Source organism: Typopeltis vanoorti, chromosome 5 (genome assembly GCF_054136105.1).
Source record: "Typopeltis vanoorti isolate ZY-2024b chromosome 5, IOZ_Tvanoo_1.0, whole genome shotgun sequence".
Classification (NCBI taxonomy): Eukaryota; Metazoa; Arthropoda; class Arachnida; order Uropygi; family Thelyphonidae; genus Typopeltis; species Typopeltis vanoorti.
The window spans coordinates 156976277-157120455 of record NC_143553.1 but is presented as its reverse complement, the minus strand read 5'-3'; the positions used below and the strand labels follow the sequence as shown (position 1 = coordinate 157120455).

The following is a 144179-nucleotide window of genomic DNA, read 5'->3' as shown; positions in this document are numbered from 1 at the left end:
CATAATAAACAAAATACGTTTTCTTTCCAATTGCACTCTCTCGGTGTAATACAAAAAAACAACAGCGACAACGTTGCTACAGCCATACAATAGCTGCAGTAACATTGTTCAGTTTTCTAATTCACAATTCACAATACTACGAAGTATACTAGCAGGATTTTCCTTGCAATCATCACATTTTAGCTTTATATTATGTCGAGTAGCTCTTTGTGATAAGCAGCAGTCGTCGTATTATATATCTGAATTATTATTTATAATAATACTTCGAGATGGTACGTCGGGATGTAAGATATTTCAGCCTCACCATCTTATTTTTTTTTTTTTTTTACATGACGAAAGTAGGATTACCTCCTACTTTCGTCATTTAAAGTGATTTTACTTAATTCATCTTCTACCGATCTCTTCCTTGCACTGATTTTAACGAAAATGGGAACTCATACGTTAGTAACTGAAATGGATCACACAGAGCTACCCATCTCATTTGATACAAAATATCATTTTTTGTAAATACGGTACGAATCCTGTCTATGTCGGGGGTGTCTATCCTGGTGTTTTCAATCAAATGGTAAGTTAGCCAATCTCAAACGGAGGTGACCATTATTTTCCTGGAAACTTGGCTTTTCGTCCTTCACAACACGAAAGCAGTCCCCTTGAATACATGACTACAAACTTCAAACACTTCGAGATGGAAGAGATAAAAATCTTCACCATCTTATCTTTCTACTGCACACTATGAATCTCAGCGAGAAATTCATAACAGTGAACCTACTGGAAATGTAGCTAATTCCGGTCATCAATCTGTTCCAGAATTAGCTCTTAGTAGCACTGCACTGCATTGTTAGCAGAGTCTTCATCCAATATTTGCCACAAACTTGGAAGCACAAAACTATATAGAATGTCGTTATAGCGAGCAGAGTTAAGATATCCCATCGCTGGAACTAGGGGATCCTATTCGAATCATGAAATATATTCACAGGCCATTATGGCTCCTACATACTAAACTTGACACTTGCCAAAACGCATTCCCACAGGTATGCGTTATCCTGGTATGCGCCAAACACACACTCGTCCAGACGTCTGCACGATGGTAAAACGTGATTAATCACATGAGAGAACGCGTTTCTGCTGTTTCCAGAGTTCAATGGAGGCAAACGATACTTCTCCACCCGATGCTAGCGTTGCCCTTGCTGATGTTAGACTTGTGTGTGTGGATGCCAGACATTTAAATTCACGTCCTTCAGCTCCCGAAGAACAGCGGCATTTCTAAACTACCTAAGAGCGGTTCAACTGAGTGCATGTGATTTATCCACGCCAAACACTTCAGCACTTGGAGGTCCCTCACTGCGATTTTATACGGTCTTCCAAGTCGAGATTGTAAAAGTATCGTTCCTAGGTGTCTCTTCTTCATGCCACTACAGTTAACCATGGCAATGGCATGAAGTATAATAATATATATAATAGTACTAAGTGGAAAGCAACTGAGATATTTAGTACCACCCAGTTTACTATTGTTAATGTTTGTTTATGACAATTGCAAGCCCATGTGCTTCCTTCTATATCTGCTTGAGCAATGATTTGGTGTATGGTTTCTTTACTCCGAAGGAGTGTCCGGAGATTTAGGTGGTCAAATTTCCACAAAATATCATTGTACCTAAATCAATGAAAATATCCTGGTAGTTTTTAAATAGATTTTGAAAGTTCATGCAGCGAAGTCGAAATGCTATCTAAAAATTAACAACGGATAATTCCACTAGTGTGACTGGTTGCGAATCCTGTACAGGATTTAATCACTCGTATTACGTTGAGAGAAGTAAAACTGAGGCCAGACATTTCTCTTGGAGTGATAAATGCATGCAATCTCATGCAAACGTATTTGTATTTGTTCGAATAGAAATCCGTGTTTCAGGACGGAAACTCCTTTTATTTCCCAATGAAGTCAGATAATGACTTTTACGTAAATCATGTTTAGGATGCTGCAAACATTGATATCGATTTTACAAATGTAAATGATTTACTAGGTCTGATGTACAGCAGAGGAGTAGAACTTTCCGAAAACTCTGAATTGAACATAGCAACATCAGGGTAAAAGTACTGTGCGCGCATGATACAATAAATAAATAAGAAATGAGCGATCAGTTATGTGTAGTGCAAATAAGATGAACACATAACAATATACCAAGGGTATTTCAAATCGAAATATCCCCCACCCAAAAAACAGAAACAACTGAGTCAGTTAATTACGTATTATAGGTATGGCCAAAAAGAGGCCCAAATCACATTATCCGTTTAATCCAATTTCTTCTTGCTGAATACTCTTCAGACTTATCCAACTGCACTAACAATGAACATTAAAGAACAGATGAACACATCACCTGAAACTATTTGAAAAGACTTTGGGAAAGCACTGCAAATTTGTATCATGCTAGAAATTAGAAAAAAAATAAGAATTCACGATTTTTTTTTTATTCGGTGTTATTTGGCTTTATAATTTAGTCAGTGAAGGAAAAGTAGTAGAAAAGTAGTAAAGAAGTAAAAGTAAAGAAGTAAAGTAGTAAAGGTATTACGCAGGAACAATGAAAATAAAATCAACGTGAATGAAAAGTCGTTGTAACTCGAGGTTGTTTGTAGGTGATTTGTCTCGCATCAGTGGTTTCTCTTGCGTCAACCTTTTGCACTTCACCTTGTGAAACGTTAAGATGACGCCTGAGTTCTGTTTCACTAGAATATGCACCAAAGAAACGTATAGTATAGAAAATCTCCAAATCTCCGTTAAAATTTCTGTTACAACAAAACAGATTCGATTCTATAAACTTCAAGGTTAGATGCTGCAATATTAAAGATTCCACGACTGCAGAGTCCTTTTATTCAACAAAAAATTCTTCTTCGGAACGCTGTTTCACAAAGTGGAAGAATCATTGCAGAATGCCCTAGCGTTCGATGATTATCATTTTGATGTGGACGAAACCTTTTCAGCTGAGATTTAGACCTCAAAACTTTGGATCCTTCAAGATATTTCATTATTCCCATTCTTCAAATGGGATTGATTTGGCGATTTTCCTTTCAGGAAAAGTCGTTGTAAAGTAAACCTCTCTGTAAGCAATATGTGAAAATGCCAATAAATAATATCATTTTCACAGTGTAATTCCATTATTCCTATTAAACAAAAATAATAAATCGGTGTCATCTATCGTATAAATCATAATTACCAAAGTATATGATGAATAGTACGTAACTGAATTGTAAACATTTGTGTTTTCAAAATTTACATTGATTTTTTTGGATTAAAAAAAATGAAAAATACAAACTAAATCAAGGAAATGTTTCATTTGCCAAACAACAATAAGCATCACGTACAGGCCATTTTTGACCTCATCTAACAGTAACTATTAGCCAATTCTTCATAAGTATTCACTTCAATGATTAATATTAGTACTTTGGATGACGTAAGAGTTAGATAATTAAGAAAATCTGCTCTGGACACTAATCATGGAAATTTTCAACCCAGTGCATTACTCCAACGAACACTATGGTAGCATCAAACTAAGCGATGAAATTCATCTGTCAGCTACTACAAATTCAACAATGGAGATGAAATAATTACCTCAGGAGTTCAGAGAAAATCCACGTATTATTCGTCCAGTCATGCTATCCGAAAGATTCACATCAGTGACAGGCTCGTTTTAAGACTTGATTGACTTTCATCAACTTGAAATCACAAGTGGATAAAATGTAACCAGTGCGTTACCTTTGAATCATAAATTAAGCACAAGCACAAATGGAATAAATTAATGATACATATTATATACAAGAAGCAACAAATTTCTAAATTTAAAAAATCCTCAACTATTTTACTTCGGTCTGCATCTTCAGCCTGCATTGATATCAGGTTGAAGACTATCAATGATCCAAGACGTTTCCAAGAAGAAAGTATGACGAACAACTACCGCCATCACATGGCCCCTCAGTCTAACAGTGTATATTATTGTTTGAAATAATATGAGTTCTAAGGTCGAATTTCTTGAGTGGCGCGGTTAAAATAAGAGTTTGGGAAAAACACACACCATTTCTCCATTGTATATAGAAGCTACTGACCTCATATCACTTACCTTAGTATGTATCCCATAATGCAAAGCACAACCCCTTTCGGGCGTGTATAATGCAATGCATAATGTATTTTTGGTATCATAATATATCTTGTGTCATAACACAGATCTTTGCTGCACACCACTACACCCTATGTACAACAAGAAACTGAACTTTTCTAAAAATGGAAGAAACTAGTGGCGCCTCGTTTTGTATCTTTTTGATGTCGAAAGCGGATGCCTTCATTAGTGTTGTGTGAACTCTTTATGACATTTGTTTCATTAGAAGCCGATCTATAGTGCCAAGAATGACAGTGTGTTTTGACGAAAGGTCGGAAAATCCGTTTCAAACAAAGAGCTGGGATTGACTTTTGTGTTAAACTTGGTAAAATGTTTATCCAAACACACTAAATGCTTTAAAAAGCATACAGTGATGAATGCTGGACTGAGCGAAGTTAACATCAAAAATGTGCATGATTTCATCAAAGAAGACCCAAAATCGCTGTGCGATTGATAGAAGATGAATTGGTTATTCCAAAATCAACTGTGCACAACATTTTGATCGAGTGGTTGGGCCTTCGTAAATTGAATTCGCGATTTGTTCCCCACAAGTTGACCGACGACCAAAAAATGTATCGAATTGAACACTGCAAGGACCTCATTAAAACTTCTCGCTCGTAAGGACTCAAACTTCCTTGAAGCGATCGATACTGGTGAAAAAACGTGATGTTTTGAGTACCAGCACGAAACAAAGCGTCAGAGTGCTGAGTGGAGACCACGAGAAGAGGGGTTATCCGAAAAAAAAGTCGCTTGGAGAAGTCAAAAGTAAAGGCAATGCTGTTTTGTTTCTACGATTCCAAGGGCATTATCCAGAAAGAATTTATTCCGCCTGGCCTGGCGGAATGAATGCTGAGTTTTATCTCAACGTTTTGAAGCGATTGATAGCGAAAATTCGTAGCGTACGGCATGAATATCGTGACGACCGACCTTTCGTCAAAACACACTGCTATTCTTGGCACTATAACTCGGCTCCTAAATAAACAAATGTCATAAACAGTTGACACAACACTAATGCAGGTTGCTGCTTTAGACAACAAAAAGATACAAAATGAGGCGCCACTAGTTTCTTCTATTTTCTAAAAGTTCGGTTTCATTTTGGACAGAGGGTGTATGCCACGTAACTTTATCCAACACACCTTTTTAATAAAGCTGTCGCTGTATTAAAAACAACATGAAGTACTAAGCTAAAGCTAGCTTCTCACAAACAAACCCATTCCTTCTTTCATAAAGTATCATATTCTTATCCAAGTATTCCTGAATTCTTTCTTTGATCAACCTTTCCAGCACTTTAAGTAGTTCACTCCTGAGATACTGATTAGTCTATGATTTTCTATCACAGACTTAGATCTTTATGCAAAGGAATTATTTTGCTTTCTTTCCACTGCCTTGGAATCCTACCAGAGCTGAGACTTAAATTAAAGAGCCTAGTCAGAAGCCTTGCCAGTTCCCTTGCACATTCTAGTAAAAGGCATGTTCATATTCCATCTAATCCAACACCGCATTTATATTGAGATTCATCGATATCTTAAGAACCATCAATTGGTCCACCTCTGTTTCAAATCAGTCGCTATCGCAGTATGATCCTCATATGGGTGGCCTTTGCAAAGTGATCACTCCGTGCCTCAACTATTTTGTCTGCTTTTGTCATCGCGCTGCGATCAGCACTTGCTCAAGCTATCCTTCCATAGGCATTCATCTTCTTACAATTCAAATTCAAATTCTAGATATTCTTCCATTAGTTTCTTTATTCTTTCCGTTAATATCATCATAAGTGATTTTCCCACATCACTCGATAGAGATATTGCTCTGTACCATTTGCAGTCCATTTTGCTTCCTTTTTTTTTTTTTTTTTTAATGAACGGGTATTAGGTCATACTAAGTTATATGTTGCAAGTTATACCTGTAAATTAGAGCAACATTAATGTGAGAAATCTTACATTACGGATTATTATGAGTTAAATCTTTAAAATGTGAAAATTAAAGAGAAAAAATCCTGCTATTTAATTTCAATTAAAGTGGCTCGACAGATGTTTTCAAATGGCAACGCAGTCCCACATGCGAATTGCAGTTATTGAAATATTTAGATATGATGATTTAGATATCTAAATATTCACACACACACACACACACACACACACACACACACACACACACACACACACACACACACACACACACACACACACACACACACACACACACACACACACACACACACACACACACACACACACAGAGTTTAGGACTGGAAACTTGCGCACATAGGATGAGAAAAATTAGAGAGATTGCTCCCAAGTTCAGACCACTGAATCACTCTCTCTCCACCCAGAGGCAATGTAGCCATATTGATTACGGTTAGCTCTTCTGGTCCTATGAGATCCGACATCCTCAGATCCTGAGCCCCTCCCTCATATACTGCCACAAGTAATAACGGGTACACCGCTTATTTTCCATCAACCGAATTGTCACCTCCTTTAGTAAGGACAATTATGAAAATTATAAAACAAGTATTGAAATTCACGCGACAGATGGCGTTGCGTGTTTGTACGCTAGCCTAATTTTTTACATTTGCACGTGTTAGTGAACTCTTGATTTCGAGTGATTCTTAGTGAAAAGAAACTAATAATCACCCTAAAGTGCAAATAAAAATTATGTCAGCAGAAAAGTAAGCAAAGAATTATTTTGGCTTAAATTTAACCCTACACGGGGTTTCTGAACAAGGTATAGTTCCTAGATATAGTGGTATCAATTATACGCACGCGTCTATAGCCACTTGTACTGTAACATTTATTTCACGAAATCACTTAATTCACATTTAATTTACATTTAATACTTAGTTTTCTAGCAGCTTATGGTGCTTCAGAGACATTCTTCAAAGAGCTCTAATTAGTAGGTGAGATGCCATTATTATATTGTGACCTCGGTTGTTCAGAGAACAAGGCTAATCTCGCAAAGTTCTAGAACCACGTTGCCGGAAAATCCGTGTCCTTCCTGTATCTCTCAGTTGGTGTGTAACTTCAATTGGCTCCTACATTGTGATATTTCCTCCTTCCAAACTGTCTCCCTAGTTGAAATAGCCCTCCCCATAATAATTACTCCACCTGCACTCATTGTATTAATTTGCTGAAGCCTGTCTTCTCGAGCTCTGGAACCCTTGGCCAATACCAGCAACCAACCGTAGAGTTTGCTCTCGTGGCCTAGATCTGGCTGCTTCGAAAGAACTCCTATCCACCTGTGTATATCGAATTCTATATATGATATCTTGTACTAATAATCAATTCTTATCTTTTTTATTTATAGTAATAAATATCACTTGTATTATTAAGTTCAAGAACTGCAAACATTATTTCGCAGCAGAATCAAGAACATCTGCAATTGTGCATATGTGCATACTGCGAATAAGCAGCTCCATTTTTTAATAGCTATGCAACAGCATTTCTCATAAATTACAACAAAGAAATGCTTATTATAATAAGAGAATTTATAACTAAACTTGGACGTTACTCTGGCCGTAATTACACTTTTCCCGGAGCGGACGGGACCAGAGACACTAGACTGCTACGGGACCCCATCGCATTGTTTGGAGGCATTAATTTGACCGTAAAAAATAAATAAAATTAAAAAAAAAAATAAAAAATAAATAAAATTAAAAAAAAAAAATATATATATATATATATATATATATATATATATTCAAAAAGCTTTAATGACTTTACCGAGAGATAAAAAGATGACGTCGTATTTTTAAAAAGATATTACTAGTTAACAAGATTCGTTGAATAGATCAACATCTTCAGTTAACATAATCAAAGAAATATATAAAGAAAAAATTTTTTGAAACCAATACATATACTTCTGAGAATTATTAAAAGCACAGAATCTTTCATTATGTTTCCAAAGCATATAAAGTAAACGTTATGTTTTCACGTTTTGAGCATCCAATTTCATTTAAATCAAGAACAGGCCTCCCTATTAACCACGTTATTGTTTTAGATTTTTCTTTTCCTTTGGCAAGTAATATTTGATATTTGCATGTTGATTCTATCATCCGATTTCTTAGTTCGTCCAGAGATAGTGAACCAATATCCCACTTCAGCTGATGGTTATATTTTATTAACCAAGGATTCTGCTTTTTAACTCTTTCAGGTAATTCATTCCAACTACAAGGTGATTTTGTCAATGCATATCTTACAATAATTCAATCAGAAATACAAATTTCTTTAGGAAATAAATCTAAATCTTATTCAAAAGAAATTGGCATATTAGTTATCCCAATGATAACTGAAAATTCGTATTTTTCACCCAATGTCGATTTTTCATAATCGACATTGGGTGAAAAATAGTAATCTAAAAGTAATCTTTTAGATTACTTCACATGGAACCACAAATAAATAGTTATTTATTATTATTATCTCACTGATTATTAGCTCTGATCTTATATTTTATGTTAACTCTCTGTTAAAAAATTCTAAACAATTAGAACTTTTCACGAAGAAACTTCCAAAAAATTTTGTGGCTCAACACGAAACAGCAGCTGCAGTGGATGAACGATTACATTAAGTCCAAAGTCACTCGACTCTATGGTTTTTTCTTATAGTACTGTTTACCCTTACTATATGCCCTACCCCGACATTCCTTCGAAAAAGGAACCTTTTGCACAGATGTCTCAACGATATGCTTTCGCAGAATGTTGGATATACTGTTGGTGTGTTTATATCTTACTTTGTGTGTGGAAAGGTAAAATTTGTATATGCGTTATCTGGAGAGTACAAACATTTTTTCTATACCAAACTTTAAGAGTTAAAGTCACATTTTGGGTTAAGTATGTGCTTTCTCTCTCTCTCTCTCTCTCTCTCTCTGAAAAACAACCAAATTCTGACAGTTTGGATTTTTGCTTATGTGAATGAATTGTTTTCAGATAACTCAAACAATGCCAATAGGTAGCATTAGACAATTTACAAAATAATCAATACATGGAAATTAGTTTAAAACACTTTTTTCCTGTTCTTGGCATTAATTTCGTAGTAGTGGTTTTTTTTAATAATTAAACAGAATTGCATTAAGGTATAAAGTTGTGGATTTAAATATCAAGTTCTAATCAGAATAACTGAGTAAAAACTTCACTGTGGAAAAACACAACAACAAAAGCACATGTCTTTGTTCGTTTAGGTTTACAAATGCATATTTTATTTTGATGAAATAGTATACACAAGTATATTTACTGAGAAAAATTGAAAACATGTAATTACCTAAAAATATTTCACAATATTTAGTTTAGACTCTTAACATTTCCCAAAGAGTTCAATGAATAAAATTTTTGTTACTCACTGTTTCTTGGTTACTTTACATCGAAATAGCTGGTCATGCAAAAGAGTTTTTAAATCAGATACCATGGTAACCACACTTCCATACATTTTATATTGTATCAGTTTGGAAATGACACCATGCCTCCCTAAACATTCTGTGTATTCTTTTGTCAGCAAATATACACAAACAGTTTTTTCGTAAAATATTCGTAAATGTCCCAAAATAAAGAATCTTTATCGAATTGGATAAAATCTTGAAAGTCTAATTTTACCACTGATGAATTTAAAGGATTAGCGATAATTTTCCCTATGATACGAATAGATGGTAATTCAGTTTACAAAAATAGTAAATGATTATCATTGTCGTACATTTTTGGTGAAAATCTCTCAGTTATTTCTCAACTAATAGAAAAAACTTTAGTTCCATCAGCTCCTGTATCATAAAGTATTAGTTCCCCATCTTAGCATTTCAGAATATAACACTGACCGAGGTCCAATTCCTAGTCAACTCTTCTTTGCAGTAGCCAAGGATATCAGACAACTTCCTGCGTAACTTTTCCCGAGTGGTCCTGGATAAATACATCACAATATACGTGTCTTCTAAAATAATAATCAGTTTCCATCCTTTTAGAGCTGTGAAGAGTTTTGTCTCGTGCTATTTTCCTGAAGAAAGAAATTTTCAATGACTTTTGTGGCTCACCCATTATTTTTCTTTAATTTCCTAGATACCAATCACCACAACACAATATCATATCTGCATGGGATGAACGAATTGCCATCACTGCAAAGACACTTGACTCGTTTGTTTTTCCTTATAGTACTGTTTACCTGAACCTTAACCCTGACCATTCCTTCCAAAATGAAACTTTCGTGCAGATGATTCACGGACATGTTTCTACATGCTGTTGGAATCACCCTCCTTCTTCTCCCCCTTCTCCTCCAAAAGATGTCTGCTCAGGCTAGTGGAGATGAGCGAACTTATCATTTGCAGACATCTTTTAGTGATGTCACCTCCAACTGATACTGATAACTTTGGGAGGGCAAAACGTTTTTTTTTAATATTTTTTATCAAATATCAAATAATAATCACCAACGGAAGAGAAAAATCAAATACATTAATAAGGTTAACGGGGAGGCCTGTTCTTGATTTAAATTCTGTACTTCTAATAATTATCAGAAGTATGGTTTTCAAAAAATAAATATGCAACCCTTAATTTTACTACAATAATAAATTCCCAATGATCACCAAATGAAAATTAATTTTCATATTAGAGTCACATTGTCAAAAACCACATGGTGACAATTCCACAGGCATGGGAAGAATCTTTGAACAACAGTGCAAATTTAACAATAAGAAGATTAAGGAACAAAAAAAAATTGTATTTTGCACTTTATTTATTTTCTGTATGTTACATTCAGTAAATACAATTTGTAAATAATATTTCATTCAAATAAAATGTGTAAATTTAAATGAACAATTTTTGATGTTGATGTTTTATACAAATTTAAGTAAGACCATAACATTTTTTTTATCCTTGCAAAATTTCATGCCACAAGCTAACCCAGACTTTATTTTTGACTCAGTGAATTAAAAGTCTTATTTGTTCATTCAAGGCCCTCAAAAATCTCAAGAAACTGTCAACACTTGGAAGCAAAAGGAATAATAGGTATTAAATTAATAGGCAGAATTTTAGTGGAGAATATTTCACCTGAAATGTTACAATTTATTTATTATATATGTAGATACCTGTTTTTTCACTTTATTTAATTTCTGTATGTTAGATTCAGTAAATACAATTTGTTAATAATATTACAGTGAAATAAATGGTAACATAGAAATTAACAAAGTATATATTACAGAGCTAATATTCATTTGAAATAATAAGAAATAACTATTTATTTGTTGTGCTGGCAAAAGAAATTTCTAAAAGAAAACCCTATGGCGAGTTCAAAACTTTGTTGTCACATATCCATTACTTAAATTACTAATGCTAAACAAAAAATAAATAAATTTCAGTTAAAGAAATAAGTTAAGAGCAAAAGGAATCGCAGTTCCTTGTGCTCTTAACTTATTTCTTTAAAATTAATAGTCAATATTGGTTTTTTTAAAAAAATAAATGTAAGCATTAATTTACTACAGCAATAATTTCCCATGGGAAGGAAGAGTTCCAACCTAAACACATGATATCTCACCAACATACAACAAAATTGGCGACCAGACAAGAGAGATTGCAGAGCTAATATTCATTTGAAATGAATTCCAGTTTCCTAGCTACACAAAATGTAATCAAACAAACAAGCCATCTACTTGAAAACAATCTGTATAAAATCCATAATCAGGAATGAAAAATTTTAGGATATGTGTCATCACAATCATGTGAATGCTAATCACTTAGTCATATGTAAGTATTTGAGAAACATGCAAATTTGGGAAAATGATATCTTTTGAACAATACTGCAATTTTCGAATATGACTCATGTCATCTTCATGAACAGACCCCTTTGAAGAAAACCGCGATTTGAAATAACCACTAACTGTGGGATATTACTCATTACGATAACATAGCATGATCCTACGGGCTGAAATCTAACAGAAGAAGTAGTAAACTATTTCAGGTTACAGTATTTACAGAAATTTCGTTCTTTCTGGTTTTTGTGTTTGTGTTGTGATGTGGATATAAAATTCAACTATTTTGGAATATTCGCATTTAAAAAATCATTCTGGAAAGATAGTAAGTAATTTAAATTATCATTAGAATTTCTAGAATACTTACAAAAGGTTTTGTAATCCATTTAACTGTCTGTTTATTTTAATTTATTTTTAAATGCCATAGAGACACCAGCATATAATTAAATTATTCAGAAACTCTCGAAACACAGCCGCCACTAGACTCTACTCTACTCTAAGAATTACCACCCTTTAACAGGAAAGAAATACCTCAAAATGTATTGGAAAATTAGTGCAACCATCTATAGGCAACCAAACGCAAACACAAAACGACAACGGATATGTATCACCCTGGGAAATTTCCAAGATATCAAGACAGTGGTGATGTCTGTAAAGTCCTATTTTTGCATATTATATTGTAAGTAATATCTGTGCAATAAAATGTGTAAACTTAAAAGAACAAACAGTGTTGTTGATGTGTTATGTATGTTTAAGTAAGATCACTTTCGAAATCGGCGTTAATTCACACACGATTTGTTTATTTATTTATTTATTGAACTTTAAGATCATAATTTTAGACAAATCAAAACATTCGGATGAATTATGAATAAAATATGAATTTGAATTAGAATATGAATATAGAAGAAAATACAGATGAGCTATGGAAAAAAAGTGTGTGTTTGAGGGACACCAGTGTATAATTAAATTATTCAGAAAAACCTAATCACAGCCGCCATCATGTTGTACTCTAAGAGTTATTGCCCTTTAACAGGAGGAAATACCCCTAAATGTATTGGAAAATTAGTACAGTCATCTATAGAAGAAAAAAAACTGTATCCTTGAGTGACATTAGCATATAATTAAATTATTCAGAAAAGCTCGAAACTACCGCCATCACGACTCTATTCTAAGAATTCCCACGCTTTAACAGGAAAGAAATAACTGAAAATGTATTGGAAAATTAGTACACCCATCTATAGACAACCAAGCACAAAACATGACAACAATGATGGATGTGTGTCACCCTGGAAAAATTCCAAGATATCGTATCTCAAAAACATCGCCCACAATTCCATAGCCAAACCAAAACATCATGTGCTATCACAGAGAGACATATGTTCCCCAGAAATTTCCAAACACATAACGTCACGATTCTGATCTCTAAATATCACCCACAAGGCAAAAAACGAACCAAATACACCACGTGATATCACTGAGAGATGAGGGCCCCAGCAAAATTCCAAACATTCCAAAATCTATAATAACAAACACCCACGTCACGATTGCTTATCTTATTTTGATCTTGATCTTGTCAGAAGTGTCCCACCAATCACGACATGATCCCTTATCCACTAATATATCTAACTTTTCCATTCAAACAATAACGTCACTTATTTACAATTAACAAATGACGTCACTTATCTACATCTCATAACAACACACACCCACGTCACGATTCCTTATCTTATCTTGATCTTGATCTTGTCAGAAGTGCATCACCAATCTCGACACGATTCCGTATCTCTAATCATCACCCATAATTTCATACGCGAACTAATCAAACAACGTGACGTCACACATATATGCCCCAGAAAAATTCCTAACATTCCAAACTAATGACGTCACACACACAATGACGTCATAATCTCATCATCCAATCACGTCACGATTCCTTATCTTGATCTTGATCTTGTTCAGAGTGACTGGACTACTACTGCTGGCTCTAGTCCTGTTGTAGACGATATCTCTACGGTGTTCTTCCAAACGTAGAAGGATGTATTTAGCAGTCTGGCCATAGTATGGCTTTCCTCAATCACATAAAATTTTGTACCCTCCATTAAACTGAGTTGGAAGATGTTTCGCTTTAGGTTTACTAAGTATTGAATGAAGTTTTGAGAGCGTAGTGAAGCAAGTTCTGAAGTTAAACTTCTTGAGAATTTTTGCCAGTTTTGGTGTAAGAGAGCTGATGTAAGGCAAAGAGATGAAGGAAATCTTCAGAAGTAGTTGAGTGACTGGGAGAAAGAAATTTGTCAATTTTCTTAGGAGAGAACCCATTATTAATAAAAGTTTATTTAAGAATAAGGAGTTCATTTTCAATTTCTGTTTCTTCTGTAAGCAAAGATTTGGCTCGGTGAGCTAAAGTGGAAATAATACCAAATTTTGTGGGGGATAGTGATGGGATGAAGCATGAAGGTGTCTATCAGTATAAGTAGGCTTTCTAAAAATTGAGGTTTTAATATTCTCAGCACATCTGGTAAGTTTCAGGTCTAAAACGGGAAGGCAGTCATCGGATTCCAGTTCGAAGATAAAAGAGATTTTGTCATGACACTTGTTTAGGTGGTCTAAACATAAATTGAGGTTATTGACACGATCTTCCCAGATGGGTAAAATATCATCAATATAGCAATACCAGAATTTCGGTTTAAGGTGGAAAGAGTTAATAGCTTTTTCTTCAAAATCGTTGTAAAATATATCTGCGAGAATCGGAGAGAGCGGGCTGCTCATGGCCAGACCTGAGTTTTGTAAGTAGATCTTATTGTCATATTTGAAGTATCCAGACTTTATGCAATGGGAGAGTAGAGCAAAGAGTTTTTTGATAATTTGTTCTTGAGAAGATCGAGGACTTTACATTTGTAAAGAGAGAAACAATAACGTAACTGGCCATTAAATCTGCTTTTTTTAAGTTTGATGTCCTTGATTTTAGAAACAAAATCTGCAGAGTTTTTAATATGTGAAGAGGAAATTCCAGAAAGATTTCTTAGAAAACTCGCGAGATATTTGGAGAAGCTATAGGTAGGAGTGTGTATGCCCTCAACTATAGGTCTGAGTGGGCACTTTGTTTTGTGAATCTTGGGGAGAACATACAGTCGAGGGATCATGGGATGAAGTGACTAAAGAGAAAGATGAATGTTTCTTTGTAATTCCAAGGTAGTTTTTAATAAATTATTAGTTCTATTATGTAGTTCAATCGTAGGGTCAATATTAATTTCTGAGTAAGTATCACTGTTTAAATGTTCCAAGATTTTATTATGGTAATCAGACTTGTCTAAGATGACAGTCCCATTCCCTTTGTCAGCCGGAAGGATAACTATGTTACTATTATCTTTTAAGGACTTAGTAGCTGCTCTTTCATAGTAAGAAATGTCTGGTAGAGGACTAGCTTTATTTATGGCGAAAATAGCTTCCACACACATGAGATTGGCTTCTTTGTTAGGTAATAAAGAAGCTGCCTTTTCTATCTTTGTTATGAGATGTTCTTTAGGAATGGATGTAGGAGAAGTGACAAAATTGAGACCTTTAGCAAGTATGCTTTCTTCTGCCAAAGGTAGTTCATGGGAAGTCTTATTGATAACAACTTTTTGTAAATAGGTAGAGTCAAAATGAGAAGTTTTGCTATCCTGTATATATTTAAGAGAATCATATTTTCTAATGAGGTTGATTTTATTTAAATTCTGTATTTTAGAAACTTTAAGAGTGGTAATTTCTTTCAAATTGTTCCAAGATAAACTGTCTAGAGAATGAGATAAACGTGTTTCATTATAGGTCTTCCTAGAGAAATAAGCGGAAAGACATTTAGTATCACAAATGCGTTTCGATTCAGTTTTGCGCTCCTGTAAATCCTTTCAGCTCGAGCGGTTGTTATCGATTCATTAAAATTAAGGAAGCGTGGAATAAAGCTATTATTTAGATGTTCAGGGTTGAGGATGATTTCCCTAGATTATACGATTTTTCTCTCCAATTCATCATGGCAACGAAAGATGTTAGTAGATCTGTCCCAGCGGACCGATAACTGATAATTCCACCTTAGCTCAACGAGACAAATCATTGCTTACAGAAGAAACAGAAATTAAAAATGAACTCCTGTTTCTTAAAAAAACTTTTATTAATAATGGTTTCACTCTTAAGAAAATTGACAAATTTCTTCCCCCAGTAACTTAACTATTCTGAAGATCCCTCTTCCCCAATGCTTTATTCCACGTTAACTCAGACGAAGGCCGCCAACACATTGTGAACTGGACTTACTCTTCTAACATCCATGTGTGCTATGATGAGCTCGAAAGAAAGATTGTCGAATCTAGAGAATTTTCTCTAGATTCTTCTCAAATCAACAACAGCCTAAGTTTCAATCTCTCTGACGCACACGTTGCCTCTGTTCAGTATTGGCGCACTCGCGACAGCGCGCAGTATACGTTTGTTTGGAACTCAAGCTCACATTTTGTTTTCAAACACGTTACTGTCTTTTTGTACTTGTTCTGTTATTACAATTTTTAGTCTCTGTAATTCTTTATATATTTCTTTGATTGTGATACCTGAAGATGTTGATTTATTCAACGTAAATATACCACGTCATCTTTTTATCTCTCGGTAACCATCATTAAAGCATTTTGAATAATATTCCAACCGAGTAAAAATGAATTATGAAAAAAAAAAAAAAAAAATATATATATATATATATATATATTTTTTTTTTGTTGCATGTGATCTTTATAATGCTAATGATAACGCAACTTATCATTATCATGATAATGCAACTGCGTTATCATGCAATCTTTATAATGCTAATGATAACGCAACTGCGTTATCATTATCATGATAATGCAACTGCGTTATCCAGTCATGTTCTTTTTACAAATAATCCTAATGATGATCAACAAAGCCACTCCGTTTGCTGGGATAGATCAGAAAATATTTTTCCCTCTGATGATGAGTTTGAGAGAAAAATTATAGAATCAAGGGAAATCCTTCTGAATCCTGTCCACTTAAATAACAATTTGAGTTATAACTTCCCAGATAGCCATACTGCAGTTATTCAGTATTGGCGTTCACGTGAGTCTGCACGCATACTTGCAATAAACAATGGCACGTCTGTTAGAACAACTTGAAAAAATACAACGTTTTTTATGTATCAATTATGTGTGGCAATATTTTACCTATATTTTCAAGTTTTTAGATACTTCAATGTTTATTACTATTCTCTTCCTTTAAGAATACCTGATGAAGGCTATTATTAGCCGAAACTAGTTGTATTAAACTTATTAAATCTTTATAAGTAATCTCGGTTTTTAAGTCATTAAATCTATTTTTAAAAATGTATCACATTTTTAAAAATAGATATATATAGTTATATATATATATATAGTTATATATATATATATAACTTTGAATATATATAGAACAATATCAGAACTTTGTTCACTCCACTTCCAAAAATCCGCTCCTTAATAAGCCACCCAAAACCTTGTCATCATCACCATCTTAAATATCCCGGTGTGTACAAAATATTGTGTGATTGTGATATTCCTCATTTTGGCCAGATGGACATATCTATTGAATTACGTATGGAGGAACACATGAGACACATTGCTTACAAGAGACAGCGAGCCAGTGCCTTATCAAGCCATATCGTTTTCTCGGCTAATCCTAATGATGAAACCCCAAGTCATACAGTCCGTTGGGACAGATCTACTAACATCTTTCGTTGTCATGATGAATCGGAGAGAAAATCGTTAATTAAAGGAATATCAGACAAAATAAACAGAGTACTACAAAAGTACAACCTCAAAAGCCACCTTTAAACCTCCTGCAAAATTAAAAAACTTACTCAACTCATCCAAAGACCCACTCCCTCCACTAGCTCACCCTGGAGTATACCGGATTTCCTGTACTTGCAATATACCATATATAGGAGAAACAGGACGCACTATTCCTATTAGACAAAAAGAACATAAACGACACATTAAATATAATAATTATGGTGAAGCTGGCCTTTCTGATCAAGCCCTGAATGCCTTACACAGAATTGACTGGAAAATCACCAGCTGTCTACATCATTCTAGAACATGGTATGAACGGAAATTCAAGGAAGCCTGCGAAATTATCAGCAACCACCCCAATCTGAACAACAATGATGGTTTAAAAATCCCAAACATATGGAAGGCATATATTCGACCTTCCTCACCAAGAACAACTATTAACAGGACTGTAAAAAATCCAGTATTGTAAATCAAAAATAGGAATTGTAATACTAAAAATAGGACACCAATTGTTTCTGAAAGAAAACCATCTAAAAGAATGTTTATTCCTGTCATTGTAAAAATAGAATTTAGCTTGATGTAAAAAAAAGTTTTATTTTATATTATTTTATTTTAAATTTTTTTTTTCACCAGAGGTGACGCCAGTAGAATAACATGTGATCAAATCATTGTTTCTCTAGCTTACAGTTAATGATGTAACTCAGCTTGTTCTATATACTTATGTACGCTCCAGATGATGATCTTGATGTGAAGATCGAAACGTCGGGATAATAAAAACGTTTTTTAACACGGCTGTAAATTCCATAAAAATTTTTAAAATGAATTCTGATCAGCGTGTAACCCTAAAAGAAAGGCAAACAAATATTCATAACCGTCAGATTTTAGTTAAACACAACGTATACTAGAATATTAATTAAAAACGTTAATCAATACTTCCTATATTTCGATAATGTTACATTATCAACTTGAGGGAAACATAAAAATAATAATATGCGCAAGCAGGCACTAACACTAAACGAATATTGCTGACAAAAACAACTGAAGTCGGTCCTACAGTCCTAATCGTCACCCGTAGTGAGCTAAATTGGGTTGTTTGGCTGTAGGGCTAATGATCATAGGTGCAAGCTTCCCATTTTTGGGACAGTCTAATGCATCCAAGTTGCATTGAGGTTTTGGGAATTTTTTTAGAGCTGAGGCTCATTTAAGGATTAATCTCTCATATTTATACTTGCTGTGGTGTAGAAAAGTGGCTTTCGTGCAGCGTATTTTGTGGTTGGTGTCCAAAGCATGGTCAGCAAATCCTCAGTGGCTGCGTTGGTGGAACTGGATATACTCCTTATGTTCAGATATCCTGATATTAGTTGTTTGACCGTAGTAGGACAATTATTCCCCTAAACCTACCTAGTATAATCCAGGTAGGTGTAGGGGAAGTGGCTTATCTTTGGTGGAGCAGAGAAGACAAGCCAATTTTTATATGGTTTGTTACAAGTTGTCAGATCATATTTTTTTTAGGATTTTCTTTAGCTTTTTAGAAATACCCTGGTTATAAGGAATGGTGATAGGTTTAGAGTAGTCTCTGTTATGGAGGGGAAGGGGATTGTGGTTAATTGGTTTTAATATTTTTTGAATATTTTTGGAGGAGTTGTAGCCTTTGGCTACGAAGATGTCAAGAATATGGTTAAGTTCAGTAGTTAGGGCATTGTTATCTGAAATGATTAATTTTGCCTGTTATATAGGGTCTTTAAAATCCCATGTTGTTGAGAGGAGGGGTGGTGTGACTGTGGTGAATGTTGGTGTAGGTTTTCTCTAAACAGAAAAACCCAGAGATCGATCAGGATGGCGTGTAATCAGCGTGTCTAGGAAACGGAGGTTTTATTGTTTTCCTTTTGCAAGGTATACTAGATCCTGGAGTGTTGATTGTTTAATTGTGTTAAGAAGTTGTGAAGTGTGTCCAAGCCATGAGGCCAAATAGCGATCACATCATCTACATAGTGTAGCCAAACACTAGGTTTAAGTGGATCCGAGTTTAAGGCTTTTCTTGAAAGGTCTCCATAAAGAAGTTGGCCATGGGTGGAGAGAGAGTGGAGAACCCATGGCTGTCCCCTCTATCTGTTTGTAGAACTTTCCTTGCTAAATGAAATAGCCTGACTTCATGGTAAACGGAAATACTGCTGAGATATCGAGAGGAAATTTGACTTGGATGAGGTCCAAGGTATCTTTGAGTGGCACATTGGTGAATAAGGAGGAGACATCAAACGGACCATTATGTCAGTGTGTTGGAGTGAGAGGTTTTCTATACTGACTTTAAAGTGGGCTGGATTTTTTTTATGTGGGAAGGTGTGTTGAAAGTATATTGTGTGAGCACTTTGGCTAAATGCTTGCTAATTGGTATGCGGGGGGGGGAGAATCAATGCCACCCACAATGGGACCTAATGACACATCATTTTGCTTAAGGATTTTTGATAGTCCATAAATCTGGAGGGGAAGAGACTATAGTTAAAAGGTTTTAGTTCGTTAGTCACTTAAACAGGCCAAGAAGTAACCTTCTTGAAGAGCCTACGGAGTGTTCTGATTTGAGAGCTGGTGGGATCATATTCTATAGGGAGGTAGACCAATCTAACAGTAAAGAAGTAAGCTTACCTGCGTGGTCAGTTTTGCTTAGAACTACAGTGGCATATCCCTTATCCGCTTTAGTAATTATTATTTTACTGTTGTTTTTTATTTCCTGCAGGGCTTTGAATTCTTCATTAGATAGGTTGCTTGTTGGAGGTTTAGCTTGGGTAAGAACACCGACTACATCTAGTCTGATATTGTTGGCAATATGGTTGGGAAGGATGCGGATACCACCTTCTACCTGAATCATTATTTCTTCAGAAGGGATTTTTTTTTCGGTGCTACGGCGAAGTTGTGGTTCTAGTGCGAGTGCGCTGATTGCTTCAGGGTAAGGGATCACAGGTTTATTACTGTGTTGAGCGGTAGTTCAGTTTTGCAAGCTGAGTTTTTTTTTAAACTTTCGAATTTTTTAATGTTCCAACATCGCATTTTTTGGAATACTTTTTCAGCTGAAGCATTCGAGACGTCAGAAAGGATCGTCCAAAAGTCGTCATTCATCGTGGCGGCAACTTCTCATTTCAGTAATGTTACATTACCGAAATATAGGAAGTATTAATTAAAGTTTTTAATTAATATTCCATGCGTTGTCTTTTCATAAAATCTTACAGTTATGTATTACCAACGTATACGTTTATATACAAGAAAAACAAACATTCAATAATGAACTATTCAATGCGAAAAGAGAGTGATGAAAGACTGCCCGCTCTCAGTGCTGCTTTTCGTGAAAGGAGAGACTATTTGGAAAAAAATAATGTATAGTGAAAATGAAATCAGAATCTTAAGATCTGAAAATCGGTTGGAAGAATATTTGTTAGGTTCTTATTGCAATCAATGCATAATTATCTCTATACGATTTAGTAGCATCATTTGTAAAAGGTTTTTGATGGTATGTAACGAGATATGGAAAATACAATTCATACGTATTATTATTATTATTATTATTATTATTATTATTATCATTATTATTATTATTATTATTATTATTATTATTATTATTATTATTATTATTATTATTATTATTATTATTATTATTATTTCGGGCGACTCCAGGGAGTCCTTAGACTCATCGAGGGAGGCCCTAAACATCATGTCCACACAATTATACGACATTCGCACAGTATCTATCATACCTTGCCTTGAACTCGCTCACCGTCATAGCACCCACAACAGACTCTGGCAGCTTATTCCACTCATGTACCACTCTAAAAGCAAAGAATCCAGCTCTAACACCCCTGCTAACCACACTCTTGCCCAGCTTCCATAGGTGTCCCCTAGTTCTCCCACCACCAGTCCCGATCTCAAAAATATCCTAATTATTCCTATAGAATCCCTTTAGCAATTTGAATGTCCCTCAATCATATCTCCCCTTTTCCGCCTATCAACTAGTTTCTGCAACCCACAAATCTTCAACCTGTTCTCATATGGTTCATTCCATAGACCTGCTATCATCTTAGTCACCTCGCCTCTGGATCCCCTCCACTTCATCCCCAAAGAAGGAACCGAGGTGACCAAATCTGGGCACAGTAGTCGAGATGAGGTCTTATCAAGGCTCGGTACAGAGGTACAATAACTTGCTTGTCTCTGCTCGTCAAGGTATTTTTCAACAACCAAGTGAGTTGATGAGCTGATTTATCTACTTTTGCAATCTGTCCCCTAAACTTCATCTCCCCAAGTCCCTGGTCTCATCAATCTCCTGGAGTACAGGAGATTGATGAGGCCGTATGCAGCTGTTTAAATTCTTTCAAAAATAAGAATGCCAGATGAATAACTTTTAATTAAATCTGGATGCATCTGAAAGTTCTAAGTCGACTTGTAGCATTTCATCCATTCCCCCTCATTTTGACTAGAATATCAGTAATATGCTATAGAGGAAAAGAAACGAATACTAATTCGCGGCAGAAATCTTTCGTCGTTATGTGGATGGCATTGTTGTAACTGCAGACACTAAACATAATGTACAAAATCAGATAACAAATTTTGAAGAAACTGTAAAAAAAAATATAAGATGTCAGTTAATATCAATAAAATAAAATAAAACGACTGTAAAAAGGTAGCCGAAGAACGAAGATTTCTTTCACGGAGTTCAAATTATTATGCATAAATAATTTGAAAAACTTAGGTTTACTTATAGAAGACGAAGTACATTGGGGACAAGTGACAAAATAGTAAAATATGGTAAAATAATGAAGGAAGAGAGAGAGCTCAAACCAGTCTAATACAAGAGAAACTATAAATCCAACATGTACAAATATTTGCCGCGCTCGAAATTTATGAATAGAATATGACAGCGAAGAAATCATTACATATAGAACCGGCTGCATTGAAATAATTTATATTTAAAACAAAAATAAAAATGAATTGCATTTCAATTTCTTTAAAGTTATTCACACAGTATGTTGGAATTTTTGTTGCAAATAATTACATCAAGGATTCTTAAAGTTAGTAACTAACTTCCAACAGTTATTTTATTTCCTTCAGAACGGTTAAAAACGTAAGAATGAATGCAGAGCTGTGTTAAAGAAAAGAGATTGAGTGCGGAAATGATAGAGGATGGGCAACTAAATATCAAAAATATTCTTAAATCTTACTCTTAGACAAACAAGATCATACACAAAGCAGAAATATGTCCAGATACATATGCAGATACAATATAAATTGCAGGCACAATAATCCTTTATAGATTATGATTAAGCTTTTGATATAACAGAACATAATAAAAAAACACATTCAAAACAAACAATATAAAAATTACATAAATCTAAAAAGAATAAACCATTACAATTTAGTAATTAGTTCACAGAAGAGATTAAAAACCTAATCACTGTGTAAAACAGGGATATAGTGTAATATTTCCCCTGTGTATGTATTTGTATGTCAATTGGTTGATTTATTACCGCGCAATTGTAGACGTATGCTTATTCAGCAGAGTGGCCAAAAATTAACTTTCCCCTCTTTGGAGGTATCTGTAGCTAAAACTAATCTAATACACGGAATGAGACCACATTTTCTATTGAGACTTTCAAACGCATGGGAAGATGAATTCCGCGAAAAAAAGATTTAAAACCAAATGTCACCAATAGGGGAATTTGTGGCGCTGGCGGAGCCGAAAGCAGTCAGATATTTGCATTAGATGCAGTAAAAAAGATTACGCAAATTTTACTGTGGGTAAGTGAGAGCATCGCCACCAATTCCACTTAATAAGGGATTTGGAGTGTTCAGGCAGTTATTCAAATGACTGACGAATTGTGCTCAATATGCTTCCTACATTGCGTCAGCGTGCTTTACTTGTTAAGTTTTACCTTATACAGTGCAATGCCATAGCAAACTTCTTAATCACTGAGAACTATGAATAAGAAGTTTGAAGAAACTGAATCACTAGGAGTTAGACCTGGCAGAGGACGGAAAGCTGTGCAAGAAGAGACAGTGACAGGCTTTGCTATTGCGGTGTTCGACGACACAGGGACCAGTACAGGTCCACGTTCGTGCCATAGCTCACAAACTTGATATGGCTTATGGTACCGTCTGGAAAATTTAATGGAAAATGCTTCACTTCTATCCATATAAGTTCAGTCGTGTGCACGCACTAACTACCCCAGATTATGATAAGCGCATGACCTTCGCGCTAACGTTTCTTGCCCGAATAGAGGTCGACAATGACTGGCCTTGGAGAATATTGTGGGGTGATGAGGTTCATTTTTATCTGAATAGGTCCGTCAACGCTCACAATTGCAGAATTTGGGCATCTGAACATCCCCAAGCGATCCAACAAGTACCACTGCATTCTCCAAAAGCATCCGTGTGGTGTGACTTCACAGCCGATTTCTTAATAGGACCATACATTTTCGATCGCATTACCACTACAGGTCCTGTAGCCTTCTCATTACTAGAGAGATTTATTGATGAATGCTGGAAAATTTTGTCATTCCTGCATTGTAGCAAAGACAGTTTTTGAACACTATAATTTTTATGCAGGATTTTTATGCCTGGGCACACATTGTACGTTCAGTACAGCGCCTTTTACGCCAGCATTTCAGTAATGAGAAGGTTATCAGTCAGTTCTTTCCGCCGGCATGGCCGCCTCGATCCCCGGACATCACTCTATGTGACTTTTGGCTTTGGGGATATTTGAAATCCGTTGTGTATGTTGGTGGTGTTCCCAACTGGCATGTCTTGAAAGAGAACATAAAATGGGCTGTTATGAACATCCAATCCGACTCCTTATGCTCAGCTGTAGAGCATGTCGCACACCGGATGCAACTTGTTGTACACAAGGAAAGGTCAGCACATTGAAAATCGTGTATATGGTCCAGGGGACCCTGTTTCTGATGAATAAAACATTATTTCCTGTGAGTTCAATCACTACATTAATTTCGGTGTCTCTCGCAAGTTGTCGTTTTAGTTTATTATTATTATTTTTTTCATTGTAAAGAGCCACATATCCAGCTGGAATGAGTAACGCGGCTGTGGCTTACACCTTCAAAATTATTATTATTATTCCATTTTATCTCTGCCTTTAATGTAATTATCCGCTTGTTTTCGGCTCCGCAAGTGCTCAAATTTCCCCTATCGGCGATTTTTAGCACTAAATTTTTTTTCGAGGAAATCATCTTAAATTAGTTTAAGCTACGCTCTATATGACAAAACTTCTGTGACAATTTCCCGCAATTATGCTAATAAAGTTACAAGGATCACTGCAACAGAATTCATAACTCCTAATTTGAGAGCTAACTGTTATACAACAAAACTTCTATAGCAATTCTTCTCCAATTATGCAGCATAAAACTTTAGGATTAACTACAATTAACAATTAAAACTTTTGGCCTAATTACGTCTTAAGAAATTACTATGCTCTGTTCTATACACCTACAGATTCCAACTATTAATTTGCATCAATTACTTTCAGACTATATCAATCTTACCACTATAAACTTAGCAATCCATTTAAGACATCACAAACAAAATAATATGTAACAAACAACTCACGTAAGTTCTTTATCCCCTTAGTGCACTTCTTCACCGGCGTGTCATCTAGAATGGTGGTTTTAAATGCGATTTCCTGGCGTCTTGAAAATCGCGCGAAGGGGGTCAACAATCGGAGCATATGCTGACTCGCCTAATCGGCATAGCATTCTGGTCAGGCGCAGCTACTCCCTCCGTGGATAATCCGGCGACCTTTTGTCACAACGTCATTTTTTATCTGGAAGACGTGCGGATTGGACTTCCTTCTTCTCTTTACCTCCTTCCGATCTCGGTGTGTCCCAGTCGAAAAAATGTCGATGTCGATAATCGAGGATCCATTCCTTATATTCATCCTTTCACGGAACCCTGGATGAAGGAATGAGACCCCGAACATCTCTGTGTGACTCTCTTGATCATCTATTAATGCGGACTTCTTTTTCTCCCCTTAAGTGCATCTTTAATCCTTTTTACTGGAGTGCGGAACTATGTTTGATTCATGTCGCCCCTTTTACTACTGACCTTGAACGTGGTCTTAGACTGAGCTTGTAAACAAAAGGATTCTCTTACACTTCAATCATATGGCTTTATCCATAGGCATTTGTATTATATTTGCAGTTACAAGCAAAGTTATTTTGGTAAGCTTTCTAGACGTGACCTCTGTAAAAGTCGATGCAAGGAGCCTTGAAAAAGCTGGTGTGCAAATTATAAAATTATAAATATAATTTTATAATTATATTTATAATTTTAAATATATAAATTATTAAATTATAAATTTTTAAATATATAATTTTAAATTATAAAATCAGCTAACGCCTTTTATTCCCTTATAGAGAGTAGGCAAGGTTTTTATACCCTATCTAGCTTTTCGGAGACTGAGTGGGCAGTTATATTTCCACCGGTAGCCAATCAGAGATAGCTTGCCCATGTCTATCACTAAGTCAGCCTCTTCATCGGTAGACAAACCAGTGCTGCCATCTCTTGGTTCCTACCCTAACAAAATATGTTACTGTCTGAATAATGTGGGTACTACCGTCGATATTCTTGAGTTTCCAGGAGGAAAAACCCACTTGCCAGAGATAGACTAACTCTGGAATTGGTCGAAGAATGGCTTAAAAAAAGTTCCTCCAGCCAGCGACTAAAGTTGAACTTAAGTCTGATTTCGAGCGATCAAGCGCAGAGGACGAAAGCACCACTTCCACTGAGCTACATAGGCCTGTCATTATACAAATATGGAAATGATAAAATTGTGTATCCAGTTAACAAGAACTGTTATTAACTGAATGTGTTATACACATTATTAAATTATGTCACAGGATAGCGAAGATCACCTTCGAAATTCAGTTTAGGAATTAAATAAAATAAGAAAAAACATAGCATAAAAACTTTACATATGAAAAATAAAGCTGATGTCATTAGGCAAAGACATTAGATAACAAATAATCCGAGATATATCATAACGAAGTTCAGTTATATCGGTTGAATAATAAAATCTAAATCACCAAGGGCTAGATGAAAAAATATCATAAAATCTGTCTAAAATTCAAAAGTACTTAATAAAAATAGCTTCAACATACATTTTATAAATGCAAGTAAGGATTCTTAATATTTAAATGGACTATGAAAAAGAAAAAAAAATCAAAGTAAAATGCAGGCCGCAGAATGGGATGTTCAGAATAAGTGAGCGATGCACAAAATAAGAGTGTATTAAAATTGAGACATATGGGAACAGTTGACTATTTATAGATTTAAATGAAAAGATCAAGGGATATAAACAGAAATAGAAATACGTATATATAGAATGGAAATGTCAATTTCGGTGAAATTAGATAAATATAGACCGAAGGGAAAAAAGAAACAGAAGGAATTGGGTTGCAAGATGAATATATCAGTATATAAGCAGGAACACGCAGGGCTTTATGAGATGATCAAGAGTGTCCGTGAGAAAATTAGAAAAAAAAAAAAAACGATGAGAAAGTAATAAATTATCTTACGTGCAAAATGTAAAGCTGTTTCCTCCGATCCATTAACTTTTATGGAGCTGACACGTGGACAATTAAAAAAAAATGCTGAAAGAAATTTGCTAGCCTTTATGCAATATTTCCGGAAAGCACAGTAGATAAAGGCCAAAAGAAATAAACATAAGCAGTAATCGCATTTAATTGTGCATAATATTAAGCACAATAAAAGTTGTAACGGTTCGGCCACCTATTCAGACGGCATTGAGAAAAGGATCAATTGTGCATCAGATGTTGGATAGGCAGATGAAAGGAAGACGTTTAATAGGAAGACCAAGAATAACGTGGTTACAGATATTACAAAGAAAGATAAAATCTATAAACCAAAAGATGATGAGAAGCTTGCAAAAACCAAGAGAAAAATGGTGAATGGCCATTCTTAACTCCATCTATCATAGGAGATGAGAGGAAGAAGAAGCAGAATAAACTGCTATGAAATAAAGCTAATGATATATTATTATTATTATTATTATTATTATTATTATTATTATTATTATTATTTGACTCCTCCAGGGGTCCAAAGACCTCATCGAGGGAGGGCACGGCACCTGCTGTACAACTCTGTCTCCACCACTCAATCCGCTAACTACGCTAACGCCATCTGCCTTTTCTTTAGTATATATTGTCCAAATAAATTATCTAAGTTGTGAGAAATTTTGATTACGATTACATGATACATTTCATTGCTCTGTTTGAGGCCAGTGCCATGCTTACTTGAAGGTCGGGAGTGGTGTCTAAAAGTTCTATGTTTAGAGTAAAGTTTCTTGAGTATGTTAAAAAAAAAAAAAAATCCTTGGTCCAACAACATTACGAATGTAATTAAGATTCCAAAATCCCTTTGTGGGTGGGAGTCACATAAAAAGGTAATTTTTTATAAATTAAATTATATTTTAATTTAGTTTTATACTTATAAAATGAATAAGAATAAATTAAATTAAATTTAAAAAAAAAAAAACATTTATTCTCGAAAATGTAGCTTTGTGCAAATGACGAATATCCTTTAGATCCCGAAGACAGGCACTATTATAGGATGCATTGATTCTAGGCGTAGAATAAAGAAATTCTCTTTCGCTTCCGGTTGTGTTAGTCGTACTTTAGCATAAAGAAGGGACAAGTAGGGTTTTCTTTCGGAAATTCGTGTTTTTAATTAGAAAGACATTACAAAATAAATGACTGTAGAACTCACTCTTCTAGACATCAGACTGCTGCCATCTTGTGTCTTTTCGAGACACAAGATGGCAGCAGTTACTTATTTTACACTCTCCGGGAAAGCTTTGATTCAAATAAGTCCAAGCATTTAATTCAAAAGCTTAGACTTATTATGGAATAACCAAACACAAAAAGCAGCCTCTTACGCCAGAGCAACTCAAGCAATTAGATAAGTGTTACTTTGTGTTTCAAGTGTTGCCAGGCGGATATAATGTTTTGAAATGAGGGACTCGAATATAAGGGAAGAGATCACGTCAACTTTCTGTGGCTTTCTTCCTCACACGGAATGCGAGATAAAAAAAGTGTTTCATAATTCAAAAAAGAATGTTATCTTAAATCTTTTTATAAAGCCTTTCAAAGGTTTATGAAGAACGTCTTTTCGTACACCTTTTGTAATTTATGTATAGATCACCACAAAAATTGAACAATATTTGATAATAATTTTCGAATAATTTTTTTTGAATAATTCTTTTTTTTTCATTGTTTTAGTTACTGATGTTTATTCTCAATAATAATATTCGCAATAAAATAACTGCAAAATATCATAATATAATAATTGGCAATACATATAAGATTTTAAGCAAAAGTTATTGCCATGATTGGCATTCCCGATCATAAATTGACGATAAAGTGTTTAGTCTAAGCCTAAATGTATATTTATGCGTGACGCGTGTGATCACCTGATGGGGTTGCTTTTCTTTTGAGGATGAAAACACAAGTTGTAGGAGGGGTAGAGTTTTTCTTTTCAGTTCATCTTGGGTTTATAGTTGAAACAGCACAAAGAAAATAAATAATATGCTCGTTTAATTATATACCTGCTAGAACACACACGATTTATACTAGTGGTGGTGGTGGACACTATGCGTTGATGGCAGCAGTGTCCTGTAACTGGAGTTATTAAATAATGGATTCTGGGAGTTGTAGTGTAGTAGTGTGCCCTCCCACGATGAGTCCTTCGTTCCGTCACATAATAATAATAATAATAATAATAATAATAATAATAATAATAATAATAATAATAATAATAATGTTTACTAGTTTATATCCACCATCTTCGGAGCACAAGCAGTTCTCCACAGTAACTGACAACACAAAGTTATAATTTGGCGCCATCTATTGTTGGAGAAAGGAAACATTTACATTCGGCCTTAAAATTATTGTATCCACTTTTGTTTTTGTTTTTTTATTGTTTGCAATTTTTTGAACATTTTAGGATATGGTTATTTTAATATGAAGTGAATAGAATTTATTACAAAGCAAGAAGGATTACCGATGAGGGGACAAGTAAGTTTTGTTAATTGTTTCATATTTTGTACGAGTGTGTAGACCATCAGAATATGAATTCAGATGTTTTGTCGAATATTTGTATTAATTGAATAAATTCAAGAATGAATCTTGTTAACTAATTAACGATTTCTGTTGTTAGTGTGGTTATATTGTGGTTAGAAATGCATAAATCAATTGTAATTTCGTTTTTATAGCAACGCATTGTTAATATATCGTATTTATGATTAGCGTTAAAATTTAGCGAGGTAAACTCGTGATTGTAGGTTGGTATATCCAATATAAGAATGCGATTTAACGTTTTAGATTTGTGTAAAATATCACGAAACTAAAAATACTTACGTATTTCTCTCAATCTCAGTTTCTCAAGCAAACCTCAGCAAAATACCGTGAGTACACCAGTAGTAGGGGTTGCGGTAGTGACCAGATCAAGATCAAGATAAGATAAGGAATCGTGACGTGATTGGTTGATGACGTCATTGTGAGCATGGATTCATGAGTTTGGAATGTTTGGAATGTCCCTGTGGGCATATGTGTCAATGGCTTCAGTTCTTGTGTTTTGGTTTGTTTGTAAATAAATGTCGTCATTTGTAAATAAGTGACGTTCTTGTTTTGAATGGAAAAGGGAGATATATTTGAGATAAGGATTCGTGTTGTGATTGGTGGGACAGTTTAAACCAAATGCTTCCGGTTTGCGTGGCTTCATGAGTCAGGAATTTCCCTGGGAGAATATGTGGTCAATGGCTTCAGTTCTTGTGTTTTGGTTTGTTTGTAAATAAATGTCGTCATTTGTTATTTGTAAATAAGTGACGTTGTTGTTTTGAATGGAAAGGATGATATTAGTGGATAAGAAATCGTGTCGTGATTGGTGGTCACTTCTGACAAGATCAAGATCAAGATAAGATAAGGAATCGTGACGCGAATGTTTGTTGTTATTGAGTTTGGAATTTTGCTGGGACCTCCTTCTGTCAGAAATATCACATGGTGTGATGGGTGATATTTAGAGAAAAGAATCGTGACGTTATGTCTTTGTGCGGTATTTTGGTTTGGCTATGGAATTGTGGGCTATGTTTTGAGATAAGATATCTTTGAATTTTCCCAGGGTGACACACATCTGTCATTGTCGTCTGTGGGAATTCTTAGAGTATGTCGTGATGGCGGGTGTGATTAGATTTTTCTGAATAATTAATTATATACTGGTGTCACTCAAACATACGGTTTTTTTTTTTTATTATTATTATTTTATTTTATATAGATGTTTGTACTAATTTTCCAATACATTTGGGTATTTGCTTCCTGTTAAAGGGTGGGAATTCTTAGAGTAAGTCGTGATGGCGGCAGTTAGTGGTTAAGTAATCGTGTCGTGATTGGTGGGACACTTCTTACAAGATCAAGATCAAGATAACATTAGGATTCGTGAAGTGAATGTTTGTTGTTATTGAGATTGGAATGATAATTTAATTTAACTATATTCTATGTAACACAAACATACAGTTTTTTTTTCTTCTATAGAAGGTTGTACTAATTTTCCAATACATTTTGGGTATTTCTTTCCTGTTAAAATGTGGGAAATCTTAGAGAAAGACGTGATGGCTCTCGTGTTTCGAGTTTTTCTGAATAATTCATTATATACTTAAAGTACCTGTCCTTTAACAAACACACACACACACACACACACATACATACACATTAGACATAAAAAAATCGCTAATGTGTCCATGTTGATACTCTAATATATACCCTATGATTATTCTTATGGAAAAAAAAAAAAAACTATTCAGTATTAGAATTACGCTTACCAGACAACATGCGATCAGTTTTGTTTAAGTTAAAACAGTACTTACAGCTTTCCAGATGACTCTTCTAAATACGAATATTCCAAAATAGTTCAATTTTATATCCACAACACAACACAAACACAAAAACAACAAAGATTGAAATTTCTGTAAATACTGTAACCTGAACTAGTTACTTCGTCCTTTAGATTACGGACTGTAGATGGTGAGGTTTCGTCATTGCAATATCCCCCGGCGAGAGCTTTTCTTCAAAGGGGATGACATGAGTCACATCCGTAAATTGGGGTATTGTTCAAAAGGTAGCATTTCCTCAAGTTTGGATATTTCTCAAATACTTACATATGACTAAGGGATTAGTATCCACATGTTTGAATGAAAATTATTCATTCTTCATTACCGTTGGCATTCATTGGTGTAGTAAATTAATGCTTACATTTAATGTTAATTTAGATTGCTGTTAGAGTATGGAATTCAGACAAGTGAAATTATTATTTTTTTTTTTTTCAAATTGATTGGTTATTTTCTGTATTTTACTTTTACAGGTCATATTCTAACAGAATAACTGAGCAGAATTAATAAATATATAAAGTATATGTGAATTTATTTCCAACACTGATATTTCTCATTAAGTCTTTTCTTAAAGTTGCCCAACCTTGGTGGGAAAGTCTATGCGCCATTTTGTTTAGGTAAGTGTTATTTCCGATTTCGAATTCCGATTGCTGTTAGAGTATAGAATTCTGACAAGTGAAATTTTTTTTTTTTTCAAATTGATTCGTTATTTTCTGTATTTTACTTTTACAGGTCATATTCTAACAGAATAAATGAGCAGAATTAATAAATATAAAAAGTATATGTGAATTTATTTTCCAACACTGTATATTTCTCAATAAGTCTTATCTGGTCGCCTTTTGTTGTACGTAGGTGAGAAATCGTGTGTTTTGTTTCGAACTCTTGGTTTCCGTTGGGAAATTACCAATATAACTATTAATTTTACCTTTGATTCCTTGTGCTCTTAACCTATTTCTGAAAGTAGAATTTATTTGTGAATTATTTTCCCACACTGTTAATTTTCATTAACCTTGTTTGTAGATAACGAACAAATAAGACTTTTAATTCAATGAATCAAAAAAAAAAAAATTCTCTGGTTACTTTGTGGCATGAAATTTCACAAGGGAAAAAAAAAAAATGTTATCTTCATTCATCAATTTGTATAACACATCTACGACACCCAATTTTTTCATTTAATTTACACATTTTATTGAACGAAATATTATTTAAAAATTGTATTTACTGAATCTAGGAATACAGAAAATAAATAAATTGAAAAATACATCAAAGGTTCTTCCATGGTTGTGGAATTGCCATCGTATGGTTTTGACAATGTGACTCTCATCTGAAAGTTAATTTTCATTTGGTGTTTGTTTGTTGGGAATTTATTACTGTAGTAAAATTAAGGGTTGTGTATTTATTTCTTTGAAACCATACGTATACTTCAGAGAATTATTAAAAGCACAGAATCTTTTGTTATGTTTCCAAAAGCATTTAAAAGTACACATTATGTTTTCACGTTTTGGGCATCCAATTTCATTTAAATCAAGAACAGGCCTCCCTATTAACTTCGTTAATGTTTTTGATTTTTCTCTTCCTTTGGCAAGTAATATATGATATTTGCATGTTGATTCTATCATCCAATCTCTTAGTTTGTCCAAAGCTAGTGAACCAATTTCCCACTTCAGCTGATGGCTATATTTTATTAACCAAGAATTCTGTTCTTTAACTCTTTCAGGTAATTCTTTCCAACTACAAGGTGATTTTGTCACTGCATATCTTACACTAATTCCATCAGAAATACAAATTTCTTTAGGAAATAAATTTGAACTCTTATTCAGCAAAAATTGTACATCAATTATTCCAATAATAACTGAAAATTCGTATTTTTCACCCACTGTCGAATTTTCATAATCGTTTTCCTTCATTCCTCTTCTTCGATTACTTCATATGGCACCACAAATAAATAGTTATTTATTATTATTTCACTGCTTATTAGCTCTGATCGTATACTTTATGGTAACATTCGTTTACAAAATTCTAAACAATTAGAACTTTTCACAAAGAAACTTTCAAAGAATTTGTGGCTCACCCATTATTTTTGCATTACCAAACAAAAATCACAAAACAGCAGCTGCAGTGGATGAACGATTACCTTAAGTCCAAAATCACTCGACTCTCTGGTATTTTCTTATAGTACTGTTTACACTTACAATCCCTACCCTGACCGTTCCTTCAAAAATGAACCTTTTGCACAGATGACTCAACGACATGTTTTCACATGCTGTTGGATATACTGTTGGTGTGTTTTTATCTTACTTTGTGTAGGGAAAGGTAAAATTTGTATATGTGTTATCTGTAGAGTACAAACATTTTCTCTATGCCAAACTTTAAAGAAGTGTTAACCTCACATTTTGTTGGTTTAATTAGGTGCTTCTCTCTTTCTCTCTCTCTCTCTCACTCTCTGTAAAAATAACCAAATTCTAACAGTTCGGATTTTCGATTACGTGAAAGATTTGTTTTCAGATAACTCAAATAATGTCAATAGGTAGCATTAGACAATTTCTAAAATAATCAATACATGGATTTTCGTTTTCAACACTCTCTGTAAAAATAACCAAGTTCTAACAGTTCGGATTTTTGATTACGTGAACGATTTGTTTTCAGATAACTCAAATAATGTCAATAGGTAGCATTAGACAATTTCTAAAATAATCAATACATGGATTTTCGTTTTCAACACTTTTTTTTTTCCTGTCCTGGCATTAATTTCACAGTTGTGATTTTTTTAAAATAATTAAACAGAATTGCATTAAGATATAAAGTTGTGGATTTAAATATCAAGATCTAATCAGAATAACAGAGTAAAAATTCACTGTGGAAAAACACAACAACAAAAACACACATCTTTGTTCATTTAAGTTTACAAATGCACATTTTATTTTGCTGAAATACTATTTACAAGTATATGCACTGAGAAAAATTCGATACATGTAATTACCTAAAAATATTTCACAATATTTAGTTTAGACTCTTAACATTTTCCAAAGAGTTCAATGAATAAAAATTTTGTTACTCACTGTTTCTTGGTTACATTACATCAAAATAGCTGGTCATGCAAAAGAAGTTTTAAATCAGATACCATGGTAACCACACTTCCATACGTTTGATATTGTGTCAGTGTGGATATGACACCATGCCTTGCTAAACATTCTGTGTATTCTTTTGTCAGCAAATATACACAAACAGTTTTTGTAAAATGTTCGTAAATGTCCCAAAATAAAGAATCTTTATCGAATTGGATAAAATCTTGAAAGTCTAATTTTAACATTGATGAATTTAAATGTTGGGCGATAATTTTTCCGATTATTCGAACAGACGGTAATTCAGTTTCCAAAAATAGTAAATGATTAACTATGTCGTACATTTTTGTTGAAAATCTCTCAGCTTCACAACTAATAGAAAAAACCTTACTTCCATCAGCTCCTGTATCATCAAGTATTAGTTCCCCATCTTGGCATTTCAGAATATAACACTCACCAAGGTCCATTTCATAGTCAACTCTTCTTTGCAAGTAGCCAAGGATATCAGACCACTTCCTGCATAATTTTTTCCAAGTGGTCCGGGATAAATACATCACAACGTATGTGTCTTCTAAAATAATAATCGGTTTCCATCCTTTTAGAGCTAGGTGAAGAGTTTTCTCTCCTGCTATCTTCGTGAAGAGAGAAAATTTCAATGACTTTTGTGGCTCACCCATTATTTTACTTTACTTTACTTTCCTGGATACCAATCACCACAACACAATACGATAACTTCACAGGATGAACGAATTGTCGTAACTGCAAAGACACTTGACTCGTTTATTTTTCCTTATAGTACTGTTTACCTGAACCTTAACCCTGACTGTTCCTTCCAAAATGAAACTTTTGCACAGATGATTCACGGACATGTTTCTACATGGTGTTGGATAAACCATGACGACAGTGACGGATGTGTGTCATCCTGGGAAAATTCCAAGATATCTTATCTCAAAAACATCACCCACAATTCCATAGCCAAACAAAACATGACAACAATGTCGTTATGTGTTTGGATATTTCTGGGGAACATATGTCTCTCATTCTGTGATATCACAGAGGGTGACAGATGTCTTCCTGGGGGGGGGGGGGTGGGGGGGGGGGGGGGTGGGGGGGGGGGGGGGTGGGGGGGGGGGGGGGTGGGGGGGGGGGGGGGTGGGGGGGGGGGGGGGTGGGGGGGGGGGGGGGTGGGGGGGGGGGGGGGTGGGGGGGGGGGGGGGTGGGGGGGGGGGGGGGTGGGGGGGGGGGGGGGTGGGGGGGGGGGGGGGTGGGGGGGGGGGGGGGTGGGGGGGGGGGGGGGTGGGGGGGGGGGGGGGTGGGGGGGGGGGGGGGTGGGGGGGGGGGGGGGTGGGGGGGGGGGGGGGTGGGGGGGGGGGGGGGTGGGGGGGGGGGGGGGTGGGGGGGGGGGGGGGTGGGGGGGGGGGGGGGTGGGGGGGGGGGGGGGTGGGGGGGGGGGGGGGTGGGGGGGGGGGGGGGTGGGGGGGGGGGGGGGTGGGGGGGGGGGGGGGTGGGGGGGGGGGGGGGTGGGGGGGGGGGGGGGTGGGGGGGGGGGGGGGTGGGGGGGGGGGGGGGTGGGGGATCCTGCGATGAGTCTAAGGACTCAGTGGAGTAGCCCGAAAATAATAATAATAATAATAATAATAATAATAATAATAATAATAATAATAATAATAATAATAATTTCCATTTTTGATCACTGCGACTGCGCCAGTGCCATCAACTGCAAACAGTTATCTCAAACAGCGAAGTTCGATCATGGAAGACAAGGTGCATCTCTCAGTAACAAATTTACTTATGGTGTAAAGATGTTTAAAGGAATTTATGTCTTTACGGTTGTAAAAACATAAATCCATATCTTAATTATTTATTTTTCTGAGTCCAGTCATAATTCCTGCTGGATTAATTCAGTCATTCTCTCAACATATTCATAACACATGAAAAAGACTAGACAACAATATAACCCCTACAGTACCCTTCATCCCCTCGAACACACCCTGTGTTTTTTTCTAAGACTATTTTGAATGAAGCTGCATACGTTGACGCACTGTTCTCTGATTAATTAATCAGATCTCGTGTTGATAATGATTACCACATTTGGTAATCATGATGAACACAATCAAACGCTTCCTTATAATAAATAAATGAATACTTCCTTTTACATCTTCATGTTCGCTATCTACTATCTATTTCTTCTACCTCTTTTAAAAATTTCCTGTCTTTATGAGCATCAACTATAGTTCCAGGATCTTCCTTTTATAAATCTTTCAGCATAACTTAACTTGCTTGAAATTAAAGTACTGATTCTGTAATTCTCATATTTGTGAGAGGAATATTTTTTTTGAACTGGAATCAAATTCATTTTCAGCATTAATATCTTTCTTGTACAAATAGTCAACATACACATTAAATCTTTTGTTTTTTCATATTCTCTTAATATAACTATTTTTCTAATTACTTTTTGCTACTCCCAATCTAGGTGTATAATAAAATATAGTTTTATTATACACCTAAATATATAATAATAAAATAAACTTTCCTGTAACTTCGTAATCTTTCTCAAGACTCTTGTTCTTCATTTTCACATTTTCCTATTAAGCAGAGGCTGAAATATTGCCACAAAATGATGTTTTTATTCAGTTCCTGCTAAAAATATTTTAAGAAAATATATAAACTTTTTATGAAATGGCTTTCTCGCATTATTTCTAGAAACAATGGAACAAGATCTGAGGCTCTGAAGATTCGGCTGCTCTCTTTTTTACTTTTACATACTTCTGCATGAATATGAAGATTCTTAACAAGGTGAACACACATAAAATCTGAATAAACATTGAAACATTAACCAAGTTAATAGGATACTTTTCCTAAAAGTTTATTATACTGGTTTTTTATCTTTTCTCGGTACTGCATGACATACGTTATAGTCAATTTCTATAAAGTGTAATTTTTTTTAATAACAGCAGATCAAAGCTCGTTTAGGTTACAAGTATTGCTCACAACTTCATTGTGTTTGTTCGTTCCTTGATTGCATTATTATTTCCATCTGTAATATCATAGGCTAAACCTAATATGTGTGAACTCGCTTTGAACGTCCTTGAAATGTTCTCTCATGCGTATTTCTTCTGAAGGATTTCATTGCATTACATAACACTGCCAAATAAGGAACAAATTGTGTACATCCGACTTCGTCAGAGGCGGCTAAGATCGCTTAAGTGATATACCACTGCAAATTTATTTATTTAGATTTCGTGAACGTAAGATTTACTAAAATTATGATTGCGTCTTTCTGGTTTTTCTTTTCTTTCCTTTTCCTTTTTTTTTTTTTTTGATGTTTGAGGAGTCTTTTGATGTCTTTGTAAGATGCTAATTATTGTCTCTTTAAGTGACTGTAAGATACTTTTTACAACAATCTCTCTCTCTCTCTCTCTCTCTCTCTCTCTCTCTCTCTCTCTTAATTCATTTCCTGTTACTTCTTGTTGTGTTCATCAGGTAATGCACACACCTCTGGCTTTAAAGGCTGTTATGATAATTAGTTTTCTCGCAGAATGATGAAAAGAAAGAAAATGTAAATCTTCACCATAGTTGAATTATTTTTGCTACACTGTATATATTTGTCCATTTTAATTCTAGATCGACGTTGTAGATAAAGGAATAGAAGTCCCCTGCTTCTTTTTGTTGCTAGTGAAGAATATAATTTAGGATTTAAGCTGTAATTATTGGATTCATTAACTTTTTCTTTAGTATCTGAAAAGATGAGGGAAATATCGTTCACATAACGTAGCCATGTGTCTTGCTTTGCAGTATTTTCAATGACATTCTTTCCAAATGACTCCATATATATATATTTGTTAGATGTCGCAAAATGACTTAACCCATGGTTAAACGTTTTGCTCCTTATATTCTGCTTTGTGATACTCCTTACACGTAACATGGTATTTTTGATATAATTGGTGATATTCGGCAAGACATGTCACTAATTCTAGTCTAGTCGCCCACTAGAGAAAATTACTGGCATGGCAAGCAGGTTTCGATTCCTGGAAAATTGTGTTTTTCTTCGCGTAAACCTAAGAAAATCGACCGTAGAATCCACACTGTTTAAGACAACAATAGATTTGTTAACACCAGGAAACACGAGATGGCGGCAGTTCTCTGCTCTGCATCTCTTCACTGAATGGCATTTAAAATTAGTGATATTCTTAGGTCCGCTATTTACGGTTGGATACGGTGAAGACAGCCTGCCTCTAAGCTTTTTCGGGCTAAAGCAACCTGGTTTTCTTCCTATGTGATAGGTGTTAGTGTATTTATTTATTTAGTGTGTGGGTCCGTGCGTGGTGCATGCATGTTAATTATGGCATAAAATAAAGTATAGCAAAGGAAGTGTGTTATGGGTGTTTCTTAAATAATGATAATAAAATAATATTAATAATACCAGTTCCGTAACGAGGGTATGAAGCCTCTGTGGCAAGTGTGTAACTTGCGCCCCTCTAACCCAAAATTGACAAACATTTTGAAAAATTTAAATGTAACAAGCTAAATTTTACTAAAGGCAATATGTTAAATACTTGCTTTAATTAATCCCATCAAAATGAGTTACCTAAATCCAATTATGTATTTTTATAAATAAATAATCTATTAAATAATAACAAATTTTTATTCATATTCACCGAATATGAATAAAATTCGGTGAAAATGAATAAATTAAAGAAATACACGACATAGGTATAATATAAAATAATATAATAAAAACATAAATAAGTTCAGCATATTTTATAAAGAAATTTTTCTAGCTTTTTCATTTGCAAACACATCTATTATATTGTCATAATTTAATGTTTTTGCAATATCTTTTTCAATTGATATTATAGACATGTTTGTCAATCGCTCTTGTTCAAGAGAAGAACGAAGTAAGATTTTACAATTTTCAATTTGCTAAACGAACGTTCGCAGGAAGCTGTTGTTACAGGCATTGTTATGAAAATCCTAAATGCTATGTCTAGATTTGGATACGTGGTTTGTAATGAGAGTTCGTAATTTTTTTGCAAGGTTTGGAAAGTCCATATCGCCTAAATTTTCAAAAACTTCCAATTTTGAAGTTGATATTTGACTTGATATTTGAAACTCTCAATTTCACCTACAAATTCTGGAGCATCTAAGTCGCTATTATATTTCAATGCCAGGTCAGCTGCGCATCGTTTGAGATCATCCAGCTGCATAATTTTTAAAGCGTGTCCATTTAAAAATCTGAAGTCGTTTGCGACCTCTTGTAAAGCAGTAAATCTATCATTGAGTTATATGCGTATTAGATCTAAAACTCCATACATTTCTTTTTTTAGTAATGCAGTTTCATTCATGGCAAACGAATCATCAGTGGCTTTCTCACCAGGCATATTTTTTTATTTTGCGCAGTCTCTTTTCTGGAATGTAAGTTTGAATATTTATTCTTTCGACTAAACTTTTTGCCTAATTGTGAAGCGAAGCGAAAAAATCATTTCGTTACTATTGAATTTCGTTTTTAGAACTTCTATAATTTTCGAAGCATTTTCGACTGTGTTTTTTTTTCCTTGTAAAAGCAAATTTACTTTATTTATCTTTCCTAATATTGTATCCCAAAATATTAGTAGTTCAACAAAATTAAATTTTGTTAATAATTTTAGGAACATTTGAGCATTTGTTTCAGAGTCTACTGTACCTTGTCTTTGTCCATCACACATTTCATTAAGTTGAATTATTAAAGGCATTTGATTTCGTATGGCTTTTACGCGTTATCTTTTGCGGACCACCTCGTGTCAATTAAACCTTTAAGACGAACAGATAATTTTTCCTTTAAAAGATCCCATCTACTAGTAAATTTACAAAACAATTAAACAATTGTTGAATTGTTCCCATACATGATTTCATTTTAATAGATGTTTGTGCAGCATGAACGCCTATTCAATTAAGGCTGTGAGCAGTGCATGGAACAAACCTCACCATATTGTTTAAATGTAATATCCTAGCTTGTACCCCTTGTATTTACCTGCCATATTCGCTCCATTATCATATGACTGTCCTCTTATATTTCTAATATTTAATCCATCATCATAATCATCAAATTCTTGCCATGTACCCTCAAGCGGTGTACAGGATATGATAGTACTACATGAAAAATTTACATCATTACTAACTTCCTATCTACAATTTTCCTCCAAATCAGTCTGTTACTTGTCAAGACTCCAACATTATCAGATCTTATATTTCTATCGTCTAAGGCACTTTGTACCGTATCAATCCACCTACATCTTGGTCTTCCTCTGGGTCGTTTTGCTGCCAACCTGGCAGAGAACACTTGTTTTGCTAATCTTTCTTCGCCCATTCTGTTTAAGTGACCATACTATCTGAGATTAGCTCTGCTAACGCATTCCTGGATGCTGACAATGTCAAGTTCTTTCCTAATATCCTTGTTTTTAATATGATATTGCCATTGATGCCATCTGTTCACGCCTATAATCTTTCTCAGGACTCTCATATCTGCGGTCTCTAGTCTTTGGTCAAGTGTTTTACTTCTGACCCAGCTCTCAGATCCATAAGTTAAAACTAGTTTGAACACTGTCTTGTATATTGCTAATTTAGTGTTCCGACTAATTTCTCTCTTATTCCATATGAATTTGTTATTCAATTGACTTCCCATAATTCCAGCTTTGCTGATTCTGTTGTCTATTTATATATTTAATTTACCATCTTCAGTAAACAAATCGTGCCTAAATAGCTGAAATGTTTTATTCCACAGGTTCTCCATTAACGATACAGTTGACATTTTCAATGATTCTGCCTATTTTCATTGTCTTTGTCTTTTTATTGCTGAACTTCATACCATATCTATTACAACAGCTATTCAATTTAGTCAGAGAATCTTGCAGACTTGTGGCGGATTTATTTAGAAGTATAACATCAACCGCATAAAGCAAAGAGCTGACATTAACATCTCCAATTTTGATATCATGTTTAATACCACTTTCCTTCATAATGTGATCCATATAGATAATGAATAACAGAGGGGATAATGTACATCCTTGTCTCACACCAGATTTAACATTAAACCATCTTCCTGTACTTACTTCAATTCTAACTGCTCACATACAAATCAAATAAAGACTAAGTATTGCTTGATATAATGCCCCATTGACACCATATAACTGTAGTGTATTGAATAGCTTCTCTCTTGGCATCTTGTCATATGCTTTTTTCCAAGTCGACAAAACTTAAATACAGATCTCTGTTATATTCCCATGCCTTCTCGACTATTAGCGAAGATCTTATCCTGACAGCCTCTATTTGGCCTAAATCCAGCTTGTTCTTCACCAAGCTTTTCTACCACAATTCTTCTCAACCATTTCTCGGGTATATGTGCATAGATCTTGCCAGGAACACTCAGTAGGGAAATACCTCTGTAATTCTCACATTCAGTTTTATTTCCCTTTTGTATATATGGGTACTATGAGAACTCTACTCCAATCATCGGGAATTCGTCCCTCTGTCCAGGCTTTCTGAAGTATGCAGTGCAGCCACTGTATGATTCTTATACCACCATACTTCAGCATTTCTGGTCGAATATCATCTACTTCTGCTGCCTTTCCCCATTTCAAGCCTTTGATGGCTTTTTCTACTTCAAGTATGGATATGTATTCCTGACTGCATGCCTTGTCAGTGTTTTTTACCACTGTGCTGTCATCACTGCTTGTTTCATTTAGCAGTTTTTCAAAGTAATTACTCCATACTTCAAGGATATCTTTTTCTGCCGTTTTCATGTCACCTTTATCATTTCTAGCTACTTTTACAGCACTCTTTCCCCCATTCCTAAGCTTCTTCAACAAAATTTAGAATATTTTGCCACCCTCTTGATATTTATTTTCTATATTCTTGCCAAAGTCCTCCCATGACTTTCGTTTAGCTAGTTTTACACAGTGTCTAGCATTCTTGCATTTGTCTCTGTATTCTCTAAGAGTACAAGCTGACTTCTTTGACAGGAACCTTTGATAAGCTTTCTTCTTTTCCTTCACTGCCTCTTTAACTTCCTGTGTCCACCAGGGAGTTCTGATTTTTTTATCCTTGCAGACAACCTCACCACATGCCTCTCTGGCAGAATCAATCAATGTTTTCCTCAGAGTTTGCCACTGAATCTCCAGGTTTTAATTCCTGTTCTCAAAGAAGAATCAAACCTAGAAATCAAATGGATATTTAATCCGTCTTATATTAACTTTTTTCGATATCATTCGCAACTGCTTGGCCAGTTTTTTCATGTGTGTCAATAAAATCTATGAAGGTTTCTACAATGCTACATGTATTTGTGGCGCAAAATTTGAGTTATCTGTTCCTGGTGAGAAGTGTCAGGTGTGCTATCAAATAAAATAGAAAAATATTTTGCTTTTTGAATATTTGAAATAATATGCTGTCTAATTTTAGAAGCAACTATGTTAATTATATCATTTCGTATTATAGGAGAGAAATAATTAACTTGATTTTTCTTATGACTTTCAATATGTTGCGCAATAATAGGATCGTAATAACTAATTGATTTTATCGTGTTCAAAAATTTTCCACATTCGGGATGACCAATTGTTTCACATATTCCTCCCAAAGCTTCATTATTTTTACGCAGTCCAGAATGGCATCCAAAATAACATTTAAATGATGCCTCCACTTTTCTTTTTCTTTTAAATTACTTTTTGTAATTGATTGCCTATAAAACTACGTTTCTTAATTTTTGATTCGAAAGCTTTCCATTCGTCATAATTTTTTTATGATGTAATGAATTTTCATGACGTGGTAACATAGAATTCAAATGCTACCAGTCTCGAAACCCCGCAGTGGTCCATACATTCTGATTTTTTCCAAAAAGAATACATGGAAAACAGAACACTGCATATTTTCGCTTGCAGTATATCAACCAATTTCTGAGTACTGGTTCTCCGTTTCAATTGGTTTTTATAAACCTTTTTTTTTTTCATCAAAATGCCGATTTTCTGTATCAGCATAAACACTTGTATAATCGCACAATTCAGGTCCATGTTGAACAAATATTTTTATGTTACTATTGGTTATGTGCCATGTTGTGGAATCATTAAAATCTATTATTTTTGCATTATCAATATTTTCTAATTTAACATCCAGCATATAATTATCATTATTCCATTGCTTCTCGATTTCCTGGTTTTGATGTCCAATTGTGCTTTTCTCTTCTGTTTCAATTTTACATGAAACAAGACTACTTCTAGAAGGCAGATTCGGTTGTTAAGCTTGAATGAACTAGGGGTGTAGATGATTTTTTAATAAAAATATCAATTGGAGTTATATTTTTATTATCTATCTTATTATATTATCTTCTTTTCTCTAATAATAGAGAAAAGAAGAGAATATAATTTAGAAACACATATTGCATTTATTGACTCTGAAAACGCATTTGACAAAGTTAAAAGAAAGATATTATTTAACATATTAAAAGAAAGACAAATACCAAATAATATCCTAAAAGCTGTCACAAGTATATATGAAAATAATCAAACACAAATAAGATTAAATCATGAGCTATCATATACAAGAGAGATAAACCAAGGGGTTCGACAGGGATGTCCCCTCTCAGCAACTCTTTTTAATATCTACTTAAATGAAATAATAATAAAATGGAGTAAAAATTTACATCAAGTAATTAAACTTTCACCTACAGTTAACTTAAACACTCTCCTCTTTGCAGACGACCAAATAATAATTAAAAATTCTGAAGATAACTTACAGAAAGCTATTTTAAATCTAAATCAGATATCCAAAGATTATGGTATGATAATATCAATGGAAAAATCAAAAACTATGGCCTTTAAAGGACAAGACCCAGCAAAAACTAAAATAGTATTAGATAACAAGATCTTAGAACAGGTGAATCATTTAACTACCGAGGATGTATGATCACTTATGAAAATGAAAAAGATATAAACATAAAAATTACAAAATATTTAAAAATAACAGGAGTAATTAACTCTATATTATTACTATTACTATTATTACTATTATTACGGGCAACTCCAGGGAGTCATTAGACTCATCGAGGGAGGCCCCAAATCATATTCATCACAACTATTTGACATTCGTACAGTATCTATCATACCTCGCCTTAAACTCATTCACTGTCACAGCATCCACCACAGCTTCAGGGAGCGCATTCCACTCATTCACTACTCTAAAAGTAAAGAACCCAGCTCTAATACCTTTACTAACCACACTTTTGCCCAGTTTCCATGGATGTCCCCTAGTCCTCCCACAACCAGCCCTGTTCTCAAAAATATCTTCTGAATTAATTTTATAGAAACCCTTCAGTAATTTGAATGTCTCAATCATATCTCCCCTCCTCCGCTATCAACCAATTTTTGCAACCCACTAATCCTCAACCTGTTCTCATACGGTTCATTCCACAGACCTGCTATCATCTTGGTCACTCGCCTCTGGATCCTCTCCACCTCCTCCCCATCAAGAAGAAACCTAGGTGACCAAATCTGAGCACAGTATTGTAGATGGGGTCTTATCAAGGCTCGATACAGAGGAACAATAACCTGCTTGTCTCTGCTTGTCAACGTATTCTTCAGCAACCAAGTGATTTGATGAGCTGATTTGGCCACTTTTGCAATGTGTCCCCTAAATTTCAATTCCTTATCTACCAACACTCCTAAATCTCGTGCCTCATCAATTTCCTGGAGCACGGTTCCACCAATGCAGTAAACTGCCGCCAATCTTTTCACCCCAAAATGCATAACCTTACATTTTGCCACATTAAACTGACATCCATTCTCCTTAGCCCAGACCTCCAATCTACCCAAATCATCCTGCAAAATTTTGACGTCATCTGCATTCACTATTGCCCTACCCAACTTCGCATCATCCGCAAACAAATGAACTGTTCCTCTCAGATCCTTTCCTATATCATTTATGAACAAATTAAACAGCAGTGGTCCAAGAACAGATCCTTGTGGCACACCACTAGTCACAGGCTGTCTTGTGGACTCTACTCCTGAGTAAACCACTCTCTGATATCTCTCCGTCAACCACCCTCCTATCCATCTCACCAACCCTATGTCCATTCCCATATGCTGCAATTCAGTAAAGTACCATTTGATATTGCAAAGGTTGTAGCGACATGTTATTGGGCATGCAAAATTTTGAATGGCTCGTGCAGGCCCGGATCCGAAACAATTTTGAAGAAAAACGTTTAACACATGGAAAAGCTTCCAAAAGTTTGCTAACAGTATTGAGGTTTGTTAACTCGCGTGCTTTTTTTAAAACATAACACCTACTGTATCATGAGCTATATCTTAATGCACTTTAATGCAGAATCTTATGTGATGACTTTTAAGAGATCCGTTGAACTTTAAACCTAGAGCAGATTATTTATCGCTGTCAGGCTAGCACCATGGTAATAATCACGAATCATGTTCTACATTACAGAGCATTTCCAATCCATTTTTAAACCTCAGCTAACAGATTGGTGGTCACTTCTTGAATAATAGTCAAGAGTATTCGCATACAGTTATTCCATAGTAGATTTGAATCCGTTGCCTGTATTTTGAAAATACAGTAAAATTGGCCGACGTCAACTGTCCACAGCTTTGTCGATTTTGTAAATGTTTTCTTGATTTTAGATAGATATTCTAGTGTCCAGGAAAACACACCAATAGGTTCATACAGCCTTCAAATGTATTTCTGACAATGTGCAATCCATTATTAGATTTTTTTAAAAATCATTCATTAATTCATCCATGATACTTACATTCATTACGGCCCACTGTTCTCATGTCGGCTCTCATGTTCTCATGTCAGTTTTCTGTTTTTTTTTTAATGTTGTATTTTTTAAATTAAAGGTCGACAGCACGAGGGACATGCTAAAAATCTTCTTTGGCTCATTAAGAGCCGGTCTTCTGATTGCCTCATATAATTTCAATATTTTAGAATGACTGTTATGTAGAATAATTAGTTGCATACAGAAAATGCAGAACTGTACCGACAGCTACCATTTGCTGGCGTGTGTGTGTAGATGATATATTCATAGTTTGGAAGCGCTAATCTACCGCTTAGCAACAGTTTCTACTTTCTGTTAATTCTTTCCATCCTAATATAAATTTCACAGTACAATTAGAGAGAGAGAGAGAGAGAGAGAGAGAGAGGACAAACTTCCATTTTTGGATGTTCTAATCATACAAAAACCAGATAATAGTGTTTATATAATAGCGTTCCCAAGCCTATTCATATGGATGCTATCTTCATTTTTCGTCCCTTCATCGTCCTTCTCTAAAACTCAGATAATCCATTTCAAAAGCATTGGACGATCTTTATTCTAAACAATCATGGCATTCTTAAGGAGAAACTTCAAACACAGGATTTCGATTTCCAACTCATGTATTGGAAATCCATCCATCATAGATTTTGTTCTAGCCTACTTAGACCATACAAGTCAGAGTTTTGAAGTTAAAAAGAAACAAAAAGAGGAGACCTGCTGACTGGAATACATTGACCATGTTCGCTTTAGAAAAATACATTTTTTCTCAATTCTGCATTCGGGAATTTACAGGACAGCTGTGTAAGTAATTCACTCACACAGCACTTTCAACTTCGACCAAAAGAACCAAGCTACAGGCCAGGAAGTATATATACGTCCAAGTTACCATGGATGTGAAGTGCATATTAAAATTGTAATACCATTGATATTACATTGAAATATATGATGGATACGAAGCGTATCAGGATGCGTATTTTTTCCATAATGGCCGGTAAGGTGGATTTATAATAAATGATGTCTGAAATAATTAATGAGATCTCATGACTTAATCAGACTTTAACTTTTCATACAATTAACTACAAACCTTACAGAGATAGAGAGACAACACGTGCTACGCTTCACTGTAGTCATATTTAATTTGTGCTGAACTGATTTCTACAGTAACAATTTATTTAGGTTTTAACCGACAAATGGTTTCTTCATTTCTCCCATAGAATTTGTGAAACCAATCGGTTTTGATTATTTGTAGTGTACTGTTCAAGGACTAATAAAAAAGTTCTTTATTACTTTAGATGATACTTGAAGTTTGTTATTTTATGCATTCCCGGAGAACGCTATGTTTTTGATGGTGCTCGAGATATAATAATTTTTTTTAATTTTTTTATTATTTTTTTTAAATAAAAATGATAATTTATTGATTTATAAAATAGTGTAAATATTTTATAAACATATACATGTTTATATACAATAAACATCTCGAGTGACATTGCAACTTATAATTTTACACAATTCAGCACTAAGTGCTGCATTTTCTACATTGGATTTCAATTAAAATTTTCAATAATACTTTTTTGCCGCTATATTATGTATTTACAACACATGTTCTTCTAATATTAACAATGAAGTTTATACAGAATTTTTTGTATAATTTTTTTCTATTGTTCTTTCAAATATTTACATATGTACAATGATCATCTATTCAGTATATTATTTTACAACGTTCAGCACTTTGTACTACATATAATGAGATTTAAATAGCAATGATGATAACAGTTTTTTTATATAACAATCATAATAATAATTTACAATTATATTGTTCAGAGTTACATAAGTTGTATAATATTACATGTTGTAGTTTACTTTTTTTTTTTCAAATTTGAAAAGGTGTGATTATACAACACATATTTACACATATGCAATCTGAATATTATGTGTCCTTATTTTCACAAGCATACGGTGTAAACTCATGATTTACTTTTAAAATATTTTTTTTTTATATTGCATACATTTGTTACAGTTATTATATACATTACATACATTTGTTACAATTATTATATACATTACATTCATTTGTTTACATATGATACATTACTTACATTTGTTTACATGTGATATTTACATTACGTACATTGGTTTACATATAATACATACATTGGTTTTCTTGTGATACGTACATTACATGCATTTGGTTACATATGATACATCTTGGATGAGAACTAATTTTTTTTCCCCTTTCATCCTCGAAGCTTAAATGTAAGCTTATCTGAGGAAGACATCAGTTGGTTATTATGGATTTTTTTTTTTTTTTTTGCTGTGTTAGGATGCTACGGAATCTATGATTGAGAAATTCGCGCGCGCGCGCACGCACACACACACACACACACACACACACACACACACACACACACACACACACACACACACACACACACACACACACACACACACACACACACACACACACACACACACACACACACACACACACACACACACACACAATAAATTGAAATGTACTGATGCGTCGCTGAACTGGAAGCCTGAGCGAATATATTGTATTTCATTAAGTTTGTATGGTATTTGGGGTGCGGGTTTCTTGTTCGTAGTATGTCCTTAGAGCTCTTTTCAGGCTATTGTAGTTTGTAAGGTTTCTGTATTCAAAAGGTAATTTGTTTATCATGTCTGGGATGTAGAAGTTTCGCGTGGCTTTTCCGTAGTGATTATTGTATTTATATGTGATATAATTAGTAGTCTGAGGTCTTGTTATACGGTATGTATTTCTAACTGTCCTGTAGTTGGCATCGAAATAATGTTTTAGCAAGGCTGCATAGTGACATAAATGTTTTGCTGTCAGTATTTTGTGTTCTGCCATTGCAATGTTTATAAGTTCGTGATTTTCTCTTTGTTCCCAAGAGATCAGTTTTGTCATTTTGCACTGCAGCGACATTAATCTATGTAATTTGTAGGGTGCACAGAAAGCATACGTTGTTATAGCGTATCTTAGTATATTTTGGCGTAGTGCTTTGTATATTAGTGTTTTTAGGCGTATGGGAACTATGTCTTTTAATCTGTAGAGTTTGAGACTTATTGTTCGGAGTTTGTTGTGTAGATGTTTTATATGGCTATTCCAGTTCATATCTGCATCGAAGTAAACTCCAAGGTATCGTATTGTTTCAACCTGAGTGATTGTAGTGGTTTTGCTGTTCTGTGTGTTTTTTGTGTTGGAAAGTGGATGTTGAATGGTTATATATTTGTTATCAACTGGTCGAGTCAGTGGATTTCTGAATATCATTAATTTTGTCTTTTCTGAGTTTAGTGTATGGAGTTTTTCGTGAGCCAGTCTATGATCAGATTTATATCATGTTGCATATTTGTTTGGGCTATGCTTGCGTTATTATGGATGGATATTACTGATGTATCGTCTGCGTACTGGAATATCTTACTTATGAGTGGTAACTGATTAATATCGTGCGTGTAAATGTTGAATAGAATTGGGAAGAGTACAGCTCCCTGTGGCACCTCACAGGTTACTGGTAGCTCTCTCCTTCGGTTTGATCCGATACGTGTGATATGCTTTCTATTTTGGAGGTAGTTTGCAAACCACCTGTGAAGAGACCCGTCTATTCCAACATGCCTCAGCTTTTCTAACAAGGTTTGATGTGTGAGTGTATCGAATGCTTTGGTTAGATCTATAAAGACTACCATGACAATTTTGTTTTTGTCTAAGGCGGTATTAATTACGTCTGTAAAGTCTTCCAAGAGAGATGTTGTTCCCTTATTTTTCTGAAAACCATATTGTGTTTTGGGGATAATATGAAAGATCTCAGTGTATGCTGTGAGTTTCTTCATATGATCCGCTCCATAATTTGATTGAAAATTGGTAATGTTGCTATGGGTCTGTAATTGCTGATTAAATTTCTTTTTCCTTGTTTGTATATGGGTGTAATTATGACGGTCTTTAGCATACTTGGTATCTGTCCTGTTTTAAATATTTTATTTATTAGTTTTAGTAGGATAGGACTTAAACTAGTTGCATGTTGCTTTATATCTTTAGGTCTGATACCATCTATTCCTGGGCCTTTGTTTGGTTTGATTTGATGTATTGCTGAGAGAAGTTCTGCTTCTTTTATGGTTGGGAACCATAATGTCTGTTTTGATTGCGGTCCAAGTGGAGGGTCTCGTTTTGTGATTGGGGGATTATTTCTGTGAAGTTTTTGGATGGAGTCTGCAAAGTATTGGTTAAAGTCATTTGCTAGTTGTTGGATAGGTTTTGCGTCTTTCATGAAGCTGTGTTTTATGGTTTCAGAGGCAGTGGCGTTGGGAACAGAATCTAGCATCTCATTAATCAGATGCCAGGTTTGTTTCATGTTGTTTTGTGCGGAGGTTAGTTTGTCTCTGTAGTAGCTTCTTTTTGCATTTCCGATTTGTGTTGTAAGGCGATTCCTTGTTATCTTATATTCAGTTTTTAAAGTTGTGTTATTTGGATATCGCTTTAATTCTTTCCATAAAGCGTCCTTTCTGTGTATTTCTAGGATTAAGTTTTGTGTTATCCAAGGATTTTGTGTTGTTTTTGATCGAATTCGGACTTTCTTTGTAGCTTTCTTGTATATTTCTTGCAGTGTGAGTTTAATGTTGTTGTATAAGATATCTGCTGAATCTGATGCCAGGTGTTCCCAGTCTGTTTTTCTTATTTCGTGGTTGACTATTTCTTCGTCTATTATTGTTTTCTGTCGTTTTTCTTCTGTGGGACATTGCATGGGTATTGTCTTGGTGTGCAGGTTTAGAGCGGTGAAGTAATGCTGTGCTACTTTGCACTTTATGACTGATGCAGTGTAACAATTTGGTGATGCTCGGACGTTTATATGGTCTAGACAGGAGGCAGTGATAATATTTCCGAATATTTCTTCTCTAGTACATAATGTTATTGTTGGTATTAGATTGTACATGGATAGTGTCTAGGTTTTTGTCTAGGATAGTGTATAGTTCTGGTTTTCATTTGCAATATTAATGTTTATGTCGCCAATTATCGTTAGGTGTTCGGTTGAGCATATTTCTTGGCTTGAAAGCCAGAAATTGAGTTCGTGTAAGAATTTTATCATGTTTAGGTTTGGTGGCCTGTAAATAGCATTTAGTATTATGGAATGCTGTGTATTCGTGGTATTAATGATTTCGAGGCAGAGGGTTTCAGCATGCCTAAAATGATAGGCCATTTCTTTTGCTATTACTTTTTGTTTCATAAATATTAGTATTCCACCCCCTCTTCTTGTTTGGCGGCATGATCTATGTTGTTGGAAGCCTGGAATTTGGAAAGCAGTCGCTTCGTCATTAGTTATGGACACTTCTGTAACAATTAATATATCAATAATATCAGTGTAATTCCTCAGATAAGCCTGTAATAATAACCAATGTTTTCGGATGCTTTTGATGTTAATAGGCAAGATTGAGAGACCTTTCGCTTGTACTGTGTTTTGTTTCCATGCATCAAGAGATTCGAAAGTACAATTACTAATGTATTCTGGTGTAATTACATCTATCTGATGGTTCACATTCATTTTTGTTGTGTTGAGATCGTCTTATTGAACTAAATTAGAGTCGTTTGTTTCACTCTGGCAACCTGTCTATATCTTCAGAGCTTTTTATTTGTATAGACTTTGAAGTCTGTGACTTTCTCAAGAATATTTTGCCGTCTTTGATCCATAAAAATTGATACTTTTTTTCTGTTTTTTCCTTTCTTGCTTGGTACAAAAGATTCTGATTGAAAGGTGTTAAATACTCAGAGAGAAAGATTGGCGTATTGTCTTGCGATGCATTTAAATCCTTGACGAATGGTTTTTTCAGTGTGCTGAAATTAATAATAATAATAATAATAATAATAATAATAATAATAATAATAATAATAATAATAATAATTTATTTATTATTTATTTATTTTTTTATTGATTGCTAAAATATTTATACATACAATAAATATCTTGTGTGACATTGAATCTTATAATTTTACAGAGTTCAGCACGAAGTGCTGCAATTCCTACATTGGATTTCAATTAAAAATTTTAATAATACTTTTTTGCCTTTATATTATGTATTTACAACGCATGTTCTTCTAATATTAACAACGAAGATTATACAGAAATTTTTTGTATACTTTTTTATTTTTTTATTTTATTTTTATTTTTTAATTTGAGAAAGAATGATTATACATACAAATTTCTGCATTTGCTTATTGGATTATTTGTAGATGAGTGAGGCAATTTAAACCAACCTAATTCGAAGCTTGGGTTAGCTTTTATGAAGAGAGTGGGATTTAGCCTTCACTATTTGTGTTGTTGCTACTGTTTATGCATGGGATGTAGGCATTGGATGCTAGTGATTTGTGATGTGCATATTAGTGTTAATGGTTTCATAACTTTGTTGGTACATTTTCCAGAGTTCGTTTTTTAATGTTCTGTAGTTATCTACGTGTTTTAGCTTTCTTGGTAGGTTGTTGAGTTGCGTGGGTATCTGATGTGATACCAACGCAACGTGGGTATTTCAAAAAAAAACCGTATGAGTTGTTGAAGGGTGTGGGGATGTGGAGAGTTGTTGTAGGTCGTGTTATACGATATGTGTCTCTGTTGTTTCGATAGATGATGTTGAAGTAATTCCTTGTTAATTTCATGTAGTGTTTCGGGTTTTTAATGCACAGAATTCTGTGTATCGCCATGTGCTTATCGGATATTGGTTGTTGCGTGTAAGGTGTCCAGATCACTGTTCACACGATTTTCCTGTGTAGTGTTTCTAATTTTGTTAGGTGGCTGTTTGATGTATTTGTATAGACTGTTATTCCGTATCTGAGTAGGGATTCGCAGATACCGTGATATAGGATTTTTTTTTTATGTTGGGTGGAATAATATCTTTAACTTGGAAGAGTTTTGCTGCGATGATCCGGAGTTTGGTGTGTAGGCATTCTATATGTTTTGTCCATTTAAGGTGGGAATCTATATAGAGACCTAGGTATTTTGCGTGTGTTACAGGTTTGATTTCTGAACATTGGCCGGTATTTTTGTTGTTAATGCAGCGGTATGTGTGACAATGTATCGATAGTGATGCGGGGCGTATGATTCTTGGGCTGTGTATTATCAACATCTGTGTTTTGGTGCCGTTGATAAGAATTGCGTTTTGGTGGAAGTATGTTGTGATTTTGTTTAGGTCTTGTTGTGCTTTGCAGAGAGCTGTCAATGTTTGTGTAGATTGCCAATAGTGCAGTGTCATCTGCGTATTGAAATATTTGATTTCTTATGGATATGTTATGAACAACGTTAATGTATATGTTGAATACAGTGGGTGATAATAATAATAATAATAATAATAATAATAATAATAATAATAATAATAATAATAATAATAATAATAATAATAATTTTTTATAATAATAATAATAATAATAATAATAATAATAATAATAATAATAATTTTTTTTTTTTTTTTTTTTTTTTTTTTTTTACATTTCATTATGTCTCAGTATAAGTTACATACAATAATAATATTTACTGGGGGGGGGGTGGGGGGGGGGGGGGGTGGGGGGGGGGGGGGGTGGGGGGGGGGGGGGGTGGGGGGGGGGGGGGGTGGGGGGGGGGGGGGGTGGGGGGGGGGGGGGGTGGGGGGGGGGGGGGGTGGGGGGGGGGGGGGGTGGGGGGGGGGGGGGGTGGGGGGGGGGGGGGGTGGGGGGGGGGGGGGGTGGGGGGGGGGGGGGGTGGGGGGGGGGGGGGGTGGGGGGGGGGGGGGGTGGGGGGGGGGGGGGGTGGGGGGGGGGGGGGGTGGGGGGGGGGGGGGGTGGGGGGGGGGGGGGGTGGGGGGGGGGGGGGGTGGGGGGGGGGGGGGGTGGGGGGGGGGGGGGGTGGGGGGGGGGGGGGGTGGGGGGGGGGGGGGGTGGGGGGGGGGGGGGGTGGGGGGGGGGGGGGGTGGGGGGGGGGGGGGGTGGGGGGGGGGGGGGGTGGGGGGGGGGGGGGGTGGGGGGGGGGGGGGGTGGGGGGGGGGGGGGGTGGGGGGGGAATAACTGATCGCATGTTGTTTGGTAAGCGTAATTCTAATACTTAATAGTATTTTTTTTCCATAAGAATAATCATAGGGTATATATTAGAGTATCAACATGGACACATTAGCGAATTTTATGTCTAATGTGTATGTGTTTGTGTGTGTGTGTGCTTGTGTGTGTTTAAGGACAGGTTTTTTAAGTATATAATTAATTATTCAGAAAAACTCGAAACACGAGAGCCATCACGACTTTCTCTAAGAATTCCCACACTTTAACAGGAAAGAAATACCCAAAATGTATTGGAAATTATTACAACCATCTATAGAAGAAAAAAAACTGTATTTTTGTGTGCCATGGAATATAGTTAAATTAAATTATCATTCCAAACTCAATAACAACAAACATTCGCGTCACGAATCCTAATGTTATCTTGATCTTGATCTTGTTAGAAGTGTCCCACCAATCATGATACGTTTACTTAACCACTAAAATCATCCTTCCCATTCAAAACAATAACGTCACTTATTTACAACTAACAACAAATATTCACGTCACATTTCCTTATCTTATCTTGATCTTGATCTTGTTTAAAGTGTCCCACCAATCACGACATGATTTCTTATCCACTAATATCATCCTTTCCATTCAAAACAACAACGTCACTTATTTACAAATAACAAATGACGACATTTATTTACAAATAACAAATGATGTCACTTATCTACATCTGAAAACAACACACACCCACAACACGAATCCTTATCTCTACCATATATATATATATATATATATATATATATATATATATATATAATATATCACTCCTACAATTATACACTCAGCAATGCCTTCTATATTCAAGCCTTGGATATAGAAGGCTATTCCCTTCGTGAAAGAGCTAAAAGGCTGTCCTAAAGTCAATCTACAGTGGTCCGGATGCTGTCGAAAATAAACGAAACCGGATCTGCTGAAAAGAAAAAGGGGACAGGAAGAAAGCCACTATCTAAACCAGGGTTTCTGAAACTTTTTCTACGACGGAACACTTCACAAATCCTGAAATGTTCACGGAACACTTTGGTTATTTTGTAATGTATTAATTAATAATTAGTCGGTAATTTAGCTTATTTTATTGTTAATTAATAATTGATAATGAATTATCAATGATTTATAATTAATAATGAATTATCAATGATTTATAATTAATAATGAATTATCAATGATTTATAATTAATAATGAATTATCAATGATTTATAATTAATAATTAATTATCAATTAATTAAAGATCAATTAAGCCATCATTAAATTAATTTGTGCTGATTTTCATCGACATATCCCATTCTGATCACCAAAAATTTATAATATTATTATAAGTACTTACAAATGAATATAGACTTTTTCTCCTGTGTGCTGGTGGTTTTGCAGGGTAGGTAATATATAAATAATAAATAAAACAAATGAGTAAATCTAAGCGTTAAGAAAAAGCAATCATTTATTGTCAAATTTTAATTAGTAAAAACAAACATAAAAATAGTAAAACACGTATATTGCAAATTAAGTTCTTAATGACTCCGATGTTTTTGGGTCTTTGAATTACAAATTCGTTTGATATCAGGCCCAATATTAGAAAATTGAATTCTCATATTTGGTGTAGCATTGAGTCTCTTCCTGGGCTTTGATTTGATTGCAGCATAATATGAAAATCCTGCCTCGCATTAATATATGTCGTTGTAAAAGGAAGTAAAACAAGAATAGCTAGTTTTGAAACGCTGGAGCACTCTTGTGTTAAATTTGTCCAGAAATCATTTATTGCCAGCTCCTTGTATTTTTGTTTTAAATCAGAGTTACTAATTAAGTCAATTAGATTTTCATAATCACTTGCGCTGAAGCTTGCTGGCTTACCTGTCACTGTAAATGGATTCAGAACCCAAGAATTGTCCTCACTGGATTTTGTAAAATATTGCAAAAGGCTTGATTGCAAGTCATTCAAATGTTCTAAAATTACGTTAGATACTTCTTCATTTACTATAGAATTTATTTCAGTCAAAAATTCATGCAAAGTGGAAAAACAATCAAAATTATTCTGTTCAACTGTAGAAATCCAGAATTGCAACTTCCTATCAAAAGATGCAATTTTATCTCTTGTATTAAAAATTGTAATATTCTTTCCTTGTAATGATAAGTTAATTTCATTGCACTTTGTAAAAATATCTGCCAGATCCGCAACTTTTCAAGCATGAAGAATTTCTTAATAATTCAATAAAATGTTGTCCTAAATTGTGTGGCATCAATAAGACAATTAACTCACTACGAAGTTAAAATAAGCCTTAATAATGCTTTTCCTCTGGATAGCCATCTCACTTCAGTATGTAATAAAGGTGCGTTATGTGCACTACCCATTTCATCGCACAAAAGTTTAAATAATCTGGATTGAAGTGGTCGAGATTTTACATAGTTGATCATTTTTACGGCTTCATCCAAAATACTTTTTAAATATGTAGGAAATCTTTTGATTACTAGTACTTGTCTATGCAAAACAATGACTTTTGGTGGCTCTTTTAGCTACTTGCAGGATACGTGTTACAACTCCCTTCATCTTTCCTACCATTGCTTGAGCATCATCTGTACAAATATCAATACACTTCTCCCAACCGATTTCCTGTTTTGTAATATAATTTTTAATACAGTTGAATATATCTTCTCCGGTAGTTTTTTCTTGTCGATATTCGCACATGAGTAAATCTTCTTCAATACTTTTATCAAATATGTAACGAACAAACACTAGTAGTGAGTCCTGCGACATCTGTAGATTCATCCATTTGCAATGAATATTCACTGCAAAGTCCAAGTCGATGAATTAGCTCTTTTTCTATGTCAGCAGAAAGATCTTTGATGCGGCATGAAACAGTATCATTTGATAATTGTACTGCATCAATTTTTTTAGCAACCTGCTCGTTTAACATGCATGATACAATGTCTTTCACACAAGGCTTGATGAGCGTCTCGCCAATTGTATGAGCTTCACCATGAAGTGCAATGCGGTAACTCAGGCGAAAAGACGCCTCTGTTGCATTTTCAGTTGTAGCAATTGTAGCCATTTGAAGTTTAGATTTTTCTTACGAGTCACGTCGTCTCTTAAAAAAATGTATATCTTTTCCTTTGTAATAAGTGTGTTTCATTTCGAAGTGCCTACGAAGTTTAGCTGGAGCCAAAGAACTGTTTACTAGTATTTTATTACATAAAACACAAAATGCATCAGGATCATGTGTATTGCCAATACACGTAAATCCATAATTTAAATAACTTTCATAGTACTTCCGTTTTGGTCTGTTTCTTAGATGACTCTTGTTCTTTAATATTAGCTTTTGAATAAAATACAGTTTGCAATTGCATATCTTCTCCAATCATACGAGTAAATGTGTCAGCAGAAGTACTTGCTCCTCCTTGTGTTAAAGTTCCTGTCTTTAAACAAGAATCCATGGATATTTTTTCAATAATATTCAAATTCCAATATTTGTCAGAGCTATCATAAAAACAAATAGAATTGTGTTGTAAAGGTAACTTTAGTATGAAAAACAATAAGATTATAAATAAGAAATGTCGAATAATATAAAAGTAAATGCATAATGCAAAATGGTAAAAAAAGACTGCAACACACTAAAGTAAATGTGAATTGTAACAATACTTGTAAGAAAAGTACTAAACCGTATCAAATAATATAAAAGCAATTAATGAGAATGATTTGATAAAATATTTAGTAACAAAAATTAAACAGTTCAAAATAAATCAGATATTAATTATAAAATTAGTTGAAAGAGTAAGAAGAATTTTTTTTAAAAGCAGCCTCGCCTACTCCCTATATAGGAATAAAAAGGCGTTAGCTGATTTCTTTTTTCCTGAGGGCCCAGTCCCAATAAATTTAATCGTAAATGTCTTTCCGAAAATGTTTCAAGTTCCTATATTAACATAAGCATTAATAATTAATTATGGCATAATCATAAAGAGTATTAGTAGACTTACAGTATGTATACGGTGTGGCATGTTGACAAAAATAAATTACATTTAAATGTAATTTATTACATTTAAATTAGTTATCATTCACTGGACTAATGAAATCTTGTAGCAAAGATCATTAAATCAATTTGTGCTGATTTTCATTGACATGTCCCATTCTGATCACCAAATATATTTACAGGGTGTCCCCAAATTCACGCAAGATTTAAATTTAGCGCCATTTGTGCGGTAAAGTGTTGCCAACGAGAGAAAAAAGACAGCGTGACAGCTGAACAGTTCAGGGTTATTAAAAATGACCACACACACAGCGAAGAGAGTTCGTTGAATGGATTATGGAACAACAATAAGTGGATGCTTATTTTTCGAACAAAATCATCTTCAGCGATGAGGCTCATTTTCATCTTGATGGCTTCGTTAATCGACAAAATTATCGCATTTGGGGTTCAGAAAATCTACGAGTGATTGTTTAGAAACAAATGCATCCACAACGTGTCACTGTTTGGTGCGGATTTTGGGCTGGAGGCATCATCGGTCCATTCTTCTTCGAACATGCGGCTGGTAAGGCAATAACAGTTAATGGTGCTCGCTATCGCGACATGATAATCCAGTTTTTTGTGCCTAAATTGCAAGATATGGATGTGGACGACATGTGGTTTCAACAAGAGGGTGCCACATGCCCTACAGCCCGAGAAACAATTCAATTACTGCACGAGTCATTTCCTGGTCGTGTAATTTCCCGTTTTGGTGATCAGAATTGGCCGCCCAGATCATGTGACTTAATGCCGACTTTTTTCTTTGGGTTTTTTTGAAGTCTAAGGTTTATGCCAACAAGCACACGACCACCCTCGCCTTGAAGGAGGAAATTGAGCGCTGTATCAACGAAATTCAGCTACATTTATGCAAAACGGCCATGGAAAATTTCGACAAAAGAGTGCGTATGTGCCAGCAAAGCCGTGGAGGCCATTTACCCGCTATGCTAGTCCATGCATAACCCTATACTGTATACTTTAATGAATCAATAAGAAATTACAATTTTTAATTAAACACTTGTGTTTTCTATCAAAATTACTTCTTGCGTGAATTTTGGGACACCCTGTATAATATTATTATAAGTACTTGCGAATGAATGCAGACTTTTTCTCCTGTGTGCTGGTAGTTTTCCCTCCTTTTGTACATCCTGGAGATCTTTGTAGGCTTGAAGTGGATGACTCACTATCTGTTCCGTCACAAATACCTTCAATAAGAAATTTCTTAATACCAAAATTAAACAAAGTCCCTTGTCTCTTATTCATATTAGATTTTAACTCTGTATTCCTATTACTTTTAAAAAAATCACGGCACTCCGGTTTCAGAACAAGCAATTACATACTGCAATACGAACTTGCGAAGAAAGTGTTCAGTATTATTAGATCTGAGAACTAGATACAGACTATCTTGATTTTCAATTTCAGTGGAAAAATTTTCGCACATTGTTGTAAACGGCTTGCAGGCAATTTTTATGATCGGTCATAAACAACAGCATTCCCTTTCCCGATTGTTGAAAGATTTCAATGTGTAAAAATTAATGATAATTCATGAATATTTCCATGTTTAAAAATATGCTGTTTTTTCACAGACTTTTGCTACACAGATGTCATTTCCTTCATTTTTGAGAACAGAGGATATGCCACCAATTGTTGTAATGGGCTTGCAGGCAATTTTTATGACCCGGCATAAACAGCATCATTCCCTTTCCCGAATGTTGAAAGGTTTCGATGTGTGAAAATTAACGATACACAGATGTTATTATCTCTGGGTCTGAGCTTTACGACATATTCACGAATATTATTCTCCTCAGAATATTTTTACTATAAAATATTTATTCATGAAAAATGCTTCTTCTTCTTCAAATGTCATCTCCTAGAAGGAGGTTGGCAACCATATCACGGAACCTTTTTCTTTCTTTTGCTGCTCTGAAACATTTATGGTAATTCAAGCCAGTCCAGTCCTTTATGTCTTCAAACCACATTCTCCTTGGTCTTCCTCTTCCTCTTTTTCCATCCAGTTTCCCTTCTAAAATTAATTTCTGAATCTTGTCTAATTAGATGTCCAAAATATTTAAGTTTTCTCTCTTTAATTATTTTCATTAATATTCTTTTGTTTTCATTTTGCTTTCTTTAAATCATCTTCGTTTTTCATTTTCTCTGTCCATGGGATTTTCATCATTCTTCTGATGGCCCACATTTCGAAAGCTTCTAATTTTTTCTCTGCTTCTTTATTTAGAGTCCAAGTTTCACTGTTGTAGAGAAGGCTTGACCAGATACAGCATTTTATTAATCCTTTTCTTGTGTCTATATTAATGTCTCTGGATGTTAGAACAGTTTTCATATCAGTAAAGGCTTTTCTTGCTATCTCTATTCTTCTTTTTATTTCTTTAAGGGAATTTCCTCTGTCTGTAAACATTTGTCCAAAATATATAAAAGACTGAACTGTTCAATTTTCTTTTTGTTAACAGTTATGTTCAGTTTCTTATTTATTTCTTTTGATATAATCATGCACTTTGTTTTCTTTAGGTTAATAATTAGTCCCATGTCTAAGCTTCTGTTGTAAATTTCTCTGATTAAGTTTTGAAGATCATCTTCAGATTCAGCTATAAGAACTGTGTCATCTGCATACCTAAAGTTACATCCGACTTTCACACCCTTCAGTTCTGAAATATTTTTAAAAACGTGTTCACCATATATATTGTACAGGAAGGGTGATAAGAGACATCCTTGCCTTACTCCTTTTTTGATTTGAAAGTTGTCAGAATATGCATTTTTATGTCTTATTGAGGCCATTTGATTCCAGTATATATTTGTACTTATACGTAGATCTTTTCCTTTTAACCCATTATTCTGTAGGATATGTATTAAAAGCTTGTGATCTACTGAATCAAATGCTTTGGTGTAATAAATAAAACAAAGAAATATGCTTTTCTTTTCAAATTGAAGATTCCTTCTCTTGTATCTTTGTCTTTTTGAAAACCTGATTGAATGTCATCTATTTCTACTGACAAACTGCCTTTTATTCTTTCTAGGATTATTCTCAGTAGTAATTTTGTAACATGGCTTGTTAAACTTATTAGTCTATATTCTGTATATTCAAAAGTTCTTGGAATTTTGGGAATAATGACAAAGATGGATTTCCTTAGATTATCAGGGATGTATCATGTATCATAGATGTTATTAAAAATAACCTTTAGGTCATTAAGTGTGTTTTCATTTACATTGTTTAACAATTCAATAGGGATCTGATCAGGACCTGGTGTTTTCATTTGACTTAGAGCGTATTATATTTTTTCATATGTAATTGGTTCACCATCCATATTTTGTATATCTGGTGCGTTTGTTGGATCAGAGTCAAACAGTTCTTTTACATATTCTTTCCATATTTTTATGATATCTTGTTTCTCTAGTAGCATTTTTCCATTTTGATCTTTTATACAAGGATTATGGTTGAAAATTTTATTTTTATTTGTCAGGGCTTGGATTGATTTATGCATTGATTTTACTATTGTGTTTCTTGTCCAGTTCCTCTATTTCTTTACATTTTTCATTTAGCCACTTGTCTTTAGCCTTTCTACATTCATTTTTTATAATTTTACTATACTGTTGTGTACTTTTCTTTTTTCGTCTTTCATTCATAAGTTCTAGTATTGATTCAGTCATCCAGGGATTTTTCTTATTGTATTTCATTTTTGGGATAACCTCGTTAGCTGTCTTATATCTTGCACTTCTAAAATTTGAAGGTTTCAAGTTCGTCTGTGTTACAAAGTATATTTTCTTCTGTTTTATATCCTAATTTCTTCTATAATTTCTGAGTTAAACACCATTATGTTGTCAGGTATATTCAGAGTTGTGAAGTCAAGTCTTTCAGTATGATTGTTTTTAGAAATGTTTTTTAGTTTAATTTTTAACGTGGACACAACGTAGTTATGGTCTGAACCTATATCAGCACCTGGGTATGTTTTCATGTTGGTTATATTATTTTTGTATCTATTATTTATCATTATGAAATCTATTTGGTTTCTTATAGAGTTATCTGGGTTTGTCCAAGTATACAGTCTGCGCTTTGGATGTTGAAAGAAAGTATTCAGTATGCGCAAGTTGTTTTGAATGCAGAATTGTATCAATCTCTCACCTCTTTCATTTCTGTCGCCTAGTCCAAATTTTCCAACAAATGGATTTTCTTCCCCTTCTCCAACCTTTACATTCAACTCACCCATCACTATGAGTATCTCATTTGATTTTACATATTCTATAGATTTTTGTAAGTTATTATAAAACTCTTTTATTTCTTCATCATTATGAGTCATCATAGGAGCATAAACCTGGATAATTATTATTTTAAAAGACTTTGCAGATAATTTAATAAGTATTATTCTTTTGTTTATGGGCTACAGCCCCATTACACATTTAAAGATATCTTTCTTAATCATGAAACCAACTCCATATTCATGCTTCTCTTCACCAGAATATTCAAATGTAAAGCCATCTTTTTCTAGTTTTCCCATGTTAGGCCATCTTGTTTCACTAATTCCCATCACATCAACTTTAAGTCTTTATTTTCTGTATAAGGTTGTCAAAATTCCCTAGTTTATATAATGTTCTCACGTTCCAAGTTCCATTTTCAAGACTCTGTTTCTTGTTTTCAAACGAGGAATATTAGATGTCAACCTTCCTTTCGGATTTAAGATGACATCATCATGGAGTGCACTTGCAGCGCTTGTTTTAATCACAGTTTCAGTGTCTTCTTCTCTGTAACTATTTACAGCTTGGGACGTTGCAGAGGTTCCAACTTCCAAAGCATAGCTTGTAAAATATTTCCGTTTCTCCATGGACAACTATAGAATAGAGGATAGTAATATGGTGTGGCCTCGATCTCTTCCACGTCTGCAGTAGCCAGCTAAAGCCAGCTAACTTGGCTCACTCTGTCAGCCATTGATTTTTATTCAGAATCTTCTGCCTACCAGTTGTTTCACATTGCTGTTGATATATGAATTCTTCCGCCAATGGTGAAACAGCAGATGTCATTGCAGTCCGAACATCTCCCACGCTGGCCACATAACGTCTTGGGAGATGCACGTTATAGCTTTCTGCCAGCTCTTTGCTCAGCATCAACTTTGCCACGGCTCATTACGACACCATTCAAATGTAAAGCCGGGGGATCCACGTGGAGGCATGATACTAAGACTTCCTGGGTATGGCCCTCCGTACTTAATTGAAATATTGGCACTGCCATCTATATCAGTTCCATCAGGGTTTTTGACCGTGTCGTAGGTTGCCAGCCCACCATGGAAATCCATCCCAGACTCAACTGTGCTCAACATGCTACAAGCATGACTGATGGCTAGTCAGCCAAGATCCTAGTAGGAGAACACGGCTAATTCCGCTCCCTGCTTGGAAAACTAATATGCTTAGAAAACTAAAATTACAAATTCCAGAACTTCTAGCGGACACCTATTTACCTTCCGCGGAACACTAGTGTTCCGTTGAGAAACCCTGGTCTAAACCATGTCGGTATTGAGTTGTAAAGCGCGGCTCTGCGTCAAAAATCGCCGTGCCTCGTCCGGATAACTGAAATGGGACTGGGAAGAACAAATTGGAGTTGTGGAAAGCTTGTAACTGTCAGAAGAAGACTCACTCGACAGAGACTGATAGCCAGGCTCCATAAAAATAACACCTTAAACAAAAAACAAATGAGATGCTGGTTAAATCGGTGCAAAGCGCATGCGAAAACGACCTCTGATCAGGGAAAATACTAATTTTTTCTGAGTAGAAAAGGTTTAACCTGCAGGGCACCGATGACATTTTCGAACTCTCTATCTCTAGATAGGGAGTTGGAACATGAATAGATATATCGAATGACTGATAGAGAGTTCGAAACTGATCAGGAGAAAACTTTATCCCTGACTGCCTGGAGTTAACACTCAAATTCTCAGCCTTTCAGATGATCTGGAGCTGGATGACTCATGTTGTTGGTCGGGTGCATTTCAAAAAAGGTTTATTGAATGCACTCATGTACCAGACAAGTTTGAAGAATTGCTGCCTACTATCAGAGAGCAGTTTGCTATGTAACTGCACCATTCAGGATGAATCTGCCGCTTGCCTTATGGCAAAAAAGTGTATGAAATTCCACTATAACCCTAAAATGTACCATAGGAATTGAGTTTGGTACTTTATAAATCGTTAATGTTTGTTGCAGATTAAAAAGTGGCTCAACGAACACTCGATTCAGTGATTACCCTGACAGAAAACAGCCCGGATCTCAATCCCATTGAAAGTTTGTGGTTCCAAATGGAGACTAAAATACACAAGAAGAAGCCGAAAACACTTCGGACCCTCAAAGAAGCAATTATACGAACATGGAACCATTAATTGCATCGATCAGTAAATTGATTTTTTCAATGTTCCACCGATGCGAAACTGTAATAAAGGCAACAGTAGGATCTACGAAATACTAAACAGCCAAAAGCGAATTTTTATCTTCGAAAGTTAGTAAGTTGTTAGTGTAGTTGAACTGAATATTGATATACCGGTGTCTGTTTTTTCAGTGATAATTTCATTGGCCACTCCAAAATAAACACAAGAACTTATTCTGATTATAAGACCATCGGTTTAATACACATATGTACAAGAACGTCGACTAGTTTCACTAGCATACTGTCTAGCTTTTTCAAGACTAAAAAGGTGAAAGAAAATAATAAATGCAAAAAAAATCGAAAGTATACAGTAAACTGTTAACAACGATTAGGCAACCAAATTTGATTGGCAGCTCGCGTGACAATGTATGCATGAAGCGAGATGCTTCAGTCATTATTGTGAATACGTTTCACAATAATTTGTGATTATTGTAAAATGTGATTATTGTGAAACGTATTCACAATAATGACTGAAGCATCTCGCTTCATGCATACATTGTCACGCGAGCTGCCAATCAAATTTGGTTACCTAATCGTTGTTATAGAGAATACGTTGTTATTAAAATAGAGAATACGCTGTTATAGAGAATCACTCAAAAATGAACTAAAAAAGTTAAACACAGCTACTACTATTGATAATGTTAATGAAATATTAAAAAAATCTATCTTGAATTGTGCACTAGAAATAGGAGGTGTAAAATGGCACCAAGGAGAGGAAAAACTAAGACAGGAAACCTTAGATCTGATGAAGAAAAGAAAAGAATATGGAAAAAAAAAAGATTTGAATGACACCAATAAAATAGAATATACGGAAATTTGTAAAACAATACGTAAAAGGATGAAATTTAGATCGTATAATACTAGGAAAATTAAAGAAACAATAGAAACAAATAGTAATATGAAGGTCCTAAGACGAACATTATCAGTTGGAACAAAGGAAATAGCTGCTGTAAGAGGAAAAAATGGTGAACTCATAAAAAATAGAGATGCAATAATCAAAAGTATTCAGGAATGTTATACTGAACTCTATGAAGACAAAGACCGGGACATCCAATAATCCTCCACGGATAACTCGAGTGAGGACGAACATGATGCCCCTGAGATCTTACAAGGGGAAGTGGAAATGTCACTGCCGGAAATGAAGAATAGAAAGGCTCTAGGAGAAGATGGAATTATGGTCGAATTCTTAAAACTGGGAGAAAGCCCTGTTATCAAACAGTTGTGTAAACTCTTCCATAAATGCCTAAAACAGAGAAAAATTCCGAAAAATTGGAACAATTCACTTCTAATATTAATTTTTTTAAAAAGGACAATAAGAAAGAAATTAAAAACTACAGACCTATTTGCCTACTCCGCACCATATACAAAGTTTTCAAAAAATTATCACTAATAGAATAAAATCTAAACTAGAGGGAATGCAATCCTGTGAGCAAGCTGGATTTAGGAAGAATTACAATACTTTGGACCATATTCACACATTAAGACAGCTCATTGAAAAATCAATTGAATACAATAAACCCTTATGTCTGGCCTATATAGGCTATGAAAAAGCATTTGGTTCAGTTAGAAAAATCTGCAACACTAAAAGTACTTGAAACCCAGTGAACTGAGAAGCCATATATTGAAACACTAAAATATATTTACAATAATGCAACTTCTTTAATTAAATTATATAAAAACAGTGAAAAGTTCCCAATACAAAAAGGCATCCTGCAAGGCGACACTATATCTCCCAAGTTATTTACAGCTGCACTAGAAGAAGGCTTTAGAAGCTTTAATTGGGAAACAAAAGGAATAAACATAAATGGAGAAAGGCTGCATCATCTGAAATTTGCAGATGATATTGTCCTAATAGCAGATAATCTAGAAGATCTGGAACAAAGGCTAAATCAGCTAAATGAAGCCTACAGAGAAACTGGATTAAAAATAAATAGAGAAAAAACAAAAATAATGAGGAATAAATACATAAACCATACAACTATCAAATTTGAAAACCATGAAATAAAACAAGTTACTTCATATGTAAATTTGGGCCAATTGTTATCCTCTGAGGAGTGTCAAAGAAAAGAGACTGAACGAAGAATTCACCTTGGGTGGATGGCTTATGGGAAAATGAGAGACATATTTAGAAGTGACATCTCTATGAGTCTAAAAAGTAAAGCTTTCTACCAGTGCATACTTCCTGTCCTAACATATGGAGGAGAAACATGGACTTTAACAGAAGCCCTAAACAAAAAGCTGAGAACAACACAACATTGCATGGAAAGAAGTATGCTAAAAATAACATTAAGAGATAGGAAGACAAATATCTGGATAAGATCTCAAACAGGAGTCATGGATATTGTAAAATACATTAAACAGGCTAAGTGGAGATGGGCTGGCCATATTGCCAGATGCAGTGACGGGAGATGGACTAGAAAAACAACAGAGTGGAGACCAATGGATGGAGCAAGACAAAGAGGAAGGCGGAAAAGAAGGTGGAGAGATGAACTGGAATAAATGCAGGAGTGAGATCGATGGGAGAGACAGAAAACCAAGTGATCTGGAAAATCATGGGGGAAACCTTCGTCCAGCAGTGGACAGAACCAGAAGGTTGAAGAAGAAGAAGAATCAGAAGAAGAAGAACCGTTGTTAACGGTTTACTGTATTCTTTCGTTTTTTTTTGCACGTATTCACAATAATGACTGAAGCATCTCGCTTCAAGCATACATGGTCACGCGAGCTGTCAAATTTGGTTCCCTAATCGTTGTTAACGGTTTACTGTATTCTTGGGTTTTTTTGCATTTATTATTTTTTTCATCTTTTTAGCCTTGACAAAGCTAGACAGTATGCTAGTGAAACTAGTCGACGTTATTGTACATATGTGTATTAAACCGATGGTCTTATCAGGAGTCGGCAACCTTTTCAGACTCGCTGGCCGCATTCATATTTATTTCTAATAATCGGGCCGCAATCGTTCAATTAATAGAAATAGTCAGTGGAAAAAAATACATTAAGTTATCAATCTTAAAACACACAGAAATATTTAAAGTACGAGATATGAAACAGTGAAAATGAAATTCAATGGAAAATTATTATCACGTTAAAACAAAGTAATATAGTTTATGCATCACAATATGTGTGTCTCCCTCCTGCTTAATGTGACTTTTGTGATTGTTTTCCCTTAGCCAAATTATCTACATCCACTTGATAACCTGACGTGCAAATTCGAATCGAAGCATGCAAAGTTCATCATCAGGTCGAGAAGAAAATTTCTTTTTATTCTAAAACTCATGGCAGAAAATGCTTGTTCGCATATGTATGTGCTATCATTTTATTTGCGAAAATGATTAAACCTTCAATTTCTTTTGTAAGTATCGATAACATTTTTGGATATTTTCTAACGAAAATGCGTTCTTTAATGTTTCATTGTGTTGCAATTCCAAAACTTTCATCTGTAGTCGGTTTGGTACCTCATCAATGTCGACATTAAAAGGGTGCAAAAATAATCACATTTCGATGCTATTTTTACCAAAATCCACAAATGTAATTGAAAATTCCTTTTGTAAATCTTCAGTAATATCAACAATATCAATAATATCAACAATATCAATAATTTCAATAAAACCCATGGAGACAAATTTGAAATACAAAACCAACCAAGTAAAAGTGAGAGAACTGAAAGATTGAAAAAGGCATTGCATGGAAAATACCTTCACAGCATAGAGGACAGCGCTGATAGCAACTTGACCTGGCAATGGTTGATAAATATAGAACTAAATAAAGAAACAGAATCGGTAATTTTTGCAACACAAGAACAGGCCATTAAAACCAACATTATGAAGGCAAATATACAAAAAATTCAAGAAGACAGTAAATCTGCATTTACTCTCTTCTTGAATTGTGCAAAACAAAGGAAGAAACGGTACACCACATTATAAGTGGGTGCAGCAAAATCTCACGAATTGAGTACTGTAAATGGCATGATAACGTAGCTAAGATAATACACTGGCATTTATGTAAAAAGTATGGGTTTAAAGTCTCTAAAGACTATTGGTTCAGCAGAAAGTAGTTGGGTATGAAAAAACTAAAATACTCTGGAATTTCAAAATCAAGACTGACAAATTCTTGGAATGTAATACACGCGATATCACAGTGGTTGAAAAAAGTGAAAACAAGGGTGTTCAGTTTATCGAAATATCAGTTCCAGGAGATAGTCGAATTGACGACAAAGAAACTGAAAAAATTAAAAGGATCGCGATTTGCAAGCCGAAGTTGAACGAATCTGGCAAAAGAAAACGAAAGTTGTTCCCATAATAATAGGTGCTTTAGCGCCATCCCCCCAAATAAAGAAAAAACATCTAGAAGCACTCGAGTTAGATGGATTAAAAATTGGGCAGCTGTAAAAGGCCGTTTTGTTCGACACAGCTTTCATTTTCAGAAAGTATTTCCACAACTCATAGGCCCTTGGGTAGGGCTCGAATTAGTGGAATATAACCAGCCCTTTCTTAAGACTGAGGAAGCAAATCAAGCTTTGATGAATATTATATATACAGGTTTTCAATCTTTCGTGGACGGGAGTCACATTAATTTTTTTTTAATTGTTACTAATAAAAAAATATGCAACGAAAAGAAATTTATTATTCTTCACGAAAACTATGAAAATTAAAATATGTCGTGTAAACTATCATTAAATATTATTTATGATTAATAATTGATCAAAGAGCGCTGTATACCTCCACTTACATTAACCATAAATTGCTGCGAGGCGCAACTTGTAACTTTTTCAATTGATTCTAATTAGGTAAGCGTGACAAGCCTGACATAGTTCTCTCCATTCATTCCTTCTGTTAACGTAAACTCATGCTAGCCCTTCAAAGCTGGAAATTTGACGAACAATTACAGCGTACGTACCATGACTACCGAAACTGTTTACTTTCGACCTAAACATATAAGAGTCACAATTTCGAAACGACTCAACCCATCCAAATTCTCTGAAACTCATAAAATATTTTAGAAAGGAGAAACATGACTAGTTTTTCTCCATTAAAAAAAATGTTTTGAACATTATAAGAAAATACAATACAAGGAGCAATTAGATTTGATGACAGAAAAGAATACCAAATAAAAAAATAATAATAAATCACTTCCTAGAAGTACAGCTAGTCAGTTATCCTGGAATTTCCAGTTGCGGTGAAGGATACAAACAAGCATATGTCATGCTAGTCAGCCTTGTTTATTGTATGCCGGTCTTGGCTCTTCACAAGGCATACGTGATATGTAAATACGTGTATATAATTGGCTGAAGATCGTGACTGACGAATAAAAACATTCGTATGCGCCAGTCCTGCAGTCTATCTTTGCTGCTGAGGTTTACAGAAGTGTGGCAGATTTTTTTACACGAGTGAGATCAGTTTTCGAGCAGGTGAGTACACCCTGTAGTTAAGCAAACGCTGCTGTTGCGTGTGCGTGTGAGTGCGCGGGAAGATTGAGGAGAAAGAGAGAGAGAGAGATTTTACGATATGCTACATTCATTGAAAGTTTGTTTAATAAACAGGGGATTTGAAACTTTTATTGTTCGGATAAAAGACAAAGCTATGCCAATTTGTTTTTGTAAACAGAGGATTATACTTTATTACTATTTATTACTTCATTCGTTTCCGTTATTGGTCTTTTATAAAATACACTTTTTTTTTATGGAATTAACAAAAATAATAGTAATGTTCACATTAAAATACCCAGAAATCCGTTTTTGTGCAATAGGTTTGGCATTTAGTTTCACTGAATATTGTTCTTCAGTGAGTAAAAGTGAATTCTGTTAAATGAAAACGAAAACAAAAAGGAAGAAAATCGACTGATTTTGAATAATAAACGAATACTTAAATAAGAGAACTCCCTTCAAATGACTGGTTTGTGGGGATAAAAGTTTTGGATTTCTATGAATAAAAACCCTTATACCTCACACATACACTCCTGGAATAAGGATTGACCGACCTATTCCGTGGAATTTTCGGTTTCGAATGCTCACGGTGAAGTGTGGGTCTACTCATGTGCATAAATCAGGACAGGATACCTCGCGTAACACATTTAACTCCCGTTAAATTAACAGCCAATTAAGCTCGTTTATCTTGTCCTAGAGGGTTGTGAAGTGAGAGCTTTTTTAATCCAACCATATAGTAAAAGCAAATCTCTCGCTCTCTCTTTCTGAAAGTGTGTGTGTGTGTGTGCGTGTGTCTGTTAGAAGCGTGAAAAAGAAAATAAGATTCATTTAAAAATTAATGTAAATTAAAGCAATTAAAGAAGGTAGTATTTGATGGATATGCGTTGAATGAACAAGATTCATAAATAGCTCCTAAATACAAACATTTTGGGTGTTTTTTTGCTGAAAGAGAATTTGAATTCGGGAATTACGTTGCTAACACAACTAGCGAAGCTCAGAAAATTTACTTTAACTTATTTAGTTTAACTAAATGAAGCTTACTTCGCATAAAGGTGAAAGATGCGTATTGTAATACAAGCCTCAGTTGTCAATATTCAATTACGGCTCACAACTTTACTACTCAAATTTTTTTATCGTTGTTAAGAGAATTGATGGTATTCAGAGCAGATTCACAACTATGGAAAAAAAAAACGATTGAATTAGAATATTTTTTAAATTCGGTTTGTTAGCAAAGCTATAATTTGTTGAAGTGTCCAGAGATGAGGAGAGTTCTTTAACTGAAATTCGGTATACACGGCGGATATATTTCGATCTCATTCGAATTGATTGAATCTGGCATAATTAGAAGAATTATAAAACGTTAGCGAAGAAAAATAATGGAAGAAATGTCAGGAATTCCTTTTTCAGTGAAAAAAAAGTGGAAAATCCTCCACTAAATGGTCTTCAGTTATTCTTTTCAAAACAAATCCAAAGACAATCAGATAATTACAGATGGTAAGCTGATTAGTATCAGTTACTATTCATTTACTAGTTAATTCCTATAGCATTTAATAATTAACTAAATAAATTGTAAAGTTGCTGACTACGTGTACTTACTGCCATTTATTTAGTTTAATCTTACATACAGATGGCAGCAAAATCCGCTGCTGATCTCGTCCGTATGTGGCAGCAAAACCCACTGTTGAACTCTTCTGTCTTTCACCTTAAAGAGGTTAAGGTGAAAGACGCAATCTGTAGACTTGTTTCTGTTGCGCAAGGTTGTGAAATCTACGCCACACCCAAAAGTGATTAAAGAGGACTAAAAAGAAAAAGAAAAAAAAAAAAAGATGAACGCATTTACGTACACGAATACGTAAGTTGTTTATGCATCTACTTATTTATACGCAATTTCAATGACTTTTGTACATTTTCTTTACTGTTAATAATTTTTCTTTTATATATACGGATACAATCTTCTCTGAAGCATCGTTCATAATGATAATGTCGTTCTAAAGTTTCAATAAACAATTTCAATAAACAATTACAATAATATTCACCATCACGAATAAAATCTATTGTTCTCTTAGGTAACTGAAAACTTTAATGTAAATTTCGCAAATTAAAATAACGATACTGGAAATATTCATGATATTTTTCAAATATAAATAAAATGCTCTCTTATTAAAAAACATTTTACATATATTTTGTAAATATACTATCTTATACTTGACATATTTCTGCGTAATTATTATTATTATTATTATTATTATTATTATTACGGGTAACTCCAAGGAGTCTATAGACTCATGGAGGGCGGACCTAACATCATGTCAAGAATAACTATTCGACATTCACACAGTATCTATCATACCTCGCCTTGAACTCATTCACAGTCATTGCAGCCACAACAGACTCTAGCAGCTTATTCCACTCATTCACCACTCTCCGAGTAAAAAACCTACCTCTAACACCCTTGCTAACCACACTCTTGCCCAACTTCCACGTATGGCCTTAGTCTTCCCACCACCAGTCCTATTTTCAAAAATATCTTCTGAATTAATCCTATAGAAACCCTTGAGTAATTTGAATGTCACAATCATAGATCCCTTTTCCGCCTATCAACCAATTTCTACAACCAACAAATCTTCAACCTGTTCTCATAAGGTTCATTCCAGAGACCTGCTATCATCTTAGTCACTCATCTCTGGATCCTCTCCACCTCCTCCCCATCAAGAAGAAACCCTGGTGCCCATATCTGGGCACAGTAGTAGTCTAGATGGAATCTTATCAACGCTCGATAAAGAGGAACAATAACCTGTTTGTCTCTGCTTGTTAAAGTATTTTTCAGCAACCAAGTGATTTGATGAGCTGATTTAGCCACTTTTGCGATTTGGCTCCCTAAACTTCAACTCCCTATCCACCAACACTCCCAAATCCCTGGACTCGTCAATCTCCTTGAGTACGGTTCCACCAATGTGATATACTGCTACTAATCTTTTCACCCCAAAATCCATAACTTTACACTTTGCGACGTTACATTGACATCCATTCTCCTTAGCCCAGTCCTCCAAACTATTCTAATCATCCTGCAAAATTTTGATATCCTGTGCACTCACTATTGTTCTACCCAACTTTGCATCATCAGCAAGCAAATGAACACTTCCTCTCAGATCCTTTCCTGTATCATTAATGAAGAAATTGAACAGCAGTGGTCCAAGAACAGAACTCTGCGGCACCCCACTAGTTACAGGCCGTCTTTTGGACTCTACTCCTGAATAAAGCGCTCTCTGATATCTCTCCATCAACCACTCTCCTATCCATCTCACCAACTCTATATCCATCCCCATTTGCTGCAGTTTGCTGATTAGAATTTCATGTGGTATCCTGTCAAAGGCCTTAGCAAGTTCCAGTAGAATCATTGTAAACCCATTACCCTTATCCAGTTCAGCCGCCACTGTGGTATAAAACACAGTGGAGGCATGATTTACCCTTCAAAATACCATGCTGTCCCCCATACAGTATCCCATTTTCTTCTATCCAATCCTTTATTTTCCTCTTGACTATTTTCTCCAAGACCTTGACAACGATTCCTGATATGCCGATTCGGTAATTTACAACAGTAGTCTTGGAACCTCCTTTATGCAGTGGAATTATTTTCCCCTCTTTCCATCCCCTCGTGACTAACTTAGACCCGAGATTCAAATTAAACAAAATGGTCAAGAGCACTGACAATTCTTTAGCCGCGTTACGTACGACACGAGCTGGTATACCATCCAATCCCACAGATGTATTGACATTGAGGTTTTGCAATAGACTACTCACCTCCACTAAATTCACCACAATTCCCGTATAATATACTGGTTCATTCATTCCTGCAGTGTCACCACCTGGATAATATACTCTTGCAAAGTGCTCGCTCAGTAATTCCACTATGTCAACTGATTCGGTTACCTCCCTAACATCGGCATTCTTTAAATTCATTCTGCCATATACATTTTTTTCTTTTACTTCCAACATATCGAAAAAACCTTTTGGGATTTGCTTTAGCCTGCATGGCTAATGTTCTTTCATAATCCGATTTTGCTTTTCTTACCACACTCGTTACCCTTCTGACCTGCGCTTTATACCGTTCATGTGCCTTACGGTCACCTTTCTCCGTAAATTCCCTCCATAGTTGTTTCTTTTTTTTGCAGCTCAAGGTTAATGGTGTTATTCATCCATTTAACCCCTACTTGATTTATTATTCGGACTCTAGGTATACAGTCAGCCATTGCCTCCTGCAAACACTTCTCAACCGTCTCCCATGCACCATCAACATCCAGCCTTTGCAGTTTTACATGCCATGGCACTGAACCAATCAAACATCTAAGCTTGTCATACTTACCAGCACGATACTTGCACATGTACCCTGTCTTAATTGGAAATTCCACACCTTTATCTACCTCCCAAGTCAAGACCTTATGATCACTCTCACCAATTGATGGCAACGTCGTCATATTCGTTACAGCCAAATTTTCAGATGTGATTACTATGTCAAGCACTCCGACCCCTAGTATTTTTCATTACATGCTGTCGCAGATAGTTGTCCCTTAATAACCGCATAAAATCAAATTCCTTCCTCCCATGTGTCCTCTCCTCCTTCCAATCAATGTTACCATAGTTGAAATCTCCCATAATAATTACCCTCCTTCCAATCATTTCTTCTATTTGCTTATGCATACTATCTCCACCATCTATTCCATCATCTGGTCTATAGCAGCACCCAACGGTATATTTTGTTCTGCTAGCCTCAGTCTCACACCAAATAGCCTCAAATGTGCTCTTTTCTCTATCCTGCAGTTCCACTTCTATTCTTCTTGGCTGTAGCTGATCAGCTATCATCAATAACACTCCTCCCCTCATTTTATTCTCCCTGTCACTCCTGAACACATCATACCCCCTCACATTCAATCCCACTAACTATATCATCTTCTGTCAGCCGTGTTTCACTAATGACAATAACCTGTGGCCTGGAAGTGCCAACCAAGGCCAAAAATTCTTTCGTCTGGTTCCTAATACTTCTGGCATTAGTATATATGAATTTCAGAAGCCCATTTGTCCCATACCTATTTTGATGCCTTATACTAACTATCCCATTCTGATTTGTTGTCCTTCGTATTCGTTCGGACATATTACACATATTCATACACTCTACTGTCTCCCTAAAGTCTGCATATCTACCTCCCCTCCCCCTTAGTAACTCTAGTTTCCCTGATTCTGCACATCCACTTCCACTTCATTCAACAACACGTTTTCAAGTCTCCGTACACCAAATCCATTTAAATGTAAACCATCCATCTTATATAAATCCTTTCGCTCATCGAACTCACTCTACATATTCCACAAATTCTATAACACTCCTCTGCATAATCCGCGCATAAAGTCATTAGCAATTTTGGCCCTTCTTCTATACTCTTCACTGTCATACCGAAGCAACAGACTCACCATCCTAACTCTCTCACTCTTCTCTTTTGCTACCTCAAGTAATTCCTTCAAACACTCTCTCATAGCCATTTTGTCTCCTTTCAAATCATTCGCTCCTGCTACTACTATCAATTCTTTCACCCTATGCTTTTGTATTCTAATTGACTCGCTTACATCCTTAACGTTCACACCAGGTTGGTACGATTTTGTCAAACTCTCACCTATCACACCTCTTACTAAAGAATCTCCGATATTGATTGTATTCCACACAAGTGAATGCACTAAATAACTATACTTGCATTTAACGTAATGAAAAGATTTATTTCTAAACCAGTTTTATTTTTTGTTTAATAATCTTCTTTACTTTGAATTCAGGAAGTGATGCTGCTTGAAATCGGTGTTCAGAATTTAGGAAATTTAAACATAAAAACATAGTAAGTATTGCACAGTAGCTACGTGCAATTGTGATATTCTCTTCTTCTAAACATATTTTTGTATACATTTATCGAATACTTTTTTCACATGCATTTCAAACCTTAGGGACATTTTGTTTCTCTCGTGAATACCTGAATTGCTGTTCTTCAATTACACCGCTATAACACACTTAGTGATATTATGTTGATGTAACATAAAATTCTGTTAGTATTTGAAACTGCTGTCGAAAATGTTATGAGGTCAAGATCTCATGTACGATGATGACATACATTTATCTGGCCGGATTGCTTCTCCTGAACGAAAAAAAAACATGAGTTCCCTACAAAGAAAATTGTCTTGTCTGTCAGATCTGTTATTAAGTTTCGAATGAAAGTAGTTCAATTATGTCCCAGATTCTGCTGTCATTCTGAAGTATGTTACTTACGATATCGTTGATTACAGAATAAAAAAAGGCTGATGGCTTATTACTTTATGAAAGTTATCCTTCTTTTGTTATATTGTTATTTTTATGAAACATTGACAATAGTGATGTGGCGGCCAATTGTACTTTAAAATACAATAAAAATAATAATCGAGTCTAAGAAAATGTGGAAATTTTGGAAAGAAAGAACTCATTGGATATACTGAAAGAGTCCTAATATATCTCATCTCATTTTCCTTTCCCCCTCTTTTACATTGCGGTGTCGAGGGTATATTTAATTATCAGACTTTAACCGTTCACAGGATAAGGTGGTCATGCCCCAGTGTATCCTATGTCCTCAGTGGTGTTGAATTCGCAAGGTCGGTTTGCCTGCTTGCGGGATGAAAAACACCAGATAAACTGGCGGAAAAAACACTGCTGTCCACTCCCAGCTAAATTAGCTATTGCTGAGGAAAATCCTTCAGCTCCTCACCTCTCCGACGAGAATCGAACCTAGGACACTCTTTTCCCAGGCATATGGTTGCGAAGCGCACAGCCACTAGGCTAACCTCGCGGACAATCTTAATGTATACTTCGGTGATAATATATATTGACAGAGAGAATAATATTTTAAAATAATGTTTCAGAATAAGCCAATGTTGTATGAAGGGTTGAGAATTATTAATATATTTAATATGCTTATGGTTTCAAAATATTCGAATTAGAAATATTTCAAAAAATTTTGTAACAGTTCCATCTATAAAAAGTTACAAGTTTTTAAAAGCCCATACTGACCTGTTAGACAAATATTACCGTGTTTATATTGTGCTAGTGTTTTACTTTGGTTATAGCATGCCGGAAGTGAAATTCAACAGGTGAAGGGGACACAAAAGTAGCTGAAAGCAGCTACTAACCGAAGCAGTCAGTTTAATCCAAGAGCTGAAAACAATAAACCAATGTGCACCATGCCTATGTGTCATGTATCTAAGTCATTAGTACTTGCTTGTAATAGTAATAATATATGTTTGTTCTGTTGGGACGTGTAACTAATGGAAGTTGACAAGCGCTTCGGAAAGTTATAGCTATGGCAGTACAAGGTAAGGTCAAAACTATTGCGAAAGAGTTGTTCAAATTGTCATTGATTACCTTTCGCCATGCCGATGAAGCAACATTTTCCTCATCGCAAACTGTGAAAGTTAAACATTACTGAACGGGTGTAACCTATATGTCACTCACAGTAAATTTAGAAGGTGATTTTTTACTTTCGACAGAAGCCTTATTAATTCACAGAATATATTATCCTTCAAGTACCAGACAAGTACAGGAAAATTTCCTCTTGGGCAGTGCATTTATAGCAGAAGTAATTAATTGGTCCTAGCTGCTTTAGGACATAGGAAATAGAAAATATATGACGTGCAGACAAGAAAGTTTTATTATTTTTTATTATTGCTTCATTGTCTTTTTTTTTTGTTAACCTTAAAGATATAGTATATTATTATGTACGTGTATACTCCTTGTTTGCCGTGGAATAATGTTCTGAAGATGAAAAAGTCTTACTGCTGAATTATAATACTATTCGAGCTCGTCAAGCGTCAAATAAACAGGTTTATTCTATAATTTGGTTTGTTTATGCTCTGAACAGTAAGCTAACGAAGTGCTCTTTTTTTTTTTCTTTTACGTGGAAGAAATTTTCAAAGGACTTTCCTACAGATCATAGCAGAAAACAGATAACAAACAGGAAGAAGATTCATAAGTAATAGGAAAGATTTTGTTTGTTCTGTCCTTCATTGTTTCAATTTATGCTTCACTTTCACCTTAGATCAAGTGTTGGTATAACTGACTGTTGACAGAAAGTCGTACGTGACCCTGACTCCATTATGTTGGCTATCTATGCGTTTATAAAACGGGTGACTAGTCATAGTAATAAAATAAAAGTAAAAAGCCAAAGTAAAAAATAAAAAAGAGTAAAATTAGATAATAAAAACTATATCATATAAAATAGTAATATAGTGAAATACTCAAGAATAAAAAATATAAAACTGATATTAATAAAAGAAAATAAATAAATAAGCATTAAACATTCAAAGCATGAAAGACTCTGAGCCGTGCAGTCTTAAGTACTTTATACACAAGACTCCTGCTTTCTAAAAGTTTGGTCTAAGAGTATCAGCGACTTCCTGTGAAGATGGAGAATAAAATGACCTTACAGGTTTGTTCATATTTTTTAAAATCTCTGGGACTACAAAGTTTTGAAAGTGACTTCCAAATTTAATGTTATTTAGTTAATTATAATAATAATAATTATTACGACTTTATCCACACAATTGATACACAGTCAAAACAAGTTATCTTTCAAACAACAATTTCGCTGGTGATACAGAGCAATTCAGATTCTACCCAAGAATCTAAGAATAGTCTGTCAGGTAGCGTCGTAAAATATGGACTGTTCCAAGTAATGCCATTTTAAAATCATATGTGGTCAATTCGTTGATGTTTAATTGCTGTAAATAGTTGGAAGGCTTGTTTGAAGTTGCACCAAGTACACTGATAACTATTGGGATGACTTTGGTGTGTTTACGTCACGGCCTGCCAACTTCGATTGCCAGATCTCGATATTTAGTAATTTTTCCAGTTTTTTGTTGTTGATGTTGTTATCACTTGGTACTGCGATATCGATAATCCTAACCTGTCGATGTGTTCGATAATTGTGATGTGAGGTCTATTGTGTTCCAAATGCCATCAGTTTGTATTCGAAAGTCTCAGAGAATTTTTGCTGTTTCGTTTTCCAATGCCGTCTCTATTTTATGCTGCGACTAGTTATCAAAAGTAGAAAAACCTTTTTTTTTTTTTTTTTTCATACATGTCGTGAGGTATTTTGTCCATTTGCTCATGACGGTATAATCGGTTTAGGCTAACTAGCTGCAGACACTCATCAGATGTTCTACGGTTTCATCTTTCTGATCAAATTTACTGCGTCTAGACACATGGAATTCTTAATCCACGGAAAGCAACTCACGTACTTTACCTCTCTGCAGGATCAAGGTCACAACTACCATACTCGTTAAAGTGGTTGTTCATTTCCTTAAGAACAATAGTGACGTCAATGCCCTCTGGGAATTCGCGTGTTTTCTGCTTCGTATTACTAATTATTATGTTAACCATCTCCTATCTTTACTTTTATCATTCATACAAGAAAGAAATTTCGTTAAGAGATAATGTTCTTTTTTGTGGTTATGTTCAAACATTAAATTGTAGGGATTCTTCCTATGCTTATAATAGAGCTATTCTTTTGTCCTTATCATATTTTTCATTCATCTGTTAACCATCGTGTGTGAGCATCCTTTTTCTTTTGTGATATTGCGATTTACTCTCTGCATATTTAATGATTTTGATAAATTCCTCATGTATCTGATTTGAATGTAATATATCAATTTGAGGTAGTTGATAATTTTTATGTAATTTTCCAAATGTATAATAATAATCGATGTCAATTTCAAATTATTCATGACTACCTGCACAGCTCATATCAACATTATTAGGCAATGATAAAGTCAACAGTATAGAGTGAGGATCTGTTATTTTGTTAAAATAGATTGTCAAAGTTTGTCAAAATGGCCTATGAGGATACCTCATAGGCCATTTTGTTTCTTATGAATATATGATCAATACAACTTACTGAGTTGTTCGCTTTTCTAGTATTGTCATCAATGTAAGCAAGAAACCCAATGTGTAGATAATATATTTTTATATTCTTCGATTTTGCTATTATTCTTATATAAATCCAAAGTTTTATTCTACTACATTTAGTTCTACTACATTTATTCTACTATATTTACTATAGTAAATATAAGTATATTGGGTTCTTTTTCATAAATCATCACAGTTTCAGCACTGTGAATATTTGTTTCCAGTTTATAAACTTTCAAAGTATTTTTCCTAGCGTACAGAATTAATCCGCCTGAACGATTATAATCACGACAATCATAATTCGTGTCGTAATTAACGAGAGAATAGCGCCAATTTCAAGTTGTCTGATACATATTTCACTTAAGACTAATACATCTATATTATGATTGGATTTCTGAGAAAAGTAATAGTAAATTAACAGATTTGACCTTAACGACCTAATATTTATATGGCATAAGATGGCCTTAGATGAATTTAGTAGTATCGAAAAACGTTTTTACAGAGGTTAGATTATATAATCTTTTACAGTGAAATCGAACAAGATCTAATGGATTCATGTGCTATCTTAAGTCGATTTAGTTCATCGTTGTTCCACTTTTTCATAGGTGAGATTTAGATTTTTCTGCCTTCTCTGACCGTGTTCGTCAGGTGTTTTTATCCGTATCACTTTTGTATTGTCGTCCTTTCTCATGGGCAATTTACCGTCTTTTACCCATACACACCTGACTGCACCACTTGCTCTCTTTTGTTTTTCTTCAAAGAAAAGTTGCTTATTAAGTTTGGTGAAGTGGTCGTTTATATATATTCTGTACAAATCCCTGGCTTTAACTGTTCATTTGACTGTTGGCTGTAATCTTGAGTCATCTTTCCTCTGCCATCCATTTACTTTTAATATTCTTGCTCACTAATTGGATAACAAATGGTTCCCAAACTGTGTGCTGCAGCGCCCTGGGGCGCCGCGAAATATTCCAATATTTTCACTGAAATGACACTTACCCCACGTGGTTTTAGAATAGGACCATCGATGTGTTGATGTATCGTGCGAAAATCAACTTGTTGTTACAAGAACAGGAAATGAGGGTGGCTGTGTCCAGCTTGATTCCAAGGCTTAAGATAAATCTTCCATTTCTCTTCTTCTTCTTATCGCGGAGTTATCGTCTTTAATTTCTACTTTAAATGGTATTTAGATCTTCTAATGTCTGATCCCAGAAGTTTCTTAAGAAACCTTCACGTCCGCTTCCTGTCATCTTTATTTAATGCTTTAGTTGAACAGTCGCTGCTAGTATTTAATCTGCTTGTAGCTTTGATGTCATTTTTGGGAAAAGTATTATTACAACTGTCGCATTTCCATTTTAATTTGTTATCCTTAGACATATTTTTTTGGAAAATTAGATTCTGTAATACTTATACATATAGGATGATAATATTCACATTCCAAAGAACATTGCAGTAATTCGTTTTTCGTCTATCTTCTTCTTCTTCTTCCTTCTACGTGTTAGGCCTACTGGCCTGTTACAGAGCTATCTTAAGCCATTCTAAGTTGTACCCGTCCCTAGGATAAGGTGACTAGCCCTATGTCTCCCGATTTGTTTTATGGCTGTAGCTGCGTGTGTTTGCCTGCAAAGGTATCTAAGAAATGTTGAAAAGTAATGCGACAAGGAATCTCCTTGGAAATTATACATTTAATGCTAATATTTCCGAATCGTTCCGTGTTGATTTTTAAAGTTGTTTTTGGTGATTTCATAGCAGCAGCAGCCAGAAAAAAAAACGGGTTTTGCTAATTTAAAATATTTCTGGTCATTGTAGAGTCCAGGAGTGTGGGAGGGAGTCGAATGCTTCCTTGTAGTCTATCCATGGCATGTTTAAGGTCATTTTTCGTCTTACTAAATTTCTGAGGTTCATTTTATCAAGAAGTATCTGGTCTTTTATTCTCCTAGAGTTTTTAAACTGCACTTTTTTAAATCAGAAAAATTGGATTATCTGATAAATAGTGGTATATGTAATTTGCTATGATTTAGTGAACAGCTTAAGCGTAGTTGGCATTGTCGATAGTTGCTTGAAGCCGTTCTCTTATCTTTCACGAATAAAATTATTATTATTATTATTACTATTACTATTATTATTGCACTTGTTCCAATTTTTTTCCTTTTCTTCTAGGAACACTATTCATTTTCTAACCAGAGCATTAATAAGTTTGTGTGCATTTTTATACGTTCGTGTTTTCATGCTTTAGCGAAACCGGTATGACTTTCTTACCCTTGACATGAAATAATAGACATTTCTTCCTACCAGGATAAGTGGAGAGAAAACATCAGCTCTATATGGGTCATCGCAAGGAAGTTTTGCAGATTTCCTTGAGATTCAAATTCATTAAAAAAAAATCTTTACTACAGAATAGTTATTTGTCAGGTGACAGTAGATAATAGGAACTTTCTGTTGCTGATAGCTTAATTTGTATCCAGAAAGTACTTGACCTCTTTGTATGTCTATGCTGACTTCACTATCCAGCAACGTAGAGACAGCATCGACCCACTTACAAGATTAATCTCGTGGCTATTCCGGCCCTGTCAGTCTTCTTCTTTGAGGACAATAACCTGTAAGCTAACTGGAGACGCCGTCGAACACTAGTCAGGTCCTTATAAACACAACAATATGAAAATAAAGGGTTCAGATTTTTTTAATCAATTGTGTATCCTCATTACAAAATATGCACCTTTAGATGTTATGGAAAATGCTATATTCAGTATAAAATTTATTTTCAGAGGCAGTTCGAGGCCTGTCATATTATGCTCATTCTATTATAAAGGAAAACAATGTATAAGATATTATTCGTTTCAAATGCGTCACTTTCTTTATTTGGTTCACTGATCTTCCAATATTGCAGATTATTCCCTCTTCCATTTTTCAATCTATATACTTATGCTGTTTATTATGAATTGCCCAGATACTATCCAATGGCATGCACAGGGATTTCGTTCAGGCCGCTGCAGGAGGACTATTTTCTTCCAGATCCAGACATTGACCGGGCAGTAAAGGAAATCTATGAAAATCCCAGAGCAAGAGATTCGTACATTAAAAAGATCCAGGAAACTGTACCAGGTAAATTTCTTTAATTGGGAAAATGTAATCGTTAATAATTTAAAAGTTATAAATTACACACACATATATATATATATATATATGTAAATAAATTTTACCCGCGTTTACAATGAGTTTCCCTGGTGTTGCACCTTTAGACTTGAACTACGTTCAGGCGCAAACTTAACTGTTTGTTTACTTGGGATTAGGAGTAACATAACCAAATTTATAAAATTACTTGATAACCCTAATATATATTTATACATATATATATATATATATATGTATATATATAATATTCATCAAAGCTTGATTTGCTTCCTCATCTTAAGAAAAGGCTGGCGATATTCCACTAATTCGAGCCCTACCCAAGAGCCTATGAGTTGTGGAAATACTTTCTGAATATGAAAGCTATGCCGAACAAAGCGGCCTTTGCAGCTGCCCAATTTTTAATCCATCTAACTTTAGTGTTTCTAGATGTTTTTTCAATGTTTTAGGGGTGGCGCCTAAAGCACCTATTATTATGGGTACAACTTTTGTTTTCTTTTGCCAGATTCGTTCAACTTCGATTTGCATCATATTATGATATATATATTCCTGACATTAGCCCATAATATGCGTTGTACAAACTACCAATAGAGTCTCAGAGAAATCTTTGCATACAAGTGGATATCGTACCAAAGTGGAGTTGACTCCTACGAATTCTCAGAAAAAAAAAACCACCTACTTTTTGTTACATGGGATATTACTCCACTGTAACTAATTTCCACCAGATGGTAACACTAGTCATTAGGTTTGACAATCTTTGACACCTTTGTACATCTGCCCAATTTAAACAGACCTAATTATCTTCGTTCATCCGTTTATGACCAATAGTATTGTATTATTCTTCTGTAAATTCAAAATTATTGTCTTATTATCATTGTAGATATTTATGTGTTATTGTTCACTTTATTTATTTTACTTTGTTGAACATTTCTGTCTTTCTTACACTCTGGTGGCACTTTTTGAAAATACTTCTGTTATTTGCATCTTAATCATATTCCATTGTCAATGTACTGAGCATGCCTTAGATATTAAGGAGAAAATTTTACATTTACTAAATTCAATTTCAGATATGTTTTAAATTCGGTCCTTAGTTTCACAAACATGTCAGCTTAAGTACCTATGCTAAAACAGTTACATTTATTCTTAAGGAGTAGTGATCCAATACAAATTGCATCGTCACACAGCTATTAAATATTGTTCAAAATTATTCAGTCGGTATCGATAAGGACACAAATTTTAATATTTTGCTGCATGCATTTTATTCAGTAGCTGTTTACTGTTCACTGTATCAGCACTTTCTGTATTGTCTGGTAAATCTGTTGACAAAAGTAACAATTATTCATCATCCTCTTCGCAATACAACTCCAAACTTACAGAATAAAATTTGGTTCCTCTTCATTCATTTCGTCCAATATTATCCGAACCACAACAATTTCAACTTCCTCAATTAAAATACAATGAGGAGGTTTGTAACAGTATTCTACCCACTTTCTTTAGGGAATTTTGCACATCTATATTATTCATGTGTGTATCAACAGAAACCCCATGAAAGTTTATTATCCATGTGCTTTTTATTATCCCGTTCTTCTTATTTATTTATTTTTGGCTATGTGTGATTCATCAACTCAATGATCAACTCAACGGCTTAAAACTAGGATTCAATTACTTTTTAAAACCATGTTCCGTATTTTCTTCGGAAAAACTATAAGTTTTTTCAATGAATTAATGAGGAATTTCTTGTAAGAATCCTTTTGTAATACAATATGAACTGATTTCTAAAATTAAGAGAACTGCCGTTATCTAACATCAATGCCGTTTAATTATCAACAAATGCCGCAATTCTAAGTCTTTTTGTTCTTTCTCAGATATCACTTGCAGAATAGATCTTCTGGACAGCACGCGTAGGCTTCACGAAGACGAAGAGCTTACAGAAAAAGACTTAGATAAAGCATTAAGGGAACTAAATGAAACCAAAGAAACTAGAGAATCTTCCATAGAACAGCTCAAAGAAATGTTAGAGAGTAAGTCGACTTTGTGCATTGCATTTGTTAGTTAATATGCACGTGTATATTATGTTTGTATTTAAATTATTTTTGATCTCGTTTATTTATATCTGCATATGGCAGGCATATCTGAATATTATTATTATTATTATTATTATTATTATTATTATTATTATTATTATTATTATTATTATTATTATTATTATCTGAGACCTCCAGGGAGTCAAGGACTCATAGAGGGAGGCAGTAAATTATCCAGCTCAGCTATCATACCTTCCCTTAAATTCATTGACACTAGATGCACTCACTACCCCTCAGGGCAAATTATTCCATCACTCACTACTCTCTGAGAGATAAACCTAGCTCTTACCCCTTTCTTGACAGAGAACAACCTTAACTTCCATGGATGCCCTGGATTTTCTCCCCACCTTCCATATAACGAAAAATTTCATCATTTGAAATACAACACCTATTCAAAAGTTTATAGACGTCTATCATATCATCCCTCCTTCTCCTGTTAACCAGAGTCTGTAATCCACATACTCGCAATCTGTCTTCATAATATAAATCCCATAATCCGGGTATAATGTTTGTAACTCTTCTTTGCACCCTTTCCACAGCTTCTTTATCCCCTTGGAACCAGGAGACGAAATCTGCGCACACTAATCCAAGTGAGGTCTTATCAAAGCCTTATAAAGAGGCAAAATTACTTCCTTATCCTTACATGTCAAGGTTCACTTCAGCATAGAAATTACCCTCTGTGTTGTATTTGCAACTTTTGCTATGTGACCTTTGAACTTTAAATTCTTATCCACCAATACACCAAGATCCCTTGTCTCCTCAGTTTATTGTAGCTTAACCTCGCTAATATAATATGCCGCTGGATCTCTAATCACGCCAAAGTGCATTAGAGATCCAGCGATCTAACTAATTTTATTATTAATTAGATATTAAATATTAATATATTTAATTAGAGATCTAACTTTACACTTACTAACATTAAACTGGTAGCCATTTTCGTTTGCCCAGATTCCCAGTCTATTCAAATCATTTTGTAATTGTTGAATATCATTAGCATCCCTGATTGCCCTGCCTATCTTCGCGTCATCAGCAAACAATTAAAAATCTGATGATAGACCCTGCTTGATCTCTTTAATGTATAGATTGAACAATAATGGCCCAAGGACTGATCCTGAGATACACCACTGGTTACCTTAAATATGGCAGATTCACACCCACTGTATACCACTTTTTGATATCTGTCTGTTAACCATCCCCTGATCCAAGTTATTAGATTATGTTCCAATCCCATATTCTCCAGTTTACGTAACAGCCTATCGTGTGATATCCTATGAAATGCCTTAGAAAAATCCAACATTATCATAGTGTATCCATTTCCTTTATCTTTTATTTTATTTTATTAACATTGTTATAAAATATGAGCAAATTGCTAAAACATGACCTTCCTTTAGTAAACCCATGCTCTTTCCTGCAGAGTAAAGAATGCTTTTCTACCCATTTCCGTATGCGAGTTCTTACTAACTTCTTTAAAATCTTTACTACCACACCAGAAATATTAATAGGTCGGTAGTTAGACACATTTGTTTCTGCACCACCCTTGTGCAATGGAACTATATTACATTCCTTCCATTCCTGTGGTATCATTCCTGAGCTGAGACTCAAGTTATACAAATGTGTGAAAGGCCTAGCCAGCTCAGCTGATCATTCCTTTAACAAACGGGCAGATATTCCATCTGTCCCTATTGACAAATTCTTATTCAGATTATGCAAAAGCTCTTCAACCTCATTTTCATGAACCTCTAACTCTTCATCCAACGTAGCAGTAGCACTGTGCACCATACTACATACACTTGGTTGATATACCTTAGCAAAGTGAGCACTCATTAACTGAACAATCTCCTTAGCTTCCGACACTGGTGTACCATCTGCATTCAACAAAGTTATTCTTCCACATTCATCCTTTATTTTGCTTGCGGCATAACGATAAAATTCTTTTGGATTGCCTTTAGCTTGCATGGTCAATTTCGTTTCATGCCTCGATTTAGCTTCGCACAATACTCGTTACTTTTCTGGCCTGAGCTTTATATATTTCATTACTCCTCTCACCCTTATTCTCACGATACTCTTTCCACATCATCTTCCTCTTGTGGATCTGTAGCTTAATAAGGCTGCACATCCATTTCACACCCAACCTATTTACTCTTCGAACACTAGGGATGCATTCAGATACCGCCTCATTCAAGAACTTTTTCAAAGATTCCCTTGCATTGCTGACATTTTTTGCATTCAGTAATTGATACCACGGGACCAAAGATAATATTCCTCCAAGTTGGTCATAATGTCTAGGTTTGTAATTCAGCATGTAGCCTGATTTAATCATAGTTTCAATAGAAGTAGATACTTCCCAAGAAAGAACAGTATGATCCCTGTAATCAGTTGGTGGTAAAATAGCTGTATTCTTGACAGAGATCCCTTCTGACGCTATGAGCAAATCCAACATTCTTTGACCTCGAGTTCCTTCTTTCACAGGCTGCTTGCAAAAATTTATCCCCCAACAATTCAATAAATTCCTGTTCTTTCTCATCATGAGATTTCCCTTCTACCCAATCAATGTTTGGAAAATTAAAGTCACCCATAATGATCATTCGCTTGGTACCCATAAGGCAAAATTGGCGATGCATTTCTTCGTCCCCTGCAACTGAGCTACCAGGTCTGTAGCAACACCCCACCATATATTTCATTCCGTTAACCTCCACTTCACACCAAATAGACTCAAACTCATCGCTACATGGGATATTGTTACCATTATTGTTTTCTTGTATCTCTATCCTAACTAGACTTAAGTCATCTGATATCATTCGTAGCATCCCTTCTCCTCTCCTATCTCTTCTGCCATTCCTAAAAATAGTATATCCCTTATACTCGATCCCACTTATCATATCTGATTCTGATAGCCAGGTTTCACTAATGCCAACAATCTTAGGCCACATCGTATTCAATAAAGCAACAAACTCAACCCCTTTGTTTCTAATGCTCCTAGCATTTGTGTATAGACATAATAAATTACGACCTAGCCTATTCTTATAATTAGATATGATGTATTTGGTCTTGTTCTAGAATTTTCTCTTTTCCCTCCCCAGACATACTTAAAAGGTCCGAACCCAAAGCATTTTTTCCACTCCTACGCCACATACATAACCATGTTCAAAGGCATTTATATCTTTATCAGGTTTGTATACGATACCTGAACTTTCCCACGCATTTTTCCCATTCCTCCCTTGATGATCTAGTTTCCCAGACTCTCTGCATTGGTTCTCATACCAAGAAGTAAAATAAGAAAACAATACTGAAATACATTTCATGTCAATATGGAAACAGAAGGCTATAAAACCATCTTCTCGGCTCCTTTATTGCACTTAAATTGGAGAAAATATTAAATGTACTTGGGTACAAGAATCCAGCGTAGTTCTAGGATGCTTAAAAACACAATAAGAAAATGGTCTTCACATGAAAGTGCGTGGAAATCCGAACATTAGATCACCACCTCAGATATTTCGTGATACTGATTTGATCACACTGAGTTTGTCCTGAAAAATGCCTTAGCGAGCGACTTTTCGGAATATTGGCAATAAAGTATTTGCTTAGTTCTATCAGTTGTGTTGTGACAGGCTATTAAATGCCTTCACCAAGTAGTAAGTTTAATCAGTGCATACATCTGAATATACATTCGAACATTCCGCTCATTTAATTATAGGAAACATTACATGGATGAAAACTCGAAGTGCATAGCTTTCAAAGGCATCTCAAATCAAATGGCATCCTGCTGTGGCACGTCATAAGGGTACGTTATGTCCTTACACAATGCAAATACTCATCACACGTCCAACAGAATAACAAGAAATGGCCAACTAGAACCGCAGACTTATTTATTAACTCACACAGGCAACTATGAAGACAAACATTAACCATCTACAAATATAACCTAAAATTTACCTGCCTGGACTTAGGAATCTCAGCGTTTTTTTTTTAATATGAGGACTTCCCTCATTAAATGATGTGTTGCGCTTTGTAAGAAATGGCGATGGTGTAGAACTGTGCTCTGAGCATAGATGTTAGTGGTTGACTTTAAGTGAACGACTATATGTCCAGTTGAGGCACATCCTGCTTACTGAAGGAGTGAACTGGCTGATAAAATTCTCTATATTTGGTCTTTGGAGCAGGCTTTTCTTATTATCTGAAGAAGGATATACTAACAGTCTTCTGCGATTGATATGCGCATTAAAATAAATAAATAATTAAGATCCAATTTTTAAGTTCTCTGTGGCTGTATTCCCAATAACGGTCTGTGACTGTTATTGGGAATACAAACACTCGTTTCGCCTTGTACTGTTTGTATTGAATGCTTTTCGATTCAAAGCACATTCTTTCCTTGTTTGTCCTAAGGTGGGAATTGAGATCACACTGATCTCTAAACTGTAGAGATTCTAATTTATTGACTATTATAATAAGCCATTAATAGTGGGTAATTCGCAAAAATTCTCGTAAAATTTGTTTTGTTACCAAATGGATGGGCTTAATGCGTCATAATTTTCTTCTTCTTCTTCCTAAAATAAAGCAATCAATCGATTAAAATAATGATAACGTATCATCAACAGCAATACAACGAGTATGATATGATGGCGATAATAATAAGAAGAAACTTTAGTCGATGACATTCAGTAATGTCTTTTCTTGAGTGCTTAACTCGAATTCAAACCAAAATTTCAAACTTTTATTATGCTAAGAAACTTAAGGTTCATTTGACAATGTCACTTCTCAGTTTTGAATGACTTCCTTCTGTAATAACTCTAACCCTTTCTTTTACTTTCAGATGTGGAAGATTTAGTCCCCCCAACGGATCCCAAGTTCCTATTAAAATTTCTTCGTTCAAGGAAGTTCGACGTTCAACGGGCATTCAACATGATCATGAACTATTACAAACTTCGTTTGGAGAACGAAGAATACTATATTCAAAGAAATATTTCGGAATTTCCGCAGATATTAAACAAATATTTTACATTTCTACCTTATCGTGCTCCTGGGGGAGAGTCTATCTTCGTTTTCAGATGGGGTAAGTGTCCTTTGAGTATATCAGTTTCGATCTGAAGACAAATCATTGGTTATTAAGCCTTAGTATTATGAAATTCGTACGAGAATGTACAAAACAAATATTTTATTTGCGTAATAAGTCTAAGTTTTTTCTTAATGTATCTTAACTGCAGCCTAAATTTTGGGTTCTAATTATTATCTAACGACGAAATCATTTTAGTGGGAATTGCTGGATATTATGTAGTAGGCCTAGTTTCATATACTGTCAATATAAGTAGAGAGTAATGAAAGTTAAAATATCCCTGTTTAGGGCCTTGTGGAGAGACCGAGTGATCCAAATTATGCGAAATTTGGCAACAATACACGCGTTTCGGAAGCGTTTTATTCGGAAGCGATATCTGAGAAAACAAAAGTAGTTCCGAAATTCACCACCGGGGTCGTTTCAAATACCAAATACATGGACTTTGCATATCAAACAACTCAGCAAGTGTCAAGAGGGTTTTAAAAAATGGATGCGGAATTTTTTCCTTCATTCTAGTTGTTAATACAGTCTGCAGTGATGGCAAAAACCTTGCACTAGCCTGCTTTGCTCGTAAAGCTGTACTACCTAAACGACTGAAATGCCGTTGCTGCACTCTGCGAAATTCGACGCAAATATTGACGAGGTCCACTATCTCCATGTGCTATGCAATGAATGAATGGTCGTTTTGAAGAAATGGAATCGTTGGAAGTTAGACCTGGCATAGATCGCAAACCAGTCAGTATTAACAAGTGAATGAGGTTGCTATTGCCGTTGTGAAGCACGCTATCAATTACAGAGTTCCTGTAGTCATACGTGCTGCGTAAAGACATAAGGATGTACCTTACAACTGTTTGGGAAATTCTACGGAAGATTCTGCATTTCTATTCATTCAACGTAACTCTCACACAGGAATTATGCCCGCATTACTTTGAAAATCGACTGACATTCGCTTTAATATTCCGTGCTCGAGTGGAGTTGGACGTTGCATGGCTGTGAATGATTTTGTGGGGGAGATGAGGCCCACTTTCACTGAATGGAGCTGTGAATATCCATAAATGGGCTACACAAAATCCTCATTCAATCCAAAAGATTGCTTTGCATTTACCCATTAAGTTAGTGTTTAGGGCGAGTTTACAGATTCGTTTATCCTTACACTTTCCACAATCGGATCTCGTGATCTTCTCAGTTACTGCTGAGAGGTATCGCGATATGATAAACAACTACAGCAACGCCTGTATATGCAGTCATTTTCATGCAGAGTGGGGATCTTCCACACATCGGTCAATTCGTACAGGAGGTTCTTTGAAAACATTTCACAAACGTTTCCCACTGCATAGCGGCCTCGTTCACCTGATCAGATCTGATCTTCTGTGACTTCTGGCTGTGGGGATTTCTCAAAGGCAGAGTTTATCGGGATCATCCTGATAACTTGAGAGCGCTGAAAAATAGCATAGTGCGGTGTGTGCGCAACATCAGTCCCGACAGCTGAGTTGTCCCATTCAACACAGTGTGCAAAGGATGCAGTTTGTGGCATACTGGCAAGGGCAGCATATTGAACAGTACAGCCAGTGAATGCATAATGGTAGTGAATTAAAATGTGTTATTTATTATTTTTCCTTACACACACAGAAAAATTACTATATCTACATTTGATACATCAGCAGTGCAACCTGGTGGTGAATTTCGGATACACTTTTTTGTCTCTCAGATATCGTTTCCGCATTAGGTACAATATGTTCCTCCAAAGTGTCGCAGCATTTTAATCACTAGGTGGCGATACGCAAAGCTTTAAACAGGGATACTTTAGTTTTGCTCGTACAGTAATTATACTCACAATTTCCACTGGTTTAGAAACCCAGTGGAGAAAATCTGATTGTGAAATTTTGTTTCGAATAATTTGGGATGTTCTATGATATATTCTCGAAAATATAGGTAAAATATCTAACAATAGTTCCAGTTTGTGTAATGAGAATTATTTAGCATGATAATTAAATTGTTCGCCATAATTTTTTCTGTTGTGTGAAATCATCTTAGAATGACTTTTTCGTTGTAAGGGAATAAGGAACTTTTAAATAATGATCTAACATTTTTGTTAAAGTAAGTGTTCTTTGAAGAATAATTACTCGAGTTATTAATCATATCCCAAGAATTACTCCGTGGACAGGACAACTGATGTGAAAATGAGATCGCTCTGGGACTAGGAAGTACGCTAAATATGAGAGAAATCGTACTTCCCGCACCATATAATTATTTATTTTGTTTTCTGTTTTGGCGAACTGCAGTGACATTACAAACAAAACAAAATCATATAACATAAGTTTTCTGTTTTATAACAGAACTTTTCATTAAACAGTACCAACTGTGCTTGAGCAAGAGGTCCTGTTGATCCATCAGCTTTGATGGAGCCGTCTCTGGAAAAAAAAAATAAAAAAAAAACTGAAACTTGATTGCACTTTAATATTTTGTCAAACTCACAAAATCTGCTTTGCTACCGACCGTCTTAAAACTGAAAGCATCTTTCAGGAGATGGCGCCTTTTTAATGCAATTGACATGATGAGTAAACATTTTATTCCCTCTTGAGAAAAACCTCAGTTGAACTCAATAAAATGAAGAAGACCTGTACATATCGGAAAACTTCTTACGTAAAGGGGAGTTAGTACGGTTTGTACTCAGATGAGTGGTTTCCTAGAAATTTGGGTGTTGTTCCAGCAATAAAACAAACTGGCCTTGGAACACATATAATTAATAACCATCGGACTGGTCACTAGGATTCACTGCCGTATTTCAAATGTGTTAAGAGAAGTACAATTTATATATTTGTGGTATGTTGAGTTCTTTGTGGTATGGATTCCTGGAAAAGATGCCGAAGTTTCGTTTTCAGTACAATTTACAGACATGTGGCCTATTTGGCTGCAAATTTATCAGGCGGTCTCATAATTACACACACACACACACACACACACACACACACACACACACACACACACACACACACACACACACACACACACACACACACACACACACACACACACACACAGAGAGGCTTTCCTTTAACTTTTAAAACTAAACAAATGCTTTATTCTTCTTCAGTACAATTTACAGACATGTGGCCTATTTGGCTGCAAATTTATCAGGCGGTCTCATAATTACACACACACACACACACACACACACACACACACACACACACACACACACACACACACACACACACACACACACACACACACACACACACACACACACACACACACACACACACACACACAGAGAGAGGCTTTCCTTTAACTTTTAAAACTAAACAAATGCTTTATTCTTCTTCAGGGTATTCTTGCTTTTTAGTGGGCCGAGGTAGTTAGAGCACTCTCGTATTCAACTTGCAAAGTAAAATAAATAGAAATAGAAATTCTCTAATTATTGTGAAAATCGAGACTCGTTCTGTAGAATTAAAAAAATCAGTATATATAGCTCTCCATTAAATGTCAAGAGGTACGAATGCTGGGAAAATCTTAAAAATAGACTCATTACAGAATATCCTTCTATTTGTATATTATTTCTGGGAAAACTCCCATGTTACTCCTCATTATAAACTATTATAATACAGCTATATTGCCTGCTTCAGTTTAGGAGTGCCCCTGTTTAAATGTCATTGGCTATTTACTCATGGGTTCTTAGGGCATTATGAGTGTAGATGTACTAAAAAGTATATGTAGCTTAAGGAATAGAAATTGCACATACCTTTTTCTGGGTGTTGTGGCTTTTCCTCTGTCTGCGATGTCGAGAACTGCAGAGTGTGTGTGTGGGGTGTGTGTGTGGGGGGTAGGCAGTTTGGTAGAATAAGTTAGAAAAACCCGGGTTTTTTTCGTAATATATAGAAACATATACTTTTATATAGGGTGGGGAAAAAGGTGAAAGGGTTAATTTTTTAAAATAAGGAGGGGGAAGGGGAAAGGTGGTTGACGGGGTGTGGACCGTTTCGACTATCTAGATAGTCGAAACTGTCCACACCCCGTCAACCACCTTTCCCCTTCCCCCTCCTTATTTTAAAAAATTAACCCTTTCACCTTTTTCCCCACCCTATATAAAAGTATATGTTTCTATATATTACGAAAAAAACCCGGGTTTTTCTAACTTATTCTACCAAACTGCCTACCCCCCCACACACACCCCACACACACACTCTGCAGTTCTCGACATCGCAGACAGAGGAAAAGCCACAACACCCAGAAAAAGGTATGTGCAATTTCTATTCCTTAAGCTACATATACTTTTTAGTACATCTACACTCATAATGCCCTAAGAACCCATGAGTAAATAGCCAATGACATTTAAACAGGGGCACTCCTAAACTGAAGCAGGCAATATAGCTGTATTATAATATAAAATCCTTCTATTTATTTCGAGATGTGGAATGCTTTGGTCGTGTCTGAATTACAAAGGCTTGAGGATTATTTTGAGACAAAACATTATGCAGGGAAATTTCATCAGAAGAATGAAACCGAATTTATTGAGCCGTTGCGAAACAACTTCTTCAAGCAGCATGTGATAGAAGGCACTCGAAGTCGAAGAGTGTTAGATCTAAATACAGTGTCAGAGAGGAGCTCACTTGAAGACGTAACTAATCTGCTCTGGTTGGCGACAGTGATCATATGATACTGACTTTCGAAGTGGATAAGTTTATGAATTTTCCATTTACAAATTATTACATACTGAACCAAAAAGTTAGAAATTATGACTATCTGAAGAGCATCCTAGGTTCTGCGCCATAGTATTCGTTGTTGGATGGGTAGGAATATGGACGGTGCATCAGACGTTTTAAAATACTCAAACGTCTGATGCACTACGGGAATGTGTCGCTAGCGTTTGAAGAATAACTAGCGTATTAGTGAAATGAGTATGAGTTTTATTAATCATTATATTCATGTGAAAAATGTGATGTGGAAGGAATATTGTTTGCATTAAAACGACAATCCCAAAGAATACCATCGTTAGGCTGGAAGTACAAGAAAGAATGAAGATGAAAGAATAACTCTACTGAATGCAGATGGTATGCTGATGAGATGCAGAAGAGTTTGTTCAACTGATGAGTGTCCATTTTGCTAAAAGTTATCAACCTGGTGTATAAATATTGAGCTCACTTCTACCAATTCACAGAATGACGAAATCAGTTATGTGAAGAGGAGGTACAGTACTAGCTGTTCACAAACTTAATAGGAATTCGGCAATAGGGACTGACGGAATATCAACAAAAATATCAAAGGAGTGTTTAGCTGAACTGTCTATTATTTTGACCAGGCTATATAATTTCAGTCTCAACTCAGGAAAGATAAAACAGAAACGAGCAGAATGTGAATGAAATAAAAGATAATGCAATGAAATGACAGGAATGATAACCTCATTCCACAAGCGCAAAGTCTAATGCGTCTAACTTACTTTGAAATGAGCAACCTGTGTTTACTAAGGGAAGGTCATGTTTGAGCAATTTGCTGATATTCTATAATAATGTTATATGATAGGATTATTTTTGATTTTGCTAAGGCTTTTGACAGAATACATTATGAACGACTGTTGCATATATCGGAGAAAATATATGTACAGGGTGTTCGGGATAAATTTGACAGTTTCGTAAGGAAAAAGAAAATCTTCTTTGTATCTATTAAATTTAATGAATTGACAAAAAAACATTACAGGAAGAGTTAATTACAATACTATCAACAAGATTTCCTCAAAATAACCACCATTAGCATCGATCACAGCTTCAATTCTGCTTCGGAACCTCGAACAAGCTGATGCTACAGTCTCCCTGGGAAGGGCCGCAAAAACTGTTTTAATTTTATCCATTAACTGGGCTTTTGTATTACTGGAAGTGCGATTGGTGTCTTTTTCAACTGCGCCCCATACAAAATAATCCATGGGGTTAAGGTCTGGGGAGTTTGGAGGCCAAACATTTGGACTGGTGAAGTCGTAGAAATTTTCAGACAACCATTTTTGACTTTTCCCAGAGGTGTGGCAAGGGGCCGAATCCTGCTGCCATACATACGGCCTACCATTGGCTACCCTTGTTATCCAGGGCTTGACTACAGTTAGCAACTCCACGAACAAAGCCCGAATTCCAATGCCAGGGTTCTTCAACACCTGTTCCTGCAGATTTGCGAGGAATTCTGCTGTACGAACGCAATCAGATCGTCTGCTAGGGATCTTTCTTCTTGCTACATCCTCGTAGTCACCATTGCAAGTCTCTAGTTCATGCCTGATTGTTTTTACTGTATTCAGGGAGCATTGGGCAGCAGTCGTAATATCCTTATTTTGATGGCGGGCACGAATCATCATGATACAAGTTATTCTCTTCCATGATTCAGGTGGGTTCCAGCTATCCATCCTTTCTGACATCTTGTATATGAATGAAGAAGGGTCCAAACTTTTAAATGAAGAGAAGTCTGTGTTAATACATGTAACTTACGGAAAAATATAATTAATTATAAATATGTCAAATTTATCCCGAACATCCTGTATAATAAATATATAAATATAATATATAAATAATATAAAAATTTATATGGAAAATGGATGGCTGATAGGTATCAAAAAATTGGTATATGGAGTATGTGAGTCTGCAAGATTTAAGGAAACCAGTCATGTACCACAAGAATCAGTCCATGGTTAATCTATACAGTAATGATATTGGGAAGTTTTTGACACTTAGATACACCTATTTTCTGATGGTGGAAAGTAATTAATCAGGAATTCAGCTGATATGCAGTATTTGAGGAATGACTTCAACAGACTGGAATTATGGGCATGGGAATATATCTCTCATTTCAATGTTGCTAAATGTATCTCAATCTTATTGCCCCTCTTTCTTCTGTTTGCTAGAGTCTGCAGTCTAAAAATTCTCAATGTGACTTCATGATCTGTATTCCACAATCTGATATCCCTTTAACACTCTCCGCTGCACTCCCCCCCCCCGCTCTCTCAGACTCACCGTGGAATCCAAAAGGCCAGATCTATGCTAAGTAGTCCAAGTGAAAAAATTTCAAGGCCTTTTAAGAGGCAAATGAGTATGTCAAAGTTCGTTTCACATCGCAATTACATACTGAGTTGTATTTGCAATCTTTGTTATATGGCCCGAGAATTTCAACTTCCTATTTACTAAAACTCTGAAATCACTACCGTGGTCAGTTTCTTCTAACATATTACCACCAGTATTATATAATATCCAATGTTATATAATATTGGTTATATTATGCCAGAAGAAACTTACCACGATATTATATAATACTGGTTTTAATATGTTAGAAGAAACTGACCACGGTAGTGATTTCAGAATTTTAGTAAATAGGAAGTTGAAATTGTAGGGCCATATAACAAAGATTGCAAATACAACTCAGTATGTATTTTTTTACATTACATACGTTTGTTACAGTTATTATATACATTACATACATTTGATTACATATGATACGTTACTTTATGTAAAGTAACGTATCATATGTAATAAAAAAATATGTATCATATGCAATAAAAAAAAGTATGTATCTTATGTAACCAAATACATGTAATGTACCCATCACATGTGTGATGCGTACATTACATGTATTTGGTTACATAAGATACATACTTTTTTTTTATCTTGGATGAGAAGTAATTTCTGAGCTTTCATCCTCGAAGCTTATATATAAGCTTATCTGAGGATGACACCAGTTGGTTATTATTGATTGGTTAATAAATTATTATTTATTATCGAATATAATGTTTCAGCCCTTTCGACATTTCTGATATACTGTATATATTTACAGCCCTTCCCTTAATGCATAACATTATACATATCCGCAAGGAGATGTGTTTGCATTATAGGAGATACTGAGATAGGAGTGATGTTAGCTTGGTCCACCTTTGCTACGTATTGCCCGGTGTACTACCTTACCCCAGTCCTGAAGATATTTTCAGGCGCAAACTTTGTTTGCTCACACTTGGATAAAGGATTAAACTAAATTAATGTATTATGATTCTCTTTAATTCCAATTCTTACTGCTGGTTCTACATGTTCTCACAACGAATTCTTTTTGGCATTTGTGAAGGTTATGTGCAGCAGCCAGAACTCACCAATGACGTCGTATGTCGGGCATTGCATACTTTACTTGAATGGGATCAGCGTCATGAACCAAGTCAAATCCATGGCTATATTGCAATTTCAGACTTCGATGACGTCAGCTGGCTAAATTTCCACGGCGCTGTTGGGATTCACACATTAACAAAAATTCTAAAGCTTTCAGTGGTAAGTAATTTTCATTTTTTGCTGTTGTGCCATACCATAGATTTCTCTCCTAAATATTTTTGTAAGTATCTCTGGTTTCTATGTGTAGTCTTACTAAATTTAAAATATCCTAATGGCCTTTCATTACTTACTTTTTATTGAATTAATCCTGCCCACGAAATAACGTAAACTTATGATATAACTGTATTAGCACCATCGAGAGCTCATCATTAAATAATTTGAGAGCTCATCTTTAAATATGAAGCCATTTCAGTCCTTTTTTTTAAACGAAGAACTGCTCTCGCACTGGAATATGAATCATCTACTACCTGAAAACATTTGCAAACATCCATGTCGCTGTCGCTGTCCATTCTGTTATGCAGATCAGCTGCAATTTCAGCATTTATAGCAATATAATATTTGATTCGAGCAGTGAGGGATGACCTCAATTTCATGAAGGTAATTAATCCAGCTCAGGATAATTCGTTTTACACCTGCTCGTGCATTAATGGAAATAACTGTTGTTGTGACTTTATAACAATATGGATCAAATAATTAAAATATTGTTCATATTATTTCCTAAAGTATTATACAGTCGCACTTTTATCAAAGGGTCTTTATAAATTCGGCTAAGTGTTTTTCCATGAGGGACATTTGAAGTCTTGACTGCTTCTGGCCGTGGAGAGGTTACGCACAGCTGTCTATATGAAAGATAGTTTCTCAAATCAACGACTGTACTTTGGACTGTTCGGCTAGGTGACCTGTTAACGTTCATCGCAAAGCATATCCTGATCAAAATTCTAGAGGCGTTCAAACTAAACAGGATAATTAGGGAGTGTGAGTTATGAAAATAGACTCGCTTTTTCGCAGCTGGAAAATGTCACTACTTCTACAGTATAACGTTCATATGCAGGTCTTTCATTCTCAGCTGAACTGCTGCACGACGTTAGCGCTCTCTCAACTTTCTTATTAATGTGATTAGCACATTGAATTTCAGGAGGTTTTTGTGAGCAAGTATCCAGGGAACAGTGAGAATTCAAAATTTCTACCAAGTAGAAATTCACTGTTTCTTCCTCATTTTTAACACTGTCAATGGATTAAAGACCACTCCCTTGGATTAAGATCAACTCGGTTCAGTATTGTTGCCTAAGCATTTATGCCTAGCTGTTCTTGGGAGTCATTATGGCGTTGTCCCAAAGATAAGACTTAGTTTATTCTCAGTATCAGAATCCTTAGACAAAACATGAAATCAGAAGAAATAATCAAGTAGTCTAAATCATATCCAAGAGCACAATAAACATGTCTGAAAAATTTCATCAAGACAAATTCAAATGTTTCTACATTACCCTGAACGACAGACATTATTTCAATTGTGTTTTTATAGATTACGAAAACTGTAATTCTGGGGTTGATTACTGTTCTAATTTAGGAATCATTACAATTATGGAAAGTAGTTTATGTAATTTAAGCAATCGAATAATGAAGATAAGCTAACAAAAGTCATAATTCTCCAAGCTATTGAACAAGTACTAATCAATTTTTACAGAGTCCTCCACTTTAATGTGTCTTAGTGCATTTCGTTCGGGATGATAAAGATGAGATCTGGGATTGGCTAGTTTGATACATCAAACCAATAATAAAAATATCCAATGAATGTTTATTCGGAGCTTCTTGCCAGCAACATATTCATGACAACTGATCACTGAAGTTTAATATTTGATACCTACTTAATTGTAATGAGCAAAGTGTGAGCTTCCCTTCTCTGTTACTCAAAAATGCATTCATAAAGCTATTGGCATCTAACCTGTGTAAGTTTTATTTTTTATGATAAACGTATCGCAACGTTATAAAACATTAAATACTGTTATTGCTGGTGGAGTAAGGGTTACGTAATCTGGAACACTAATCAGGACCCAAGCTTTTAAACGGTCTGTAATTCTTCGAACACGTTTTTTCAAGCTGCTTCAACCTGTAATAAGCAAACGGATGAAAAGTATTTACCATCTAAAGACATTCACTGAAGAATTCATTTTTTTTAACATTAGCATGTAGACATTTCTCCTCTCTTAAAGTATTGAAGCAAAAAAATTCCTTCAACAAAAAATAAAATAAATAAAAATAATAAATAGTATCGTTGTTTGATAGATGAGAAACTTCCAAAATAGTGATATCGTGTGTTTACTGCAATCGCGAGGACAAAGCAACATTCAAATTTGGTTCAAAGTTTATTTCCAAGAATTAATTCAAAAAGCTCCATTCTGTTTCCACAATAATTCTCTAAATTTTGCACGGATTAACTTCACTTTAGTATCCTTGAAACGGACAAGAAACCTTGTCATCTTGAGTAATTCAGCATACTGTTGTGAGTGGTTTGCCACTCGATAGCGAATCCACTTTTCAAATAACAGACTACAAATTTCAATCTCACAGTGGGCATTGAGCTGTAGGTAGAGCTTGAAGATCATCGCTTGGTGTAGCGAAACATTGAGGTTTTGTCTCTCGAACAAGGTTTTCGGTTTTCCAAACATACAATCTATGCTTAACATTATAAATACACGACATTTTTTTTATAACTTTAGTAGGTGTCTTTATATAAAAATATCCTTCTGGATTATTTGATATTTTAGTCAAGCTGCTGTTGTATTTTGTAAATGATTACAATGACACTTTTCTTCAAGTTTCAAGTCTTTTAAACAGCTGCACGAATATTCTAACTGTCATGTGGCTTGAAGTTCAGGAATTATAAATAGACGTGAATTTATGAGATATGGTTTGGTATTGGGTTGTTTGTTTATGTACTGAAGAAGATGGTTGTTGATGATACGATATGATCTTTTTCCACACTTTGGAGGGTACTGAATGAAGGGTAATAATTTGACGTGTGAATTTTAGAAATATGCTGGATAAAAGTTGGCTTCCATGTTACTGAAACAAATGGCCACTTAGTGTGACAACTTGTATAAGGCTATACACGAAAAGTATTACATCTGGAGCAGACACTCACAGTACAAATTGTAGGGATACTTTATGCTAAACAGGACTTATTAGTATCAAACACGACGGATATTTTTCTGATGCCCGTTCAACGAAAGATCAGAAATGCATGTGCGTGTAGGAGATTTTACCATTGGTCCATGACGGAGAGAGAGAGAGACAGAGAGAGAGAGAGAGAGAGAGAGAGAGAGAGAGAGAGGCAATATAGTAGAGAAAAATTTGCTCGATAGACTTAGAAAGAAATCAAAAGCTCAGATTACCATTTGGAAAGAAGCCAGCTTATTACATTTAGCCGAATTTCCGAATGTTATCTCAACTGACACCAATGTTGAGACATACTCAGACTGAGAGTTGAAGAAGAATGATCTTCTTCTTCTTCTTCTTAAGTATTCTGCAATTTAGCAGGTTCTTCTCTTGGTACCAAAAACTTTCCTTGCACTCTCTTCTGTTCTGAGTCTTCTCTTTCAAGGTTATGTGCCTGTCTTCATTCAGCATGTCATCTAGCATTGTTTTCCTTACTCTTCCTCTGGGTCTTTTCCCGTCCATTATTCCTTCGATGGGGCAACTCTGATGACTCCATTCCCTCTCAGAATATGTCCGATCCAGTTTCCCTTTCTTCTTTTTATCCTCCTTAACAGACGTCTTTCTTCTTCTACTCTTTTTAAGACCTCTTCATTAGTTATTTTATCTGTCCATTTGATTTTTTCCATCCTTCTCCAAATCCACATCTCAAAGCTTTCTAAAATCTTAATTTCTTCTTTATTCAATGTCCAAGTTTCAGCTGCGTAGAGGGCAACACTCCACACATAACATTTTATTAGTCTTTTCTTTAGGTTTCTATCCATTTTACTTCTGAATAAATTCTATTTTCTATTAAAGGCATCTCTTCCCATCGCTATTCTTGCTTTTATGGCACTTTTACATCTTCCATCGCTGCTAATAACACTTCCTAGATATTTAAGTCTTTATCGGATTCAATTTTTCCCTTTATTCTGATATCCATATTTTCGTCTTTCCTTGCTATTTTCATTATCTTTGTTTTTCTGATGTAAAGTTTCATTCCATAATGGATACAGGATTCCAGTAATCTGTTCAACAGACGTTGTAGTCCTGTTTCAGTATTTGATAATAATGCTTTGTCACCTGCGTATCTTATTGCAAATATCTGTCTACCTCCAATCTTCATTCCTTCTCCCGAATGTCTCCAGTGCTTCTTTTAACACTGTTTCGGAATAGATGTTGAACAAAATTGGTGACACTGAACAGCCTTGTCTTACTCCTCGTCCAACGATACCTGGTTCTGTTGTATACCATATATGTCTCTTACCATGGCAGTTTGTCCAATATATAGTGAAATAATTAGCCTTTTGTCTTTCCAATCTATACCAATATTTTTCATTACTTCCACCAACTTATCCCATTTTACAAAGTCAAAAGATTTTTAAATCTATATAGCAGATATTATCTTCTTTATTCACTTCCAGACTTCTTTCACTTATTGTTCTTAACAGTCCAATCGCATCTCTTGTTCCCCTATCCTTCCTGAAACCAAACTGATCTTCTCCATGAAATTCTTCCACCTTTGATGCAATTCTTCGTGTTAAGATTCTGATAAGTATTTTTGATGTACGGGAAATGAGGCTTGTTGTTCTAAAATCCTTGCACTTCACTGCATTACTTTTCTTTGGTATAGGTATAAACATTAAGGTCATAAAATATTTTGGTAATTCTGCTTTGTTATAAACTAAATTTATTATTTTGGTTATTTCTTCAGTTCCTTTCTTCTGAAGTTGTTTCAGGAATTCTGCAGGTATTTCATCTATTCCTTCTGTCTTTCCACATTGGCTATTTCTTCTTCTGTAGAAATGGCCATTAAATGATTAAATGATTTCTCCAAAATCTCTAGGCCTAGATCATCTTCATTTACCTTCTTTATATCTTCTAATCTCAACTCATTTGGTCTATTTTCCTTGTCATATAAATCTTCAATGTATTGCTTCCATATCACTAGGATTTTATCTTCTTTAGTTACCATTTCTCCATTCTTATTTTTGATGCCTTGTTTTTTAAGTTAATCTTCTCTACTTCTTTTTGCTTCCCTTCTCAATTTGTCATTCAGGTTTCGATGTTGTATTTTTCCTTCTGGAGTGTCTTTATTTTTCCATTTTCTTCTTTCTTCCATTAGATAAGTCATCTCATTAGTTATCCAAGGTTTTTTTTTAATTCTTTTAGCTTGTAATTATCCCGTTTCTTCTTTATTTTCTCTTGAACATGTTCCCATTTCTTTTCTGGATCTTCAGTTTTGACAAAACTTGTTTCCTCTAATTCTTTCTCCAATCTATTTCCAAATTCCTTGGTATTTTTTAATTTCTCTAAGTTCCATGTTTCTCTTTTCATAGCTACTTTTATTTTCTTTAGTTTCTCATTTATTTCTATAAATAGTAGGTTGTGGTCAGAGTAAATATCAGCTCCAGGATACGTGAATGCATTTTTTACAGTATCTTTGCTTTACTATAATGTAATCAATTTGATACCTTTCCGTATCTCCTGGTTTCTTCCATGTGCATAGTCTTCTCTTAGATTTTTTAAACCAAGTATTCGTAACTATTAGCTTATTTTCTTTACAGAATTCCACTAACCTTTCCCCTCTCTCATTTGTTTTATCTAGTCCGTATCTTTCTACTATACTCCATCCTCTTCTTCTCCAACAACTGTGTTCCAGATTCCCGTTATAATCATATAGTCTTTTCTTTTTTCTTCCTTAATTAGTTCTTGTAATTGATCGTGCATTTCCTCTATTTCCTCATCTGAATGGTTGTCACTTGTTGGCATATATACCTGTATTATTGTTATATGCACAGGTTTAGCCTTCAATTTTACTACCATAATCCTGTCATTCAGCATGATCGATGGAGAAAGAAACACGAATACGTTGATGATCAGTGTTGCCAAGAAGAGACCCGTGTTCTGAAGCAGAGTTGGTAAAAAAAAAAATCCAGGTTGTTGGCAGAATGAGGAGAATTATCTATTATTGAGATCAAATAATTCATCTTGTCTGTAAGCATCCCAATACATTAAAGGCACCTCGTAGAATATACTTCAAACATATGGCACTGTTCGATAATGGCAGTCATTACCGTAAAAGATACTGTATATAATATACAAAATAATTAAAACAAGTGTAGAATAATGTTTGTAATGATTTGCACTCTGAAAATATATTCTCATTGTGTCTCATGTCATGGTATTTTCTTGCAGAACAGTTTTCCAGCTCGTCTTAAGCAGTTTCACATACTGAATATTCCAATACTTTTCAAAGCACTTTATTCAGCAGTGCGATATTTATTTACAGAGAAGATACAGAAACGAGTAAGTTTTGCTACTTTCTTTCCTTAAATATATGTCGTTTACAGTTTAATGCTCATTGAAACACTTAACCCTGAAATATTGTGTAGTATATGACCACATTTATACATAGAATGATTACACAGTGTGAGCTAATATAAAGAAAAACCTAGAAAAGTCGTGTATACGATTTTTTGGTACCACTTATAACAGGCTGGATTAGCAGGTAGTAAAATTCTTATTACATTTTCACTGGATATAATAATTTACATGTTCTGGCTCACGATCATGAGAAAAGCAGCTTCCATGGTAATTGTAAAATACACAGAGAGTTTGGTCTCTATGATCGTTGAAAACATTTGCAGAGGTTCTGTGTTTTGGTCTCAATTAGAATACCTTTCAATATTTCATTCTTTTGTGATATCGCCATTTCTACTACGTTTAAATTTTTTGAAAAATGAAAACATTTTTCGTGTATGGAGAATGACTTGTGCAATAATCATGAAACTGTAGACAGTAGCACAGACCGTGAACTCCTGTATTGGTAGAGGATTCTGAATTTAACATGACTGCTAATATTCGAACACAAGAAATCTGGCTGCTCAACTATATAAGGCTGTTGTTAGACCAAAGAATAGCATTTTGCTGAGTAGGCCTCGCTGTCCAATCCACTCAAATGATCTTGAATCTCGAGCAGTGGAAGAATCAATGCTACTGATCATCAGATAGGGACAAAAGCGTTCATTGCAAATTAAGAGATTAGGGAAATCGGCTAATTGTTTAATGGTTGATGCCACCTTCGTTTACGGAATGGATAAAATATAAGCAGATTTCTGTGATTTGGAGTATATGCCGGCTGAATATAAAACAATTATGCATAATGTTAAGATATATCTCTTGGAACAATGAGAATCCAAAAGTTAATAAGACTAAATAGTCTCTCAACTGTTCATCTGCCGTTTTTCGCGTAGCTATTAATATACACTTGCTCAACAACAGTGATCAGTTAAGCATTGCTAAGATTAAAGGTATCAGTATTTACATGTAGTTCTTTTTGCTAAGTGATTGCATGCACAGCAATGTTTTACGTAGTGTGGTGTATGTTAACTCCTGTAGTTTACTTGAAACTCTTGAAGAAAGAACTTATTTATTTTTTATATGGATCCTACCCACGAAAGTTTTTTAATTCCTATACAAATCCTTTACCCTGATTGGGTAAAGGATTTGTTTTTCTATTTTTTCTTCTCCCTCTTCAAGGATTAGGCATGTGTCTGTTACAGCTTCACCGGTCTTTTCGTCTTTTCTATATTCCTTGATCGATTTATTTACGCAGTGGATATCTATCTATTTTGAAGTCTTCATATTTTCTATGGTGCAAGTTTGTGTATTTTTTAATTTCTCCTAAAAATCTCACTTCTGCAGCTTATATTTTATATGCATCTTTCTTTTTAACGGTCCATATTTATGAATCATATAGTATAGTGAAAGTGGCCTCTACTTTAAAAATTTTTATCGAGTTTACTGTCTTTTTGTATTCAGTGCTCCTTTAATTGCTCCACAGATTTTCTGAAATTTCTTTATTTTTTAATCTATGTATTTATGTTTCAGATATGTTAATATCTAACCTAAATAAATAAAATAATAGAACGTATTTGTATTATTTTATTATGCCTTCATATTTGTTTCTTCTTATGATATTTTAAAATTGTATTGTTGATATTTTGTTTAATTCATAAGCTGATTTTTGAAGGTCACCTTCATCGTTTTGTAATGCAATGTGATCATCTGCATACAGCACTGTATTGATAATAGTTCTTCTTCTTCTGGACTTGGGGATGTTGGTGGATATAGAGTTGAAATTATTGCTAATCTTTCCAAGATAGTTCATATGCTTCTTTGGTTATTGCAGAACGCGCAAAGACAAAGAAGTTATTATTCCTCTTTATAAGGAGTTGATACGTCCACTTCTGGATTACTGTTCTCAGGTCTGATCGCCTCAATTCCTTGGAGATAAGTAAGTGGTAGACAAGATTCAGAGGCAAGTGACCAAGTTGATGAGTGGTGTAAGGAATGCTCTCTACACTGAGAGATTGAGAGTTTGTGGATTACAGAGGTTGGTTGATAGGAGATGAAGAGGTATATGACAGAAACATTTAAGTTACTAAAAGTTTTTTTATAAGATTGATGCAGTGAAATATTTCATCAGTGGGACAGTGGTGGAAGAACAAGCGGTCATCGCTGGAAATTAAGTAAATATGTGCTTAACAACGGCGTGAAGACTAGGCTTTTCGCTTGGAGAGTTGTAAATGAATGGAATGCGTTGCACGATCAGTTGTGAGTGCTTCTTCTGTTAATGAGTTCAAGAAGAGGTATGATAGATAGTGTGTCGATAGTTTTGGTCTCCCTCGATGAGTGTACTCACTACAAGGAGATGTCTGTATAATACTAATAAATATTTACAAGTCTTTTATTCAGTATTTCACTAAACTATGTTACCTTATTTAATAATCTTATTCCTCTGTAATCTCCACAATCATCTCTGTCTCCTTTCTTAAATATAGATATAACCTTAACTTTTAACCAATCTGATGGAACCACGCATTTCCTCCAACAGTTATTTATTAATTTTAAGAATCAGTGATGTAAATGTTCTCCATCATATTTCCAAATCTCTGTATTTATGAAATCTAATCCAGTTGATTTTCTAGTTTGTGATAATTGTATTGCTTCTTTTAGTTCTAATATAATTGGGTCTATAGCAGTGCTGATTCCTTCATTATTATTTTCTGTTATTAAATGTGAGCCATTCCTGTATATGTTTTTGAAGGAGTGATTTGTATGCCATTTGTCATTCTTTTATTGCATTTTCTATATCTGCGTTCTAAGTGTTTAATAGTTTCTTTACAAGTACTTCAGAGGCTGCTTTATGAATTATGTTTATTAAAGTTTTCCCATTCTTCTCCAATATCTTTATTTAGTTTGGCTTCTTTAAGGTAATCTTATAATCGTGACTGAAATAGTTTTATAATGATTTCTTCTTGTTTGTATACTTTTTTCTATTTCTTCTTTTTCTTATTTCTTTCTTTCTCCATTTTGTTAGTATTTCTGTTTTAGAATCTATTAAATAATGATCGGAGAAAATTTCTTTTGCTCTGTAAACATGATGTACATCTCTCACGCGTGGAGCTAGTTTCAGATTAGTAATGATATGATCAATTATAAATTTTGTTCTTCTGCCATTACAAGTATAGATTCCAAGTATTTATTTAGATTCTTTTTAAAAAAAAAAATGATTAGTTATTTTAAAATTATTGAAATCACAGAAGTCTAACAGTTCTTGACCATTTTGATTCCGAAAACTTTTCCATGTTTTCCTAAGACATTTGGGATTGGATTATTTCCAACTCTAGAGTTAAGATACCCTGCTATTAATGTGTAATCATTTTATTACATCTATTTAACTGTTTTTGTAGTTCCTCATAAAACTGTTCAGATTTCTCTTTCCACGTTCTTCAGGGGCATATAATTTTATGATATTTCAGTAGCTTCTATTCGTTTTTAATTTAACTGTCATAGAATAAGGAGGCTTGCAGCACCAATGACCTCAAGAGCTATGCCAGCGATAGCTAAACTACTGGTAGGGTTTCCGTAGCTGGATAGGCCGAGATGTTGGTGTCACCCGAAGACCTACTCCGCCAAGTTGGAAGTTTAGCGTAAGGCTGGTTACTTAACTAAGTAAAACTGAAAAATTAATCGGACACAAACAATTGAAAAAGACCAAGTAAGGATAAAGATAAACCATTAGGAATCTCGGACATTTTAAAAGTAGCCAGATGCAATATGTGAAGTATAACAACAAAGGAATTAGAATTACCAAAACAACTAAGAACTAAAAATACTAATATACCTGTGATAAAAGAAACAAAACAAAACAAAAAGAAATTAAAGGGAATAAAATATGGGGATGGTTTTTCTATGTTATATAGTGGAGTGACCAACATATCAGTGCCTCTAAGGGAGTGCCCATTTTAATCGATAATAAATGGGAAAATAGAATAAGGCAGAACAAGTTTGCAAACGATTGAATTATAACAGTTTTTCTCTTTTTATTGATTGTATATATTATATGTTTTTGCATAGTCCGGAAACCTCGTTCTAGAGACCAAATAAGAGAATTTTTCAGATTCCAGACCTCTAGTAAGCGACGTGGAGGTCTCATATCGGGCAATGAACCTAATCTCCCACCTACTGGCAATCACACACATCCATGCCCATTGCTTGATTCAAACCCGCAACCTGTTGGTTGGAGAGCGGATATGCTAACCATTCGGCAAACCAGGCGGGAATATTTATTATAATAGAGATATTTTTGTTTTGGAAGCAAATGTAAAGCGAACAATAAACGAGCGGTATTTGAAGCACTAACACAGACACAAACTGGAAAGTGTCTGACAAGATGGAACCTACGTTATACTTAAGAAAAATACACACTATCGTATGTGTGTATATTCTAAAAATAGAATATAATAAGCATTTATAATAAAACAATAATATAGCAGATATGCAGAATATGAGAATATGATATTAAATCTTCCGTTTCTTCCCATCGACTGTTGGATATAGTCTCACCTTAACTTTCCATACCTTTCTGTCTTGAGTTAATGTCCTCGATTTCAGGTAAAATCTTTGTAGACCATCACTGTATGTCTTTTTTTCGTGAACAAGACTTTCCTTCTCTTCACTCAGTGCATAATTTTGTTCATCTATTAATCTGCTAATATGGTCAGACAAACCATATTCGTTTAGACAGAAAATACTAGGAATATTACTGTAACCAACTGGGATGCGACGTTTACCACCACACAAAGAAGTCTGGTGAATGACACAAAATCAAATAATATTTGTGAGCAAATAAATATACAAGTTACAGAAAGAAGAAATAAAGGATCAGAAATATTATGTACAGTAAATAGCAAGGTAAACAATAGTAAAATAGAAACTGTTATCTTAAAATTGAAAAATAGATTTTTTAGGAATTTAAAATGAAATGCTAAGATGTTAAGGTAGCAAGAGAAAGGATCTTCAAAACGTTAGAGTTATGTGGTGCAAATTGGAGATCATATGTGGCAATACATAGCAATTAGAACTGAAGGACGAAGGAGATACAGGTGTCTTGATATCTGGTGTCAGACAAGGATGTACATTATCCCCTCTGTTATTCATTATCTATATGGATCACATTATGAAAAAAAATGGTATTCAAGCTGATATCAAAATTGGAGGTGTTAACCTCAGCTCTTTATTTTATGCAGATAATGTTATACTTTTAAATAAATCCAGTACAATTCTGCAAGATTCCCTGACTAAATTGAATAACTGTTGCAATATATATGGTACTAAGGTCCGCAATAACAGGAGAAAGACAATAAAAATAGGCAGAAATTAAAAATATCAACTGCTTTGTGAATAGAGACGCTATAGAACAAGTAAAACATTTCAGCTATTAAGGCACGATTTGTAGTGAAGATGATAAATTAAATAATTAAATATGGAAATAGACAACAGAATCAACAAAGCCAGTATGGCAGGAAGTTAACTGAATAGATTTATATGGAATAAGAGAAAATTACTCAAAACACTAATTAGCTGTATATAAGACAGTGTTCAAATCAGTTTCAACTTATGAATCTGAGAATTGGGTCAGAAGTAAAACACTTGACCAAAGACTAGAGACTGAAGATATGAGAGTCCTGAGAAAGATTATAGCCGTGAACAGATGGCTTCAATGGCAATATCATATTAAAAACGAGGATATTAGGAAAGAACTTGATATTGTCAACATCCAGGAATGCGTTAGTTGAGCTAATCTCAGGTGGTATGGTCACTTAAGCCTGCGTTAGTAAGGTGGGGTGTCACAGACCCCAAAGATTTTAAATTGACTATAACTTTTTAACAACGCATGGCAGTGAGTCATTCCTCAGTATAGCTTCTCCTCCCGTAACCCGCTACTCGATGCCATAGACTATAAGCTGTTGCGCGCAAGCAAGTTTAGTGTGCAGATGTGTAATTTGTGCTAGGGTCCACCAGACCCTACCTTACCAAAAGTGTGACTATATTTACTTCCGAAACATAAGTTGTTTTCATGTATATTCTACTAAAATACCATCGGTACTGCTGTGTCTTCTCTATTTTTACATGACAACTATAAGAAAATATTTTTCGCAAATATTTAGAGTATTTTGAGAATAATATCTTTTTTTTTTACCAGATGAGTTACGAATAGGAAGAAGAGAGGTTACGTCGACTTATAGATGACACTAAAATTAAAAATCTCACATATTCTCTTGAGAAATCTTTCTATTTTTCCTCGCTGACCACAGTGCTTTTCTTATATTAAAACAGCATCAAATTCAAAGATAAAATTAAAGCCCTATGTTTAAAGAACAGTGAAATAATTATTTTTTTTGCAATGTAATTTCCCTTTTCGCTAGCATTACTTCAAGAAATTTCCCAGCTCTAACAGCTGAACTGTTGTTAATCTGTTTGAACTCTAAATATCGATGCAGACTATTTTACGTTGCAAATAAAAGTATAGGCAGATTGGAGGGGTCAGAGGCCTACCTTACCAGCTTTGTTGATTATTTTATAAAACTTCTGGTAAGTGAATTCTCCATTTATGTTTCCCTTTAGTTCCGTATTCTCTTAACATCGTATCTAGCTTCGCTTCATGGGTGATATATTAGCAGTTCGGTCCCACTCAGAGAGAATTACTGTAGCTTTTCTAGATAAAATAAACTCCATGTATTGAAGTTTTTTTTTAATATCAAGTTAAAGAGTGTTCCCTTTTTGGACTCTTTAATAATGTGTACTTTTACAGGCAGTAGTCCATTTTTGTTTACAGAAAGTTTCTTCACTGTTCGATACGTCCATCCAGTACACTGTTACCAAGCACAGAGGATAGGTATTATCAAAACATACGCATGTTCTTCCATTTCCCTTCTATGGAAAGATTTGAATGAAATAAAAATCACCTTCATTACTAATGGCTATAACCAAGCCGCCATCCAGAAAAGAGATATGTTTCTTCAATCAAACTTCAGTGTCCAGAATAAAACCAATTTCCATACTCTACCTTAAAGGAACATTGAAACAAATAGCCAGAGTTCCTTGCAAGTATAATCTATAAATCATCTTCAAACCAGTTCGGGAACTGGCTTCTTTTCTACCATGTCGAGTTCTTTATTTTGTACAGACAAGCCAATCTGCTCTCATTAGAATCATAAACATCAGAACTACACAAAATTACTGAAATGTAAAAAGACTTTCTTTTCTTACCATGAGATTGACAAAAAGACAGAAGATTTCTTTGAAATGGAAGTAAAATTCTTAATTGCCAAAGGTTTATATTTAATACTCTATTTCTTTGAACGTATGAAACTTTACTTCTTTCGAATCCCTGTCAAAAGTTTGAGAGGCAAACAACCTCGGATAGTTTGCCTCTCAAATTATTGGGAAGTAATAGGAATAACACTTCATATTTTTTTAAAAAAAATAATGAACATGTTATGTAACCCAGTATTTGAATTTCAAAACATAACCATTGTTTACCTTCGAATTCGAATAGTATATTTTTATATTTACTCTGCACTGAGACCGAGAAATTCTCTAATAAACATACGCTTGTGATGAATGTTTTGAATGTTGTCAACTGATCTTCTTTTCTCATTAAATTCTATTTCTCTTCATACTGTCAACCGTTATTAAGAATTGAATGTTTAGTTACACATAATATATAACATATCTATTATTTTAATTGCAGATTCTTTTGCATGATGATTTACAATCTCTACACACATATCTACCATCTGCTTTACTACCCTCAGAATTCGGAGGAGAGCTTGATCCAATAGAAAAATTGTCAGTGTACAATAAACTTGTAGAATACCACCCAGAGTATTTGAAGAATTTCCAATACGGATTCAAGTCCAACTTAGAGTAAATGATTCTTTAGAGTGCAATTCTACAAACTTCGTTTTACACTGAGTTCTATGAGTCACTTGTTTGTTCTGGTATACAAGATGAACAAAAGAAGACGTGGACAAATGAACGGGACCCAGTATTTTCTGTAATTGTGAAAAAATTTGAACAAGACAACTGTGGTATATTGTTTAAATGATTTATATTTATTGAGATATTTCTGTTACTGATCACTTATTGTTACTCATGTCAATAAATTGAAAAAAAAAAAAAAAGAGAGATTGAAAACCATTTGTTGTTCATACTCTTTTATTTGTAGTATTAGCGTACGTCAATATATGCCAATCTGATTTTTTCTGAATCTAGTTAACAATATCGAAGCTAAAATAACGCAAGATACCGTGCGCCTTGCAACATCTCTTTCCATATGAAAACGATGACAGTTTTTCGCAACTGCAGTTGCGGATGCGCCGATCTAATGCGAAACCATTTCACTTTCATTTTTCATTGAGAAATAGGACTGTACTGTTCAATGCAATCTGTGTATCGAGTTCTGCTCAGCTGCTTTTTGTGGCTACCCCCTTGACTCACAACAAACTCAATGGCAAAAGGAGGTAGATCTTATCAAATTTCAACGCAATTCTGGTTGGTGTTTTGGAAGTGGAGGGCTTGATGCATCAGAAATGCGTTTGTCAAAGCCTGAATGTGATCAGGAGTGATTGCCTAAAAAAACGTAATACTCTTCAAGAGAGTCCATTGGATACAACTCAAAGGCAGCTTTTCTTTACCCAGTTTATGTTGCGCAACCATACCATACCATACTCGTGGCCACGGGTATCTAAAAGTTCTTGCATTTTCTTAAAAGAATGAAGACGCAGATTTCATCATCTGCATCTTCTTTTACAGGGAAAGATGCAGATGATGCATCTTCTGAACAGGGAAACGCACCTTAAATGACTTTCAAGATGTCACATATATAAATTGAGTACGATTTTGCAGATGCAGGCAATTACCAAACAGATCTAATAAGAAAGCATTGAAGAAGATAACTCGAAGTAAACTAGATGTGTTCGAAATCACCTAAAAAGAAAACAAAAAATTCTGTCCGGGATAGTTTTGATCAGCCATCGTGATTTGGTTATGTACGCCATAATTTTCTATTCGTTTTCTTTTTTTAATTCGATAAAATAAAATCCATTAAAAGAGTTACAAGTAGGTAGCCAAAATATGTATCATAAAAGAGTATTTGTTTCATAATTTAAAATAACGCACGAAATAATACAGCTGTCTCATAAAGCTACAAGAAATTTAAAACATCCTAACACATAAACACTCATAAAAGAATCATCTGCCATTCAAACGATGTAGATGAATCACATGTTCTTGAAAAGTCCTTGTGATTGGAAGACATTATACAAAACTGCAGAGCTGGTCATTGTTTCGTTACATGAAGTGAGCAGTTTGGTAGACGAAGGTTATCTCTTTGCTTTTATTTGACCTAAAATAAAAGCAATAAATAACTATATTATAAATGGATTTATCTTGCCTTAACTGAAGAAAGAGATTAATTAGAAAACATAGACTTAAAACTGAAATGTCAGCAGACTCCTCTCACTGTAACACAATTCCCACGTCCTACATGAGCAGAATCTTATTCTCACTCTTACTCATTCGGTTAGCTAGTAATTATTTCCTTACATGAAGAAAACATTTTGGCTGATGAAGGTTATCTATTTATTGCTTTTATTTGAACCAAAAATAAAAGCAATGAATGAATAGTTTCTTTGCATTCAATTTACTCATTGACTGAAGAGAACGATTAATTAGATAAGAGAGAGATTTACACCTGCCTGAGCACTCCATCCACTCTGGCAATGCTCCGATCACTCTCCATGCAGAGAGTTCTACTTCTCACTTTCTAACTCAAAATAACTCCATTAAGAGCTTCTTTCAATGATTCCAGGGATGATCTGCTTTCCGTATACCCACTTCTCTGTGAACAGACTGCCAGAGTTTATCAACTATCTTCCTTCATATGTTATGTTTCAATCATACTTCATGTACTCCTATCATATATCAATATCTTCAACAACCCACATTTCTACAAGTTCGTGAGCAGAGATTTCCCGGTTTTCCTCCTGGAAAGTCAAGTTTTTCATTCTGCATATCATCAAAGCCTGGTTAGCCACGCATGCAGATCTCATAAATCTTATTTACTGTTCTCCGAATGATTTAAAAAAATCATCTCGACGTTGAGACAACTATTCTGTGCACTCTAGTTTATTTTCAAATTAATCAGTGACTTAAACAGCTATGCACAAGTGTTGTTAAAATATTCCAAAATTTGGTTTAGAATAAGGTTCAAGGATTATCTATCTGTAAGGCATCACATGGTACTCAAAAAGATTATTATTATTTATTATTATTATTTTTTTGTGCGACCCTTATAATTTTTTTTATCTAATCTCCTACACAGGAAGTATAGGAGATAAGATAACTTATCTCCTACACTACCTGGAATGAAGGTCTACCAATATACCTCACTAAATTCTATGTTTCAATTTTTTCTGGCCAAAGTATAAATTTTACACTTACCGTTAACGTGCACGAAGAAAGATAGCCCTACTCATCAACCCTTTGAACTAGCCTCTTCAAATCTTGGTGAAGTAGCATCCTGTTAGAATTTTCTCGTAATTTCATCTCTAAAAAGTGAATATCTCCCTTTAGATCGCTAATTAAATCTACATCGTTTCCTTGACTTAGAATTCACTGTCTCTGCACTCTGCATTCTGACAATGAGTTCCAATCATCTACCGCTCTGCACCAAAAATAACTAGTGTTCACACCTTTCCTATGTAGCTTCCAAGTATGGTGAGTTGTTCTCTCCCTATCGCCGCCTAGTTTATGAAAATTCTCATTCACAGTAATCGGATATTAATCCCTTATCAACGTATGTGTTTCTGTCATGGTCCCTTTTCTTTCCGCCAGTAACTCTGCAGATTGCTCCTCAACATTCCAGAGACTACAAGCCACCCTTTTCATCTGTCTCTGAACTATTCACAACAGCTCCTCATCCTGTCCTTTTGTAACCCAGCTGAAAAATCTCTGCAATGTTATCCATATGTAGAGATATTAAAGCCTTTACAATGAAATCATAATGTGATTACTTCTACCTACCTATCTCGTCCGTATCCTCCCCTAATATCCCAGAAATTCAGATCCCCACCACCACCATCTACAGATATCTTATCTCTTTCATCTCCTGAACGATACTCCACGAAGTCTGTAATCCGAATCTCATCTTTGCTTCCCAAATTTTAAAATCTTGCACGATCCCCCCTCCAATTCACTAAGTCTATTCAAGTCCTATTGCGAAGCTACAACATTCGTTCTCCTCGTGTTAGTACTCCACAACTTCACCTCAGCTACAAACAACTGTATATCACCATTTAAACAGACCCTTAGGGTACATCACTATTGATTTTCTTCTTCTTCTGAGTTATCGGTCCTCCATACACAAATTGATGATAATATCAGAGAACTAATCTACAATCCAAAGCACTAATATACTGTCCAACTCTCACTGCTGCAATGTAATTACCATCTTCTCATGTGAAAGTCTATGAAAGGCTTTTACAAAATCTAAGTATATAACTGCGTATGCATTACTCTTGTGCAATGCATTGTCGGCATATTACAATACGAAAGCTGTTTGAGCATACTGCTTTCGTATTACAATACGAAAGCAGTATGCACAAACACGATTTTAGCAATTCAATGCTGTCAATCAAAGAGACTGTTGTTGTTTTCAACCCAAGTCTTAGTCTTATCATTCCTTTTATGAAGCGGAACAATTTTGTCCTCGTTCCACTACTTAGGAACTTGGGCCAATATGACTCATATTAGAATATTAAGTTAAAGTTGTTTTTAGCTCCCTGGAATATTTCCTACAGACACGTGGTGATATACCATCAAGTGAAGCGAGTGACATCCATAAACCTCCTATAGCTTTATATATGTCAGGTTTCCTCAATTCTTCATAAACTATCTGCTCACCACTATCAGTGGCTCCTCATGACTTGCCACTGCATTATATTACATTCATGAGGATGAAATGTCTTTCTGAATCCTCGCCAGTGGTTGTCATTCTACCATTTTCACTAAACAATATCATCCTTCCATAATCATTCTTCCTTCTACCGGTCTCATATCGAAAAATCTCCTTAGGATTTCTTTTGGCCTTATTAGCTAGCTACTCCTAATACTGCACCTTTAGCTATCTTTACTAAGCGAGTCACAGTCTTTGTTGCTTGCCCTTTTTATTCCTCCTCTAACTGATTATTACCATTCGTCTTATGCTACTTCCATAGTTCCTTTTTTTCTTCTTCCACATTTAAGGCTTAATCTCTTCATTTGTGGATTTCACAACTAATTTATTTGACCTCCTGTCCTAGGGAATGCGTTCACACAACAACTAGCCAGAAAGATCATAAGTAAGCTTTAAGCAGAATTCATCCCCTTTAAATTAAATTTCTCATTCCATCATAAATTGTAGCTGCGCCCTACCTCCTGACTTTAATATAATCATCAGCTTTATAGTGCACAATATATTGCTTAGTCATGTAAGTTCTCCTAGGGCTAGCCACCACTCAAGTAATCCCTTCATGGGCGCTTCCAGCAAAGGGGGTAAGATTTGATACCTCATTGATAATAACATCCGCTAATCAAATCAAAGACCCTGAATCATCGTATGTCCTCTATTACTTGCTGCCTGAGGTAGTCGTCCTGTAAAATCTCAAGAAATTAATTTTCTCCCCCCCCCTCCCCCAGATGCTGCCTCTTCATTCCGATATACACAGTCAACCAATATTTGTCCGGATACTTTAGAGATTTACAACTGATACCAACAGGCGAATTCTAATATCGGGTATGTCCCTCTTTGGATTTGATCACCTCCTGTACCCCTAAAGGAAAGCTTTCCACTAATCTACGGCAGAAATCAGGTGGAATAGGTGGAATTTATCTCCATTCTTCTAAGAAAGTAGCACTGAGTTTAGCGACAGATCGAGGATGTGCTGTTCTGGACCTCAATCGCCACTCCAGTTGGTCCCCATAGGTGTTCGATGGAGTTGAACTCAGGACCCTGCGCAGGCCAAGGCAGTCGTTTAACACACATCTCGTCATACCATTCCATAACAGCTGCAGCTTTGTGGCATGTCGCATTGTCTTCTTGATTGTAACACGGGTCCGTTCCATAAAAACTCCTCAGTGTAGGAAGCAGCTGATTATCCAGAATATCAAGGTAGTAAGCTGCTTTCGTGGAACCAGGGACAACGATCAGTGATATCACCCGAAACGAGCTGAATGCATCCGACACCATTACTCCTCCACCACCAAATTTTCTGTGTGTACAACACACTCTGGTAACAGGAATTGACCAGGCTGTCTCCACATCCACACCTTGCCATCAGACTGTAAACTAGTGAACCTTGATCATCGCTCCAGAGTACCGTTTTCCGCTGGTCAGTTATCCAGTTCCACCAGGCCAGACGAGCCACCTTGTTCATTGTTGTGGTATTTGGTGCAGTTCGTTTCGTACAGTATTCGTGCTCATCATGGTGATACTGAGGCTCTGGAACATGACGGAGGGTCTGTGCCGATTGTAGCCGGTTTTTACTTGCCACCCATTTTAATACTCTCCTGTCCCTGTCACTCATTTTCGGCGGTCGCCGTGGATGTTTTCTGCACTAGTGATGCCAAAGCGTCTCCATTTGTTGGTCGCATCTCCGACCGTTGATTTTAGATGCTCCACTTGAGCGGCAATGGCACGTTGGACATGCCTCCAATGTGACAACCCACGATGACACCTCTCTTGTAGTCACTGAGTTCACGTCGTGTTGCCATACTACCTGTATTCAACTGCAACGATGAAATTCTGCTTCCCACTATCTCTACATCGGTTTTTATGTTATTAACAATCTTGAAATATTCCATAACGTCATATAACAGAGATATCCCAACAATTATTAGTAAATTGTGCATATTACCATAATTAAAATCACCACCAATGATCACCATTTTCTTATTAGCCATAGTACTTCGCCTGTATATTTCCTTCTGACGGTCGCTCACAAGAAATCTATAGACACACACAAATAAATATTTCATCTTTTCCACCTCCACCCTACCCTCATACTGCTTGATAACAACTGCCACTATTTGTATTTTCACCGTGAATAAGCATAACTCTTCTGCTACTAATAACAGTCTTACACTTATGAAATCTCATAGGAGTCAAAAACAAAAGCAAAAAATCTACTGCTAGTTTATATATTTCAACCATGTCTTCGACTCAATAAATAGAAGCACACTCATAAATTCCTAGAAAACAGATGGTTTGACAAATAGTTATTAAATTGTATCAAGAATTACTACTCGCTTACGCAAGGATGCCCATTGTCACCATATTTATTTATCCTGTACCTAAAAGAAGTAGAAGCTGAAGTACTACAGGTGTGCGTAACTGTACATGAAAGAAATATAGCACATTTGAAGTATGCGGATGGCATATTTATCACTACAGACACCCAAGAAAAACATAAAACATTCTGACCAAACAAGTAACAGATGCGATATATAAATCAGTTTTAGTTAAAACAGGATTAATGTTAATAGGAAGAAAAACAGAAATCAAATGAAAATAAGAAACAGTAATATAGAACACGTATAAAAAACATGATTACCTAGGCTCAGTGATCACCGAAGATCTCGGTTATTTTGAAATATTGAAAATTGGATCAGTAATGGATGGATAACAATGGGCAGACTAGAAAAATATGGAGCAATAAAAGATTAATAAATAACTCAGTTGATGAGTTAATAGATAAAGTCAATGCTTTTGAAATGAAATGCCTAAAAGTATCAATAAAACAAACTGGACAGAAAGGAAAATAAATGAAAAAGGATGAGAGGAACTTAAATTCAAGGAAACAATAACTACAATACTAAAAAGAGCTAACTAAGGTGGTTTGAACATGTTTCAAGAATGAACCCAGAAAGACTACCAAACATATTATTAAATGGTAAAATTGAAACAGTCCAGCAGAGGAAGACCAAGAAAAAAAGAATTCATAACATAAAAGAAAGCACCCACTTAAAATCCATAATAGAACTACACAAAAAGACAGCAGACATAAAAAAATGGCGAAAATTCCTCTTTGAGAAATTCAACCCACTATGAGCGGAAAAGGAAGAAGAAGATATCTCTATATTTGTCAGAATGTCATCCGTATCCAACTACTTCTCACTTATTCCAAAACTTTTGGGTGAGCATACTCCACCAACGAAACAATATCATTCCCCTTATTTCTAGTACTTCTACATTCGTAAACATATTACAGCTCACTTCGTGTTTTATAACAAGTCCCACAGACCTCATTTCTCGAATATGCCAACTCCATATATCCAGCCATTTCTCTCTATCATCTGATCCACCGCCTCTCCCGAGACCTAAATGTTTACTCGATATCTCCGGAAAGCTCAAATTGTAATGTTAGTAATACCCAGTGTTTCCAGGTGGTCGCTCCCAGTGTACTATCGTGGCTCAGTTGTGCTTTACTCCAGTGATCAGATGAGAACCTTTGCTTAAATCCGATTTGACTGACGATCATTTTGAATCCTTTCAGTCAGCTTGTCATGCCATTATATTATCCGTAGTGGGTAATCTCCATATCCACAGCGTGTCACAATTCTCTGCTTTATAGTTTAGAATATTTTTTCTCATCTTTACATGTGTCTGTTCTCCTTCCGTTTTAGAGCTACATCAGATCATCTCCTCCTACATGTACAAAGCCGCATCCTGAAACATCATCTCGCTGATGTTTTAGGATACGAAACTTGGAGGTCCTACTTGATGTGTTCTGTTTAAATCAAGTTAACAGAGTTCACCGTCAAGGAACTCACAACCAATTCTAGCAATCCATTCCATTCGCTGAATACTCTCCATGCAAAAAATCTGGTCCTCACCCTCTTACACAACTTACACGGATGGCCCTATATCTCTGACTATTTTTCTGACTATTTTTCATACATATTGAAAGATTTCATTTGCATCAATTCTATAAAACCCCTTTAATGTCGCAAAAGTTTCTATCTTGTTCTCTTTTTTCCGCCTATGAATTAAACTTCGTAATCCACAAACCTTCAAATTATCCTGGTTAGGTAGGGGGTACTCCACAGATCTGTCACATTCTTCGTCACTCGTCTCTGAATCTTTTCGACCACCTCCTGGTCCCAAAGAAACCCAGGTGAGAAAATCTGTATTAGGTAATAGGCAAGGTGTGGCCGAATCATAGCCTTATAAAGAGGGATAATAAATTTCTTATCTTTGCTTGTTAGTATGTTTATTCAACATCCAAGTAATTCTTTAAGATATTTTATTAACTCTTGTAATACACCCTCTGAACTTCAACTCTTTGCCCATCATTATCCCCATAGCCTTAGCCTCATCAATTTCCTGCAATGCAATACCATCAATATGATACTCCATATGCAACCTTTACAACCCGAAGTGAATAACCTTACATTTTGAAACATTAAATTGACAATAATGATCCTTTACTTAGATGGCAATTTATTTCAATCATCCTGCAGGATACCTATATCATCTTTATCATCGATTGCTCTCTTCCCAGTTCTGCATCTTCAGCAAACAACTGAATATCCCCTCTTACAACTTTCCCCATGCCATTGATATACAGATTAAAGAGTAGTGGTCCTAGTACCCAACCCTGAGGTACTCCACTAGTCACCATCAATCTCCTAAATTACACTCCACTATATACTGCTATCTTGTGTCTGTCTGTCAGCTACCCCTCCCCTATCCACGCTACCAGTGTCATGTTCATTCCCATTTGCTCCACTTTTTGTAATAGTGTTCCATTTGGTATTCTGACAAATGCTTTGGCAAAGTTCAGCAGTCATAGTGTACCCATTACTTTTATCCAATTCTGCTGAAACTTCATTATAAAATATGAATAAATTACTAAGGCAAGACCTACCCTTTATAAAGCCATGCTGCTAACTACAGAGTATTGCATTCCTACCCACTGTTGTATTTTACTCTTCATCACTCACCTTTTCCGATAATTTAACTACCACTCCTGATATATTAATTGGTCTTCAGTTTTTTGCAGCCATCTTTATGCAATGATACTATCATAATCTCTTTTCACTCCCTTGGACCCTGCCAGATCTGAGACTTAGATTGAACAACTTCGTCAGAGGCAATGCCAATTCTCTTGGGAATTCACGTAGTATACAGGCTGATATGCCATCTACTCCTAAGATGTGTTCACATTCATATATTTTAATATGCTGAACACCTCCTGTCCATGTAACTCGATTTTGACATGCATCTCTGTAACAACAGCAACTCTAAAATCTCCACCTCGTTGATACATCTTTGCAAAATGATCACTCAGAACATCAACTATTTCTTTTGGTTCATTCACCTTCCTACCATGAGTATTGCTTAAAGTCATTCTACCATAGCCATTTTTCCTGTTACTTGCTACATAACAAAAAAAAAAACTGTTTTGGGTTTACTTTGATCTGTTTGACTAATTCTCTGTAATAATATGATCGAGCCTTCCTTTCCATACTAGTCATCCTTCTTGCTTGCACGATGTACTGCTCATACTAGAATGGTCTGAAACGTTCTCGGCTTAACAATGAAAAAACGAATTTATAATTTCAAAATTATTTCTGTTTCTAAACATAATCTCCTTTAACACAGATACATTTATTTCAGCGATGCTCCAGCGCCATCATCCTTTCCCCGTAGTGGTTTTCAGTAAGATTTACAAAATACCCCTCTGCAGCTGCGATCGCCTCTTAATTCGAAGAAAAACGCTGACCAGCGACGAAGAATTTTAGTTTGGTGAAGATATAAGTCATACAGAGCCAAATCTGGGGAATATGGGGGATGTTCCAACAATTCAAAGTGCAGATCCCTTAATTTTCCCATTGCCAAATCACCTTTATGGGCAGGTGAATTGGCCTGATGAATGACTATTTTTTCTTTTGCCAATGGGCCTTTTCTCACGAATTTTATTCTTCTGGTTAAAAGATCCGAATAATATTCCCCTGTTATAGTTTTACCCTTTTCAAGATAATTAATAAAAAAATGTCTTTAGCATCCAATAGACGTCTTTAGCAAACAATAACCGGGGATTAATATTTTCCTGGTTATTGTTTTACCCTTTTCAAGATAATTAATAAACAAAATGTCTTTAGCATCCCAAAATGCCGATGCCATGACCTTTCCTACTGAACCGACTTTGTTTTCTTTGGCGCTGAACAACCGGCTTTTGTCCACTGTTTTGACTTCTGTTTGGATTCTGGTATGTATGGTGAATCAATGTCTCATCTAGTAATGCATCGACGCACAAAATCAGTTTATTCTTGTTAAAACGCTCCAAGCACTGTTCAGAGATTTTCATGCGAGTGCGTTTTTGAACTACTGTGAGAAAACGCTGCTACTATCTTGCGCAAAGATTTTCATTTGCAATTCTTCATGTAAAATATATCCTTCACGTTGCTTTGAAATGCCTATAATCTCAACAATTTCACGCACTTTGACTCACCGGTCATCCAATACCATATCATTCACTTGGTCAATGATTTCTGGTATTGTTACACGTTTTGGACGTCCTTCACGTGGATCATCTTCAAGGCTGGAACTGCCATGTTTAAACTCTGAAGCCCATTTCTTAATTGTCGAAAACGAAGGAGAAGAGATGAATGTCCATAAAGTTTTATGAACTCCGAATGAATTTCTTTTGGCGTCAAACACAAATAAACAAATAAATAAAAAAAAAGCACGATACTCAAATTTATCCATTTCAAAGGATAACGACAACACGTTTGATTTTGACAGCTGTATAAAACAAACTACTTGATAGAATGACTTGCAACTTCACACGGCTTCTTATGACAGATATAGCAACTTAGACACCGAAAATCTTACCGATAGTGTTGCCAACTATGCTCGATGCCGAGAACGTTTCAGAGCACTCTCGTAAGTATGCAGATCACTGTTTTCTTTATATTCCTCGAAAATGTTTTCTTTTTTTTACATCTCTATATCTTTATATCTTATGGATTAAACGCAATATTGTTTTATATCCCCAAATTCCATCTCTGTTTATTCTTCTGACCTTGGGTATGCAGATTGATACTTCTACTCTCAAGCGTTATCTGACCACTTGCCATGAGCTACTGACATTCGTTCCTTGTAGCTTTTGAAGCCATGGCAATGTTTCAAGATGATCCCTGAGGCTCTCATAATCACCAGCCTTATAGATAAACATACATCCCTTTTTGAGAGAGTACTCCACATGCTTTGTAACTTACCAGAACAAGACGCCATGGTCACTCTACGATTGGAGGCAGATTGTCTTCCTTGGTTATGGATGAATCTTCTGATGCTATTATCAGATCGAACACCATCAAACCCCTTGTCTCCTGCATAAAGTATTATTTCATGTAATTATCCCTTCGCAACTGTATAAATCCACTTGCATCTTGCCATCCCCCCACTTTTCTCCCTCTAATCGAAGTCCCCGTTGTTAAAGTCTCCCATAATAAGCGTTCGGCATACACGTACTGTGCTAATCTGCCGATACATGACATCTTCCTCTGAACCCCGCTCCCTACGTCTCCTGCTCTATAGCAGCGTTTAGCAATATTATTTTGTCCTATTTGCTTCTATATCATACCAGACAGCTTCAAATGGACCATCTTCCTCGGATCCTCTTCAACTTCTAATTTTGTTGGTTGTAATTCTGCAGCTATCATCAGCAATATCACACCCTGCTGTCTTGTTCCCTCTATCCTCCCTAAATATACAATGCTCTTTACATTCCATTACTGTAACTATTGTATATCATTTTCAGTCAACCAGATCTCCCAATCCCATTCGTTTGTCATCTCTCCTATCAAGAAGGTTGACAATGGCTCGTGGTTAACCTCTGAGCGCGACGGTATGTGATCAGGACCTTATCTTTTCCACATATTGCCGTATGTATTCGCGGGTGTAAATCCGTGTGTGTGTGTGTGTGTGTGTTCACGGAGCAGGTTTGCCTGTACTGGGGCATGAAAAACTCGAGTTTCCTGGTGAAAAAAAAAAAAAAATACCTCTTCCGCCGTACAGACTCAATTTTAGTCGAAAGAAACCAATGGCATTTTTAATGGGACTCCTAGTCACGAAAGGTTGTAAGCCTATTGTACATTAATACAGTGAGTGGACTAAGGATTTTTTTTTTTTTATTTGTTAATTTTATAGTTTTTGCACGCTTTATTGAAATTTTTATCATTCTTTCGACACTGCTAGTTTCTTTTTGCCGTCGTATTGAAATAAACTCGATAAGAGAAAAAAAAAGAACTGCCAGCTATAAATAACTTGTAATTTAGTCGTACTTTGAAGTCACCTTGAATTTCTATTGCACATTTAAACAAGTCATAACTCAATAACTGCAGGATAAATTTTGTATTATTTTATTAGTAATAAATATATGTAAAGCATGTAGAGTAAAGCATTAAATATATTTTGTGCATACTTTAGTTATTTGATAAAAAATATTTATCACGATAAAATTACTGTGCTGACATATCCTTGGACTTTTCTTAAATTAATAAAACGATAAATTATTTGCAGGTTGCGATATTTGGTTTGTTCAGGGTGAAAATATTGCGCTTGATTCATACCCAGAAAGGCTGGAAGGTTATATTCTCTTAGCGGATGGGCTCAAAACATAATTCGAAAATGCTGCTCCAGACAACACACGTGGATCGTTTTCCTGTTACTTCAAGTGTCCAATAGTAGAGTGCTGTTCTCACATGTGACTGATATTTTCCTACCACCACCAACTGTGAATCTGCTACATTTACAAACATTCGTATCAGCTGTGCTCTACTCTTCAGGCTCCCTAAATATTGGCTGTAGGACGGAGAATCATCCACTCGGATAACCTGTCTGGCAAGTACGCTTGATTTTTTTTATTTCTATATATTTTAATAAAAAGTTTGGCTAATGTGATATGTTTAACTTTATTTTCTTTCATTTCATGATCTTACTTTATCCACCGTTATTATTATTTTCATTATCGTTCATTATTTTCAAGAAAAAACAAAGTATCATTAATCAGGTAATAGTTTCTACAGCAAGTATTGACATGAAAGCGATACAGGGCACTTTAATAGACGACTGATTGGTCGGTTGGTTGAGTTTATTGGTACAAGGGAAGGTTATAGCTGTACACAAGGTGGTAATAAAAAACAAATAGCTACATAAATAAATAACATTATGCAAAATAAAATATAAAAAAATAACAATGCGCAATCTGCACATTAATTGAATTAAGGAATTCAATTAATGTGCAGATCGCAATCATTTCTTTTCAGAAATTATTAAATCGAGTAATTTAATAATTTCTGAAACGTTAAATAGTTCACGTACGAGTCTGACTGAGTGTATATGACTCAATAAGATTAGTAAAAATTGCATTCCTTTCAGGAAAGAGGACGGTCTGGTTGGCCGAGTGGTTTGCGTATCCGCTCTCCAGCCAAGAGGCTGCGGGTTCGGCTTCTCAACATGGGCATGAATGTTTGTGATTGTTCTACTAACTCCGTGTGGAAAGGGAATCGGCGACTCTGCCACTTCTTCTAGCAAAAGCCTTCATGTCCCTCAAACCCTGTGAGGTACGAGAGTGACCATATCGCGTGCAGTCCTTGTGATTCGCATGTAACTAATCCGAATGCAGTGTTGGTACTCCACCAGAAAATGACCTATCGTAAAACGAGTGTTATATTGTTCATACATTGGAGGTTATCAGAAGTCAGTAGATTAGAATCAGTAAGATGACTCTGACCCTTTTGGAGTCTAACAATAACATCTTTCTCTTTCCATTTCTATACGGTCTACACTGACATTGTTTATTTTCAGACTTAATCGCATCCAATTTATTTTTAATGGTTCTTGCCAGATTGATTGCGATGGACTTTTAATTTTGCTATTATTAAATGCATGTATAGAGGGATGACAAACAATCCATTTAGAAATTACGAGCTCACTCACCTAACAACTGCTTCTGCAGTTTCATTTCTAGAAAATTTCATCCTGAAGTTTTCTAGGACCTTACCAGCGACATTCACGACTAAATGGCCTGCATGTGCTCCTATCATTGGATGCACATTTTCTTTGTTTTAATTTCGGGTATGATTTTAGAGTATTTCCAAAAAAAAAAAAAAAAAAAAAAAAAAAACGAGAATCGTCCTTTATTGAGGCATTCGTTGTGAATTGTTATAAATTCGGAGAATTTCAAAAACGTTCTTAGTAGAACGTCGCTTTTTTTTCTTAGATCCATTGATCGTAATACTGAAGTTACTTCGTGAGAAGTAATTTACTTCCTCACTAGCAATTTATATTCCATGGGTTAAAGGCAATCGAAATAGTACAGGATTTTTCCATGACTCTTTTCGTGTTTGTAACTTTGGACTGATGGCTGTATTTTGATTTCATGGTAGTTTTGTCGCCTGCATTTATCAAATCTTGATTGATTGATGTAGGTTATTTGATAGAGTGTCTGAGTGCATTTACGCATTTTCTCAAGGCTGTTAATTCATCATTCCATCAAAGCACTGATTTTCGACATCGATTTTTAGTTTCTTGGATATTCTCGGTGTTTGGCCGTGGAAGTTTGGCAGATATGTTGAAAGCGCAGAAGCAAGGAAGTCTATATTGGCATGCGCTGATGTCCTGATGGCTACATTCTTGTCTAGGTTAAGCTGTTGTTCACTGGTGATAGTGAAATGATGCTCTGATATTACGCGTACCCCACTTTGAAGACCACTTCTCTAGACCCTAAAACTAAGGAAGTTCTATAAAGTGTTGGGTATTTTTTTTCTATATATATATATCAGGGGCGAATAGTCCCGGTGTGCTAGTTGTGGGGTGCTCACCGACCAAATAGCAATATCGCCGTATTATATTTTTGCATTTATTCCCGTTAAAGACTCCACTTATTGTTTCCAGACTTCGAGTGATTCCTAAAAGTAAACACAATATACTAATGCTTCACTTTTCGACGAGTAAACATTGCATCACATTCGCGTTAATAGCCGGGATGTGCCTTCAAATTGCATACACCTTCAAACCCTTTGAAAAGATGTACAGATGGCGCAGCGGTTCAAATTCTTAACGTTAAAGTAGTTTTAAACCGCTCAGAAGGCGAGGCAGGGTGAGCTCTGGGACAATAGCTCCTAGAGGCTGTGATTGGTTATTATGTCCACCAAAGCAATTGAAAGTTGTCATTATTATGAGTTGCTGTTTTTGTGTTCTGAGTTTCATCTGTTTTGTGTGTGTGAATTGTGAGCTGAGGTGGTGGGCAAATGTTTATATATAATATAGACAAGCTTTTATATAATAAAAGCGTGTTTTAGTATACAATTTTCGATAAATTTATAACTTTTGTTGCCCATGTTTACAATGGGAATCGGTATTGTGTCGAAGGAGGTAAGCCACGCCCTCCTCCTCCAAATTTTACATCTTTGAGTAATTCAAATATACCAACCAAATAGAGTATTCTCCTTCATTATTGTTTTATGTTATATCTTAAAACAAACACCATACTTGGAATTCTCTTCCCAATCCTTGCACTGAAGAATTTGTTTCAACAGTTGGTCAGTAATTTTCAGTGGCTTTATTTATACTGACGTTTCGCAAATATAAGTTATGGTCATCTCTCTCTGCTTTCGTGTATTACATCATTTTCGACAAATTATTCCTTTTGATAATATAAATATTTATTATGAATTATATATTAACTTTAAATGTAAACCCAACTTTTTTAAATATTAAGCACGTAAGGAAATTTTAAGAATAATTTTAGAGAAATATTCATACACCTTTCTAAAATAGTTATAGAGTATTTTAAAATAGTTATAGTTATGCATGCGTTAGTGGAAAAGGTCACGTGTGAGTTTGGAATCTAACGTGCGAATAGCAATACTGTAGATAATTAAATTCTAACTGAGACTCGGCTATTGCTGTTACCCTCCTACCATGATCAGAGCTTTAATAGCTCAATAACACCTTATACCTACGCTGTTCTATACAGATAACGGGGAAGTTGAAAAGCATTCTTGCTTTGCCCTTTAAGCTCGTCTTTATAAGGGCATGTTTTACTGACGTTTTTGTGTTGCAGATGGCAATCAGCGAACTCAAGAATTAGTACAGCAAATGGCTTCATCTCAATCAACCCAGAAGAAAATACTCCACGGTACTATTTACCAGATGGAAAGCAGAACTAAATACAACTTTACAAATGTTTGTAAAAATCATCCCTTGGCACAAATACCGAGGACTTCAGCTTGATAAAAGTCTAAACGTTACGACGCACATCGACAGTCTCTACTAATTCCAACCTATCACTGCTTACCCAATGATTCCTGTCTGGACGGACACTATGTGTGATGGCAGATGGCTCCCTACCTCTCACGATCCTACTAATGCTGGGGTCCCACAAGGTTCAGTTCTCTCACCGACCCTCTTCCTTCTGTACATCAATGACATACTTGAGTTGACCTCCAACCCAATACACAGTTTTGCAGATGACAGAACATTGTACTCCTCTCTTTCATTTGATAAACCTTACCCTACAGAACTCACTTCAACCCACAGACCATCAACCACAATTTCCCTTAACTCGGACCTACAAGACATCCTCCGATGGGGCTCAGATAACCTCGTCAACTTCAAGCTAGAAAAACCCAGTTCTGTCTTAGTTCCCAAAAAAGAACCATTTTCCCCAGTATTATTTTTGATAACACTCAAATTCCTAGATAAGATGAAATTCCTCTTCTCGGCATTACCATGACATCAGGCCTCTCCTGGCATAAACAGATCATAACTATTACATCCTCAGCTTCCAAAAAACTAGGCTTTCTCTTTCGCTCAAGACGTTACTTCACTTCAAAACAGCTGTTAACCTTATACAAATCACAAATCCGCCCAGCTATCGAATACTGTTCTCACATTTGGAGTGGGGCTCCTAAAAGCTCCCTCAATACAGAGGAGAGCAATTAGACTGATAAATGATCCATCTCTTACCAACTCACTCCCCCCACTTTCACATCTGCAGTTTGTACATTCTACAAATAGTTTGATGGAAAATGCTCACCTGAAACAACATCAATAATTTCCTCACTCTGTACTAAATCCATCGGAACACGCACAGCCACCTCCCGACATCCCTTCACAGTACACCTTGAAACCCACGGAACAAATTTCTTTTCCTCCTCGTTCATCCCTGCTACTGCTATACTGTGAAACAGTCTCCCGCCTGATGTTTTTCCCAAGGAATACAATATACAGGCTTTTAAAATCAAATGTAAATAAGCTCCTTTCCCATCCCACTACTCATATACGGTACTAAAGTACTATAGGTTGACCAGCCAACCTCTCGTATATGGGCCAACCCTAAAAAAAAAAAAAAAAAAAAAAAGAAAGAAAGAATAAGAACAGCCTCCTAAACATACACAACAAAGTTCTCCTCTACAAATCAGTAAATGAAGTTAGTTGAAGTGATAACACTTCAACTAACCAACATTTTACCAGCCTGGAGACACACGACTAAAAGAAACATTCAAAGACTGTAAACAACCCAGAACAAATACCTAAAAATGACGCTAAGTGCTCCTTGGTGCTTCAGAAACCTCTAGCTACAGAGAGAAGCTAAATGGCCAGACATCAGGATCCACAATGACAGGCATTGTAGAGAAGTTCTTCACGGTCAGAGACATTCACCCAATTCAATCGACAAGCGGCTGATTACAAACCCGCAGACGGCTTCAAATATAGAAGACCGAAAGCGTTCATCGCAAAATAAGCTGAAATAACAAAAATGCTCAAAAACAAGGGATAAAGCACCCAAACCATTCCCCCACCACAAACGAGAACTCAGATAAAGGGATAAGTGTACTACTCTGCATGAATGCGTGTGTGTGTGGAGGAATACAGTTAATAAGTGGACGCAGGCGACACTGTGTTAAACGTATGTTCCTTTGGAAATAAATATGTCGACAATCTGTGCGTTTCATCATCTGAACAGTTCAGTAAACTGCTACGTGTTAACCGAATGACGATGAATGCAATTCTAATTGTTAATTATTATTTGTATATGTAGTCTGCAATCGATATTTTAGTGCAGAGCCTCAATGTTTCTTAAATTTAATTAATCTGTTAAACGTAAACCTTTAAAGTTATAATGTTTATAGTTAGGTGGCAAACTATTCTTAGCAACTGAAGAATTTTAGAAATGGAAGAAAGTAAGAAACGAATCATAGAAAACAAAGGCCGCGTGAAAGCTGAAGGTAAAATTATTCAAAATGTTTGGAGTTATTCCTCTAAGAGACCGCTAAATGAAACAAAAGTGACAGGACGGTGTTAGGATGTATTAATGAGGAATTCAATCAGGAAGGGTGTGAGAAAAAAAAGCTATCAGAAACCGGGAATGTGGAGTAAATAATATTCAAGCAAAATACTCAAATTTAGGTATATACTTTTACTGCAGACTCTTTGAATTCGATTTTAATCGATGCACATAATCGAAATCGATAGACGGAAGACGATGTACCCAATCCTGGCTGCTATTTATTTATATGCATCTGTATTATTTATTACAGATGCATATAAAATGCAGGTATTTATTTATATGCATTTATATTACTTTATTCACATAATTGGTGCACAGTGCAAACATAATATCTTTCAAACAGGTTTTCCACTGAAAACGTTTTCTTTTCTTTTTTTTTTTTTAATTTGCTTCTAGTGTCGGCTTTCTCTCCATATTATTGGGCTAATTTCATTTCGTATTTAGACTATACAATGACCTGACTAATTTAGGCTACACCCATATTTCTACTGAAAATGGTGATAAAAATAAAAATAAATGCACCCGTTGGTACTGGACTAAGAATCAAAATGTTGTGTCCTGACAAAGGTTTCACATAATGAAATTAACTGTTCTTACAGAATTTGAATTCAGGTGGAACAATGATGTGGATAAACGCCAAAATTTAGTAAACAATACGCAAATGCTAAACACCAAAACAACGTATTTAATTGTTAACATTTCATCGCAAAAGAATTAGCTTTCGTTTTTATGATTAATTGTTAAGCATTTACTTCAACTGCTGACATAATTCTCTAAACTAACGTAAAGTGTTCTTGATAAAAAATCAAGTAAAAGAAAAAAGATTTCTTAGATGCTAAAATTGAAGACGAAGATTATACGCAGTAAGTGCTTAACTTCTATTCTACCCGATTTCGAATTGCCGTTGAATTCCCGAATAATTGAAAACGACTTGCAGCAGTGATGACTGTCCGTTATCGTATTACAATATCATATTATTACTTGTTATGTTTCATATTATTATTTATTATTTCATGCTCTTATTTGGAGGCTCTTATTTCCTCCCCTTTCCATAAATATGCGAACTCCATGGTGCACATAAGAGAATATTTCAAAATTTCACCGGAATATATGGAACTTACGTACTTCGTATTAAAATACTCTGTTGTCACCTCGCACACAGTTTGATTAATTTGCAAATTCTGTCTTTTATATCATAATCATAATAAGCCTCAATCTTCCGTTATGGATACAAATTTAAGAAGATTACATAATCTCGATTTAGTTATTCGTAAATTTAGAAAAAATAGCAAAACCATCTGAGAGGCCATAAGCTTTCTATTGACGCTGAAGTCGTACATTGAAAAATATCTTCCCAATCACCAGTGTTAATGTACAACTGCACTTAGCGGAACATCTGTGAAAAAAAATGTTTATTTATATATCAGGACATCGGTTTTTTATTTTATTTTATTTTTTTACCAGTTCACCCACTTCGCAATGAGCAAGTACTTCAGTTAAAGGCTCTTGTTTGGTATTACAGATAGGTCTCTGATTTTATTTATTTATTATTATTATTATTATTATTATTATTATTATTATTATTATTATTATTTAGACACAGATTTTAGCGATGATGATGATAAATTAAATTTGGACATAGACAACAGAATAAGCAATGTTCTTGGAAGGAAAGCTGGTAATGGGAAGCCAACTGAATAAATTTATACGGAATAAGAGAGAAATGAGAGAAAAGACTAAACTAGTAGTTTGTAAACTGTTCAAACCAATTTTAAGTTGTGGATCTGAGAGTTGGGTTAGAAATAAAGGACTTGACGAAAGATAACAATGAGAGTACACATTAGTAAATTAAGTACGAAGTTGGTCTGAAACGTTCTCGGCGTAACAATGAAAAAAAAAAAGAATTTATAATTCTCTTTATTTTTCAACATAATCACCTTAAGACTAATACATTTATTCCAGCGAAGCTCCAGCGACATTATGTCGTCACAGCGGTGGTTAATTACCTCTTGATTCGAACAAAAACGCTGACCAGCGTGGAAGAGTTTTAGTTTTGGGAAGAGATAGAAGTCAGAGGGAGCCAATTCTGTGGAATACGTTGGATGTTCCAACAGTTCATAGTGCAGATCCTTTAATTTTCCCATTTCCAAAACATCTTTGTAGGCAGGTGCATTGTCCTGATGAAAGGACAATGCACCTGCCCTGCATACCGGGTCTTTTTTTTCAGGGATTTTTTCGTATAGTATGGTTAAAAGATCGGAATAATATTCACAGTTATTGTTTTCCCCTTTTCAAGATAATTAATAAACAAAATGCCTTTAGCATCCCAAAACACCGATGCCATGACGTTTCCTGCCAATGGAATCGACATTGTCTTCTTTGGCGCTGAACAACGGGTTTCTGTCCACTGTTTTGACTGCTCTTTGGATTCTGGTGTGTAACGGTGAATCTACGTCTCATCCATAGTAATAAATCGACGCACAAAATAAGTTTCATTCTTGTTAAAACGCTCCAAACAGTGTTCAGAGATTTTCATGCCGATGCGTTTATGATTTGCTGTGAGCAAGTCGGCACCCATCTTGGCAAAGCTTTTTCATTTGCAATTCTCCATTCAAAATATATCCTACAGTTCTTTTGAAATGCCTATAGTCGCGGCAATTTCACGCACTTTGACTCGCCGGTCATCCAATACAACATCGTGCACTTGATCAATGATTTCTGGTGTTGTTACACTTTTTGGATGTCCTTCACGTGGATCATCTTCACGACTGGTACGGCTAGGTTTAAACTCAGCAGCCCATTTCTTAATTGTCGAAAACGAAGGAGAAGTGTGTGCATAAATGTTTATGAACTTCGAATGAATTTCTTTTGGCGTAAAAACCTTCTTTCACAAAGAATTTTATAATCCCACGATACTCAGTTTTATTCATTTCAAGGGATACAGACAACACTTTTGCTTCATACATCTGTATTAAACAAACTACTTGATAGAATGACTTGCAATTTCCCACGGATGCCTATGACAGATGTACCGACTTATAAAAAAAAAAAAACATCGCGCTAATAGTGTTGCAATCTACTGTCGAAGCCGAGAACTCCTCAGACCACCCTCTTATTATTATTATTAGAATCAGTAGTAGTAGTACTTGAGGATTTACAGTACTACAACGCATCACGGCAATCCTAATTGTGTGTGTGTGTGTGTGTGTGTGTGCGTGTGTGTGTGTGTGGTGGATGAATTTCTTATCTTACGTATGTGATCAATATCAAATCTATCAGCATCAGTCGACTTCAAACACAGCAATCAAACCAATAAACAACAACTAAACGATGTCATCTTCAGATAGATTTTATTAAGGTTATCTGATAGAAGCTCAGACATTACACCTCAACTGGGATCAATATAAAGAAAAATAAATTAATATATTACAAATTCAGCATTTAAATGCTTTAAAATAAATAAATAAATGCTTTAATAAAAAATTTGTAAAAATATGTATCTATCGAATGTATATATTATAAATAAATTATTATTCTATAAATACTGTAAAATATAATTTTATTCAACTGCTAGTGTAAATTACTGAGTACAGTTTATACTATCAGTCGTTATATATATATATATATATATATACACACTAGTACACACTAGGGGGCTCCTTCCCCCTGACGCCTACCGCGCCCAATCCCCGGAGTTCCGGACTGATAGGCCGGTTCTCCTTGAATTCTTATGACTACATCCTGAGTGTCGAGTCTTCAAAAAACCCAGGGTCGAGTGCCCCTGAGTTTCCAAACGTTTCAAATAACTTGACAAAAAACGTGACACAAAAACGTTACAAAAAAGGCTTATCATTTCTATTATACGATAGATATATAGCAATTGCAATGGTGTTTCTGCACTCAGCGAGTTTCGTCTCCTGAACGAGGGCATTTCTGTGGCTTACACTTCGATAAAGGATGAAACCAAGAATACAATTTCTTGATATCTTTAATTTAAAATATATGAAAGAGAAAAAATATTTAATTTCTTTCTTAATACAGATTATTTTTGTAATTAAGTATGACACCTTTTATCTGTTTGTATATGGAAATATGACTTCTGCTTACTTCAACTGTATTATATTATATTATATTATATTATGATGGGGGTGGAGTCGACCGTGAGATGCGGTCGATTGGTTCATTAATGCCCTTGGGGGTGATGGATAGCAACGCAAAGCTGTACCAATGAAGTTTAACTGAGGTTCGGCTGTTGCTCTTACCCCCTTGGGTGATGAGTTTTTGAGTTCGCTCTCTTAAGGTTTTTGCCTTAAGGGAGCACTTTGAGTCTCCGGGGAAGGTGTTCTCCGGCACGGCCCGCTGAGGGGCTTTGTCGGTGAATTATTTTCCTCGGAATTTGAGCGGTTCTGCTCGGTAATCGAGTTTCACTGAGTAGAACCAACGCTGAGATTTGGACGGTCTTTCGCCCACGAATGAGTGGCCTAGAGATCGTCCGATATTTTTGAGATCGAACCTTTACTTACATAGTCGATTGGTTCATTAATGCTCTCGGGGGTGATGGATAGCAACGCAAAGCTGTACCAATGAAGTTTAACTGAGGTTCGGCTGTTGCTCTTACCCCCTTGGGCGACGAGTTTTTGAGTTCGCTCTCTTAAGGTTTTTGCCTTAAGGGAGCACTTTGAGTCTCCGGGGAAGGTGTTCTCCGGCACGGCCCGCTGAGGGGCTTTGTCGGTGAATTATTTTCCTCGGAATTTGAGCGGTTCTGCTCAGTGGTCGGGGAGCCCGTCACTGAGTGGAACCAACGCTGAGATTAGGACGGTCTTTCGCCCACTATGGAGTGGCCTAGAGATCGTCCGTATTTTTGAGATTTCACCTTTACTTACATAGTCGGTGATTGATTTTATATGAGATGCCCATATAGGGTAACGGATGGCAATGCTGAACCAATGAAGTTTAACTGAGGTTCGGCTGTTGCTGTTATCCTGGGTAAGTGAGTTCGCTCTCTTAGGTTTTGACCTAAGGGAGCACTTTGAGTTACCGGGGAAAGTGTTCTCCGGCACGGCCCGCTGAGGGGTACGTGCCGGTGAATTATTTTCTTCGGAATGAGCGGTTCTGCTCGGTACTCGAGGTTCACTGAGTAGAACCAACGCTGAGATTTGGACGGTCTTTCGCCCACGAATGAGTGGCCTAGAGATCGTCCGATATTTTTGAGATATCACCTTTACTTACACATACGGTGATTGATCCATTCAATCCAATACCCCTGGAGGGTAATGGATAGCAATGCTGTAGCTAATGAAGCTCTAACTGAGGCTCGGCTATTGCTGCTACCCTCCTGCCATGATCAGAGCTTTAATAATAGCTCAATAACCTTATCCCTACACTGTCCGCTACAGATAACGGGGAATATGAAAAGCATTCTTGCTTCGCCCTTTTAAGCCAGTCCTTATAAGGACTATAAGGAAAGGTATTATATTATTATTATTACTAGAGATTCTAAATTAGTCGACCGTGAGATGTGGTGATTGATTTTAGATTTTATATGAGATGCCCATATAGGGTAACGGATGGCAATGCTGAACCAATGAAGTTTAACTGAGGTTCTGCTGTTGCTGTTATCCTGGGTAAATGAGTTCGCTCTCTTAGGTTTTGCCCTAAGGGAGCACTTTGAGTCTCCGGGGATAGTGTTCTCCGGCACGGCCCGCTGAGGGGTACTTGCCGGTGAATTATTTTCCTCAGAATATGAGCGGTTCTGCTCGGTACTCGAGTTTCACTGAGTAGAACCAACGCTGAGATTTGGACGGTCTTTCGCCCACGAATGAGTGGCCTAGAGATCGTGCGATATTTTTGAGATATCACCTTTACTTACACATACGGTGAGATGTGGTGATTGATTTATATGAGATGCCCATATAGGGTAACGGATGGCAATGCTGAACCAGTGAAGTTTAACTGAGGTTCGGCTGTTGCTGTTATCCTGGGTAAATGAGTTTGCTGTCTTAGGTTTTGCCCTAAGGGAGCACTTTGAGTTACCGGAGAAAGTGTTCTCCGGCACGGCCCGCTGAGGGGTACTTGCCGGCGAATTATTTTCCTCGGAATATGAGCGGTTCTGCTCGGTACTCGAGTTTCACTGAGTAGAACCAACGCTGAGATTTGGACGGTCTTTCGCCCACGAATGAGTGGCCTAGAGATCGTCCGATATTTTTGAGATATCACCTTTACTTACACATACGGTGAGATGTGGTGATTGATTTATATGAGATGCCCATATAGGGTAACGGATGGCAATGCTGAACCAGTGAAGTTTAACTGAGGTTCGGCTGTTGCTGTTATCCTGGGTAAATGAGTTTGCTGTCTTAGGTTTTGCCCTAAGGGAGCACTTTGAGTTACCGGAGAAAGTGTTCTCCGGCACGGCCCGCTGAGGGGTACTTGCCGGCGAATTATTTTCTTCGGAAAATGAGCAGTTCTACTCGGTAGTCGAGTTTCACTGAGTAGAACCAACGCTGAGATTTGGACGGTCTTTCGCCCACGAATGAGTGGCCTAGAGGTCGTCCGATATTTTTGAGATATCACCTTTACTTACACATACGGTGATTGATTTATATGAGATGCCCATATAGGGTAACGGATGGCAATGCTGAACCAATGAAGTTTAACTGAGGTTCGGCTGTTGCTGTTATCCTGGGTTAATGAGTTCGCTCTGTTAGGTTTTGCCCTAAGGGAGCACTTTGAGTCTCCGGGGACAGTGTTCTCCGGCACGGCCGGCTGAGGGGTGCTTACCGGTGAATTATTTTCCTCGGAATATGAGCGGTTCTGCTCAGTGGTCGGGGAGCCCGTCACTGAGTGGAACCAACGCTGAGATTAGGACGGTCTTTCGCCCACTATGGAGTGGCCTAGAGATCGTCCGTATTTTTGAGATTTCACCTTTACTTACATAGTCGGTGATTGGTTCATTTAATCCAATACCCTTTGAGGGTAATCGATGGGCAATGCTGTAGCCAATTAAGTTCTAACTGAGGCTTGGCTATTGCTGTTACCCTCCTGCCATGATCAGAGCTTTAATACCTCAATAACACCTTATCCCTACACTTTCCTCTACATACTGTATATAGATAACGGGAAAGATGAAAAGCATTCTTCCTCGTAAAGGTTGAATTTTACAGTTGCGTGAAATCAATCAAATAGGTATGTATTCGAATATATCAACAAGGGCTCAGACCAGGCTATGTTTTGTTTGCAAAATGAACGTAGCAAAATAGATCTATACCAAACCGAATGACACATCAGTACCCGTAAAGCCGTTTGGCGGATTTTATATTTTGATATTAATGAGCACCATCCAACAGTTAATCTCGAAAATGGTGAGAGATTATACTTCAGAGATAGGAACGCATTCAGCATAGCGGAGTCACCAACGGACACAACATTAACATCCTTTATTGGGCTAGGCATCGAAGATAATTATGCCCAAGCTATGACAAGGTACCTACATACTATACCTGGCATCAAAACAAAGTTCAACGAAGAATGGTCAACTTATAAAAATCATTTTTCGGAAGACATCTTATACCGAGAACGGTTTACTCATTCTCACGCTCAGTTTAATGAACCAATACACAATGAAGCATTGCTGAGACTTGAATCAACTATTAAGTCAATAATAGACAAAAGTGTTAAGGATTTCGGTCTTCCGATACCGAACCATCCTTTGCTTCTAGATACAGATTTCATCCGGGAAACCTCATACAATTTCAATGAACTTCGGGATTTATTAAGTCGGCACGATCAATCGCTAAATTCAGAACAAGTTGAAGTTTTTCACATTGTTTTAACAAGTTGCGAAAATCAATCAGGGAAATTGTTTTTCTTGGATGCTCCGGATGGAACTTGGAAAACATTTTACTAAATTTGTTATTAGCTAAGTTGAGAAGGCAAGTAAAATCGCTCTGACTATGGCATCCTCAGGAATTGCAACAACTCTATTGCAAGGTGGTCGAATGGCTCATTCTACTTTCAAAGTACCACTTACAAATGTGACTTTGTTTTAATATCTTGCAAAATTATTATTATTAAAATTATTACAAAAGTTTTCTTTGATTGTTTGGGATGAATGTACAATGTCCCACGAAACATTGAAAACATTTGATTTTCGACAAACACTGCTCGTCGTATTCCACTTAATCAAAGTGAATGCCTGACTTAAGAAGTCATCACTATGGCATGATATAGAGAAGTTTTCTTTCAAAAACCTAAGTGCGTGCGCACCTTCATGGAGACTCTCATGCACATTCCTTCTCCTGAAAAATTTTAAAAATTGGCAATGGTGAAGTACAGCAAAGAGAGGGGAAATTAAACTCGCCTAAATATTGGGAAAATTGTCCGAACTCTTATGCAGTGTCTACACATTTAACAGAAAAGTCACCTACTTGGTTCAGGGAGAGAGAGAGAGAGATCAGTAATGAACGAGTTGGTTCTTGGTGGGGTTAATGGATCTATGAGTGTTTATAAATCAGCAGATACTCCTGTGGACGTAGATGATGCAGTTCATTTTCCCAAGGAATTTTTAAATTCGCTTAATCCACCTGGATTGGCTGACCATGAAATTAAATTGAAAACAGATGTTTCTATTATGTTGCTCTGAAATCTGCACTCCCCCCCCAATCTTTACAATAGAAGTGTGCTTCAAGTAAAATCGTTTACACCGAATATCATAGAAGCTGTTCATATTTACAGGTGCTGGTATCGGAGAAATTGCCTTCATTCCTCGGATTCCTTCAAACCTTCCATTGACATTCAATTTCCAATAAGAGTTTGTTTTGCAATGGCGATTAATAACGCCCAAGGATCTGGTGGGGGGGGGGGGGGGTGGGGGGGGGGGGGGGTGGGGGGGGGGGGGGGTGGGGGGGGGGGGGGGTGGGGGGGGGGGGGGGTGGGGGGGGGGGGGGGTGGGGGGGGGGGGGGGTGGGGGGGGGGGGGGGTGGGGGGGGGGGGGGGTGGGGGGGGGGGGGGGTGGGGGGGGGGGGGGGTGGGGGGGGGGGGGGGTGGGGGGGGGGGGGGGTGGGGGGGGGGGGGGGTGGGGGGGGGGGGGGGTGGGGGGGGGGGGGGGTGGGGGGGGGGGGGGGTGGGGGGGGGGGGGGGTGGGGGGGGGGGGGGGTGGGGGGGGGGGGGGGTGGGGGGGGGGGGGGGTGGGGGGGGGGGGGGGTGGGGGGGGGGGGGGGTGGGGGGGGGGGGGGGTGGGGGGGGGGGGGGGTGGGGGGGGGGGGGGGTGGGGGGGGGGGGGGGTGGGGGGGGGGGGGGGTGGGGGGGGGGGGGGGTGGGGGGGGGGGGGGGTGGGGGGGGGGGGGGGTACACACACACACACACACACACACACACACACACACAAGAAAAACACTTTTGTTGTTTGTGTTGGTGGCGATGGTGTTAATGGTAGTAGTGTCGTTGTGTGTAGTTGAAGAATTAAGTAGTATGGAAGACGGTATGATCTGTGTAGCAAAATAGAATACAGTTCTGAGGTCACAAGATGCCCACGGGTGGTACAAATACTGATGCCTCTGATAATCGACGTATCACCATCTCTGGAACGGTGGGGAAATTTTGAAAGAAAAGAAGTTGATAAGGTTACCACATACAGAATCGAGTTGTCAGAGATTTTGTGCTCTGCGATGAACGGAATGGGTTTACTAAGTTGTTTGGTTGCTTGGGTAATTTGCTCACATTATATAACAATGTCACGGTTGAGTTGGACTAAACGAATGGCTACACCGTGAGAATTTTGGACTTGGTCAAAGGGTTTGACAGGATTAAACATTGATGACTGTTTGTATAAGTGGATGATATTGAACTGGGATATAAATTACCATTTTGGATAAGAGGATGATGGCTGTGTGACAGATATCAAAAACTGTTGTAAGGGGAATGTGAGTCTTTAAGATTTAATCAACATTTAACCAAGATCTTTATACAGTATTAATAATATCATTTTTTCTTCTTGATGTAAAAATGATATTCATCTCTTTTGACACAAAATAAATTTATCCACTACTACCAAATCGTGGATTAGGCCTATTGGGGATACCACGTTAAAAAAAGCGCGCCTGATACTCTACCTCTGAGGTGGTGTGGAAAGGAGTACACCTTTCATCTCTTTCCTTTTCTCTAAAACAGAGAAAACTAAAACAGTTTTCTTTCATTAAAACAGAGAAATCAACATTATTCAGAGACACTTTTCTGGTTGCGTGTGTTTTTTATGCGTATATGTTTATCAAAATAATTTAACCATCTACCTTTGCTGTAATTAACAGCTAATAACCTTCTTTTACAAGTCGATATATATATATATCAGGGGCAAATATTCCAGGTACGCGGTGCTCATCCACCAAAAAGCAATATCACTGATATTATATTTTTGCATTTATTCCCGTTAAAGACTCCCCTAATTGTTTGCAGACCTCACGTGATTCCTAAAGGTAAACCCAATATTCTAATGCTTCACAAAGAGGACACGTTTCGAAGCGTAAACATTTGTTCACAGCCCGGGTGTGCGTTCAAAATACTTACACATTTGAACCCTTGAAAAGGTGTACAGATGGCGCAGCCAGTTAAATTCTTAACGTTCTAGTAGTTTTATACCGCGCAGAGGACGAGGTAAGGAGTGGTGTGAGTCAATAGCACCAAGACGCTGTGATTGGTTATTGTGTCAACCAATCCAATTGAACGGTATCATTTGTCATGAGTTTGCTGTTCATTTTCTGAGTTTAATGTTTTCCGTGCGTGAAGTGTGAACCGAGGTAGTAGGCAAGTTTTTATATCTAATATTGTGAATGTACTAAAATAAAGTGCCAAAGGCTTCATTTCTGCGATGCAAAATTATATAAATTAAGCGGATGCCGAATACAGAAACTATAAAAGTTTCGTGAGAAAATTGACCAGAGCGCTTTCGGGAATACACCACTGCCATACTACGATTTCCCCTAGCCGAACCTAGTAGGAAAAGCACGAACGCTAAAATCACCCGTATATTGCCTTCTAACCTATCAAAATAGGCCAATAGAAGGCAATATGCGGGTGTTTTTAGCGTTCGTGCTTTTCCTATTAGGTTCAGCTAGGACAATTCGTGGTATGGCGGCGGGGTATTCCCGCAAGCTCTCTGTCAATTTTCGCACGAAACTTTTATAGTTTCTATATTCGGCTTTGAAATGATGTTGGATTTAATATCCACTTAATTTATATAATATTCATAAGTTTTTAATATATAATTTTCGATACAGTTATAACTTTTTTTGCCTATTTACAGTGGGAAGCAGTCTTGTACTTGAAGAAGATAAGCCTCGTCCTCTTCTTTCAAAGTTTACCCCTTTGAGTAATTCAAATATGCCAACCAAATATAGCTTTCTCCTTCATTATTTCACAAAAATCAGCGTATGTTTGTGTAATAATATTTTTTACTTAGAAACGCTGTTTCATCGGTAATTACATAATTCATTCATGAAGAAGGAGCCTTTTTAAAGTAATTTTTTCATTTTTTCTTAAGAGAAAGCATTCTCTTTCATTTCATTCACTTTTTTGTGCTCAAGTTCTCTCGAGGCAATGTATTCGTTTTCTGTTTCTCATTATCTTCATACAATAAACTGCATCTCCAAAGTAACGTCTCTTTCTTTCATCACAGCACAATAAGATTGCTAGAAGACGTTTAAACAAAGATTAGAAGAAGCAACAGCAGCAGCGACGATAAAAATCTTCAAAGAGACCTGTAGGGTGACTCCACAAGATTTTCACTTCCAATTGTGACATTTCCCAGGAGAATCCGTTGGCTTTCCTTTGTCAATTACGGCGAAGAGCGCTTTCAAACAAACGAGAGATTAAGCTGTGCTTCAGGGATGGCAGAAGAGACGCTCACCACACCCGCACACAATTCTCATAGCATTCACTTGCTGGGACGATTATTAAGGTCAAAGTGCCTGCAAAGAATTACGGTAAAGGGCGGACACTCAGAACTTTAACAGATTACGAGATAACTCTCTCTCTCTGGGTTGTCGACTGAGAGTTTGTGGATTAAAATAACAACACATCGAGTCTGCCTGGTAATTACAGGTTTCATAAATCCGGGGGTTTGGGAAATATCCCAGAGAATTACTGGCAGTCGGTTAAATCGGTGGCTTCTTCGTTTCAATTCCTCTAAAGAATAGGTAAACAGAATGGTTTAACTCCACACCAGCATTAATTGGGAAACAGTTGGGAACAAACAGTTAGATTAGAATCTACATACAGTTCAGCATCTGGAAGGCTCCCTCTATTGACTCTTCACTATTACTTTCATGACAACAGGCTTAGATAAACATCTGCATTTACTTGAAAATAGGCCGTCTAATGTTAATGAAGAAAATATTTAAATATGTTTCAAAATTGTATACTGTAATGCACAAAAACTCAGTACACATTTATACTTGCTCATGCCTCTGTTAGTACATAGATTGAAAGCGAATTCTCTCTACACCCTATGTCGAAAAAGAAACCGAACTTTTCGGAAATAGAAGAAACTATTGGAGCCACCTA

The 144179-nt window shown here is 35.8% G+C and overlaps 1 protein-coding gene across 1 annotated transcript; it reads left to right on the top strand.

Moving 5' to 3' along the window:
* Nucleotides 1–85419: 85419 nt before the first annotated feature.
* LOC150106985 (alpha-tocopherol transfer protein-like) lies at nucleotides 85420–113232 on the top strand. Its single transcript, XM_090392863.1, has 5 exons — nucleotides 85420–85443; nucleotides 90317–90556; nucleotides 98639–98835; nucleotides 105067–105177; nucleotides 112973–113232. Exons 1-5 carry the CDS (start codon nucleotides 85434–85436, stop codon nucleotides 113150–113152), a joined length of 738 nt encoding a protein of 245 aa, XP_090248989.1. The 5' UTR covers nucleotides 85420–85433; the 3' UTR covers nucleotides 113153–113232.
* The last annotated feature ends 30947 nt before the right edge of the window (nucleotides 113233–144179 follow it).

Excerpts from the sequence above, each read along its gene's own strand:
- LOC150106985 (XM_090392863.1), top strand. Across the intron at positions 90,557-98,638 it reads TATCTTCGTTTTCAGATGGG|GTTATGTGCAGCAGCCAGAA; the intron begins GTAAGTGTCCTT and ends GCATTTGTGAAG. Across the intron at positions 98,836-105,066 it reads AAATTCTAAAGCTTTCAGTG|AACAGTTTTCCAGCTCGTCT; the intron begins GTAAGTAATTTT and ends ATTTTCTTGCAG.